General features: G+C 43.5%; 2 protein-coding genes and 1 long non-coding RNA gene across 4 annotated transcripts; 1 reads left to right on the forward strand and 2 right to left on the reverse strand.

The window, feature by feature from the left end:
- Positions 1-3,255: 3,255 nt before the first annotated feature.
- On the reverse strand, positions 3,256-13,514 carry gvin1l2 (GTPase, very large interferon inducible 1-like 2). Its single transcript, XM_069668930.1, has 4 exons — positions 13,389-13,514; positions 11,503-11,636; positions 4,682-9,650; positions 3,256-4,599 (listed from the first exon to the last, which is right to left on the reverse strand). Exons 2-4 carry the CDS (start codon positions 11,543-11,545, stop codon positions 4,458-4,460), a joined length of 5,154 nt encoding a protein of 1,717 aa, XP_069525031.1. The 5' UTR covers positions 11,546-11,636; positions 13,389-13,514; the 3' UTR covers positions 3,256-4,457.
- A 4,438-nt stretch (positions 13,515-17,952) lies between these two features.
- Positions 17,953-19,544, forward strand: LOC138596834 (uncharacterized). The gene is made up of 3 exons (XR_011308589.1): positions 17,953-18,035; positions 19,205-19,247; positions 19,463-19,544. It is a non-coding gene; the product is annotated as an uncharacterized lncRNA (long non-coding RNA).
- A 2,054-nt stretch (positions 19,545-21,598) lies between these two features.
- Positions 21,599-121,521, reverse strand: dscaml1 (Down syndrome cell adhesion molecule like 1). Of its 2 annotated transcripts, XM_069668025.1 has the most exons (35): positions 121,422-121,521; positions 112,424-112,570; positions 65,162-65,308; positions 63,952-64,230; positions 62,674-62,949; positions 61,247-61,546; positions 57,380-57,522; positions 56,110-56,239; positions 54,251-54,529; positions 52,089-52,217; positions 51,793-51,972; positions 50,339-50,544; positions 48,041-48,137; positions 47,756-47,884; positions 47,435-47,602; positions 47,166-47,236; positions 46,367-46,607; positions 41,865-42,011; positions 41,620-41,775; positions 38,911-39,050; positions 35,310-35,463; positions 32,606-32,723; positions 31,301-31,464; positions 30,963-31,061; positions 29,236-29,424; positions 28,984-29,112; positions 28,718-28,876; positions 28,454-28,609; positions 28,239-28,269; positions 28,003-28,121; positions 27,735-27,887; positions 27,454-27,648; positions 27,022-27,330; positions 26,707-26,908; positions 21,599-26,652 (listed from the first exon to the last, which is right to left on the reverse strand). In XM_069668025.1, the coding sequence occupies exons 2-35, from the start codon at positions 112,524-112,526 to the stop codon at positions 26,346-26,348; spliced, it is 5,805 nt and encodes a 1,934-aa protein (XP_069524126.1). In that variant the 5' UTR covers positions 112,527-112,570; positions 121,422-121,521; the 3' UTR covers positions 21,599-26,345. The 2 variants fall into 2 exon arrangements, with proteins under 2 accessions (XP_069524126.1, XP_069524125.1); XM_069668024.1 differs by having other exon boundaries at positions 21,599-26,908.
- Between the last annotated feature and the right edge of the window lie 375 nt (positions 121,522-121,896).

The raw sequence follows: 121,896 nt of genomic DNA on the forward strand, positions 1-121,896 counted from the left end.
GAATCCACTTTAGCATGACATTGTTCAACTCTAGCCAGTGTTGCAATCGTTTTTGATTCAAATTAAGTATTTTGTAAATCCACAGGCTTTTTGTGGTGCTTGCGTTGTACATTTAGTAATGTGCATTTATTTCTATACCCTGGATATGTGAATCTTCAGTATTAACAATCCAGTGCCCCCATAGCTTCACCCATCACAATTTCTTGTTGCTGCTACTTCTTGTAACACCGGCATGAAGCAGGAACTACAAGTTTTTCTGTAATTAAATAGTCTAACATTGCAGCTATGTTAGCGTTGTCCTGACCTTTTAATTGTAAGCTGTGCTGTTAGAAATCTCCATTTCATTTTTAACACATGGGCTGTTTGACATGTGAAATACACAGAACTCTACTTGAACTTGATTTATATCTATTGGCGGAAACACTCTGGGCTCAATACTAATTCTCCCCTGATTGTTTATGACTGGTTTCCTGTTCAAAGAGCTGCATTACATCATGTTGAAATATACAGAAGCATGCATGTGTTTTTCAGAAGAATGTGTTTTCTACCTTTCAGGCAGCTGTTGGTTCCCATTCAGTTCAGTTAAGACTGAAAATCAACTGTCAGGTACTTATATCGTGCTATTCTCAGGTTGTTCACAGCTGTTGATCATCAGTCAGTCTGTTCACTCCTACTCACCAGACTAAAGAGGTTAAGGCTGTGTATCACAGGCAGCATGAAGTGACAGATTTAAGGGTGAAAGTCTTTCCGAGCTATGAACACCTTTAAAGAAAGTGGGCCTGATACTGACACCACTTTTCAGCCAATTTAAGGTGTCGGAGTGCTTCAGAGTTATACTTTGAATCTGTTTCAACATGGATAGTGCCGAACATTCACTTGTAGAGCGGTAGAGTAGGAACTGACATCCGAGTTGTTAAAAGAACTTTAATATAGCTTGTTAGAAAAAGTTAATAAAGTAATATTTTTTTTAAATAATTCAGTTAACTGATTGAAAAACAAGCTTACCCTTCAAAGCTGTGCTGACTTTTGTTGTCTTGTGGCCGGAAACTGTGTACTATGTGCAGCGAGTCGGTCGTCTCTCAATCGGAAGGGTTGGGGGTTCGACCTCTGACCGCTGCAGTGTTGAAGTGTCCTTGGGCAAGACACTGAACCCTAAATTGACGTAGCCATCGGGTATGAATGTGCATATCTCCTGATTGGAGAATGGCACTTAGGCCTTTGCCATCAGTGAGTGAACGTGACTGTGAAAGCGCTTTGAGTGGTCGGAAGACTACAAATACGCTATTTAAGTACCGACCATTTACCACTGATTTTGTGATTTGGATGTCATTGCTGGGACATTTAGATTGTATATAAATGTGGGCGTGTGATTTGAACTGTCTGTGAGTTTATAAAAATGTGCCAGTATGGCGCTTAAACACATAAAATGTGATGTAACGTAAATGCAGTGATGATCCATACTATTCAGTAGCGGTACAGTAATTGATGACAGACTCAGTAAAAATACATCTAGAAATCAGAGTTAGGGGATGGTAACAAGTTAACAACCTTTGTGCTTGGATTCATGCAATGTCATTAAGGATTACGCTTGTCGACATATTGAGAGTGGAGGAAGAAAATAGATGGTTATACTACTTGTACTTTACAGCTCAAAATATATGCAACATGTAATTTTTGAAACAAAATAAAGACAAAGTAGCATGTAGACATCCTCTAATCCTCTGAGTGAATAACAGGGTCCTTATTTTAAAGTGCTGAGAAGAGTTAAAGGAGGGCATGTACAATTAATAATTAACAAAGACAGGGTTTTAGACTTCCAGGTCCTCTAGGGCGACCTAAGCGCTTTTTCAGATTGTTTAAATCTCTGCTGTCAGGCTTAGAACCAAAAAACAAGTGAGGTGGACACATTTTTAAAGCACTTCATCACCTAGCTCAGAGCCTACGACCTGCTATGTTGCTTCTAAATCCTCGTAAGCCCAAACAAATTGACTGACATACAGTGGTCACATGGTTGTATAAAATCTAAGCTGAATAAGAGGTTACCTTTGGTGTTGTGACCTGTCCAGTTTTATCAGAAATTATATGTGTATTTTTTGCTGTTGCACAGGTGACAGTGAAGTAACAGTTTAATTTTCTTTGCCTTTATATTCAATAAAAATGCCCCGTATAAGTAGAATAAAGAATAATCATAAAGGTTTGGTACAAAGATAAATGAAACCAGTGAATTCAGTTCTTTCATCACAGCTTTAAGCTCAGGTAATCCTCCACATTGCCCTCTTGTGGATACCACAATTTGACTCTTACCTCTATTCATTCACTCTCCTCCTTTATTTCATTGATGCCGAGTAGGATCCATAAAGTAAATATGTGGTACTGTTAAAAAAAAAAGGTCAAAGTTTGTCTGGATAGACCAGGCAGGGATGTGCAAACTTCAGAGCATGGTTCCACAGAAGAGAGTAGTCAAGCTGCCCCTGCATATATATGCCATAGACTGTATAAAAAGACGGACGACATGACAGCTCCCTAAAAGTGAAGCCAAAACATTTCGAGCTCCCCCTGCTGACTGGCTGCAGTATAGGTCATAAAGCCCGCCTCCTCCATGTTAACAGGTGGGACATGAGTCAAACTGTAAAATCAAAATACACACCCAATACATTTTCAGTTTCTGTCATTATAGTTAGTTATTATCATGGTGATTTATGTCCAAGTGTTCATTTTTCTGACAAGTTTATTTTTAATTAGTTATTTGATGCTGTCAAAATGATGATTGACAGCTCTGTTGACAAATTCGACTCCTGCAGCCAGTCAGTTCCGGGTGAGCAGAGCGGAGGACGATCCGCGAGTGGAAACGTAACTAAAACAATCACTACAGTCATTGAAGTTTCCATACCTGTGAACGTTAACCTCAGACCAACCCAGAGAAGCTGTTCTGATGTTAAACACGCCGGCGTGCGGGATCCTTGCTGTTTTTTCGGTAAATTAATTGTGTTTTTGGGTCAGCAGAAGTGGCTACGGCCGCTTCACTCGCCAATCTTTTCTGCGAACTCTCTGAGCTCCGTATGACGTCACCATCGCAAGATGGCAGCGCCTATCACAGGGGCTATTTTGGCAACAATTACGTACAATGGGAGCAGATGGAGTAGCGTTGTCCATCTATATATACAGTCATTGATATACGCAGACATACAATGAGCAACCTTAAAAGGGTGAGAAGAAGAAGAAAGAAGTTGATGTATGTATTGATTCTTAAGTATTTAATGTTTCTGCTCTCTTCTTAATTCAAATACACTCTCATTGCTTTTATACTTTAATTAATTTGTGCATATCGATGCACAAGTAGTTTGGCATAAACCGGCCAATTAGTCTGGAACCTCTTAATATTTTAGGGGGGTTACAGTTGTTCGCAGGGATACAGTTGCTCAAAAAATGTTAACAAAATTATGGTTAGGGTTAATGATGTGAATTACAGCAATAAATATAAACGACAACTGAATATACAACAAAAATATACATTGCAAAACACAATAAAGCAAAGGAAAAAAACAGCATAAGAAACCCCAATACTAATAAAGTCCAAAATAATTGTCCTTAGAAAGTGACAAAAACAACTATATCTAGCGTCTAGGCTGCTTTAAACTGCTTGATCCAAGTAGCCTACAGCGACCCTGACTCCGAGAAACGACCTTTCTATATAATTAATTTGCAACACAAAATCTCTAAACATATTCCTGGCAGCGATAAGTTGTTGCCACAAGTAATTAAAAAACTAATTAATACTATAACAAAATTACTAGGAGACAGGAGACAACATTTAAATAAGGTCAGGTTTTTTTCTCAACTGTAAGTTCACTGCAATGCAAATTGAAATGACTGTCTTTGCATAGCTTACAATTAAATTTCACTTTTATTAACAAGTTTTTGTATTCAGAAGTTTTGTTTTCTTCTAAAACCAGCTGTGACCTTTTTCTGACTGAGAGGAAGGCTTGTCCCTCCCCTCTCGTCTTGAAATCTCCAAGTAGGAAGTAGTACCAAATATTTAATTCAATAATTAGCTATTATCGCCAAAATATATATATATGTGCTGAACATAAAAGCCTTTAGTTTGAAAAAAGTTCATCCATGCATCAGCTCATTCAGTGGGACTACAAGTGAGTCACTGAACAATAGAGTGAGCAAATCTTTTCAATTCATTGTTTTAATGTGATCTTTGAATGGCTGTGATTAGCTTGGCCTAAATCGGGCCTGGTGAAAAACTGTCTCAACAGGAGGTGGACCAAATGCATCTGACAGAACAAATAAAATGTGAGCTTACACATACGTCATACATTGCATATCAACATCCTTGACACATGTTAAAGGTTTGTAAACCAGATAAAACATAAACTAACATGAACTTGAGCAATAAAATATCACATTTATTATGATAAAATAGCATAGAGTACAGGAGAGTACTAACATCAGCACTGTGCTGCGAGGAAGGCCTTCTTCAGACTGCACAATGCCTCCTCCTCAGTGATCGCCTGCCACTCCTCTGGAATCTTCTCCGGCTCCTGCTCGTATGCTTGTGCAAACCTCTCATTGAACCTCGCCAACACATACCTGGAAATATATATATTTTTTTAATTCACTTAATCATTTGTAATATAATATGATATTTAACCTTTAATAAACCACACAATACCTCCAGTAGGTACAGGACATCTGGTTGTTTGGGTCCTCAGGGGAGGTGCTCCAGTCTGGGTATAGGGAATGGAGGCCCTCAGTTGACATGCTGTGTTGACCTGCATTTTCCTCGGCCATGCTCTCAGGGCAACTAATGCAGGACAGAGATCTGGGGTTATGTGGAACTATGCCTTTTGGCCTGTGTAGAAGAGCCCTGTGAACTTCATGTTCCATCTGTGTCAGCTCACAGGGGGCTCTGCAGAGCGGACATTGCTTTTCACAGCCTCTTACTCTGCTGAAGAGGGAGTCTTTCGGCTGAACTGGAAGGCACTGAAGAAGTTGGTTAGGATCCACATTTTGGGAGAATTCCTGGGCTAGGTCCAAGCGCATTGCAGCCAGTAACTCCATTAGACATTTGACAAAACGATCCCATTCTGTAGTGATACTGAAGAGAGGTCCATCAAGAGGGGCCCTTGTGACATCCACATCTCCGTCTTTCTCCAAAGTGAGGCACACTCTCTCCAGCAGCATCTTTGTATCGCTGAGCACTCCATTGGTACCTTCCAGAGTTTGGCTCACTGCTGATGCAATTTTTCCTACAATTTCACCCAGTCTCAGTTGCCTCCATTTATTCAAGTTGGTTGATTCAGAGAGGTGAGCCACCACTGCCTTCTGGATCTTCGTCAGTCTGAAGTTGTCATAGGAGAGCAAATATTCCAGGAAGCTTTCAAAGCAGTCTTCCATTAACAGCTCTTCCAACAAGCTTTGGTGGAAGGCACGTGGGGATTGATACTGCTGTGCACTACCTCTGATCTCCTCACCAATACGCATCCCCAGGGGACTATAAATGTAGTCCAAGACTGTAGGTTTGATGACCATGGAGGTGAAGGCTTGAGCCATTCTCTGACACTGGTCTCTCTTTCTGAACTGGTACATAAACTGTGCCAAGTACCTGCTCTTGTTTGCAGTGATACAGCTCAAAAGTTCTGTGTCCTTAGCATAGCGGTCATGTAGTTTTTGGAAGTCTCGGCAAGCAGAGCTACAGAGATAAACTTTCAGATCCACTTCAAAAGCTGATCTGATTTCCATGGAGTTCTCCTTCAAAGCTTTTTCAACAATTTCTAACAGCTCTGTTATATAGCTGTCAGAGAAATCAGCTGTTAAACTAGATTTAGCTGCTACAAACTGATTGTATTCGTCTATGATATCGCTTGCTACCTTTTGAGCTGCTAACCTTTGTAGTCTGTTGTTATCTTCAAACATGTGCTTCAATCTGCTGCGGTATCCAAAGTGCTCATCATAAACCAGGAAAGTAGAAGTCGTGTTTTGGTCAACGACTTCCAGTTTTTTCATGTGTTTCTGGAGACCACGGCTTATTAGGTTCTCTTTCAGAATATCAGTCACTCTTGCAGTAATATCATCAGTTTCTGAGGGCCTGAAGTCAAAGCTGGACACTGTCTTACTCCACACACTCTCAAATTCTTCTTCTAGTTCTGAATCTTGATGGAGAACTTTTGTCGACATGCTGTTCTCCAACAGCGCATGCAGCTTGAAATCCTGTTCTGTCTCCAAAAATGCCTCAAGCTTTTGCAGCTGTGTTGAAGAGCAATGGCTCTCTGTGACTGTCTCCAACCTTTGTTTTATGTCTTCAGTTACTCGCTCCTGGAGTTCATCCAAATTGCTCATCAGGATTGGCTTGAATGTATTTAGTTTGTGAAGGTTGTCTTTCATCAAATAGGAATCTACTTTTGTCCTGAGTTTGTCCACCTCTGCTTTGATTTCCTCTTTGGCTTCTTCCTTTAACTCACTCATAAGTTCATTTTGGATTGCAGCGTCTAAAGCCTTTGCCTTTGTGGCATAGATTTTCTTTGTTGCATCCATAAGCCAACTTTCTACATGATCCTGGACTCTATCCTCCCACTGAGAAAGCTCTGTGCACAATAAAGACAAGTCTAAAGCTATGTCAGTATTTTGCAGACCAATAGAGAACGATTCTTCTCTCACTGTATCCCAAACAGCACACAAACGACTCATAAACTCAGGTAGCCCTATGGGTTCAGACTTCGCTGCACACTTCTTCAATGCCCCAAACAGGTTTTGCTTAAGTGTTAACACAGCCGCACTATACTGTGTATCAATTGGTTGAGAGAGGGATAGATTGTACCAAGGCCCTTTGACACACGTGATCGTGCATGGGGTCTTTGCATTGTGGTGATCAGTATTGTTAGTTCCTTGCTCCCCAGTCTCAGTCTGAAGCATCTCAGAAACACGTCTTAACTGTGAGGCTTGCAATGCGCTATTTATTCCTTCACCCTGAGCCACGAGTTGGCAAATAGGAAATGAGCCGCGTTCTTTGATGCGCAGGAGAGCATTGACTATCACATTGAAGTTAGTTTCAAACTCACTACTCTCATCTGGAGAGATGTTCTGCATTAAAACATCACTCAATCCTGTGGCAAGCGTAGCCATTTCATTATCATGGATCAGCGTATTTCTTTCGTTGCCTAGAGACTTTGAGCAGAGACCTTCTACATCAATCAACAACAGGAAATCACATCCCATGTCTTCTCTAAGGTTATCAGGGAGACACAGGGCAGCCATGTACAACCCTCTAGTGGCTCTTTTCCTCCCTTCAGGAAATGTAACCCCAAATAACGCAGAAAGGACCTCTGCGTTCTTAGCATGATGTACTCCAAGGCTCGTCAGCACCCGGGTCCTGCACCGGTCTTGAGGTAGGCGACGTTTCAGCTCTGCAAAGACACAGCCCAGCCAATTGACAGGGATGTTTGAGGCATCTCCATCCATTAGTTCAAGTGGAATTCCATAGAGAAGAAGGTCTGTAGCTAAGCTAGGGAGACGCAACACATTGTGGCTCCCACTGCCAGGGCTGATGTGTGTTAGCTCAAAAATTAGGCCCATCTCACGCAAAAAGTGCTCAAGCCCCAGCCAAGATGGATCCGGTTCAAAAGGCTCTGAACATTTGGCTACCTGATGTTCAACGGAAACAGACCCTGCTGGTGTCAGCTCTTCATCTATCTGTGTCCCTTGGTAAATTAAGGTTCCATTTTCTCCAGACTCCAAATGAGAGTTTTGGGCCTCAAATTCTGCATCTGAAATGTGTTCTTCAAAATTGACGATGTCTTCATTACTCTCTTCAGGTTTTTCATTTGACATCATATTTAACTGCTGCTCTATGACTGGTTCATGTGCGGACTCAAGATCGTCGTTCTGTTGTGACTGTGGTTCTGTGGTCTTCTCTGTAGACGTTTGCAAGAAATGCTCTAAGTCTTGGCTTAGTTCTAATTGTTTCTCAGAAATTTGCTCTTCAGTACTAACAAGCTGCTCTTCAGTTTGTTCTTCTTCAGGTGTTGAATCTGTGCAGAAACTATCACTGTCCCCGAGGGTGTCGTTCACTCCATTTTCAAGTTCATCAAAATTTTCAGACAGGTGATTTGTTTCTGTCAGCAGTTTTGTGAGGAAATCTTTTGGACTGTTTTGTTTTTCATTTTGCATCAGGGAAAGCTTCAGCTTCATCCAAGTAAGAAAACAAGTCCTCTCCACTTTATCTGCAGTGTAAAGCACATCAGTAAACATCTTCATAGCTGGGGTCATTTTGTAGCTGCTCAACGCTACAAAGATGTCTTTCTTTTCTTTTTGCAGTTGGGAGTTGATTTGTTCACCAGCTTTTTTCAGTTTTTTCTCCTCCTTTTCTATTTGAGCCAGTCTTCTCCACAAAAGCCCCTGCAAGGGAAGCTGTTTGTCTGTAAATTTGTCAGATCCCTCTGCTAAACCTTTCAAGACTTCCTCTGCTTTGGCCATTGCCTTTTTACAAACTGCCCCTTCATCCACATCTAGGCCTAGCTCCTCTGCTAATTTTGCTACTGCCTCAAGTGTAACAAGTTTCAGTTCATCTGGTAGCAGATCTTTCAGGGTGTCAGACAGCCTACTAGCCAGTTCCTCCTCACTCAGAGCACTCCCTTGGAGTACTGACCCTTCAGGAAGCCCAAGGTTTTCGCCAAGGTTCTGATCAGCAAACCCCACAACCCTGTTGCCATATGTCTCAGTGTCTGATAGGTCAATCAGTATGAGCTTGCTTGCCATATGTTTGTAAGTGGCAAGAAGTTGTTTTTCTTTCTCCCTAAGATTCCCACAGAAAACAACAACAGCAGAAGATGCTTGGCATAGTAGGTTGAGGTATTTCTCATGTGCATTGGCATCGCCACGTAGGTTGCAGATGACCACAGGGACAGGGAAAACGTCTCTTGAAGTGTCTCCAGTGGGTAGATACCACCCAATCTCTACCAGGCCATTGGAGAGTCTTCGGGGCAGTTGTCCTCCATCCATACCCTTGTGGAGAAATGTTTCTGTGGGAGATCCGAGTCCACCTATAACATTGTTTAGAACCTGTGACTTGGATACACCACAGCGACCAAGCTTCACACAAGAAATCATTGGCATGTAGGTACTTGCCAAATCCCCATGCTGGACCCTCCTGTTTGTCTCTGGAGAGTGAGATTCCCAATGGCTTAAAACACCTCTCGAAGGCCAAAGGAGGAAGTGACTGGGTTCTTCTGGATCTATGTTTGGAAGAACCAGAGGCACTGCAAACTGGCATTGTACCATGCGCACAGCCATCTCCTGTTGAAGGAAAGAGTTGGCAGACATAAAGACACCTGAAACTAAATCAAGGGGGTTGATGTCACAGTGGCTTTCTCCTCCAAAACCATTGATCGTCTCCTCGGATGATTCATTGGCATTATTCAGAACATCATGCTGAGGTTTGCAGCAAGAACTACGGGCATCTGGTCTTAGCAGCCAAAGACGACGGAGGAAAGCATGTGGTAGATCCTTGGATTCCAGAGGAGCTTGGTTCTCCAGATTCCAAGTGCTGATGTCCAACATAGACACTGGGTCCAATGGTTTAGTCCAGAAGGCCTCCAGGCCAAGCCTATAAAGAACCTCTGCCTGTGCATTGTCCTTTGGAAGTTCTGGTTTGAAAAAACAAACAAATATAAGTGCTGTGGATCAGCAACATTTTTAAGTCTTCAGAAGTTATGTATTTTTATTGATTGTAAAATTCAAGTCCATGTAATCAAGAAAAAACAAAGCAAAGATATAAATAGCATAGATTATGTGTATACTATGTCTTTATACTTTACTTGGACTGATTGCTTGTCATCATACATTTTGTTTTCAGCTGCTGCCATGGACTATTTTTAATCAAGAGTATAAAAATGTAAAGAAATATTAGATTTTTCTTAAAAGCAGTCCTTCATGCTGCTCTGCCCTTCCTTTAGAATGGTTGCCCAAACAAAGTTGCATAGAGACTGTGTGGCCTTTGACCTTTTTAAATCAGTTGAATTAAAAAATAAACATTATAATATACACAAATTTAAACCATGACCATCACAGTAGTACAACAAATAAGGATAATTATATGTGGTCTTTTAAACTTCAGATCCTACACTGATTTTCAGTCGGTCCCCCATCGCACTTTGATAATGCTGGTTAAAGGTACAAATGACCTCTTAATTGCTTCAGACAGAGGACTTCTCTCTGTAATTGTCCTGTTAGATCTTAGTGTGGCATTTGACCGCCACGTTCTGTTACAGGGACTTGAACACTTGATTGTCATTAAAGGAACCACTTTAAGCTGGTTTAAATCCTATTTATCAGATTATTCTCAGATTGTACATCTTGTAATGATTAATCCTCTATGCATGCCAAAGATAGTCATGGAGTTTCACAAGGCTTGTGCTCAGCCTGGTTTTATTTACCTTGTGTATATGCTTCTTCTTGGTAATATTATCAGGAAACACCATAAATGTTTGTTGTTATGCAGATGATATCCAATTATACTTTTCAGTGAAGCCAAATGAAACCAATTACCAAACTCAATTCAAAGCTTGCTGTAAGATATTAGGGAGTTATCTTTGATCAGGATATGCCTTTCAACCGCGACATGTAAGACTTTTGAATGTCCTTGTTATAAAGCTGCCCACATAAAAATCTAAAGACTCTCCAGCACGTGTCAGCATATCAGCTTCTCTGTATGGGCTAAAACCTTGAATATAAATTAAGCTAATAAAACACAAATAAAAGCTTTTAATGGTCAGACACCATTGTACATTAAAGAGCTCATAGTGCCTTATTACCCCTCTAGAACAGTGCTCTCACAGAGTACCTATAGTCTTTCAGTTCATTCAGGTAGGCAGACAACATCCCCACAGTTTAGACAAGGCTTAACATTTTTCTTCTGATAAAGCTAAAAGTTAGCGCTGGCTAAGGCTTACCTTGGACCATATCTATGACAGCTGACATGGCTGATATGACTAGGTATCATGGTTGTTTTACAAAAATGTAGCATTAGTAGCTCAAGCATTTACTTTATTACAATGTAAACATATTTGGATTAGCTGAGATTTTCGGGAAGCACAGACACATTCATAGGGGAAACACAGTCTGTGTTGACTTGGGTTACTGTTGCAGTGTTGATGTCTCAATTCTCACCTAGTGCACCTTTGTTCTTTGCAAAAATTCCACGCCATGTTACGCTTGCATAAGGTTTGAATGCACCAACTTGTACTCTACTGCCGAGAGCCGAAGATTGTTTATTTTAAGTATTATCTGTTAGTCTATGAAACAATATCACATAGGTTGAGTACAAGGGATGATGTTTTGAGAGTTTAGACATAAAGACATTTTTCTTTAAGAAACACAGTACCTTGCCCATTTTCAATATCAATATGAATCACAGCATTTTCAGATAAGTTGAAAAAGTTCTTAAATACAAAACATGTTTCAATGATGCCAAAACCCCTGAAAAATAATCATACATACTTTTCTTTTTGCTGCTCAGCCTCTTCGGTATCTTGACTGACATGTTAAATCCAGCCGAGTGTCTCTCCTCTTCGGATTAGATTTGTTATTCTTCTCTGGTCAACCACTTACAATGTGGAGTGTTGACTGGAACCCTGTGATTAAAATTCATAATATAAGCATGACAGGCATACAAAAGGCAGCACAAAACACTCCTGCAAGATCCTTTGGTCTAATACCACTATTGTTATCTGTGAATATAAGCCTACTAACAACGAGAATATGTCATAGCCGGCTGTCTGAACGCCTGCTCGTTGTGGAAAGTACAGAGAGGTCTGGTTCGTCCTGACTTTTATCTTCTTGAAACGCTTCACTGAAGCATGAACCCCCTCCCTGTTTCATTTTTGTTTTTACTACTGCAGTAAAACCTGATCCATGACGAGCGGAACATGATATAGTGATATAATAGTGTCTCCTCAGATCAGCGGGCTGTCAGAAAGAAATAGGACACCTGAGCTCGCTCAATACTGAAGTGACTATAGATTTAACACTTCCCTGCTCCTGAGAGTTTGGTTGATTTCCAGTTGTGATTTGTAGCTAAAAGTAGATCAACCCAGTGTTAGACAGAAATTCTACTTGGGTTAAAGCGGCGCCTAAACATAAACCTTTTTTTTTTTTTTTTTTGTTATAATTTTTGTTATAATACAAACAACAGCAACTAATACAATGGTCTGACCAGTAAAAGTCTGCTATTTGTGAGTGTTTCAGGCCCGTAATAAGCTCTTCCAATCATTTCATCTGGCTGTTTGTGAGACTTGCATAATTTTATCTCTATAGACCATCAAAACTTTATGAAATTTAACCAGGTGAGAAGTATACAGCTGAAAAATATCCTTTTGTTGCAACTTCTAACAACTTCTAAAGACATTAGCAGCGACTAAACGCTGGTGTTTTACAAAAGTGACAGGCCACTGACTTACTCTTAATGCATCGTATTTCTAGTCAAATGTTTTTACTGAGGAAACATTCAATGTTACAGATTTGTCCTCATTTTAAATAGAAGAAAACAACAAGCAAACACACAAGTCAGCAAGCAAAAAAAACAAAAGAAAGAAAAGACAATAAAAAACAACTACAAAAAAACAAGGGTAACAACAAAAGGGTATACAGCTATCCCCTTATCCCCTTACCCCCCCTCCCGGGACTTTACTTCATGTCACTCCAAAGGGGGTCATCAGTGTCGTATAGTCAACCTGAGTTTGCATCTTCAATGTATTAAGGAAGGGGACGCCAAATCTAGTCAAAGTGCCTAACTGGTGGGGCTTCTGTTTCTTCTCCCCAAAACATGACGTTTGTCTGCAGTGATAAGAGCGTAGAGTACCACCTGTTGTTGACATTTATTAAGCATGGAAAACTGATCAGAGACTCCAAACAGCATCAGAAGGGTGTCAGGGCATTAACTTCAGACAGTTAACGTAACTGTGAAGAAAATTGGCTTCTTCACTGTGACATTTGTCACACAGTGGGGATACATCTGGAAAGATTTTGTGCCTATTAAGATTTCTAATGTGATCATTTAATGCTTTATGTAAGATTTAAATTTGAAAAGTAACTCCTGACTGAAGCTGCCGGATAAATGGAATGAAGTAACAACGAGAATAGATCCTTCTGGGATGCGGTGGAGTAGATGTTTAAGTAGAGTACATATATGATAACTCCAGTTAACTCTTGATATTTTACCAGATTTTGGTTACTTGTGTGATTCGTGAAGTAGTGGAAGATTAGGCATATCGAGCAAACTTGCTGTTTTATCTACGATTTCTCTTATAAGTCAAATATATAAGATGTCAATGTAAACTTTTATATATCACTGTTATATTTAATTTGTTCTAAAGTCATAAACTTACCTAATTCCTCCCATTGAATTTCCAGGTAAGAGAAAACAAGTATCCTTCACATATTCTCAGTCAGCAGGTGTGTGCTTGTCTCAGTCAGAAGAGCTCTTATACCTGTCTGCACGTCGATAAGACACATTCCTGCTCTTCTATCTAATCCCATACAAACTACACGACCATCGGTCATATGCAGGCGCACTCACAGCATCAAGACACAACTAGGCACCAGTTAACATTCGTGCTTATGTAAAACATTTTTACATGACAGCCTTGATACTCAGATAACAGCAGGAACTGTGTGTCTGTCTCAGTGCAGAGAGGCAGACAGGTGCAGTGCAGGTGAAATGTTGTCAGACACTCCTGCACAAAGGATTATCATTGGTCTGCAGGGGTCACAGGCGAGGCTGCAGACAATGACGCACACAAACCCTCAGTCATGTGTGATCTCTCAGATATAGGTCTATCTGATTACAACAATTAAATAGCTGGCATACTGATGCTTCTTTTCAGGGGCGCCGTACGGAGCATAAAGTCACGACTCAAAGGGCCCATGACTGACAGGGGCCGCTTACATGGCGCTAGTGATCCACCATAACTTTTAATGTAGGAAAGTGAAGAACTGTGGTGAATTATTCCCAGTTTTCAGTCATGGCGACAAGTTTGTCTGAATCTGATTAGAAATAACCCACTGTTCTTCTTTCATGTAGAGAGTTTAAATAAATAAAAAGCCTGTTTTATTGTATGTTAGGCTTTAAGCATGACCACACAATCATTAATTAAAACAATAATATCTTTTTTACAAAGTTTAGTTCATCATTTTTCACTGCAGTAGTTTTTCTGCACATTTTTCAGGTATTTTGTCGTTTTAACAGAACAACTGTGCTGTATAGCAACTTGCTAACATGTCAGCAGTAACAAGTGAGTGGTTAGGAAACATTTGTGACTGAGAGATAAGTTTAGCAGAGACAAGTAAAGCGTGTGTGTGTGTACACCATAGACTGTATAAAAAGATGGACGACATGACAGCTCCCTAAAAGTGAAGCCAAAACATTTCGGGCGCCCCCTGCTGACTGGCTGCAGTATAGGTCATAAAGCCCGCCTCCTCCATGTAAACAGATGGGACATGCGTCAAACTATAAAATCAAAATACACGCCTGATAAATGTTTCTCAAACATGGTTTCTGTCATTATAGCTAGTTATTATCATGCTGATTTACGTCCAAGTGTTCATTTTTCTGACAAGTTTATTTTTAATTAGTTATTTGATGCTGTCAAAATGATGATTGACAGCTCTGTTGACAAATTCGGCTCCTGCAGCCGATCAGTTCCGGGTGAGCAGAGCGGAGGACGATCCGCGAGTAGAAACGTAACTAAAACAATCACTACAGTCATTGAAGTTTCCATACCTGTGAACGTTAACCTCAGACCAACGCAGAGAAGCTGTTCTGCTGTTAAACACGCCGACGTGCGGGATCCTTGCTGTTTTTTCGGTAAGTTAAGTGTGTGTTTGGGTTAGCACTTACCGATCTCTATTGCACAGTCTCTGGCTCCATATGACGTCGCCATCGCAAGATGGCAGCGCCTATCACAGGGGCTATTTTGGCATCAATTTCGTACAATGGGAGCAGATGGAGACGCGTTGTCCATCTATATATACAGTCATTGGTGTACACACACACACACTGATCAACCATATCATTATGACCACCTGCCTAATATTGTGTAGGCCCCCCTTTTGCCACCAAAACAGCCCTGACCCGTCGAGGCATGGATGCCACTAGACCTCTGAAGGTGTGCTGAGGTATCTGGCACCAAGACGTGAGCAGCAGATCCTTTAAGTCCTGGAACCACACGGGCCAGCCTTCACTCCCAACATGTATCAATGAGCCTTGGCCGTCCATGACCCTTTCGCTGGTTCACCGGTTTTCCTTCATTGGACCACTTCTGGCAGGTACTGACCACTGCAGCCCGGGAACACAGCGTTGGAGATGCTCTGACCCAGTTGTTTAGCAATCACAATTTGGCCCTTGTCAAGTCACTCACATCCTTAAACTTGTCCATTATTCCTGCTTCCAACACGACAACTTCAAGGACATAAGGTTTACTTGCTGCCTAACACATACCACACACTGACGGGAGATAATCAATGTTATTCACTCGACCTCTCAGGGGTCATAATGTTAAAGCTGATTGGTGTTGGTCACCCTTTTTTTTATGCACTTTACAATACATTGACTTTACAGTATTCAGTTTTTGTGAGTATTTAATGTGTTTAAGCTGCTTTGTGCTTAAAAGTTACATGAGCGACAGTGTGACGTCTGTTTCAGCAAAAATGAAATTGAGTGTGTCCTTCTCTCTACCTCCCTGTACACACACCGGTGTGTCAAATGTTTTTAAAATACATTTGACTGCAGATGTTTGTCACGTTTGTTATCATCTATCCCCAATTTTTAGAGGCATAACACAAAGTTATAGTAATGCAAAGCTGTTAATGGGTTGTGTGGGTTATAAAGGGGGTTATAGCAATTGTGCAGGGTTGGTTTGGGCCTTATTTGAAAAACAGTTCAGACGGCTGCTAATGTGAGAATAGATAACTGTCGCAGAGAGAGAGAGAGAAATTCAAGTGAATAAGAGTACCACTTATACCAAAATACTGTATTTGAAAGTTTTAAGAAATCAGCAGGCAGGAACACAGATAATTATGGGGAAACATTGATGACACAAAAAAACTACAATAGAAAAAACATAAATTCAAAATAACACAATATTTTTATGTGTTCGACTTACAAAAGATTCGACCCTGACGTCTTTCCTGCATAAATGCTGCTTCTCAGTCATTGCAGGCAAATTCAGACATGATGTGATTGTTCCTTATTCAGTATTCTCTCTTTGTTGTATGAAGGGAAACTTGAGAATTAATTTTCACCACATGATAATTACAAGAGAGCAGAGATTAGCAGTTTTCCATTATTCTGAGTTGGATGCATTTCTTTATTCTGAATCTAAGAGTATCATCACCCATCTTGGTCTTACCCACAATACACATGTTTAGAGCTTTATATAATTATACCACGTCTTACATTTCTTATTTCATATGTTGAGTTGTAACGTGTTGCTTTAATAGTGTATTATAAATGACTTGGTAGATGTTAAAGCCAATCAATGATGGCTATTTTGGGTGTCAGGTTGTAAAATCCCTTCGACTGATTGGACCATTACTTATCTATTGGTCTGCACCTAAATACATTTATTAACAACTTATTTATTAACATTCACAATTCACAAATCATAAATTACCAACATTTATAACAGAGTTATGACCTAATACATAAGATCATTACACAAGCAATTAGTTTGTACATAACAAAAAAGCCTTAATGTGTTAGAAAAGGTCTATTACTAAATTATAAAGCACATGTAAATGATTTAAGCATTATTAAATGTGCTAGTTACAACCTATAACATAACTTTAATGCTGCATCAGTGGAAAACTGGTACCTATGTGTCCACCTCTTCCCAGGTCACACAAGTGCAACACACTGGCTTGTATAATCAGCATGCCAGACACTTGAACTAGATGGAAAATAAAATATATTATAAAACAAGTAATCAAACAAGTATTTCTAACTAAGCCCTTTAATCGAAATAACCTGATCTTCCTCTGCTGCAGGTGAGGTGGGCACTCACCTGAAGGATAAGCGCTGTGCGTGGAAAAGATTATCGCGTCTCTATTTCTGTCCTGCAAAGCTCTTTAGCAGCCTTACACTCGTGTGTCAGACACTGTGAGACTGTGTGTGCATGTAGCTGTGTGTGTGTGTTTGTTTATACCTGAGAAAGTTGTGCGAGTGGACGAACTCGAGCCCGCGCCTTCCCCTGAGCAGCTAGCTGTTGCATTGCTGATTGCTCGGATCTGATCCTGTGTGGACTAACGTTTCCTGCAGGAGGACGGAGGACATCTGAGGAAAACACCCAGGAGAACTTTCAGGATTTTAATAGAGACACTGCAGGAAAAAGTGGTCAGGATGTTGATCACCATGCTTACAGCCATGTACATGATGGTCAGGGTCGTAGAATCGGTAAGATGATTGTGATGATGGATGCAGCAGAAATAGAAATAAGCTCAGTTTCATGTTAAATGTGTTCAGGTAGAGTCCTGTGTGTTCGTATGAGTTGAATGCTCTGCTGAGTGTTTGTGCTGCAAACAACATTGAGCTTTTCTCCCAGCAGGTTGACAGCACTGAATATGAATCAGGTTTATATAGACAGCATCAATCAATGCATCTGGTGATTACAGCGAGGCTTGTATTGACTGCATCTCACTATGATTATTCTGACTCTGATGGGCTGCATTCCTCTTTCCTTATTATATAACACCTCGTGCACGCACATGTTTATTCACCTAACTCAAGAAGGCCGAACTGCACTTGTATCTGATAAGTTAACCTGAGATGTGTGGAAGAGATATCAAACCGAGAGCTGAGCGAAGATGTTGCTTATATTTCCCACTTTTACCCACCTCTAACCACACCTCCCTTTCCCTTCCAGATAGGGACGCGCTTTGCCCGGCAGCAGGACCCTTTGCCTTACTTGGTGTCCCAGCCGTTGCCTTGGCAGGTTCACTCCGTGTCGCACAGTCGGAGGAGCAGCAAAGCAGAGGAGGTTAGTGTATTTGCTTTAAACGCACCATGCTGGCAACTCTACAGCTGATACATTTAACGCCCTCTCTTCTCGAGCTGCTCCACTAGGGGGCTTCTGTTATCTAATACCAAAAGAGAGAGAGAGAGAGAGCATGTGGAGAGTTCAGGCGTCAAGCTTGACTCAGCATGTGAGCGTCTAAGCCTGGTCACATGTTCCATGTTTGGACACAGAGTCTCAGAGGAGGACTGTGAAGTGAATCAGACGGATATGATGCACAAGAGAGAGGTGACCTTTAGAGCCGGTGCAATGAGACAGCACCAGCTAGTTAAAATTAAAGTTAAGTTATGCATCAGACGCTTTTACACCTCGATGTTGGTGTTGATAAATCCGTGTAAAGATCAACCTGATCTGAAACTTAGCAATCATTACAGTTTTCCTCAGGCTGGATGGATTTTTGAATCAAAAGGCACATTTGAGGCCGACCAAAAGATGCCCTATACATAAAAAACAGCAAACAGGATGTGTTTGTGCCTTTTTCTTACTTAAAGGAAACTGTTTTGACATCTCCGTCTGACCTTTTGTTCAGATCAGCAGTAAGCAGAAGTTTTCTGCTACCTGAGTGAAAGAACACATCAAAAAACAAGCAGGGGGGCATCACAAAACACAGGCAGAGGTGAAGAGAAACGCAGCCATCACCTTTATGTGTCTGATTAAGAGCGAGTTGACCTCACTGATGGGGTTACGCAGCCCGTGTGTAGGAGTGAAGGCACGCAGCCACGCAGCCACGCAGCCAAACAGACTGGTAAGCAGGCTAAACTGGTCCAGTCCCCCGGCCCTGTGGCTGCACCAGCCGCCGCCGCCGCTGTGTGTGAGCTCTAATCCCAATCAAGGGGATTTATTTACGCTGGAGCTCAGTCCTCTATCTGCGGATAGAAAGGACACACAGGTGCAGCGACACATGCACAGTACATCGCTCTGCACATTATGTAAAGATGAGTTGCACAAGCGCGACTATCTGGTTGCATGCTTTCAGTGGCATGTGAGCAACGCTTCAGCCAAGTTCCTGATAAGATTGTGACGTTGATAAAAAAGCATACCTCAACTTGTGTATCTCCTGCACAGCATCACATCTGATTTGTCCTCCTCTGTGTGCGTCAGTGTCGTCTAACAGCTTTTTTGTTTCCTCACAGTTTGAGGGCCTCAGGAGGAACAGCATAGGCGTGTACACAAAGAGTGAGTAACACTGGTCATTCAGTAAATGCAGGCTATTTTTCTGCCTTAATGGTTGTATTAAAGTCACCACAGGGGGGTTGGATTCAGATCAAGTGTCAAACCTCAATCAGAAAAATAGCCTGCTTGAATCCACGCTAATATGTACACCATGTGTTTGAACTCAATCACTGCTACAGACAATGTCTCCATGGCTTTTGCCTCTGCCTCTCTGGCAGTCCCCTGTGTCCTGTTGTGCCCAGACTCCAACCCCAGCAATGGGACGCGCTCCGTGTCCCCCGTCCCTCCGCTCAGCCCCGTGGAAGTGGAGAAGGCCGCCGCCACCATTCAGACCCACTTCAGGAAGTTCCAACAGAAGAAGCAGAAGAACGGCAAGTAGATGGAGGAAGAGGGTGCAGAAAGCCAGGGGGGGACGCATGTGTGTTCACCAGAGGAGCTGACCCAGATGTACATACATTCAAGCTGTATTTTTAACACTAAGTAGAGCCCCTGGATGAGTGACACATTATGAACAGTGGTAGAGCACATTTCAGACCCTCGTTCGTTATTTATAACATTGTGTGAATACAATATGTGATTATACTGTCCGTCTGAATGTGAGGGTGTGTGCGTGAGTACTTATATGTATATGTATGTATATATGACCTTTGTTTTGATTTGTAAATATGGAAAACAAACTGTGGATCTCTAACAACAAACATGTTTAAATTTGACCAGTTTATACGTCATTAAAGCCTCTGTAAGGCAGGTTTGTTTCATTGCAGCACATCGCCCTCTAGTGTTTTAATCAGGATCTGACTCGTGCTATACATTTTCAGATGGTGCATTCATAATAATATCTAGTCTAGTTAAATCCTCCATGTTTTTTAAGAATTAATTGTTAATACAATATCTGTAATGGGCTACATTGTAATCTCAAGTGTTCAGTAGTAAATGAAATAGTAAGGCATTGAATAACAACACGGATAAACAGGCTCATCCAGAACGAAGCCACAGCCAATCACAGAACTCGCTCTGCCTTTTTCGTCTTGATTGACAAAAACTCTGTAATGAAAAGTAGATTTGTGAAGAAACAATGTGTTATAAACTGTAATAAATGTTTTGTCTGGAGACAAAGGAGTGGAAGTGTTGCTGGTGCTCTTTGGAAACTTAAATCACATGTGGGGCGGCATGGTGGTCCAGTGGTTAGTGCTGTTTCCTCACAGCTAGAAGGTTCCTGGTTCGGACGAAGTGGGCCTTTCTGTGTGGAGTTTGCATGTTCTCCCCGTGCATGTGTGGGTTCCCTCCGGAAGAAAAAAGGGGCTTCCTCCCACAGTCCAAAGACATGCTCATTAGGTAATCTATACCGCTTATCCTCTTCATGGTCACAGGGGGGCTGGAGCCAATCCCAGCTGTCATTGGGCGACAGGCGGGTTACACCCTGGACTGATTGCCAGTCAGTCATAGAGACAGACAACCATTCACACTCACATTCACACCTACGGCCATTTAGAGTCACCAACGAACCTAACGAGCATGTCTTTGGACTGTGGGAGGAAGCCCCTTTTTTCTTATTGTGAAAGTAAAAAGGAAAAAACTTCTCACAATATTTCTTTCATAATGTATTTGTTCAATTATTCAAACTAAAGGTTAAAATATGGGGCTGAAAACCTGAAGAGAAATCAAAGGTGACAGTTTACCCAAATGTATACTTACATGTTGATTAATGTACACAAGTCCACCCATTGCTGGGCTGAATTCAGGTCAAAGGTTAAGATGAGCTTTTTTATGGGCAGGGTTGAAGTTTTAGCAAGTTTTTTTTGAAGGAATTTTTTTTGGCTTTTTGCTTTTATTTATTGGACAGCAGAAGAGAGACAGGAAGTGTGGGGCGTAGAGAGTGGGGGATGACGTACACCAAATGATCGGCAGACCGGGAGTCGTGCCTGTGATCAGTGCGTCATGGGGCGCCAGCTCTACCAACTGAGCTAAAGCAGCGCCCCAGAATAAAGTTAAAAGATGTTTAAGTGAAATGAAACATTTTCTCACTCACCTTTAGTGGTTCCACATGTCGATCATTTCAGTTTACTTTGCCCTGATTTTCAGATCACCTTCGGTCATTTGTGCTCCACAGCCTGACATAATGTTGGCGAAGGATATTTCCTCTCTGGGCTCAAACTATTGATAGTCAGACATCACTGATGACATGATTATTTATTTGAACTACGTTCTGCCTGAAGAAATAGTCCCTCTAAAATCTGAGTTCTGCAGATTCTAAGAACAAGTCAGTCCTTATTATGATCCGATTACAGTACAGACGTGATGAAAGCCCTCCACCTCTCTGCATGTTTGTGAAAGAATGAAAAATCTGCTCACGGTTCATAAAAAGATAGCTTTATTGCACAAGGTGTTGAGTACTCTTTTTCTGTTTTTGTTTGTTTTCATAGAAAAGAAAATGTAGAGTTAAACACAAGCAATTGCAAATTGAAGCAACGTTTCCCCATAAAAGTTTAAGGAACAACCTCTGCTTTTTTAAAACTGTTTTCATTAACCCCCTTTTTAAATTGTTCACTTCACCGGCTCCCTTTTTCTATTTTAACCAGCAAAATTTTCAGAACATGCAACGCTGCTGTCCTCCCCCTATAAAGTGGAAAAATTAAAAAAGGCAAAGTCTAAATCAAGCAACCTGTGACAAAGTAAAAAAGAAGCAAAGAAATATTTAAAAAACAAAATTAAAAAAGGAGACGAAGCAACCGAATGTCCTGTAAGAAAAGAATCAGTATAGTTAACTATGCATGGTCCACTCTGACATGTTTCCATAAATCAAGATAAAGCAGTGTTTGTATAATTCTATAGTTCTCATTAAGTCCTCTTCTGATTCAGTACAATAACTTCAGTTCAAAGTTTACATTGTGCCCTGGTTTCTAGTGAAGATGTCGAAAATAGTACTCATTTATACAAAACACTTTCCTATGTACACAAATCTTCTAGTATGGAGTAGAAATCATGTTGTATAGGTGGGCAGGGGTACAGTGAGAGGGGGGGTCTGATTGGTTGAGCAGACAGGGGAAAGGTTGGGGGAGTAGCACGTGTTAAGTTGGCCTTTTGAACACCGACTGAGTCAGTTTGGAAAGTATGTTGTATTGATCCCTTAATCGCTTCAGATCCTGTTTAAATGTGAAGAGAAGCTGCAGCTGCCGTGTTTGTACTTTGGAGCAACTGTGAACAATTCTGTTCGCAATTTGCAACTCTTTTTTTCAATACAATAACAGGTTATTGTTTCAGCTGCATATTTACATCTTTAACATCATACTGAAAAAGAGTCAACATCAGGTATCTGGGCCAAAAAAAGAGAGAGTCCAAAATTCAGGATTATTTAAAGGCCTGAATGATTTACCAAAGCACTTCTGCAGCACTGCTCACTATACAGAAGTCAGGCTGTGTGGACTTATATTTAACTATATATTTATAACTGAAAAATAACTCCCGGAATATATTAAAGAAACAGTCTGATTATTTTTGGCCAGAGTTGGATAAGACGACTGTTAGTAGATACAAAATCCACCTACCAGCACCAAAGCTGACTTAATACCACGTTAAATCCTGTTTATTCAATCGGCACAAAAATATGAAGTAAAAAACCAGCAAGTTTCAGCTATAGACTGTAAAGATGGACGACACAACAGCTCCCTAAAAGTGAAGCCAAAACGTCTCTATCGCCCCCTGCTGACTGGCTGCAGTATAGGTCATTAAGCCCGCCTCCTCCATGTTAACAGATGGGACATGAGTCAAACTGTAAAATCAAATTACACAGCAAATACTTTTTTCCCAAACATGGTTTCTGCCGTTATAGTTAGTTATTATCATGCTGATTTACGTCCAAGTGTTCATTTTTCTGACAAGTTTAGTTTTAATTAGTTATTTGATGCTGTAAAAAGGATGATTGACAGCTCTGTTGACAAATACGGCTCCTGCAGCCAATCAATTCCGGATTAGCAGAGTAGAGGGCGAACAGCGAGAGGAAGTCGTCGTAAGTTAAGTCTGTGTTTTGGTAGCGGAAGTGGCTACGGCAGCTCGCTGATCTTTGCTGCGCAGCTCTGGCTCCAAATGATGTCACCATCGCAAGATGGCAGCGCCTGTCACAGGGGGTATTTTAGCTTTAATGTTGTACAATGAAAGCAGATGGGGACGCGTCGTCCATCTTTATATACAGTCATTGTTTGAATCTAATGTACTACTTTTACAGATATTAGCCTGGTATCAATCTTCCCTTTTTAAACATGGGGAAGGAAGTGAATGAGAGTGTTTCCTATATTTCAAACTGTTGTAGGCGAGGGTGAAACTTTCCCTAAAGGTATCCATTACAAATACTTTGACCAAACTGACAGCAGATGAGTGTTTTACAGTAGGACCAACTTCACTGAAGGACAGGGGAGAGCAGGTTGGACAGGAGTTTGTTTTATCACTCCATCTGATATCCATACAACTGGAGTAAGGAGGCCTCACACAGGCGCGCCCCACTCCCAAACACTTGTTTTATCCTGGAAACAAGTGTTTGCACAACTTGAAAGGGCAAAATTAAAAAGGCATCTTAATTTTAATTTCCCTCCTTATTTCAAAATAAAAGCATGAATACGTTACGAGCAGTTATAACTCTTACTGTGTGGTTCGATTAAATCGGCCTGCAGTCCTGGAGTTTGGGGAGGACTCTCTATGACACAGATAAGAAACAGAAATACTTGTTGGTCTGTTTGTCTTCATTAGTCGGGCGATGGCAGTGAGTTTGTGAACACACCTTTGGAAGGTACAATACAACATATTACAATAGGCTCACTTACTGTATAGGCTTTCCTTTGCTTCTTTTTCAACACCACACTTCCTGCACTGAGCCATAGACCACAGCTAACCAGCGACACAATCTCACACTATAACTTTACTGTGCTTCGTCCTCTCAGCTGCTCCCTGCTGCACAGGTGTCTCTTTTTGCAGCCGGAACATTTTCTAAATCACAAGGGGGGGGGGGGGGGTCATTCTTCAAACCTCAGTTTCACCATTTGACTTTCTCTCACACCGCCTCCTTTCTCTCCGAGATCTCCCGTCCGTGGTTGTGCTACCCGTTTAACCTTCTTCTTTCCTTCTTGCAGTTTTTTCACTCTGAGCGATTGTCTTGTGATTTTTTTTTATATATATTTTCAATTAGAACGGCTTTTATATTTCTCTGCTTTTTTTTTTTTCAATATTCATATATTTGCTATATATTTGAATAGAAATATATATGTACATACTTTTGAAAACAAACATATATCATATCTTTTTTCTTTTGTCTATTGCGAGAGCCCTGATGTTACGTTCTGCCCGTTGCAGAACATTTGGAGCAACTCTTTTTTTGGAACGATCTTTGTTATTATGGGATTAAGCTTTGGGAGGAGAAATGGGGGGGGAAATAAACTTTAAGTTACAGTACCATGCATAAAGCTAACAGAAATCTCAGTGAGGTTGAGGAACTTGAAAACACATCTTTTCGTTTTGTCTGAGGAAAAAAGTCTCTGCTTTGTCGCCCCCTCCCCGTTACCCTAACACGACTCCAAATCCTATTCACACTCGACCTTTGCGTCTATATAGTAATTGTCTGTTCATAAATTCAAGATCACTTCATACAAATATGATTCTTCTTGTATACATCTCCATAAATTTGCTGCAACTTGTCTCTCCATTCAAGTTGTCACTGAACGTCAAGTAGCATTTCTGCCTGTCTGTGCATATTAGACCTCTTCTCTCAGTCTGTTTAGCTAGCTAGGATGCTAGCGGTAGGTCACAGTGACACTGTATGGATATGATGGGGGACTGGGTGGGTAGACAGGACAGTGGGGAAGGATAATAAGGGGGTACATGTGAAATGAGTTAAACAGAATAAAAACATCGTGGCGCCGTGATGAATCCACCGTGAATGAACCCACTTCCTGTTCAGTATTTCCCCGTTTCCCAAGCAATGCTGTCAATCACACTTAGAAAAATTATGTTCAAAATGCCGGACCAAATTAGGATCATAGTGTCACATCATCAGCATAATCATTGATACTGTCCCCACGTCCCCTTTCACAGGTACAAAATGAACAGTGGGGGATGGGTGGGGGGGTCATTTTTGACACAGACGTCTGCCCGAGAGGTCAGCATACAGATTGATTTTAAAAAAGGTCCACTGTTGGTGTGTGCCTGCCACATGTATACATATATATATTTACACATATACACCCACACGCACACAGACGCAGGCTTGTGAAGGTTTCTGTTACTTGGATCCATTCTAACGTTTTCTTAGTGCACATGAGATTATATTTCCATCTCTGGAAAACAAACAGAAAACTGATGGAAAAAAAAAAAAAAAGGTTTGGATTCATCTTTCACGATGCTTGACATTTCTTCTGAGTCCGTTTATAAAAGCATCGGCTAAGACCACTATGCTGTGTCATCCATTGCATGTATAAGAAAAACTCCCCACATCTCAAGACTGGTGCTGAGACAGAAGTCCGTCCATTCCTGCTAAAGTATGAATCCATGATGGAGCAAACCTCTCAGAGCCAGTGTGATACCAAGGTCGGTGGTTTATGCATACAGTAGAAGCATCCTGCCGTGGCACAATGCTGTGATATGAGCTCTTCTCCCATCAGAAAAGAAACGTATTAAAAACCTAAAAACCTCAAAAAGTGAAGCCGCCCGCTTCACTCTACGACTGCCTCCATCCAGAAAACAAGACAGTGCACGTGGAAAGCATTTTGTGCATAAGTACTGTGTCCTTATCAGAAAATGAAACTATGACGTGAACATAAATCATCTATGTTTTGGCAAGTGATTCCCAGGGTGATGAAATAAGAGAGCTAGAGAAAGATGACACAATAATAATAGAAAGCAATCAGGCAGAAAGAAAGGCAAACCTCTGTGCTGTGGAGACCCACCTCTGACCCTCATACAGTGTTGTCCCCCTGCAGCCTGGCACAGAGCAGGCACTGACGGGTCAGCTGTGCATGTGTATGTACCTCACCACACGTTTCCAGAGAGGCTCCAGGCAAGCGCTGGCTCGACCAGCATTCATTAAGAGTTACAGTGACAGGCCGCAGTGACGGCAGGCTACACCAGTGTGTACGACTTGGAGTAGGCCCCCGCCCCTCCATCCCTCTGCTTCTGCAGTCTGCCTAAGCCCGACGAGCTGCTCTCCAGAAGAGAGTCTCTGGATCCTCCCATCTTGGAGGAGGCTCCTCCAGGAGTCCCTCCTGTGGCCCCTCCACCAGAGGAGGATGAAGCCCCAGCAGCAGCAGCAGTAGCAGCAGCTGCAGCCGCTGCACTCTGGGCCACTGAGGAGGAGGAGCCGGGCATGGTGAGAGTCCTCTGGGGGAGTGTGGAGCTGCTAGAGCTAGCAGACGCCCCCCCACTCCCACTGGCTCCGCCTCCCGTTGCTCCTGAGGAGGCCCCGGAGGAGGTGAGGTTGGACAGGCCGGAGTGGCCCATGGTAAGAGCCTGCTGCTTTGCAGAGTCCATAGTCACATGACGGCCCTGGGTGTGGTACGCCCGCTGGGCCAGGCCACGAATGGAGGCTTCACGTGGGGGGACCACTGGACACGGGTCATGATGCTCTGACTGCTTCCGGAAGAAAGGATCTGACTTCATGTAGAGGGGGAGGTTGCAGTAATCACCTGCAGGGGAAAAGTGTAGTTTAACGTGACTGTCAAAGCCTGCAAATAAGAAAGACTATAATGAATCTGTGTTTTTATTCAAAGTAAAAACGTTCATGCTTCGCAGCACTCACTCTTGGCGCGGTGTGGAATGGGCACAGCTACATTCTTGCCACGGTCGTAGTCCTGGGGTTTGGGCGGCGAGGCAGTGAATCGGCAGATACCGGGCTCTGACGGTGTGCTCATGGACGTCATGCTGTCTGCGTTATCATTGGTACCTGTGGTCATCTGGTCGGATGAGCTGTCAGAGATAAAGCACTCAGTAATCTCAAATTTGGCATGCTGCAGGTGCTCCTCTAGCTTGGCGTGCTCATATGCTCGTGCCAGCTCCTCGTAGGTGGAGGAGGCGCTCTCTGTCGACACCATGCTGTTTCGACCCTTATCTATGGAAGAGAAGGAAAAGACAGAAGAGATAAGCACATTTTCTACAGCTTTACAAATCCCTCACATTTCAAAGCCTTTCTTTTATGTGCATCTTAATGGCTGTAAGTGTCATTTCACCCAACCTGTGTCCTGTGAGAGGCTGGCACTGTAACTGTCACTCTCTGTGACAGTGATGCCATGCTGGGAGCCAACTGTGCGCCAGTCCGAGGTGAGAGTACGGGCTGGCGTGGAGGCCTGGCACTTGGTCAGGGTCCACTGGCTAGAGTAGCGGTTCCTGATGCTGTGGGCCGACTTAACGCTCTTCCTCGACACTGGGTCTAGAGGTAAATTGATAAAGAAATAAGAAGGATGTTTAAGTTTAAAGGCTTCAAACCGATATCGAAGCAAGGGAGAGAGCACTTACTTGTTCCTGGTCTGATGTCTGACATGTCAATCAAAGGGCCGGTGTTCTGGATGAGCGCAGGGTGATGGACGGACACTCCTGTGCAGAAGCTCTGAGGGTTCCCAGTTTGGTTGAACTCGGTGTCTGTCACAGGGATAGTGGCTTTGTCCTCACCTGTAAGAACCAGAAGGAAGATTTCAGAAAAGCAGCTATCGCAGGTCAATTTTGATCCACGCAGAAACACGTGAACACACACAACTCTCCGTCTCAGTCTCTCTGTCTCTCTCACCGATCTGCTTGATGCCTTCTTTGTCTTCAATTAGCAGCTGCACTCGGGGGATGTCGATGTGTAACCGCGGGCCCTGAGGAGGTCCCTTCACTGGGGTGTCAAAGCTGCGGTTGTTTTTACTAAGATGAGCACACACACAAACATTCACGGCTTAAAAACAAAGTTAAAAACTAAGGATTTGTGAGAATTTTGAATCACACTTTATCATACTTCAGACTTGGAAATAGCAGTCTTACCTGATCAGCATCTCTGCCAGGCTTTTGGCATCTAGAGGGAGCAGAGAACAAAACAATTTCTTTTCCAGTAACACAAATAAACTTCTTAAAATAAATGCAACCCTAGACTTGATCCAAGATTCTCTCTGAGGTCTGCCTCAAACTCTCTGAAGACTGCTTTGTTCTCCGTGCCAGTTCCTACCACTTGTCTCCTCTCCTCTCACTTCCTCTCTTACCTCTCAGTCTCTTCAGCCTCTTTTCCTTGCGTTTCTTGCGGATGATGAAGAGTAGCGCGACACCCAGAGTGACCAGGATCACAGGGCAGCCGATCGAAAAGAGCTTCTTGACGTCGTCGTTCTTTTCCAGGGGGGACTTGATTGGCGGAATTGTGCCTGCACACGACCAGGAAGAGCAGATGTTAGTGGCAGCCCTTTGACGCCAGTATTCTAAGCTACACAGTGTAATGAATTTCTTATTAAAGCAGCACTTCTTCTACTCACTGCCATCATAGTCCAGTGTTGCAAACTGGGAGCTCTGGTTGCCGCAGCCAGCGCTGTTACAGGCTTTCATCTTGAGCTCGTACCACGTGGCCTCGCGCAGCTCAGCCAGGAACACGTCTGTGGTGGCATTGGTGCGTACATTCTGCCAGGCCCACGTTCCTGCGACATTTAAACACCAACACTCAGTCTAATCTCTTTTCTTTTCTTTCCTGGCTTCTGTTAAACGTTAGAAATATTTCATCTTCATCTTTGCGACTACGACTCACCTTTTGGTCTGAACTCCAGTGTGACAGCGCTGATCGGACAGCCTCCACTGGCCCATCCCTGCAGGTTGAGGCGTGCATGGCTTGAGTTAATGTGGGTGAAGACCGGCTGATCCTTGTTGAACTGGGGTTCTGCAAAAGAAGCAAAATCACCATTGTATAAGATTACATGTGTTGTGCCATATAACATAAGACCATGTAAGCAGCTTTACCGTCCCACAATAATTTCCTCCCCCCTCTTTCCCAACCTCTCACCTCTCCCATGGGTCTTTGCCTCTATGATCTCACTGATGCGCCCGGCTCCAACACTGTTCTTCGCAGCCAGCTTGACTTTGTACCAGGTGCCACAGCGCAGGTTTTCCAATTTGAAGGAGCGCTCGCTCGAGCTGATGAAGACATCTTTCCATTCCTCTGTGTTGTCTACAGAGTACTGCAGCACGAAACCTGCACAAAAGAAAGACACAAAATAATTAGAATTAGAAAAAAATTATCTTAAAAAAAAAAAAAAAAGAATTACAACAGAATTCTCTCTTTTTTTATAGTTGAAATTAAAAAATAATTTTGCACTAACTTTAAAAACCTTTGACAGCCATACCGCTTCTGTCCACTAGATGGCAATATTAAGCTGCACATCTCTTGCTCAGATAGGCCTCCTGATTGGTCTAGCTGCTCTCGATATAAGCCGCCATTAGTTACCTACAAACCCCAAGACTGGGATGGCGCTGACTAAGCATCTATGCAAATGAGGGTATGCAATGTGGTGACTGTTTTTATAATCAGCTGCCTTTAAGAGCCAACTCCCTCCTGCTCTGAGACACTCTGAAAGTAATCCTCCATCTCTGCCTGTCTGTTTGTCCCTCCGTCCCTGTATGCATATACATACATCTATGCATATCTCCATCTGTGTGTTTCTTTGTACTCTTTGTATCATCTTCTTGTCCTCCCGCTCTCTCCCTAACAGATGGTGCACTAGAGTCCAAATCATCAGAGGGGTTAACGTGCAGATCTTTGGGGTTTTTTTCACTCTACAAAGTTTTTCTTTATAGAACAGAAGAAAGAACATTATGAGAGGACGCAGCACAATAACAGACTATTGCAGAACAGATTAGAACATCAATTCTCACCGCAGGATTACCAGATTACAGGATTTGCTCACTTTGTTATCTGTGTTTTTTAATGTATTCTATTTTCACACGACCAGCTGGGACTCTTTTTTTTATAAAAAAACATGATTTTTCATTTTAAATGAATAATCTGCGGATACAAGCGCAGGAGTGACAAATAGATGCTTGACTGGGAACTTCAGCATTGCTTACTGCTGACACTGAGCAGATGGCCTCACAGGCTGACAGGCATTCTGCTATACAACATAAAGGAGACTGGCATTGTGGATGTATGAGGAGCTGTATGATGTATGTAAATACTGATTGGTGGCCCGTCGTTATTTTAATACAAAGCTGCAGGCCCCAAACGTGCCGCTTTCATCTTGCATGCTCTTAAAACACGCAAATGAGTCCTTCCATCTGATGCACATTTTTTAGGGTGCAGTTACATCTCAAGACACTACACCTAAACAGTCAAACTTCAGGAGCTTCATCGTCTCATACAGGATTAAAAGGCACAGAAGAGTCTTAACACTGCAACACCCTCATACACACAAACAGCACGGACAAAGGGATTGAAAAAACATTTGCATGAATGCACATGCACCATGCTCATCTTCACACAGAAATCACTACCAATCAGATTATCAAACAGACACATAGTTAAGATGGAAACATGAAAGAAGAGGGCAGATCAATAAGCTAATAGATCAGCATGCACACCAACAATGTGACAGACAACAGAGGAAGAAAGACACACAGAGGGCAAACTACCTAAAAGGTCAAAGGGAGTCCTTTTTCATTCATTCACATTTCATTCATAAACTCGATAATATAAGCTAATTTCAGTAGACGCCTCTGTTGTGCAGGGCCGCTTACCTCTGATGGAGCTGCCTCCGTTGTCTCCTGGAATCCAGGCGAGAGTGATGGAGGAGGTGGAGGTGGTGGAGACGGTTAGACGAGGCTGGTCAGGAGGGACTGAAGGACAGACAGAAAGAGTTCAAAACTGGCAAAACACCTACAGTACAGAATTGATGGTTGTTTTTGAGGGAGTAAAATATTGCTGATGGTTGTGTAAAATGTAAACTGTATTTCCCATTTGCAGCAACAACAGCCTGCCTAGACGTGAGGGGTCGTCACAGTTGAGTGGAGTAAATAAAATAGCGTGAAAGGTAAAGATATAAATAAGTATAGGGACTCTGCTGCCCTTGTCCTACCTTGTACCAAAAGGTTGACTATGATAGTGTCGAAGCCCAGCGTGTTGGTGGCCGTGCAGGTGTAGTAACCAGAATCTTCAGCTTTGACGGAGCGCAGAACCAGTGTCCCGTTGGCCAGAATGAGACGCTGTCCATCAAGAGACACTGGGATGGCCGTGTCCTCGCTGACAGAGAGGGGAAGAGAGGATCACGGTCAATCGTTTGACTCCTGATACAGTGTATTTTACACATTTCATTCCTATGTAGATGTACATACATAAACATATTATACATCGTCAAACATTTCTAGTGCAGGTCGCCTTCTGTTCTCTTGTAATAATCTGCTACACATGCTGCCAACAGTGCCGAGACTATGGTAAACTTATTGTGGATTGGCTCTGCTGGACAATCTACATGAGTACATCATTTTTTATCCACCACAAGCTTTGTTTTCTGCATTATATGTTCTGGAAAATTAGCTTTTATATTGGAACATAGTGGATAGATACATGCAGATGCAGATATATTTGTAATAGGCTCATTTAGGCACCATAATACCAGCCAACATAAAAATGTTAATCTCTCATCTCTCTCTAAAGACTAAAAGAAGGTTTTTATTTCTCTCTATCACTGTGTTAAATACTTGATTCTGATTGGTTAATTACGGCATTCCGAGGTATGTTATTTCTCGATAACAGACCGTTGTTATGAAGAACAGACCGTTGCTAGGGATGCAGCTCTAATCACACAATGAGGAGGACAAACTGTAATCATATCAATCTGCCGAATAAGTCCGGTAAATATGACGTCGAAAACAGAAAAGCTCAATCAGGTGATGCGCTGATTCCTGCTGTCCTGTTCAGGTAATGTTACTTCACTATGAGTGGAAATATTACCATTTAATGAGTCAGCTAGCTCATTTTAAGAAGGCTACAGGGGTAACCGTTGCTATGGACGCAGCTCTCACTGTGAGTGTAGCAGACTATTTTTAAATGAAAAACAGAAAGACAATCATTTTTACATTAATAAAATATTTTCAAAATCAATTTATTGTGTCAAATAATTGATTTTGTAAGTAAATAGTCGTGTAATAAGCGGGATAATGTGAGACAAGACCTGCTCATCCTGTCGGGGTTTCAGGATCTCAGGATCTGCATTTCTGTTAGAGATTGACTTTTTATTTCAGCACCTCAACATCATCAACACATGAGTAAATATACATCTCCAAACACCACTGACTTCATCTTTAACCAAACCTTAGAGGTGTCAGAACAGCACTCCACCCACACTCATCTTAAAGGCATCATTTCTGGGCAGGACTCTCACCTGTCTTTGGTCCATTTAATCGTAGGTGTAGGTTCTCCTACTGAGCTGCAGGGCAGTCGCACCTCCTTCATCCACGGAGTGGTCACCGTACCCCCAAAGGACAGGATCTTAGCTGGAGCTGGAGGAGGATGAAGAGTATTATAAAAATTGTGGAGAGGGAGAACATTCAAAAGAAATGCAATAGCCTAATTAATATCTAACAATCGCTTTATCTTGCTGTTGTCAAATAAACAATTTCCAAACCCAATAAACAGACGCGGTGGAGGTTTGAGAACGTGTTGAATCAATACAGAAATGTGATGCCTGATGTGCAATGTACAAATTGATTTGTTTTCCATTTGGGATTCTTTCAATAAAGTGGATTTACTGGTAGAGGGAGTGCAGTGTGTTTACAGTGATTCACACTTTTCGGAAGAGAAATGTGTGTTAAATGTGACATTGTGCAGCAAAGAAAAGCATCTCAATAAGAATATAAGACGGGGAAAAGAATGAGCAGAGAGGATATGAAAAAATCCATTCAGTCACATAACCCTCTTATTCTCCAGCGCTCCCCCACCCGCTCTCTGTCTCTTTCTTTCTCAGGCTTAATGCCACTGCTCTAGTGCACTTATGTTAAGGTTGAATGAAGTATTGAGTGGGCAAGCCTGGAGGACACTGCCTTTTACAGCTGCCGATCAGCTGACGCACCCACCCGTACGAGCACACACACACACTCGCAAACCTTTGGACCCAGCAGTCAAAGGAGCGAATAGATAAAGAAAAGGATAACATGATTGAAAGTGCACTCTATTCATCCACTCGCGCTCCTATTCTTCCCGTCTTTTAATCCAAAGCCTATTGATTTAACTGCCCTCTTCATTTTCTTAAACACACCGCCTGCCTCTCTATTGTCTTGTGTATTAGTTAGCTCTGCTCCTGTCATGTCATCTCCTCTTTCCCTCCACCTGCTGTCCTCCCTTTTGTCCCCCCCCTCTTGTCATTTCCGTGATTTAGACCGGTTTATCTGTTGCCCTCTGAACTCTGAAATCAATGGCGAACACTTCTCTGGTAGTCACACATGAAAAAATATGCAGAGCGGAGTTATATAGAGCAAGTGGCAGAGAAAGAGGGAGATTATTCACATGATTCATAGATGCAAAGAGCAAAACATCCTTTAAAAACTGTATTTTTAGTTTATGGCGTTGAAGAGGGAAACTGCTCTAAGGGTTGTTATGTCGTAACAGTTCCTGTGAGAGAGACAGAACAAGCAAATCCTCCCTACAAGCACTGTGATGGTGATCTGCAGGTCAGATTCTATCATCTGTCCATGTCATGTGCGATTAACAAAGATTAAAGAGTTAATAAAAGCTGTAACTTCCTTTTAATTTCTGAATTTTTGTGTTTGTAGCACGTCGTCTCTCCTGAATCCAACATTTCTAAATAATAGAAGTACTGTTCTCTTTCACTACAAGGTCTTCAACCAAATAGCTAAACAGTCACTTGTCATTAAAATGACATAAACTTTTCTGAGGGTAGCTGATGAGGCTTTAACCCGATTGGCCAAATGGGTGTGGATGCATGGCCCATGTGTTCAGAGCTCCATCTGATAGGTTAAAGGTTAAGGCCGGTCACATCTAAAAGTTTTTTAAAGTCTCAACAGCTGTTGAAAATGTTACAGACCCCACACATGTCGACAAATCATGATAGATTTAACAGTTTTGTTCCTGTAGTGTGTGGAGAGCAACCACATGACCAAAACAGAACGCCACACACAAACAGATGAATTCAACAACAACCAGAGTCCCCACTCTCACAACTGGGAATCTCATAAAATGTCTCACGGTCAACTGTGGAGTAAACAAACATGGCGGACAACGGGCAGAAATAATTGCCTATGATAGTTTTAGGGATTTTTACTGGAAATTCACAAAGAAGTCGTGGAGACAACGTGAACATCGGCTGTACGTGTTCATTTTGTGCTTCGTGTTGCCGCCATGGCTGCGGTTGTTGTGCCTCCGTCTTCACTCAGCTCTCTTCCAAATTGGCTATCGTTCCCTGTGACAATCCGCAGAGTGCGTGCTCGGCTGTCCTCTGGTTCCCCCCCCACACAACAGGATATCAGAACGTAAATATTGAACATGTTTAATATTTACGGTGGGGCCAAAATGTCCTTCCATGCAGATCGGGGGAAGTAAAACCACTGTTAACATATCTCACACCACAGCAAACTCTGGCAAGATAATCTTTAGAAACATCAAAAATCAGGACTCTGCTTACTTTCGTCTGAAGGTGTACCCCGCCTTAGCATGCTCGGTGTAAATGCATGCATAGCTATATAAACTTACACTTATTAATTGTGATTACGATTTATTGTGCATGGCAGCAGCGCAATAATGATGAAAGTGCGATTTATTGTGCGAACCCTATCACCTAAATTTCCCTCATTGCAGTTTGCTCACAGTTTGGCCTGACATTCAGATGTGTTATGCTAATAGCTGCTACTGTAGCCTGAAGCCTTTAGCCTGGAACACAGGCTCTCGACTCTCTCAACTCAGACAACTATTTGTTAACTTGTCCTTTAAATACTCATAAATCAAAGGTTAAATGTAACCATGAGGAACTGTCAACTTTCAACTACATTTTAACCAGTATAACTTCGACTCCTCAACGACCTGCAGATGTTTACAGCACTACCAACCTCTCTACTGTACATTCAGGAGCTCACCTTTGGCTGCTGGCTCCACAGTGACCTTGTCGCTGAAGTTCCCCCGGCCCGCTGTGGTGACGGCTGCAGCCCAGATCAGGTATTGCTGCCGGTGGTTCAGGTGAGTGATTCTGTAGAACAGCAGCTCTGGATTGGCTTCGTACTCGCTGGGCATCTGTGGGGAGCAGAGAGAAGGAGAGGAAAGACTTTATACTACAGAGCTGAGCCGCACCAAACATCTTGACATGTCATGCAATCTTATGTAAACAACAGGAAGTGTGTTTCTTTTGAGATCACGCAACGATTGTGCTACATGCTTAATACTCTTATTGTTTGTGATGCTCTTTTTCGTTGTAGAGACAAGCAGATGCATCAGGTACATGAGCAGAAAATTAAAACAGATCAATTTGTTCAGGAAACAGGTGCAATTTAGTAACAGAAATAAGTGAATAAATACGTTTAAAGACATGCTAAGAAATCTGTGTCATATCACGTGTTCAGGAGCACAAAGTAAAATTCAGAGGATGCCGAAGACAAGATCATTTTGTCACTTTACTGGAGAGGCAGACGTAATGTGAGGGACTGACTGAACATCATTGTAATGTGAACACAGCCCTGTTTCCTCTCCTCCAGTCAGGAGAAGAGAGGAGGATGGGGATAAAAGAACCGAGCTTCTGGGGCATATTATTTTATGATATGCCAGGAAAAACTGTGAGGAAGGATGGAGCTGGAGGGAGGGAGGATATGAGGGGAACGCTGAAGGAGAGAGACAGACATGAGGGTTGGGGGGGGGCCACCCTCCTCTTCCTCTGTTCTCCTGGGGGAGGGCAAACAGAGATATGAGACAGAGGAAGACAATGGGGGACAGATAAATGAGTCAGTCAGGGATATCATGAACAGTCATACACTAATGAGGCCTATCTACTGCAGGCATCAGCAATGACAGGGAGGAGAGGAGAGGAGAGGAGAGGCAAAGGAGAGGAAAGGAAAGGAAAGGAAAGGACAGGACAGGAGAGGAGAGGAGAAGAGAGAAGAGGAGAGGCAAAGGAGAGGAAAGGAAAGGACAGGACAGGACAGGACAGGACAAGACAGGAGAAGAGAGAAGAGGCAAAGGAGATGAGGGAAAGGAAAGGAAAGGACAGGACAGGAGAGGAGAGGAGAGGAGAAGAGAGAAGAGGAGAGGCAAAGGAGAGGAAATGAAAGGACAGGACAGGACAGGACAGGACAAGACAGGAGAAGAGAGAAGAGGCAAAGGAGATGAGGGAAAGGAAAGGAAAGGACAGGACAGGAGAGGAGAGGAGAAGAAAGAAGAGGAGAGGAGAGGCAAAGGAAAGTAAAGGAGATAAGAGGAGAGTAAACAAGAGGAAAGGAGAGGAGAGGAGAGGAGAGGAGAGGAAAAAAAGAGGAGAGGAAATAAGAGGAGAGGGAAAAAAGAGGAGAGGAAACAAGAGGAGAGGGAAAAAAAGAGGAGAGGAAACAAGAGGAGAGGAAACAAGAGGAAAGGAAACAGGAAGGAAAGGAAAGGAGAGGAAACAAGAGGAGAGTAGAGCAGTGGAGACACATAAGCAAACATGAATACACAAATATACTGACACACACATACAGTGGCATACATGACCTGGAGGTGGATGTGTAATTGCAGTGTGTTTAACCTAGCCATGTGTCTGCTGTCTAGACATATATGCATCACTGTCCCTCCAACACGCACACACAGACACACACACAGACACACACATACACACACATACACACACAGACACACACAGACACACACAGACACACACAGACCTCTCTTTTTTTACTGACTGCCTGTCACTATAGTCACCTAACCACCAATTATACCCTTACTCCTACTCTTCATCTACTACCCTGGTATCCAAACACCAAGGTACACACACACACACACACACACACACACACACACACACACACACACACACACACACACACACCCCCGTTTAGCTACCGTTTGACCCACAGTTCTGACTGACAGGCTCAAACACACAGATGAGAGGACCTCAACACAAGTAGAGTTGTATCGGTACTAATACCAGCACCTGTATTGCTACCAGTATCTTTATTGATACCGCCTGAAAAGCAGTAGCTGAGTGAATCTAAGTCAAAGGTATCAAACTGTCAGTAATCAGTGTTTTTCCACTTATAACATGTACATATATTTTTCCACTTATATTGGAGGGCTCCTCCGTATCGGCCTATACTAAAGTCCAGGTATAATCGGTAAAATCTCTAAATACACCTCTAAATACACGTGTCAGTAAACGCAGCACAGCTCAAGAAGACACTGCAGTGTAGCCGAGCTCCGTCCTCGCCTGCTGGCTCGTTGTCTGCGCAACACACGCTTTATTCTGGGCAAATAGATTCCAGCATTCATGTTGTTTTTCACATTTATGAGCAGGCCGTCATGCAGGAATCCACCGGGCTTTTTATTACTTCCCCGTGTTCCCTGTTCATCATCCATCCCTCTTGTCTCCATCCCTTCTGCATTTTCCTCTATGCCTATCCTTTACCCCACTGCGCCATCCTTCCATTCTCCTCCTGCCATCACTCTTCATCCCTCTCTTCATCCCCCCCCTTCCCTCTCTGTCATCTGTGGGGCCTCGCTTTCCCTTCCAGTACCCCCCTCTGTTTTACATCCCCTCTGCATTTCTCCCTCTAACTCTCACATACATCAACCTCTTCTTCTTCTCCTCTCTGTGCATTTGTCTTTACTCTCCACTGCAGGCGGAAGCGCTGACGGACGGAGGGATGGATGGATGGACGGATGGATGAGCGGACGGATGAATGGGTGGGTGGGTAGATGTTGGGAGGAAGCGAGGGAGGAGTGACAGAGTGTGTGTTGCTGTAACGGATATTAAAATATTCCTCCGGCGTGGAGATAGCGGTGATCCGGGGAACGATAGAGCGAGATAATGAAAAGAGGAACAAAAGTACTCCCCGCGCGGTGTGTCTGACCCCCCCCTCATCCCTCCTTCCTTCTCTCCAGTCGCACTCATTTACATAGTAATCATCCTGAACTCTGCATGGGGGCTTCAGAGAGAGAGAGAGAGACTGAGAGAGAGAGATAGATAGATAGATAGATAGATAGATAGATAGATAGATAGATAGATAGATAGATATGGTCTGAGTGTGTGTGTGTGTGTGTGTGTGTGTGTGTGTACGCAAGTGTGAGTGTGTGTTTGCTGTCGGCTTGTTTTCTGCCCTCGTTGATGAACAGATGAGGTTGTCCTGGCAACGTGATGAGACGCAGATATGCAAATGAAGCTGGAGGGTGAGCTTGCACGCACACACACTGCGGTATGAGGAGGGCTCATTTCACACACACACACACACATCTTGCTGAGACTGCAGCAGTAGACCACACACACACACACACACACACACACACAGATGCACAAACACACAAATGCAGAACAACGTCATAATTAAGTGGATTTTCTTTTATCTTAACATCTTGTGAAATGTGTAACAGGAGATATACTCTGCACAACAGGAGGATCATGTCTCCTTCATTAGCAGCCATGTTTGGATGCTCCTCTTCCCCTCTTTTCCTCCTTCATTCACTTTCCAACCTGAAGATCTCCGCACCCCTCCTGTTACTCACCGGTTGGCCCGACCCGGGGCTGGAGCAGTAGATGGTGTATTTGCGGATGATTCCATTCGGCTTGTGAGGGGGTAACCAGGACACCACCACACTGCTGGCGGAGGAGGGCACAGCTTTGATGCCAGCTGGGGGTCCGGGGTCTGAAACAGAAAAAAGGGAGGAAAGAGAGAAATGGAGGGCGGATTAAAACAAAGTCACTGCAGATGCTGACTTAAGCTAAGAAATATGGATATGCAAGTTTCTGGTAAAAACACCCTGCCTCTGCTGGCTGCTACCTAACACGTCAAGTACCATTATAACATCCCACTGTTTAAGAACATCAAGAAACAAGTATCATCAGGCTATTTAGCTTGTAATATTTATTGTGCATCCGGACAAGAGCTGAAATTATAAATTGAAGTTTCTCTTATTTAATCTGTAAGCCTAGATGCCAAAAATCCACTCCTCAAATGTGATTTTGATTTGTTGATTTCTCCATATTTCCGATATTAAGCTGACTACCTCTGGGGTCGGGACGGTTGGTTCGGCAAAAGAAGGGCTTTTGAGAAATTGCTAAGGAGATTGTTTGAAATTTTTGGCATTTTAAGAACCAGACGATTAATTGCGATTTCTCAGTGTAATTAGTATCAACAATCATTATCCCGGGCTGCATTGCTGCTGCCTCACAGCTAGAACGTCCCCTGTTCGAAACCCATGCAGGCGCGGCTTCCTCCCACAGTCCAAAGACATGCTCGTTAGGTCAATTGCTGACTCTAAATTGGCCTTAGGTGTGAATGTGAGTGTGAACAGTTGTCTGTCTCTGTGTGTCAGCCCTGTGATTGACGAGCGATCAGTCCAGGGCGTAACCCCGCCTCTCGCCTAATGACAGCTGGGATAGGCTCGAGCCCCCCATGCAACCCTGAACAGGATAAGCTGTACAGATAATGGATGTATTTTTTTATTAATCATTGCTGCTTGCGTCTGGAATCTGAACCCACCTGGGGTCAGACTTGCATACTATTAACCCTCTTCGCTTTGTAACATATGGACGACTTATTTTTACAAACTTGTAGTGATGGCCATTTTGTTGTAATGTTAGGCTAATGAAAACAGGGAAGCTTAAGGAAACCAGGAGAGTCGCATGTACAATTTGTATGTGTTGGAATTGTGACCGCAGCCAATGATCTATCAGGTATTCATGGAGTATTTTCATGTGTTTTCTGATATAGTAAATGGTAAATGGACTGTACTATAGCACTTTTTAGTCTTCCAACCACTAAAAGCGTTTTTACACTACATGTCACATTCACCCCTTTCTGATGGCAAAGGCCTAAAGTGCCAATCTCCAATCAGGATTTATGGGCATTCACAGCAATTGGGGAGCAACCTGGGGTTCAGTGTTAAAGGACACTTCAACTGTAGCAGTCATGGGTCGAAACCCCAGCCTCTCGATTGAGAGATGACCGACTCTACCGCTGAGCCACAGCTGCCCTATAGGCTTATCAGTGATAATATTACACACAGAAGGTAAGAACAACCTGAGAGAGAGTTAGACATAATGCATCCATTTAAAGTAAATTTAAAGGAGGGTTAGGGTTAACTTTGTAAACACACACTCATACACTGATTCAAAGGGACAACACTCTGTGGCCTTCAGGGTTTGGTTGGGCATGAAAAGAACTGAAAAACCAATCTCTGTCTTCTTCCCTTCTTCCCTTCTTTGCTTACTGTCTTCTGTCTTTGTGTCTGAGGCAGAAAAAGGCAGGCGGAGAATTGTCTGTTTGCACAATCCAACAGCAAACACTTTTCCATATGCTGCAGACAGAGCTGAGGGCAAAGGGAAGGGGGAAGACCGACACAGACGGGGAACATCGAACGTATGCGAAGAGGTTGCCCCTGGACACAGTGTCAACCCGCATCAGGGGAAAAGAGACACTCAGCCTTCCCCGCACACACGCACACACACACAGACACACTCAAAGTAACACAACACACATATTTGAAGAGCTATTGCAGCGAGGCCAGCTCATAAAATGGAGATATAGTAAGGAAGAGAGAATAAAGGCGTTTTCTGAAATGACACTTCTTAGAATATCTGCACCCCCTCCTCCTCCTCCTCCTCCTCCTCCTCCTCCCCTCTCTCTCTCTCCCTCGTTTTCTCCATCTCCAGACGCCTGCCTCCTCCTCTGCCTGGCCCCAGGGAGAGAGAGGAGAGGCGGATACGGATGTAATCCACAGCCCGCCAGTGTAAGCACAAAATTAATTCTCTTTAAGCCACAAAGAATTAATCCCTCTCCTTGTGCTGGGTGCTGAGCTGCACCCGCACACAAACAATAGCACACACACACGGACAAGTACACGCGCGCCAATGCAAAGACATCGTACACATGTACACAGGCAAACACACACTTAACCCCCGCCGACACTTCCGCATATTCACACGCACAGACCAACACCCTAAGGCTCCTTAAACACACACACACACACTTTTTGGCTTCTTAATTCTCATTAGCACTGGTAATGGCACATCAGAGCACAAAGAGGTTTTAATCAGCATCCTCAGCCTTACAAAGACCCCCTCTACCCCCCCTGGCTCTCTGCCTCCCACACTGCAGCCTAAACCAGGAAGTAAAAACCCTCACACCTGCCCCAAAGGTGTGGTCGAACCAAATCAGATTCATTTTGAACCATTATTCTGGTGTGTAAAGCTCTACTAAAATGTGGACTCACAGTCTTCTCGGGTTTGGATGTACAGGACGTTGCTCCTGACCCCGTCTCCGGCCTGAGTGTAGGCCAGAACCTGGATGCTGTAGTTGGTGAACTTCTCCAGGCCGCGGAGCTCCACCTGCTCCCTGGTGGTTGTGATGTTTTGCATTTCACCCCATTCTGAGAAACAAAAAGAGCAGAGAGATGCTCACACCAAGGACAGAGGTGTTACCAGTCATAGTTTCTAAGGGAGGGTTAAAAAAACTCACCTCCGTCGGGAAAGACAGCCCAGAACACGACGCGGTATCCCTTCAGGACGCCGTGCAGCGTCAGCCGGGGAGGTTCAGCCCACGTGATGACGGCCTCGTCTGATGTTACAGAAATGGCTCGCACGTTCTGAGGAGGCTGGCTCGGCACTGAAGACAAAACAGAAAGAGAGAGAGAGGAGAAAACGTAAGATAAGTCATCTAAACCATGAATCTTCATTTATCAAACTGCATTACATTACTATCAGCAGAAAAGGTCAATTTAAGGATGAAAAAGAACCACATTGTTTGATGACTGAGCTACATCCACTGATAGACCTCTGAAGTAGTTTTAAAGTTATCTTCTTCTACAGTGCGGCAATATCACAAACGTATATTTCATGCCAGCTTGTTCCAGCCTTCATTGCAGCTACAAGTGCAAGATCATATTTGGTATCTTTGCTAACTTCAGGATCTTAACCTAAAGGTCAGAGAGGTCAAGCACGTTTTTAGTTTCTCTTCAAGTAGCTCTTAATCTCTATTTAAAGGCAGGGGTGTGGATTTTCAGTGCAGGTTTCCGTTTGTACTACGCTTGTAGTCCGAGTAGTATTGACCAATCACGTATCAGCAGGCTGCGGTGTATGCAGGAAAAACAGTCTGTGTGTTACGGAACGTAATCCGCTGTCATGACATCCTCGTATCAGCGGCCATATGACTTATGGATTTAGCTTCTTATGAATCTCTATGAATAGACATCTGCATGCAAGTTCAGGTAACAATCCGTTGTAGCTCAAAAATACAACCTGAGATAAATTCCCTTGACGCTGTGTCACGAAAGCCGTTTGGCGTTTAGATTTCCCGACTTCCTTGAATGCATCAGAAATGATTGATCCGATCTCCGTTCAACTAATGAACATTTTAAAAGTAGTTTTCTTCTCCTCTGGAGGACAGACCTGACAAAGCTTCATTTTTACTTTTTACTTATCTGCATCATTCTGTTAAAATTTCAGCCAAGGTAAAACCTGTTAAAGTAAATCACAAGAATTTTCCATATTCTGAAGTAAGTCAGAGTGAAGCCTGCTATTTACAGTGAAACTGAGACTCACCACAGACACATGAACGGGCACTCCTCCAGGGGATTTAATGAACCAAGAAATGATGCTGTTTATTTTTGCTGACATAAGGAGCGGCGAAATGTGCTTCACTTTTTATCTGAACACACGGTCACTTCTCAAGTTGCTAACCGGACTGTAAACACTGCAGCACACAGAAAAAGAAGTCTTGGCTGGAAGTCATTTATCGCTAACCGCTGGCTAAACCAGACGTGCCTGACATGTTCACCCTTGTCCACAGAGGCTATATGGTCCCCAGACTATAGCTGATAGCTTCAGAGATTGAGTGGCTTGAAATCTCTTTCGTGCCATCATAAATTCATTGTTAGCTTATCTAAAATATTTATGAAAGAGAATTAAATCCCAAATCCCAAAACTCAAGAACTTGATTTCATTTGCATTATTCTATACACATTTCCCTCAAATACAGCCTGACATATTTTGTATCTATTAACATTTTTGGTCTCAGTAACAGTTCAATGTATAGTTTGGAAGTTATGACAAAATGTAGCTGCACAGCGTTGGTTTGCAATTGCTGATCCATTAAGTTGTCTCTGGAGTTCAAGTGCTTTTAAAGCAAAATGCTACTATTGTCTCAAAATTAGGGCCACATTGGCTGAATGATAAATAAAAAGAGAAACCCTCTCTGAAACCCTTAAAGGCATTTCCATATCAAACCTGAAGTGAGCAAACAAGCTAGCAATAGATAAAAAGCTCATGACATGCGTCCAGCCTGATGTATAGGACCATCTCTACAACCACCATCTCTCTCTCTCTCTCTGCACAAGCCTCCTTCTGTCCCCGCCAGCCCAGGTGTCTCTTCTATTGGCCACCGCTGACCATTAGCCTTTCAGGCTTTGAATACCGCACACTGTGGACGATGAACAGAAGTCGACTTGTGAGAGAAGACGAGGGGCAGGAAGAGAGGAAGAGAGCCGGCTGAAAGACAGAGAGCGATGAAAGAGAGCGATCGAGGCCAAGTGCACCAGGGAGTTTCTCTGCAGCTGGTGAGGAGAGAGGAGGTGGGGAGGAGGACGGAGGAAGGAGGATTAGAAAAGTGAAACAGGGTTTTGCATGAATAAAGCTTTAGGCTGCAAGTCCTAAATAATGAGGAGGCAACAAACATAGTCTAGTTCCTCCTTTAGCTGTCACACCTTTACAAGAAGAGAAAGAAGGATGGAAACATGATAAGAACTAAATATGAGCAGCTTTAAATGCTCCCAAGCGACCAGCATTAGGGCTTTAATAGGGTTAAATAGATGAAAGGTAAATGAGGGGTAAAGAAAGGATTATAAATCATTGCTCAGGAAGTTGATGTCTGAAATAACCTTACATAAATAAGTGCAGGAGTTTGGAGATAAAACAAAGATGGGAAATAAAGGAGCATAATAAAAGGCAGTTTTGGACTGGGGCTACAGGGAGGAGGAGATGGGGGTGAGGGGCAGAGGAGGAAGGGAGGAAGGGAGGAAGAGAGTTAAAAGCAAGGGGAGCAAGGGAAGGGCAGAAAAAGATGAAAAGAGGGAGCGGAGAGACAATGCGCTCAGCTGTGGATAATTACAGCAGGAAGCTAGCAGAGGGAACGAGAGAGAGAGACAGACAGAGAGACAAGCTAATTATAATTATTTTTAGTATGCTTGTTGTTATCACTATTATCATAATGGCCATCAATATCACTGTCGCCACGGTGACAGCCACAGGGAAGAGCTGGAGGGCTCTGCCTGCTCTGGACCAATGGGGCTCAGCCAACCGTTCACTGGGTGGACAAGTATGTATGTGACGCGCGTGTGTGTGTGTGTGTGTGTGTGTGTGTGTGTGTGTGTGTGTGTGTGTATTTGTCATTTGTCTGAAGCAAATATAGATGGTGTTTGTTAAAGATAAAATATGTAATATATTGAAGAAAAAATATTAAAATGATGTGAAGTTGAGATTGTGTTTTGTATATACAGTATATCTCTTTTCATGTTCTCATCTGACAGCTTGCTGAGGATTTTAAGTCAATGAATGCGACTCACCTACAAAACATTGCTTTACACCATCACATTCATACTGTTGAGCCTCCCCGAGGTGTCGTCGGCCTAACTTGACGAAACACCGGGGATGGGAGTGTCCCACCTGATAACCCTGTTGATGTGCTGCCTCTCGCTGCCCATCTAATTACAAGTTTGACTTGTGGGGGCCGTTAAATGCCATGTGGTAGGGTAGGTAGTAACGGCTTAGGGTTACCCCCTACCCTAGCCTTAATCCCCCAACTTCCTTGCGTACAGAGCGTACAGCCTGATCCGGCACAGGTGAGTGCTAGCCCCGGAAAAAGGCACCTCACCATGGCTCTGACTTCTTCGTCTTCTTTCTAACACATCTCTCTCTACAAACCCTTCTCTCTCTATTTGTCTCTTTTGCGCTTAATTCAAAACATGATTATAGTATTGGCGTTGTCAGTACCTGCAGCTCGCATGGCAGAGCCTGGGTCTGTTGAAGTTGGCAATGCTACTTGGGTTGTGGTGACCACTAAGGGCCATGTGGTAGATTACTGGGGTGAGGGCACTGAGTGCTTATCCTTATCATTAGGGCACAAGTATCTTGTGTTTAATTCAAATTGAGAAAAATAGCACAAAGGGTTGCACCTTATTTGTACATAACTAACGTAAGAGCATGAGTGTGAAAATATAGATCTAGAAAGTCTACAAAGAGACATCGAGAGACATCGACTAAATTTGATAGAAGGTATCTAGAGCAAAGAAAGGATGAGTTTTTGGTTCAGATTTGAATAGAGGAAAGTATCCAGGAAATGATTCACTTAGATTGCCAGACTGTGAGCACTGAACTTACCTGAATGAATGAGACAAACGTTCCCCCTTTTCTTGCACACTCAGAACCAGATACAGTTTAAAAAATGTCTAAACATCGCTCAGCATTGTGTGGCCTAACAAGAGATTTTTGCTTCTGTAGTAACTAATGTGTTCATTAAGTAATTTATTCATCTATTCACTCGGTGAATATCTGTCTACCTCCCAGCCATCAGGATGCGAGGCGGTATCTCCAAATGTCTCACTGTAGAAGAATCACTCAATCCTCTCTGCAGCGCTCCTTTGTGTTCTGTGTCTATGAGACTATGTGTGTCCTTGGTGTTTGTAAAAAAGCATTGGATTCCTGCCGCCAACAGTCATTATTGTTCAGAGAATGTAGTAATTTTAGGTTACAAAGCATGGCATGATTTGACAGAGAGGACGCAAAAAGAACAATGGCAACGGGAAAAGTGCAGCCACTGTGAATCAAAGCCTCAGCACACAGAGGAAATTTCATACAGGAGGTCTGACAGTTTACTCTTTTACACTGTTTGTAATTCATCATGCTGTTTAACCTACTTCCCCTATTGCTGTTAGTCACTAAAAAAAAAGATGTGTGTTTTTTTTTTACCATCTTCCAGTGTCGTGGCATTGATCTCTGAGCTGGAGGGCCCCGTGCCGGCTCTGTTGAAGGCCTGGACGACCACGCCGTACTGGGCAAACTTCTTCAGGTTGTCCAGGGTGTAGACCTCGCTGTCTCCTGTGGCCTTCATCTCCACGATGCTGTACTGGCCGTTGCTGCCCGGGCCGTTCTCTCTGTAACCGATCTGGTAACCCCGGATCACGCCGTTCTGCAGCTCCTTCCTGGGAGCCTGGAGGGATGGAAAAGGGAAAGATGATGCTGACAACCAGAATCACCTTTTCTTATTCATAAAGAGCATGATTACCGTAAAATTCGGTGTATAAGACGCACCCTAAGTAATATATTTTTTTCATCTAAAAAGTGGGCTGCGTCCTATATACTGGTGAAGTATCACAATCAAAGTTACCGTAAGCTGCCACTGGAAGCTACCGCACTGCTAGCTAGCAGCATTGCAAACTCAACACGGTGAAAACAGATGGTCGGCTGTAATTTCTGTTTGTTTTCACTGTGTTTTTAATGAAAATGAATTGTAATAGTGTTGAAATAACTTGTATTATACAAGTAGAAATAAAATAACATATAATAAATAACATGTTTTTATTAGTAAATAGCTATAGAAAACCTTTTTTCCCTCTGGGTTACCTCCAAAAACAGACTGCGACTTATATTCTGTATTTTACGGTACTTTGCCAACTCTACTAAATAAATAGACAAAAAAAGAACCAGGATAAAAACCTTAAGGTTACTTTGTTAGCTGTTTAGAAGGCGGGCAATTCAAAGACTTTACCTTCCAGGTGACCCTGATACTCTGCGAGGTCACCGGCTGCAGGATCACCTCCATGGGAGGACCATCCGGCTCTGCACAGAAACAGCAAATACTCTTCAGCTTTCAAAAACATATTTAATTATCCAGCTTTTATATTTATTTCCTTACTTTTATTGACAAGCACTTTCAATACATAATGCTTCTTCAAGGACAGATTTCAGTGTCAGCACAGATGCAGTTGTCAAGAGCGTCGACGACAAGCAAGGTGGAATATTTGTAAAAACACTTACGCGCTTCCTCTGTGCTGATGGTGAGCTCTTTGCTGGCCTCGCTCTTGCCGATAGAGTTGTAGGAGTACATGCGGATGCTGTAGACGGAGGCAGGGTGAAGGTCCACTATGTTGGCTTGATTGTTGGTGGGGGAGATGTTACGAGTTGCATGTTTCAGCTCCCAGGAATCTGACAGAAAAGAGGAGAATAGCAGTGCAGGGTTGTACCTATTCGGCCTGTTCTGTTGTGTTATAAATAAAGAAAAGATGCACTAAGAGCTTGGCGTATTATTCCACTGAGCATTTTCATTTCCTGTAAAATAAGTACACTCTTACTACTTACCTGTCTTGTTCTTATACTCAATGTCATAGGAGGTAATGACGCTGTTTCCATCGAATCTCTGGGTCCACCGGAGATTCATGCTGCGATCTTTCACTTCTCGTACCTCTAACTCCGGAGGGTCTGGGGGCTCTGAGGATAAAAAAGAGAGAGCGTGAATAAAGGCAGGGAGGCGAGATAAAGAAAGAGAAGGAAGCATCAAAAGAGACGCAAGTTTGGAATGAAAGGTGGAATATTTGTGTAGCTTTTATCCTTATAAAGTGCACGCATCTATAGAGGAATGGTTACCTTGCACAGTGAGCTGGATAAGGCCTCGTCCTTCCCCGTAAGAGTTGATAGCATGACAGGAGAAGAAGACTGAATCCTCGCGCTCTGCCGGCTTCAGCTGTAGAGGGAAAGGTGGAAAGAGACATTTAGGAGAGAGAAAAACAACTCTATCTCCGTGCAGGAACATTTTGCACATTGTGTAAAACACAGCTGTGTGATGGAGAAGTGGCCCAGTGAGAGTTTTTCCTCCACCGTGCCTGCTTGGTATTTAGGTGACTCATCGTGCACTGCATAGGGGAAGAGTTGCAATAAAGAAAGTGCCACCAATTCAGTGGTGCGCTGCTTCTATGGTTTTCAAGATTAACTTTTTAGCACCATTAGCCACCCACCTGAGCGAAACGTCTGATGTGCATTACCTGAAACAACCTCACTTATGCTGGTGAAAGCACGTTCAAGAATGTTTTCCCTTTACTTTAATCAGTGGATATTTCTGAATTAAAACTAAAATACCCTTTTTTTAATATTGCAATACCAGTAATAAACATCCTTCAGTGAGTCATTGTCTATATATTAGCTTAAATACACTCTATAGACGCCTTCCCTTTAAATTATTATCTTTCTTTAGAGTCATTTGAAGGCAGTCAGTTTATATTATATCTGAAGTCCCTGATTTAAGTTGGGCAAATTGTCAAACTATAGTTCTTGATGCCAAATCCACTGAGGATATCTTGATTGAAACGTGTACAAAATATGCACAAAAGGTTTTGTAGGCATGAAACCAGTTGGGTAAGAGTTGATACAGCTCCTCTTTACATCACAAAGCTGCTTCACTCTTTCTAGTGACCCTTTCTTAGTATCATCATCCAAAACCCCTGCATCAGCAGGCTGAAACAGCTACATGCATCATCTCCATATCTACTATTATTCTGACAAAAGTATCACCTGAAGCATCTCACCTTTAGATGCAGTAGAGATAGACACGAGGCTGCCATAAGTTATGTGTTTCTAATTATCACAGATTGAATTGAGAAGTTATTCTTTCTGGTCAGTGTTAATTTTGGCAGCCATTTTAGATTTAGTCTTACGGTGTGTCCGAAACCACAAACTATCATACTAACCGTGACGTAAAATTGAGTATGTCATGCGTGCCCATCTCATAGTATGCAATTTTGTGTATGCGAGAAATGCCCGGATGTGTGTTGAGTATGAGACGGGAGCTCACTGGTTTTACTGAACCGCCCCAAAATGCATTGTGGCTATTCAGCTTCTACTATGGCGGAGATGGACCGGACATACGTAAACGATTAAGTCACGTGATACGGAGAAGACGGCTCTGAGTATGATGCCACCGGCGTCCTAAGAGTCAGGTTAGTAGGCAGTATGCAGTACATACTGTTTGAGTATGTAGTAGGCAGTACGTTAGTATGCGGTTTCGGACACAGCCAGTGTCTTTAGACGAAAATGCTGATCAGTTTTAGTCATTTTACCCTGAAGAGTTTTAGTGTAGTCAATAAAAAGTCATCACATTTTAGTCATTACTTTAGTCAAACATTTTCTCTCTTTAAACTAATTTAATTAGCCCAATACAGGTTCAATCTGCTGTAAAGCACCATCCGTTCATTATTTCCTGACGATGTTCTCCACAGGTACAGAGATATACGTATAGATCCTCAGCTGAGGTTATATTGTGTATATGGAAAATTCTAGAACGTAACGTTACGCATGTAAAGCCACAGAACGAAGCCGTGCAGCTACTGTAGCACATTAAGCACGTTCCTCTCTCGCCTTAGTTGCAGCATAACTTTTTATATTCATCTTCGCTTCTCATTTAAACAGTCTGACTGAAGCAGACAGCCGATGCTCGCTCCTTTTTGTGTGGAAGAAACTTCACACGACACGTAAAACCCCCCTTTTTCTGTGAGCGCACACAGAACCGTAAAAATGGTCGCTGCCGAACATTTATTGTCATAATTTTCGTTGCCGAAATAAACACTGTTTCAGTCCGAGGAAAATCTTCTGAGCTCCGATATCAAGCTGATGTACAAGTATGTAGTGTTGAGGAGAATATTGATGTTAAACAATAACAAAAGCCTTTTATAACCTCCAACACACTGACTGATGTGCTGATGGACTCACTGATCTCACCCTTATTCCACACAGCTCACAAGAATGTGCTTTGTGCACTTTGACGCAATAAAACAGACAAAATAAAAGAGGAAATTGAAGACTATCAATTTATCAACTGAGTAAGAGTCATAAAGACATCGCTGTCTGACTCCATGTGGTAGCTGCTCCACCATATATATAAGTGTTTCTTACCTTGAGCGTAGACAACACCTCGTCCGTCTTCTCGTTGGGACTCGTGGTAATGGAGTAGCGGGGGTTGCGGTCAGGGTCGATGACCGTGTCTCCTCTCTCCCAGCGGATGATGATGGGCCATTCACCCCTGGCTGTGCAGTTCAGCTCCTTCACGTGACCCTTCTTAGCCATGGTGGTGTTGGGGTGACTGGTGATCATCGCGGGGACTGAAAGGAGAAAGGAAATGGAGTGTGAGATGAAGAGAAGGGGAGGACAAATGGAAGGGGAAGGACGGAGAAATGGGGACAGTAAACAGATTGATGAGAGGGATATTAGACGGATAAAAGGAGGAGAGGAGGGAGGGAAAAGAAAGAGTAAGTGGATAATAAGTGGAAAGGGAGAAGGAAGTGGAAGAGCGGAGAGGAAAAGGGCAGAGCAGCTGGCAGTAAAAAGGTGGAGTTCAGAGTAGCCAAGTTCCATTGCAGTGGAGTAATGAAGAGCTATGGTCAATGAGGTAAAGTCAATAAACCTCCTCTCTCATTCTCCAATAGTTAACATTAGGGCCCAGGTGAATGAAAACGATACACTCTACCTTCGGTGTACACTCACAGAAAACCACTCTATCTTCTTTGGCCAACACACACACACACACACACACACACCGATCTGAGGAGGGCTCTGCTGTTTTGTTTTCATCACTTATTCATCTCACCCTCCCTGTTTTCCTCTTTTCCTCCGACTCCGCTGAGCGAAACAGACAGAATTGAGGGAGGCAGAGGAGAGGAACGGTTCAATCAATAACACTAACACCAGAAGGAGAGAGAGAGGGAGGAGGGCAACCCTGTGATAGCAGAAACTAGTAGGTGTATTTGTGTGCGCCTGGTTATGTGTCTCTTCTGCATGTAGAGCTGCTCTGTAAGGTCACTGTCCTGCACGCTACAGAGGACACTCCCCTTAAATAATGCCTGCTTGATGTTGACATTCTGGTGTGTGTGTGTGTGCACTTTCTCCCTATGCATTTTCACATTGCATTACGCAGCGTGTTACTGACAGCGAGGGCAGGTTGCAGAGATTGATTGCAGATAATGATTAAGCTCAAAGTGTTTTTGATTGTCTGCAGACAGATCCCAAGAGTCAAAAGATCAATCGCTCAGTAGCTTGCTTTCTCGCTCACTATCACAGACACACACACACTAAACACACACCCTTCTCCCTCTCACTGCTCTTTATTGTCTTGCTCTTATGCCCATGGTCACCTTTGCTCCACCGATTCATCACTGTGTGTGTGTGTGCCCACAGAGCACAGGGAGAGTAGTGCGAGCTGCCTCATTGGTTTGACACACTTAGCGAGTGTGTGTGCATTAAGACTGATAAGGCAGGAGCGCCGGAGCGTCCCAGATGGCCTCACTGCAGTCATTTATGCCGTGAAGAAGTCGTACTCTGCTACATTAGCCCGTGCGAGTTTGTATACTCACTCTTAACGGTGAGGACCATGCTCTTGCTGATGTCAGAGCCCACGCCGTTGGAGGCCTGACAGAGGTAGAAGCCGCGGTCCTCCTCCAGGACGTGTCTGATGAGCAGAGAGCCGTTAGTCATGATCTGGATACGGCCCGTCAGAGGCACAGGGTGGTACTGCTGCGGATTCCCGATACCCGCTGCATAAAAGGAGAAACAGAAGATTGGGATGATTTGTACACTATATAAAGTTCCCTACATTTTAATCAAAGAGCATCACAGTAAAAACATCAAGAATGGAGGATGGGTCATGTACCTAGTGCACCTTTGGCATGCTTCCACATGACCTTGGGAGGAGGGTATCCATCGACAGAACAGTTTAGGATCCCCGCCTTCCCGTAGATCCCATCCTGGTTGTTGGGTTGCACCACCCAACGAGGAGGCACTGGAGGAAGAGGAGAACACAAGACAACAAAATCATTTTGTGTTCCCACAATGGGAATGTATTAAATGTTTTCTGCATGGTCTGCAAACAGTATTGAAGTCAAAAGATCACCAACAGAATAGCTTTACCTCTAAATTTTAAGTATATGATCAAAGTATTCAGATTCTCTTCTTTAATTGTAGTAATAATCTGGAAGATTTTCATCTAAATAAATGTCTGTTAAGTCACTATCTATCGCCGAATGAGTTAACACAATGGTGATTGAGCCTATGGCCCACTGATGAAAGCCTTTGCATTAGCAATATATAGTATTATTACAGACTGGGTGTCTGGTGCGACTTTGGTGGAAAAAATCACAAGCGTCGCCCAGTTAGTGACGCGTTTTCCATCAGCGAGCAGTGGTTGGTCTGCCAGAGAGGGTAGGCGGAGCTAAGCGGCTGCTTTTCCGGTCTCTGCAAGTGTTGCGAGTAAACAGTAATCTACTATGGCTGAACAAACAAAGAAAAGATCGATGATTACATCCAAAGAAAAAAAAACAAATTCGATGCTCAGATGAAGCAAACAGTCTAAAAAGGAAAGTCAGGATATCTGGGATCCGATCAGCTGCTTCTGAGTGTGCCAAAAACAAAACGTAAGCTCAGAGGGGACTGTGCCTTTGCTGTTGCGGCTCCAAAAATGTGGAGTGATCTGCCTTTGCACATTAGAGATCTTCACTGTCTGTTTTTAAATGTCTTCTAAAAACCCACCTCTTTTGACACCTTGTAAGACTTTGATTTTATTTGTATTTTACATCTTTTTATTTTAACTTTTTATTTATTTGTATCTTTTTCTATTTATTTATTTGTATCTTATGCCTCGTGTGAGCTGTGTTTTTTTTGTCTTTTATTCTTCTGTACAGCACTTTGGTCCTCTGTCGTTGTTTTAAAGCGCTTTACAAATAAAGTTGGATTGGATTGGAAGTGTGCTCCCACAATTACCCTGTATCGCCAGAGGTGCCGCCAAAGAGAATGAAACTTTAAAGCACCAATATAATGATGCCTTAAATAAGAAAATGCAAATCATTACTAAATTAAATGTACAAATGCATTAGGAGCAAAATGCACTTCTGTTTTAAAATGGCAGATCCAGTTTTTCTGAAACAGAAAACAGCTGCCATAGTTTTATAACAATACTGGTTGGTTTCTATAAACTATATCACATTTTTAAATATAAAAATCTTGATCTGCAAAGTAACTAGTGTGGGAGCCATTCTTAGTCATGGTGTATTCTCTGCGTATATTTTGTTGCATACACCAGTTTGCCACAGGTGGCAGTGTAGGTCAGGGTGGTAGGTAGAAACTACAAGGGCCACAGGTGAAACAGCTGACAGGGACACATGGCTGAGGGGAAGAGCACATGCTTTTTACAGCTCGTCACGCTCTCACAACCTCCACACTGGTATCAGACACAAACAAAACAGAAGTTCACTGTTTGTTTTATTGTTGAATAAACGGGAGCAACACCCGACAGTGATCACAGCTCGGACAGTCTCTCTTTTTTTGAACAACAATTTATGGAAGCGCATCAAAAACATGGTCTCCCTCCTGCACCCAGCAGAGTGACTAAAACACGTTAGGATAGTCAGTTCAAAGTACAACATTCACCTTTGAAATGGAGCAGGATTTAAATATGAAGTGTAATACTCAAGTAAAGGTGCTCCACAATTGTACTTTTATACACCTTACCTTTTATCACTGCTAATTTTACATGTCAAAGTCACAGGAAGAACTACTCAGCCTGTTAAAACTGTTACACATTCTCAGTACAGCAATGAGGGTCGAGTAAAATGCTATCAAGTTGCATTATGGGAAGTGAAGGAACCTGTTTTTGCAGCATTTCCCACAAGGCCTAAAAGTCAGGTTAATCAACCTCTGCTGCTACAACTTTGACTGTACATGTTTTAATGTTATTTAAACGCAACACTACAATAACTGCAGACCTTTTCAAAAACCACTTTCACCTTGTCTATTTCCTCCGACTCCCTCCTCACTTACCTGTAACTGTGAGCTGTCTTTCCGTGCTGACCGTGGCAGCATCGTTGCTGGCGATGCAGGTGTAGTTGCCGTTGTGTTTGAGCGACACCTTGGATATCTGCAGGGAGCTCATGAACTCCTTCGTGTCGATGGTGATGCCCGAGGAGGCCACGATCTCCTGCCCGTCCTTGCGCCACGTGATGCGGATGGGCATGTCTCCGGACGACACCACGCAGGCGATGTACATCAATTTACCGATGGAAGTCGGCGGAAAGTCAAACGGCTGGATCAGCGGGGGAACTGAGAGAGGAAGAAAGAGAAGGTGAAAAAGAAGAGAGATAAAAGTAAGCAATTGTCAGAGTGTAAAATGTGCAGAGAGGAAGGGAGAGTAAATAGAAATGAAGTCGAGACAAGAGGGGAAAACAGTGGAGGAGATAAAAGATGAGTGAACGAGATAGAAGAGGCAGATCAAGTGGAGGAAACACATGATGAAAAGGAGAGCGAGGGAGAGAAAAAGGCAAGGACAGGCAACAGGGTGAAATAAAGGGTAGATGAAGAGAGAACAAGGCAAAGAGGGAATGGAAATAAAGAAAAAAAGATGAATGAAAACAGTTAGAGGGTTGTTTAAATGAGCAGGGTGAAGAGGAGGTGAGGACAGAGATTTAAGGCAGATATGAATAAGTGAAGGATAGATAGAAGAGAGATGTGAGGACGGAGGGAGTATATATGGTTAGACATACAGATATGAAGATTCAGGGGCATCGAGAGGACATGGGGATGGGAGGGTGAGGGAAGGGAGGAGAGAGATGAAAACATGGAGTGAGTCATGGTTCAGAGTCATTTTCACCTGACAGACTGATCCGGTAACTAGTGGTTTGAGTTTTTTAATCCTGGACCTCCAAAGCTTCCGTACCACCGCAGCCTGGCCCACTAGCCCACTCTGCATCCGCCTGTGCCCCCTACCAGCCCCTCCACACCAACCCCACCCTGCCCTGCTACAGCCAGCCCATAATAGCTGCTCTAATTAGAGCCCCATCCGCAGGGGGAAGAACGGTGTTGCTATGGAGAGCGGCGGAGGTGATGGCGCTGGTTTGGAATGGGGGAGGAGGGAAGGATAGAGGTGGTGGTGGTGAAGGTGGGGGGGGGGGGGGTTACAGCTGAGACATCTGGGGGATTTAATCTGGGCCTCGTTAAAATTCATCTAATTAAATCAGAGACATGACGAGCACACATTCATACAGGCACATACCTACACCCACGCACCTACACGCACACGAGAGCGCGCAAAAAACACCACGAAGATCACGAATATCACACATCTGCTAATGTCAAGAAAACACACACACACACACACACACACACACACACACACAGCCCACGCTCACACTCGCCAACTTCCTAAAACAAACATGTCAGGCTATCGCCGCGGAGAGCAGAGCGAAATAACATACAAGGTGACATGCAGAATATAAAAAGAGCGCACACACACACACACACACACGTCATTCACACACACGTATGCATTAGCACACACGCAGATCTTACACAATAGCACTCCTGCTCTATGTAATTGCTGAGTGGTTGAGAGAGCGCACTAGGCCACTCCGCCCCTTAATCAGGGGTTATTAGAGGCAATGCATACAGCTTTCTTCTTTCCTCTCCCTCCGCTCTGAACCAGTCTTACTCACTCTCCATCCCTCTTACAATCACCCTCTTTTACATTCATGATTTTTTTTCCCCTACTGCGTTTCCAAACCCACGATCCAGTAAAACACAGCTCGACGCGCTACAAACAACTCACAGAATTTAAGAGACTCCGAGCTACAAGTAAAAACCTGTGAAAATCTCAGACAAAGTTATCAATTTTAAACTTGACTGACCTTTGACGGTGACATAGACGGTCTGCGTGATGAACAGCTGTGGTTGGATGAGCACGCTGCAGACGTAGGCCCCCTCGTCCAGCCCCTTCTGAACATCGCTGAGCTTCAGGGTGCCGTTCTCATACACCACCTGGACAGACATTCGCTATTGTTACATGAAGCAGTGTTGCATGCTTGGTCTTCCTATTATTATCTTCTTAAAGATTACTTTTTGGCCTTTTTATTTTATTAATAGTATAGCGAAGATATGACAGGAAATGTGGGGAAGAGAAAGGGTGGAAGACACGCATCAAAGGGCTAAGGTCCTCGTCGAACCTGTGGCAAATGCAGCGAGGACTTTGCTTCTATATATGGGGCACCTGCTCTGCTGACTAAGCTAAACCAGCCCCCCTTGGTCTTCCCATTAATATACAGCCCTGTGTATTTGAAGAAGTGATGAAGGATTCCCCCCCCCCCGTATCCAAATGTTATTTTAATCCTTTTAGATCACATCCCCGGTAATTTTGTGCATCTATTTGACAATACAGGCCAAAAAAAATACGGAAAATCCATTTCTTATATCAAAATCCGATAATTCTTTCTTCCAGTAAAACTAAATTTCACGTGTGCTTACGTAAGTTAGCACCAACCAATTTCAACCAATCAATCTGCGACATTTAGCCGCAGACCACCAAGAACGCTCGGTCAGTTAGCTACTGCGCTTTGGAGAATGTCTGTCTACACCCACTTCTCAACGATCAAATCAAATCCCTCTAATGATATGTCCCGCCAAGATTTTGGGGTGGCACCTGGGTTGGCCAATCAGATTATAAGGGGGGGCCGAGGCCACCCCTTGCCACCCCTCTGGATCCGCCCCTGGTGGTCATAACTGGTGTGAGTGAAACTCAAATGCTTACTTTGGTTTGCATTTTATTTATTATTATTAATGTCTCATAGCCTTTATTAATGTGGATTATTTTGCTATATTGAGTCACATGTGAAATGTTTCATGGCCTGTAAAAAGTGATACAAAAAGACAGCCATAACACTGCTCCCAAATTGATTCACCAGACTTTAAGGACACTGAATAACATCGGGCAGTAACTGATTCTAAGTTACTTTTTAAATAGATTCATGTATATGAACAGTAAGGTGTAAAACGGGCAGATGATCATTTGATAAACGGTCATTTATATGTTCAGATACACAGAATGAGCCTTTAAACAATACTCTTTATACAGGATGTACAGTATGTGTAAATAAGTTGACATGCAGGAAACGAGAACTCCACCTGGCGATGGTTGTCAGGCAGCAGAAGCCCCTCCTTGTACCAGTTGATTGAATAATAAGGATACCCAATCACACGGCAGTTTATGAAAGTGTTTCTTCCTGCCACTGCAGTGATGTTCTTCATAGGCCGAATCCTCGGGGGACCTGATGGGGAAATAGAGAGAGAGAGAGAGAGAGAGAGGGAGGAGAGAAATGGGTAGAGAGAGAGAGAGAGAGAGAGAGGGAGAGAGATGGAGAAAAAGAAAGAAGGATGACCAGGAGAAGAAGAGAAAGAGGGGAGAAGAAGAAGATTGTTAGCTGATGGTGTCAAGAGCAGGTCTTGGAATTTTAGGAATAAAGGAGGAGGGGTGATAGGGAAGGGAGTTGGGGAGGAGGGAGGGGACAGAAGAGGAAAAAAGAAAGTAGTGGTGTAGGAAGAGAGAGAGAGGAGACTGATTTTACTGTGATTTCAGAAGGAGCAGCTGCATACTGTCCGATGTCTGACCATCACTGCCCTGAAAGAGGCACCGATCCACTCCTACCCAGCCACCTGCAACTGTTTCTGTTGAGAACCAGTTAAGCCCAGGCACATGTCTGTCTTTTGTATTCTAGTGAAATAAAGTTACTCAGCTGTTTATTAGGCTGCCTTTAAAAGATGAGCTCTACAGATAAGCCTTTTAATGACTTTAAAAGTTGAAAATAGTTTACGGTTTAGGCAGGGGGAAGAAAAAGAGGACAGGAATGCTGTACAGTATATCATGCCTCTGTTTCTCTGATAGTTCACATTGTTGTAGTAAAAGAGGATTGCCAGGCCGCAGCGCAGTATCAATAGTTTTATTGTTTCCAGGTCAGATTGAATTAGTGATGGTAATTATATTTAATGCTACTGACATTTAAACAAATCAACGCTTAACTCACACATCTAGTCTTAACAGAGAGAGTAACAGAGACAGGAAGTGAGTGGGTGAGAAAAATGATCTGATACTTTGATGATACTAATTGTACTTTATTCAGGCTTACCGGAAGGTAGCGCATTTAAACACATTGGTTAGCCCCAAAATAAGTCATACTATTCTTTTATATATTAATTTCATTCATGCTGATCAACTTCTCCTGACTGTTTTATCATTAACAATCTGCAGGAACCCTGTTGTGTTGCAGCCCTCCAAAGCCAAATTCATCGGCTTTAATGACCCAGTAATAAACTGTCTGTGTCCATGGTGTAAAATATGCTTTGTTTCTCATGGGTTATGACTCATGAACATGCCAGCCTGATTGATATGGGACTTTTGAGACGGATACCGATAACGATTTATTGTTATTAGTCAAAAAATTCACAAATATAGTGCGTATTTGAGTTGTGTAGATGTGTCAGAGGACTGCTTTCTTAAAGGGGGGGTATTATGCTAATTTCAAGCTTCATATTTCACTCTGTGATACCTGTGGAGTAGCTTAGTATAATTTACAGTTAAAAAACTCATACAGCCTCTGCCTGAAACGAGCGTCAGCTCTGTCTCTTTAAGAAACCCCGCCCCTCCAAGCCCACTTTCTTCCGATTGGCCAGCTCTTCGAAGCCTGCTGAGGGACAGTAGAAAAAACTGTGTGAAACCTTCAGCAGCCTGCAGACTGAGCTGAGAAGCCTGGGGATTACTCCAACATACTTTTACCTACAGATTTGAAACTTCACTCATGTTTAGTCTGAACATCCAACATTGTAACATTATATATATGTCTTAAAATGTGAAACAGCATAATAACCCCTCTTTAAAGTCGAGGTGAAATGAAAAATGTCATTTTAATCCTTTTAGATCACATCCACAGTAATATTGTGCATCTATTTGACAATATAGGCCAAAAAAAATACAGAAAATCAATTTCTTTGTATTCTATTATCAAAATCCGATCATTTTTTCTTCCGGTAAAACTAAATTTCACGCAAGCTTACGTAAGTTAGCACCAAACAATTTCAACCAATCAATCTGCAACATTTAGCCGCAGAGCACCAAGAACGCTCTGTCAGTTAGCTAGCTACTGCGCTGTGGAGAACGTCTGTCTACGCCCACTTCTCAACGATCAAATCAAATCCCTCTAATGATATGTCCCGCCTGCACATCCTGTTTCACTCGGAAATACGTCACAATACGGAAGCTAGACACTCTCGAAATGCCGTTTCAGCTCGACCTTACACAATATGTAACATTATAATACATTGTCAGACTTTTAGCGCAGACCACTGCTGGCTCAGCTGCCATGCTCTGCCTAATCTGACGGCAGACAGTGCTGAAAGTGTGTCAACTTTGGAGTTGGAGGGCGATATGCTGGACTATGTGCTGACAGCATTTTTAAAATCAACAATAAAAAAACCCAAAGCATTGTTTTCTGCTTTAAAAATATGTCATATTCGCAAATACTAGAAAACATACACTGACACCAATATATCTGTTATAGGCCCATATCGGCCTGATAATATCAATCAAGAGACACATTGGTGGAAGCGCTGTAAACTGTAGGAGGGCTGTTCTACTTGAGCTAAAGACACAACTCATAGTTGGTAAACTAACTGGAAAATGTATGTGAATGAAATCCTAAAAAATGCTTGACGGCCTCCATATGTTGCTCATGTATTATTGGCAAAAGTCAGAGACTGAAGGCTGTGAGCAGGCCGACAGACAGACAGACACCGAATGTGTTTAGAATCACTGGAAGACACTGGGAGCGATCACTCAATCATCCGTCACTTCTTCTCTGACCTTCTCACCGTTGTTCGTCTTGTATCTTTGTTTTCGTCTCTCCTTCCAGCCCTCCTACCCCCCACTTCTCTTTCTCCTCCCTTTCTCAGTGTGCGCTGAGCTTTGAAGTTCTGACGAGTGAAAGATGTATTATTCAGCAGCACCGTCGCACACACACACACACACTCACACGCCGCCACACACAAACACGTATACAGTACACACGTGCATCCGTGCTGTTGGCCCCTCGCTGAATGGGATAAGTTGAGTGTATCACATTTCAGTGAGTGGGTAAGGATACGAGTGTGTTGCTGCTTTTTCATGTGTGGTTATGCACGAGTGTGTGTGTGTGTGTGTGTGTGCGTGCATGTTGGCTGTATTTGTGTCAGTTTGTGCTGCATGTAGGGCTGAAGCTCTCTGGCAACGGTGCTCATTCTCACTCCAATGATCATTCTGGCATGTCTCCTTAGAGCAGACTCACATGTCACAACTACACATCTCAGCAAAGGACAGAGAGAGAGAGAGAGAGAGAGAGAGAGAGAGAGAGAGAGAGACAGCCCTGTCCATCGGTGTCACTCCTCATCCTTGTAGTCTCAGACGACAGTGACATCACCAGTCCTGTCACCAGAGTTCACCATCACTCCGCCATCAGACACTGGCACTCCTCTCCTTTTCATTCCTCTTCTCTCATTTCATCTATTCTCTCTCTTCTCCGGCCATCTGTTTCTCTCTCTTCTAAGGTTTCTGCCTCCATTTGTCTCACATTCCCTCAATCTCACGTCCTCTCCTTGAGCTACTCTTTCTCTCCATATGTTAAGCTCTCAATTATAACGCTTTGTCTGCCTTTAAAAGTATGTGCTTTTGCAGTGAGACAAAAGGACGGTAAGCCCGAGAAGACAGACTACAAGAAAGACAATGAGGCAGACCAGACGGACTAAATGAGCTGCTGGAGGAACAAAACACTGTCTGCTGCAGATATTTAACATAAAGGTGTGAAGATTGACAGACAGAACCAAAATAAAAAGTAAATAAATATACACACGTACAGAGATAGAGGTAGAGATAAAGAAGGGTACAGGATAGGATATGGGTCAGGGTAGGGGTAGGGGTCAGGCTATGAGAAGCCTCTGTATGACTGATATTGAAAAGTAGACAGGCACCTCTTACGTTTATGCGCGCTTGGTACTCGGCGCTACCGGCCGAGTTTCGTGCGGCGCACCGATACACTCCTCCGTCGCGGATCTGCGGGCTGCTGACGTTGACGTGGCTCACGGTGCTGCCGTCGGAGAGCGTGTACTGGCTGGCTCGGACACGAGACAGGTCCCGGGCCACGGGCTCGTCGTCCAGGGTCCAGGTGATGGTGGGGGGAGGGGCTCCTTTGGCGGCGCACATCAGGGAGAACGGTTCACCGGGGACGACCACCCTCTCGCTGAAGGAGGCGACGATACGGGGCGTACCATCTGAGAAACAAAAGAGAGGTGTTAGGTGTGTATTTCTACATAAACAGCAAGGATGATTATTTCAGTGTTGGGAAGAAGGTGGGAAGAAGGATTTAAAGATTTAATCAGAGGCTGGATTTTATACTTCAGTAGATTACATCACTATACTCATGCCTGCAGAAATGTAACATGATAAAGCCGATGTGCAAAAAGTGCAAAAAACTGCAGTTCCTCGAGGGGCCACTACAGCAGGTGGGAAAATGCCAGAAATAAACAAGTTTACAGCCTGGTACAAAAATTGGTTTTGTTATAAATAACAAATTTTATTGTTTTAGATAACTGTACAGGGGTTGATTTTTTTTTAATAACACACCTGTTTTAATTATATTAAGCTTTAAATTATAGGGGCTGGCTCACTTGATTGACAGGTGGATCGTCTGCTAGACGTCAACACAGACACACAGTCACTGAGCTTAACTTCACCTGTTCGTGTTGTTGGAGCCTTTTGGGGATTTTTTCATTCAAAGTTTGGACAAATAATCTCTCTGTGGTATTTATGGAAATTTCTGTCCGTGCAAGAAGTCTGAGCTCCAGCTTTTCGGTGAGTTAAATGCTATCGTTATTGTACTGATATATTTTTAGCAGGTATACTTTGCTCGCTTTAGCTGGCTTGTTAGCCTGTTCAGTGTTAAACATACATTTATTGAATCGTCGTTTATCATTACGGCGGGCCGTAGTGATGAGAAGATCGGCTATTTTAAGTTTCCCATTACGTGTCGTTCACCCGCTGCTATCTCACTGGGCGAGCGCGTGTCGAGTCCGCTACTTCTTTAGTCTGATCAATAAATACCTGCAGTCAGTCGCACACATTCACAAGCTAATCGATCAGCCAAAGACACAGACTGTTTAGCTTTTGATAACCGTTATTTAACCACTCGCTTTCCTGCAGCTCCACCCTCTCACCCAAATTATGTCACTTCAGGCTCCAGTAAACTAACATGGCTGCGGCCATATTTCGGCTTCATTTACGCAGTTGTGAAAACCAATGGGTAACGTTACCGTGGCTACGTCCATTATTTATACAGTCTATAGTTAACCTAACACACACATTTATGTTCAACAACATGGTCATCCCTTTCTGTCCTCACCTTCCAGCAGTATGATGGAGAAGTCCTGGGCGGTCTGGCCCTTGCGCGTGGCAAAGCACTGGTAAGCTCCCGAGTGTCTCTTCTGTGCAGCCGAAATAAACAACGTCTCATTGTGAGCCCCCTGGATGGAAAAGTGCTGATCGGGCAGGACCGGTTCTGTGTTACGGTACCAGGACACGATAAAGTGCGGGGAACCCTGGACGGCGCAGGATAGGATGACTGTGCTGCTGATCCCTGTCTTCAGGTTCTTGGGAGACAAGGTGACCCGCAGAGGCTCTAGAGACAGAAGGAGACCAGACAGAGTTTTAAAAAGAAGAGAAGAAGAAACTTCTATGTAACGTCGAAGTACAATACTTTCTGTGTAGGCAGGCTGAACGAAAGCAATTCAAATTGAGCTACGCTGTGCTGCCCAGGCAACACATATCACATTTTGGCGTGGTGTGATTGTGTATTTGCGTGTCAATATATCTGTTGTTGCTTTTGTATTTGAGTGTGTGAGTGTGTGTGTGTGCGCGCAAGCAGCGAGGAAAAACCAAGACAGAGAGACAGAAAGGGGAGAAAATGTCAGTGAGCAATAAAGCAGCTGGTGTTAAGAGCTGGAGGCTGCCGAATGTGTGCGAGCATGTGTGTCCGTGTGTGAGGGAGTGACAGTGCATGTGTAAGACTTTCTTCACGGGCAAAAAGTGCATGTACTGTAAGTGTGTATAAAATGTGTGTGTGTGTACCACCTCCTATGCCCTGTCATAGGAGATTTGTTGGATGTGCAGTGATGTGCCCTGTGGCCAGTCTGCCCAGTGTCCACTAACTTCACCCTTTACCCAACCACACTCAAATCCCATCTCCGCTCTCCTCCTCCTCCTCTTCATCTCCTCCTCACATCTCTTTAATTCATTTGCCAACATTAAGAAATTATCTCTTTGTCCCTCTTCTATCATATCCTCTGTAAACAGAGAAACACAACCACTGTTCTGCTCTGTCACCGCAGCGATACCTCGCTGAGGTCTGAGCGCACAGCAGGGGAACAAGCCGTCCTCGGAGATCAAAATCATGCTCGGTCAAGAGGAGGGTGGGTTGAGAGGGGAGGGGAGGATGTGTAGGAGGCAAGGGGCCAGGGCAAAGCCAACAGAGCTTAAATGATGTCTCCATCGCTCCTGTCCACGACCTGACATCACATTCATTACTTCTGTCCATCGCACTTTTTTGCTTCATCTGTCTGTTTGAAAACTCATGAGAGGTAGATAAAAGGTGAGCTACTCCTCTCCTCAGTGTTTTACCCACCTATGACATTGAGATGACCCGTCACCTCTTTGGAGCCGAAGCTGTTGGTGACCTCGCAGATGTAGTTGCCGCTGTCCTCGAGCCTCAAGTCGGAAATGGTGAGGCCAGTGATGCGCCGCGTCCAGCGGGAGTCTGCCGGTAATGGCCGACCATCCTTCAGCCATCGGATGGTGGGGTTTGGGTATCCGGAGGCGACGCAGGGCAGCTCTACACTGTGCCCAACCTGCACCTCACCGGACTGGAAATTGTCCAGCACTGACGGGGTGGACTCCGTAGGGTCTGTAGATGGAGCACGTCACAGATTTTAGAAATCATCAATCCTTTAACTGATTTTCATCCTTAAAGGTGTAGCGTGACTTTTTTTTGTAAAGTAAACTTATTAGGAACATTTAGTAGAGAAATTAGATTTTAGTGGCTTTATCAGAATGAAAGAAAACTACTCATAACATTTTTTTTGCCATAACATCAGAGCACAATTTGCTTTATCCGGACATTAAACAACAATATATATAATATATAATAGATATGGTGGATATAAATCAAATGCTTGCAAATAACAAGAAAAAACATTTACAAGTAAATTACTATTAAAATAAATCACTAACTGCCATTAGAAGATACAGTAAATATGAGACTATCGCTAGCAAAGCTTACTAGCTTATCCTAGCACAAAGACTAGCAACAGTTAGCCTGGTTCTTCCAAATCATAAAAAAGATTCACCTGAAAGTCCCTCTTACGCTTACGCATTATAACTAGTGTATTTAATTCATTTAAAAACCTAAGTATAAAACCAACATGATACTGCTTTACAAGTGTGGAGCAAAGTCACAGTGACAACAAAGAAATGAAAGGGACTGGGGCTAGCCAAAAGTAGCTTTGCGTTTATCTGTTATCTGTAACACCATAATGTGTTTTTTTTTTACACTTCTGTTACGGTACAATTTAAGTAGTCTTGATAGGAGATGCTAATTAGTTAATTTAGAGGCATAAGAAGTCGAATTGTGTGTTCTTTGGACAGAGCCAAGCTAGCTGTCTCTCCCTGCTTCTAGTCTTTATGCTAGGCTAAGCTAACTGTCTCCTTGCACTATCTTGATATTGATCTTTGTCTTATTAACTCTCAGCAAAAAATGCCTAACTCCTCTATCAAAACTAAAACAAAAAGCTCTGAATATAAGAAAACATATCTAAAAAAAGGAACTTGTTGCTTACCCATAACAGAGAGCCTGGCTCCATTGCTCTGGCGAGTCTCTCCACTGTACTTGTGCTTTGTGATGCAGCGGTAGGTGGACAGAGCATCTTCCTTCTGCACCTCTGAGATATACAGAGCGCCAAATGAGGTCAGGAAGAAACGGTTACCTGTGGAGGAGCAGGTAGAAAAGGAGAGAGGAACACGTTAGTCAAAGTATTTGGGTAACAAATCAGCCATCATAACAAAGGCATTAAATTTGCATGTACAGCATTGAGTCTATGCAGGTGGATTTGCCTTTGCACAGGGTTCTTGTTTGGCTCAGGGTTTTTTGCTAAAGTGCCTCTTGCTCTGGTATCACTAGTAGCTTATTGTGGCTAATGTTAGCAAGCTTAAGAGGTGTATATGTAACCGATATTAATTGACGACAATTCCCTTATTGTTATGGCTTTATCACAAAAGTTAAACAAGGAAAATGAACACATGGGCCTCACAGTGCCTTGTCCACACACTAGGAAGTACCATAGATGTAAATAAAAGTTGTGTTTCACAAATCTCAGTCCACACAAATCCACAATTCTAAGCACAGAGCAGATTCTTACATGCCTTCATTCTGTGGTTGTGTGACACATTTATAACCATTTATAAGCCACAAGAGCTTCTTTTCCCCCCTCTTTTCATCCCTGTACACTCACAAAGATAAATACTACTGAGCGGAGGACAGGTAAGGTAAGATATTGGCTGCTTTTGAAATAGTCTACATGCCACCCTCTCCATCATAAGACCCTCTCGGCAAACCTTGTGCACATTTTCCCGAGAAATCAGTGATTTCAGAGGACTAGAATATACATGTCTTGAAAAGGCTCAGCACAGCACTTAGCCGAACACATGGGAGCTTTTAACAGACTCTGTCCCATCCATCTGCTGAGATATACACAATAGAGAAGGACAGATAAGGAGGAAGAGAAAGAGAAAGAGGAGAGTTATAGTAGGTGTTAATAATTGATGTGCCTGTGTGTGTTATGGTAACAGCAGATTAGAGTCATTTTCATTTCACATCAGCGGCTGCTTGGTCTTCAACGGATTTATCTTCATGTCAATAGAGACAGAAGATGCACGTGTGTGTGTGAGAGAAGAAGAAGAGAAGAGAGAGAGATGGGGGGAAAGAGGCGAGGAGAGTGTATTTCAGTGTTTGATTCTTTCCGCTTCTCTGAGTCTTTTTGTATTCTGTTCCCCCAAAGGGTTATTTTAGACCGTGTGCACTTCAGAGTTTGTAGTAGATTGCAGACTGTTTGGTTATGTGAATGCAGTGTGTGTGTGTGTGTGAGAGGGAGAGAGAACATGCTGGCTGTTGTTTGCTGTACATGATGTTTCAATGTCTCTTTGCAATGTTTACAAGAGAGGACTGGAGTTAAACACAGGTACGCTGAATAGTTTAATACTGGAAATGTGCACCGCGCACAAACACTCATCCAAGCAAAAGATGAGAACCTTCTTTTTTTCCCTACGATGCTAACTGTTAGCTTTGTTTAAATGTTGATGAAAAGACGCGGTGGATGTGTGGAAACGTCAATGCTTCAGCTACAAAGTAATAATCTGGAAGATTTCCATGTAAATAAATGTCTGTTAAGTCACTATCTATCGCCGAATGAGGTAACACAATGGTGATTGAGCCTATGGCCAACTGATGAAAGTCTTTGCAGTATATAGTATTATTATGGGCTGGGTGTCTGTGGCGACATTCGTGGAAAAGAATCCCAAGCAGGGCCTAGTTAGTGACGCGTAAACGGCAGTGTTGTAACCAAGTCATCTTTGCTCAAGTCCCAAGTAAGTCTCAAGTCATTTGGTCCAAGTCCCAAGCAAGTCTCGAGTAATTTTTTCTTGGGCAAGTCAAGTCACAGGTTATGTCGAGTCAAGTTAAGGCAAGTCAAGTTCCGAGTCAAGTCCCTTTTTCCCCACCTAAGACACAGCACTCTTATCTTTAGTATCCGGCCTCTATAAAGAGAAAAGACGAGGTATTAGTGGCCCGTCTAATAATGATATTATTGGCCAATTTATATAACCTGTTCATAAAGTATTACAATGAATTGTATCTGTATTATCTTGGCACAGACACAGCCATGATGATGGTCTGGTCTCAGTATTGAGTAGTAACGAGTACGAATGATGAGGCTTCTCTTTGGGGAAAAAACATCAGGTAGCTGGGGGCTTTGATGTTGTGTGTTGCCATAGTGAGGAGTTTGACTGACAGCCAGTCATCCAATCATAACAATCACAGACCAGGAAGCTTTTTGAGTCGTCCAGTCATGATTCCCAGCATGCGTTGCACACATACATGATAGTTAGACAGAAACTTGACAACATTGAAATTTATAATTTTATATTTAACAGCTAACATTCCAACTTATGAACACACGCAAGTCATCCGAGTCATCATGCTTCAAGTCCAAGTCGAGTCTCAAGTCATTTATTTTTTGTCAAGTCGCAAGTCATGAAAACAGTGACTCGAGTCGACTCAAGCCCAAGTCACCAAGTCTCAAGTCCACATCTCTGGTAAACAGTAATCTACTATGGCTGAACAAACAAAGAAAATATGGATGACTACAGATACAAGTTCAAAAATAACTGAAAATCCAAAGAAAAAGAAACAAATTGGACGCTCAGATGAAGGCAAACAGTCTAAAAAGGAAAGAGACCGTCAGGGAGGAGAATCGAGAGTTACAACCGGAGCCAACCGCAACACTGTCTGGATATCTGGGAACTGTGCTCCCGCGATTATCACCATAAGGTGCCGCCAAAGAGAACGAATCTGAGATTACCGCTGTACATTTTTTAATCAATACAAGAACTTCCAAATCAGATTTTTCTTTATAACTAAAAACATGTATGTATAATATGTGCACCTGTACATAATTATGCAGGTAAAATTATCAATATATGACTTTTATATGTGTGTGAGTGTCAATAAACATGTGTAGATATGAATGTGTAGGTACGTATCAATAACCAAGCTTGCATGTGTGTGCGCGTGCATGCGTGTGTGCGTCTCCTGCCACAATGTGAGCAACGGCAATCGATGCATTTTATGGCTGCACAACTCCATCCAAAGGAGATTTATTAAAACAGAGAGGACAGGGCCTGGCTGTCTGCCACACACACACACACACACACACACACACACACACACACACACACACACACACACCTTTCCTTCTAACAAGACTGAGATGTGAAGAAGACTGAAAGGTTTACTTCTTGTGTCAAAGCGGACACCTTTTGACTGACTTCACATAATGTGCAATAATCCACAGTGCAGTATTTCTACAGTCTAAAAGCCGAAGATATTCATCTTACAGTGACAAAAAATAAGTGCAAATAAGGTTAATTTCATTATTTCAATTAAACAACAACCAAAAAATAGTTTGTTTAATCATCTTTGCCCGCTAACTAATCGATACAGTGCACAGCGTTAAGAAAGAGTGTCGAGAACAGGTCCTTACAGTCCTCTAATATTTCATTTAAGTCCATAAAAGATATTACAATATCTGTGTATGTATAGGTGGGCTGTCACATTAATGAATATACGTACATTAACACGAGTGTCAGCCCTGCATCTGCGTGCGTGTGTGAAAGTTCACACACACGTGTTTTCATGCGAGTCACTGTTGTGCTGAGTGCTAAGCGACGTAGGCTGTAATTTCCAAGCCTGCCCTTTTGTTCCAACCTGGGTATTAAGCCTTACAGGATAATATGCACTTGGCGAGTAGAGCCCTGTATAACACAGTGCTACACCCTGTCACAACATGCCTGTAGAGAGGAAGACGGACCAGGAGGGGGTGGAGGGAGGGGGGGGGGAGAGAGAGCTGGGGGTGCAAGAAGGAAATACAGAGATGGTTAAGAATGAGAAAGTGTTTTAGACGCCGTTTAAGAGTGAAGTATAATATTTCTCTTTCTTCTCTCGACTGATCTGAGTTCAGCCTCTTCTTTCTACCTGATGCCTACCTTCTAGTCCCCGCCCGCTCTCCTGCTGCCACTGAAGATGTGACACACCTAAAACAGCGCAGGGGGTGCAGGCAGCCATGGAGGGAGGCAGAGAAGGAGAGAGGGAGAAGGGGACTGACCCTACAGGGAGGTGGGGGGACAGCAGATGGAGATTGATGGAGGGAGAGATGGGGAGATAAAGAGAAACATGCCGTTGGGAGCGACAGAGGAGGGAGTGAGAGCGAGAGGGATGAGGGGCCTGCAGGCCTGAGAGCCACACATGGGTAAAAACAATTCCTCTACGTCCCTCTCTATCTCTCTTGCAAGCCTCTCCTTGTGGGAGAGGAGATCAATTCTCGTCTAGTCTGCCTACGCCTCCAGGAGTTTGTTGTTGTTGTTGAGTGTGTGTATGTATGCTTCTGTTTTTTCTTGCTGTGGGAGGCAGAAGGAGATTTTTTGAGGTCTATCCCGCACCCAAGGGAGGCGCACAATCCTCTCACTTCCTTCCTTATTTCCCAACCCTTTCCCCTCTCCTTCGCACGCTTTTTTTTTTTGTATCCGTGTGACATCGTCCCTCCATTCCCGGCCTCCAGCTTCCACCCTCTGCCCTCCACCTCTTTCCCATCTTTTCTGTCTGTGCTCCCCTTCCTCCTCTTTCAGGGGGGTCTGTAAGTAATGGAATCAGTTCAGCTGATCAGCCCGAGGCAGGAAGTCAAGCCAAGTGCAGAGGGAAGCTTCGGCTGGATCTGTGTGTGTGTGTGTGTGTGCACGAATGCCAAAAATTCCACCGACACAAACATGCAAATAACGAGACAGGAAGGCAGCGAGAAAAAACAATGAAAAAAGGATTAGGGAGCCCTGGAGCATCACTTGTCTTCCCCAAAGTTCCCCCAGAGATAGGACACCCCTCTTCTTTGAGAGGGGAGGCGGAGGAGGAGGAGAGATGGAAGATGGAGGCGGAAGAAGAAGAAGAAGGGATGCAGGAAAGGTGCAGCTAAATATATCTCAATGTAGGTAGTTTATTGCTGCCATTTTCCACAAATTATCATCAAAGAGAGGGGGAGAGAATAGCAACATAAGAAATGATAAAGAGCAAAAACAAGAAGGAAATGATAATGGAGGAAAGCTGTCGCCACCAGGGAGGTTTGGAGAGGAGAAAAGGATCAGATCAGACAGGAGAGGAAGATAAAGAAAGTATCTAAGAAAAGATGTACATATTTTGAGACGCTGGCGAGGCCATAGAGGGAAAAAAAGAGAGACAGAAATAGATAAAACAAGCGAGAAAGGAGGAGAGCAGGAGAGGAAATGGCGTAGGTAAGGGAGGTTTGTTCTTGGTGCTGCCATGCAAATGAAGGCGGCGCTGCAGCAATGCTAACTAACAGCAATTCACACTGTTGGACTCATCACTTATTAATGCTCTACGGCTCCCCCTCCCTCCCTCCTTCCCTCCTTCCCATCCCTTTCTCTCTCCCTCTCTTTACCCATTCCCCTGCTCTCGCCAGGATCTCTCGTTTTTCGTTCGCTCTCTCGCTCGCTGTTGCTAGGGCCCGTGCGCTCACGTGACAACAGCTGGGTAGGGGGCGCTGCAGTGGCACACAGCGACATGTGCAAATGTGCGTTTCATGTGTGTGTTTTGGGGCATTTGTGTGTGTGTGCGACAGAGTACCCTTCATTAGAGGTAACAACGGGATCAGCCATTTAAATGATGGCGACGGAGATCAGAGGAAGGGAGAGGAACTGCTGAATGGATCGGTAATTGATTCACAGGCCTGGGCTATAGGCCACACAGGAGCTCAACACATCTCTCTGTGCATTATGTCACCTGTGCCTTTTAACAAAAACACACGCCGGAGACTGTAATGAGCATTATAGTCAAGGTCTGCCTTTCAGATTTTAAGGCTAAATGGACCACAGGCTGGATACAATGCAGACCAAATGCAGCACGCACACGCAGAGACACAAACACTCACAATCTGTCTCACAATTTACACATCCTTCCTCCCACTGTCTCGCAAATCCACGTTTGCAGAGTGCACTCAACAAATTGTGAGTATGAGTGTTTTTGTGCAGAGCTTCCTCACTACAGGAAGCCACAGCGCGGAGCAGACAGTGGAGTACACCTACACATCCCTTATTTATTCTCCTCCTGATTCAACTTCTCATTTCTGCTTCGTTTTTTCTCTCTCCATCCACTGTGTCTCTATCTTTCCCACTTATCATTACAAGGCTACATTTACCAGCTCTCACACACACACACATAAGTTGTCCACGCATTCTGCAGTGGCAGGAAAGATGTGAACCTATGTGTGAGGTCAGATCGGAGCATGTATGAGGGCGTGAATGTGCGTGTTTTAGGATGTTTTAGAGTCATACATACGGTGAATGAGGGACTGGCCGTATTCGGCTGTTTGTGGCAAATACTTGGTGACAAAGCGCAAGAAATTCGTCTGCAATTTTCGGGCTCTACTGTTATCAATCCAAAACACTTTAGTAATAGACAACTCTCTAAAACTGCCAAGTGAAAGACAGCAGAAATGTCCATTAACTATGCATTTTTTTTTTCTATTCATTTTTATTCAAAAAGGCTTCTGAAATCTGCTAAAGAACACGTAGGATACTCATTGATAATTTGAAACTAATCTCCAACAACACACACAGAACCTAGCGTCTTTAAATAGCTTTGAGCAGTGTAAGATAATGCAAAGGGTGAGGCTTCTCCTGGCTGCAAGGCCTCTTCACCTGCCCTGATTTTCTGTGCAGATGCATCTTCCTGCCATTAAAAGTTACTATGGATTAACAGTAATAAAGAAGATGCATGAAACTCAACCTTATTGTGAAGAGAGGTGCAGCAATAAGGAGAATGCTCAAGGTATACAGCAGCTCAGCACCATGGACAGCTACATTTCCAGATGTATCCCGGCCAAAGTAGCACCATGGACAGCGCTGCTGCTGCAGCCCAAAATACAAGAACCTTCTTGACTAAAGTCTCGTCATCCGGGCCTCAGTGGTAGAGTGGTTGGCACAGTTAGCTGCTCTGTGTGTACAGTGGCTAATGTGGCAGGTGATGAAATAGTAATGTGGCATATGGCACAAGGCTACAGCTCAGCCTACCCGCAGTCAGTCAACTCCAGTTACCAAGTATCTACTGCTGGTAAACAAGGTGGAGGTGAAGGGTAAATACGGTGCAACCATAGACTGTATACAAATATAGATATTTCTACACATATACAGTCATTGGGTACAACACATAGGCCTAAACCACACGACACAGGGGCTTAACAGTCATTCAAAAGGTTAAACAAACAAGCAGCAAACAATCACAACAAGAGGAACCTTGAAGAAGCCAAACATACAGGACAATCAATTAAGTACACAAAGCCACAGCAACAAAGAGCACAAACAGTGACGTCTTTGTTGTAATCCAAGCGGTCATCCAGTCGTGTAGCAAGTGCAAATGTGACACCACGTTGGGTCAGCTTAGGGTCAAGTTTCTTTAGCAGCCTGAATTTCCCCCCGAAATTTTAAAGAAAGTATTTCTGATTCTGACATAAAGAGTGGGTTAAACAATGATTGCAAAAACAGTGAAGCAATAATTATAGTTAGTAAACAATGATCCCAACATTACATCAGTGATAGTGTCAGATTTCTATATGTTTAAATGCCTGCATGAAGGAAAAGAAGCCAAATAGATTTTATTTTGGCATCTGTGTTCCTCTATCAATAAGAGAGACATCAGAAGCATCTAGTCAAAAATAACAATTAAAAGGATTTATTTATGTAAATGTGGTATGTGTGCAGCGCAAAGATCTAGTTTGATGTTGCATATTTATTGATTATTTTAAGAAGAAGTTTGAAGTTTTTAAGAGTAATTTTTTTTTTAATCACTTCTGAGATTTTTCTCTGGACTGAACTTTCTTCCCACAGAGACCAATTCCTCACTTCAACTAATATACTGGAAAAAAATGATGCTAATAATTAAGTTTATGCAGTTTGAAACTATTTTTGATCTTTGAATTCTCTCCAAAAATAATAGCTTGTGTACGCCTGAGGACATAAGGAAATAAGTGGCTTGTTTTAACAAAGGCATGTTTTGGCAATTCTGCCAAAAAGGTACATAACACACACACAGTGCTCTATAATAACACCAGCTCGTATTTGTACCACAACAGCAGCATGGGATTGCACCAAAATTCCTGCAGGTAAAAAAACATATAAAGCTTTTGTCCTTCCAAACAGTGAACAGGTAAAGAGGAAGTTGTCCAGAGCTAAAAAGAATGAAAGGAGTCGGTCCTGATTCCTCCTCCTCCTCCTCCTCCTCCTCCCCCTCTCCTTCCCCTGACTAATTTATTTGATAATTACCAAGGGCCTATTATGGCTGATTTCAAGGAGGCATGGGAAGGCCTACTAAAAGCTATTTCATTTGAGCCGCTCGTACTGTATCGAAGCCCCCTCCCTGCGTCATACACACACACGCACACACATGCATGCACCATATAAACCATGACTTGTACAACTGTGAGTCCATTCAGGCCCAACATGTAATTAACACCCTCACCCCGCCTTCACTCACATCCAGGTTGTGTTTGTGTGTGCGTCAAAAGCACGCAGTAAGTGCACACATGCATGTCTGAAAGGTGTGCAGGGGTGAAGGATAATAACGATTGGATTCTAATAAAATGTCCTCATCCTCCTAAATCCCCCTCCTGCCCTCTCCCCCCTCCCCTCTACCTGCCATATTAACACCCCCATTACAAGGGCAGATGAATGAAAATGAACAGAGCTGTGGTGTGATTCCCCGAGTGTCAAATCAATACCCGCTTTCCCTCCTCCTCTGTTCCTCTCCCGCCTTCCCGCCCGCCCTCTCTCCCCTCATCCTTTTCTCCGCTGCTATAATTTTCCTATTCTCCTCGTCTCTGTTGGGTCTGAAGAATTGACATGTGTTTGACAAAGGGAAATCTACACCTCGCGACAATAGGCTCTCTCCCTATCAGAGCCTCTCTCTCTCTCTCTCTCTCTCCCTCTCTGAATGACGCTTGCTCCTATCTCCTCTCTATTCACATTCAAAGTAGTCTATAATAGTTAAGTGCTACCGAGAACCAGCCAGACATAGAAAGAGCCACAAGGACGGCTTATTACCGCCGCTTTCTTCGACTCAACCAGACACAAATGCTGGCGTAAGGGCTGGGAAAGAGGTTATGTCAAAATAAGAGGAGAAGGTTAATAAAGAAGATTTGTGTGGATTTTGCAGGCTCTTGTGCGGGACACACACGGTAACCAGAGGCAGAATAATTGAAGAGGAAACACACTCCGTCTATTCTTATCTCGCCACAAGTGTTTCGGTTTTTCAGCGCAACCCTTGACCTTCCCGTCCTCCTCTCCTCCCTTGTTCCGCCTGTTTACCAGGTTCGGTGTGATGCAGTGATCTGACGATAGGTATGCAGAGGACTAATGCACTCATTAAAAAGGCATGCTTCACCGTCAAATGCCAGCTGCCGCCCTCCCCAACACCACCTCCTCCTCCTCTACCACGTCTCCTGTTTTCTCTTTGTCTCTCCCGTTCTCGATATCTATCCGTTTCCTTGGTTTCTCTGTTCTCTACCTCCGTCTCTCCTCCCGCTGCTGTCTCTCTCCGTTTCTTTTTCTATATCTGTTGTAAGAAGGTGACACCCCTTACACCCACACAGCCCTCACCCTCTCTGAACAGCTCATGCTCAAGACCAGAGAGAGAGAGAGAGAGAGAAGAAAAACAAATAAAGGAAATGGGAAAATGCACTCATCCAAACCGAAAAGAATAGAAAGAAATCTGATAATATGTCTGTTTTTATCATCAGCCCGCTCCCCGTGTCTTCTTCATCTCTGTCGTTCCCTCTGTAATGGGTTAAGGCCTCTACAGCACTAATTGGAACAACCATAAATATTCAAGCAGCAAGGTGGAGGCAGGGATGGATGTAAGGGTGCAAAGATGAGGAGAAAAGCAGGTTAGAAAGGAAGAGCTTTCAAAATAGGAGCACCAAAAGTGACACAAAAACACCCTAATGCCCTCAGATTGCTTTCCTGTGAAAATGACGCTCTTTATGTCAGATATCAAACACAAACACTAAAACCACCTTCCTGCATTAAGTCGCTGAAAACGACACATACAAGTACACAAACAGACTTGTCAACATGCGCTGCATTGTGTCGCTTTAGTTCCTAAATTATTTAGCCTCATAGATAATAAATAGAGACATGCTCGCCAGTCATGAGAAGGCTAACGGGACATAGCTAATGCATTATAAACACACCACAATGCACACACACACACACACGTACGGGGGATGCCTAGCAAAGCGTGACCTTATTTCTGCTGAGGAAAACACAAAAACAACAGCAGCGTGGACAGTCTGATTTCACACACAGGTCGCTTCTGTGTGATGGTCATCCATTATGAAGAGGAAGACAAGGCACGCGGGGACAAGAGTGATAGTGGATTCTCCAGAAGCAGCTTGTTGCAGCCTGATTCCACTGTGAAGTTAATGATAGTGTGTAAACGCAGGTATCCGCACATGTACAATGCCGCTTTGCCGCACAAGCGTGTGTGTGTGCGTGAGGCAGAGAGGGAGAGAGAGAGCCGGCGCACATGTGATAAACTCTCACACAAATCAATAAAGCCTTGCCCTTTGTAAAGCTATGTTGTCCTCAGTGGGAGTACTACACTGCCACAGCGTGTAAGCAGCTCCACAGTGACAAATACTGAATCTCAGGGAGCAGGAGGTCACCGGGGAGCGAGGCCTGTGTGCGGCTGAGTGCACCTCGCATGGCAGGGCGAAGTGAGGAGCGAAGGAGTCGGAGGGAGAAGGGGGGGGAAGGCCTGTGACTCTCCAACGCACATTCCTTCCCCGGTTCGCCTGCGCCACCGTGATGATGATGCACCCTCCTCACCGCTGTTGCTGGGCATCTTGGCGACAGAGACCCAAAAGAGGATGAAGAGGAGGAGAAGGAGGAGGAGTCGAAGCAGAGGAACCAAATGAGGGATGATGGGAAGCAAAAGAGCTGCAGAGACAGATGTTGCAGATTGGAGTGGAGTAGTGGTGACATGCTAAAAGCGGGTCCTCCCCTCCTCCCCCTGACGTTGCGGGGAGGCCTGAGGGGCCAGGAGTGCCCAAGTAACGTGCACGGAGGAGGAGGAGGAGGGCCACAGCAGAGCAGCAGCTCTCCCTGCCTGGCTGTCTCTCTGTCTCTTCTGCCTCACTGCCCCCCTACACTCTGTCCCACTTTAGCCCAATGTCACTGCCAGACCAAGGGGGAGGGGACATTAAAAGAGAGAGAGAGGAGGGAAAGAAGGAAAAGAAAGGAGGGAGGAAAGACAGATTGAGGACTTGAAGAAAAAAAGGATTCCTGAGAGGGCAACGATGATGAAGATGAGGACACCGATGTTGGACAAGAACTACGGTGCCATTCATCCTTTCATGTATGCACATTTTCTCCCTCTCTCTTCCTCCCTTGTCTGGGAATTCTTTTGTCTCCTTGTCACACAAACACACCGCACTCAGCATATGTAGAGTTACACAAGCAGTCAAGCACAAAGTCCCTGCTGCAAATCCATGTATGTGCAGGCGCACGCTCGCGCGCACCTGCGCACACACTCGGAGCGGCCAGTCAGGCGTGCTTTGTGGTCCTGTCAGCTGATCCAGCGTCCCATGGCACAGTGATGTGTGATTCTTGGAGATAAGCATGCTTAACAGGATAGCAGTACAACAACACAAACGGTTCAATAAACAACGTGTTTCTTTCCCCGTGCTGGGCTTTGATACGGGTAAATTTATTAACTGCCCTACATCGCTTTAACCAATACCGATAGCTGCAGCCCACTGAACACACACAATTTAGCACGGGCCTTTCTCTACGGGAAGTAGGAGTGATAGAAATTGTAAGTGGTGGGTTAAAAGTAAGAGATTTCGCTTTATACGCTCAGGATGAGCAGTTAAAACGAGGATCATAATCAATGCAGCAGAACTACACATATCTTTTCCCCCACATATACTTGTAAAAATGTGTTGCCTACATTACCCACAATGCTATTCAAACGCAGACAGCTCAGTCAAAGATGTGGTTGTGTTATTCTAGTAGCAAGTAACGAGCTACAGCAGAGATGAGGAGAAGGCCACATAGGTCTAGTAACTCACTCTTTCTAACTCCACACCAACAGATACGGTCCCAGAGTTTTAGCCTCAGGTGACATCACTTGAGGCAATTGATCCAAACTTTATAGCAACAAAAGGCTTCAAAAACGCTTTGGGCACACACTGCAGTACCTCCCCAGCAACTTTAACGTGTGTAAAATCAGAAGAAGATCTACTGTCACTGTTGCTTGGGACAATTAAGAGTGATGAGGGTGTGTATTATAGATGAGCACTGTACCCGCAGAGTAAAGTGAAATCTTCTGTAGCGCTGCTTTTGGTCCTTAATTCACCATCACTGTCCCTCAAGTAGGAGAGAGACAGAGTGAGAGGTAGAGAGCGTATCTGACTCCAGCTGAAGATGATACCCCTCTGCTGTCTGCCAAAGAACGTAGAGCTAAGTAGGCCTACATTAAATAGGAGAGGTCACACCATAATCATTTACAGGAGGGACATAGTAATAAAAGAAAGTCCCTCTCCTGAACAGGTACATGAGTGGTAGAGCGAGGGACCTCATGGTTCCCGAGAATGGGATCATCATGAGGTCACAGGAACCTCTGAGCTTATACATTAAAAATCTAATCAGGTCCTTCTTGAGTCCAAGTGGACATGTGTGCTAAACTTGCAGATATTCCCTTTTGGTGTTAATAAGATATTATGTTAAGAAGAATGAGGACAATGGCCAGATACGCGTTTTCCCAGGAAATAATTGAGTCCCAGTGAAGTTGACCTTTGACCTCTTGGTCATAATACGTCATCACTTTTAAAAATCCTATTTTATCCTTCAAATTTGGGTAAAGTTACGTCACAATAAATGTCTGAATTGAGTTATGGTCAAATACCTTTAAAAAGAAAAAAAAGAGCAGTGTACTTGACCTTTAACCTCTGACCAACAAACTCATATTACTTCATCCTTAAGTCCAGGAGGACATTTGTGCCAAATTTGAAGAGATTCTCTCAATGCGTTCCTGAGATAACAGGTTCACAAGTGTAGTATGGTCAACTATCCAACCAACCAACCAACCAAACAAACAAACAAACAAAGCCTCCAGCAGAGGCAGTCGCCAGAATGACGGCACAACAAAAATTACAACAGGGATCGTTGTGATACAGAGGAGCTAAAAACAACCGCTTAAACACATGCATCCCTTTAATTGGATAAATGTTCACCTAACTTCCATCCATCCAATCTTCTAACAACGGCCGACTCGTCCTCCTAACGAAACTCTAGAAATAAGTTCAAGCAGGAAGACAAACATCATTATATTTTCCTCATCCTGACTAGTGAGGTCACGTGACCTCAATTTATTCGCTTGTTCTGTTAATCAATAATCGCTTTGGCTAAATTAAAAAAAGATAAATCCCCTTATCTTTTATATGTCATTGAATAGAATGACAATAGGACTTTCAAGCAAAGCTCTGAATTGGCAGCCAATCAAAGGCTTCCAATGCAAATGGAATTAGGTTTTCAACGTACATTTACAACCCTATAGATTAATTTCATGCATGGGTTCAACATTTAAAAAACTTTTTCCCATTTCTGGTGTTGTACCCGACTTAAAGGGGGGGGGTATTGTGCTCATTTCAAGCTTCATATTTCACTCTCTGATACCTGTGGAGTAGCTTAGCATAACTTACAGTTTAAAAAAACTCATTTTTCTCACACTGGTGCTCTGTGCAGGCCCTCATACAGCCTCTGCCTGAAACCACTCAGTCAGCTCTGTCCCTTAAACAATCCCCGCCCCTATAAGTCCACTTTTTTCTGATTGGCCAGCGCTATGAAGCCTGCTGAGTCTGCACTTTGTGACGTCACAAAGTGCAGCGTGCAGAAAAAGCTGTGTGAAACCTGGCGCTCACAGCAGCCTGCAGACTGAGCTGAGCTGACTTGAAACTTCACCCACGTTTAGTATGGACATCCAACATTGTAACATTATATATATATCTTAAAATGCGAAACAGCTCTTTAAGTAAGAGCAGCTCACTACAGCAAAATGAATCACTTGATGCCACAACCATCAGCCTGTAACTGATGCTGTAGTTGTATTTGTAAAATATGGGAAGGAGACGTACACTCTATTTTACCGCATCTGTCTCCCACATCCATCCTCCTTTCATCCTCAGGCCCTTAAATCTCAGTCTGGCCTCTCCATCCTGTCTTGTGCTTCCATACCTCAACCTCTTTCAGCTGCAATTCAACCCCCTACAATTGTTGATTGATTTTTAACAGTTGTGTTCTCGTCATCACACTGTTGGGATGTCTCCTGTTAATGACAGTGAAAACGCACCAGCGGGTGAACTATCTGATACATATGGATCCAGCCATGTAGGACAGAGCAGGATAGCGTGAAAGAGTCTTGGCAATATCCTGGCCCCTGCCCGTGCCCCCATCTCTTAGGACATCTAGATTTTACATCAAAAAGCCCCCTCAGTCATCTGTCCAATCCCTGCACAGCCCCTTAAAGAGTGGGAGGTCTGATCAAGGGCTAGCAATGAGATATGGCACTGTGGCTAGAGGTGGCATTAACCAAGGTCATTCGGCGTGTCTGTGTGTGTGCCACTGTCTCTGCTGTATGAGGAAATTCCAGCGTGTTATATTTGAATACAAGAGCAGCTCAGACATTTTTGTAATTCACTTCATAATGCAGTATGCAGAGTAGAGGCCATCTTATGAGGCTGCCTACTGTCTGCCTGCAGTGTAAGGAAAGGCAAATCTTGCTGCTGCTGCTACTGCTGCTCGGTTTTAATGGGCCAGCAACTGAAGCTGAACCTCAAATCATCATAATGAGAGAGAATGAGATCCACATACGCAAGAGGGAGGAAGGGAAGGTAGATAAGGAAATCGGGTAGAGAGACAGAGGGGGGTGAAGAGAAAAAGGAGAGATAAGGAGAGGGGAAAGAGGGGTGAGAAATGAGCGAGATTCCTCTGCATCTCTGATTTGCTTGGGTGATATTCATCAGAGCGACAGAGCGTAGGGGAGGAATAGATGGAGGGAGGCAGCAGCAGCAGCGAGGGAGGAGGGAAAAGAGAGTAAGAAAGCGGCAGTATTTTTTGTTTCTATAAGCCATTTGTTTTTATTAGGCTTCCCTGCCTGTCCTTGTAGCTGTTTCCTGTGCTCTCCTCTGGCTTGTATTTGTTTATGTTTGGTTTCAGGGGCATGCCTATAGCGGTATTTACTATCATAAAGCAAAGTGTTGCATTCAAAAGGTCTTTTTTTATATTTGGTGAGGTTTGACTACAGGGAGAGAAAAGAGAAGTGGTTCACAATTTATCAAACATGAATTCAACTAGATTTCTTCCACTTACTTTACATTTTAATTGGCATAAAATGGTGTGATATCATATGATGCCATACAATATCATACAACACGATACAATATGATACCATGCCATACAATACGATACTGAACGATACGATAGGATCCCTTACAATACGATACAATACAGAATGATACAATAACAATATGTAACGATACAATACACTGTTGGTACACTGGTCTTGGACTCCAATGCTGCACACATTAAGCAGTCTCAACAGCAGTAATAATAAAATAAACAATAAAAACAAACAACATGCAAACAGGGTAGCACATACTAATCACAACCACAAATTACATACATTGAATATTACCCATAACTTCACTTGTTCCACATAATACACAACAACGATGAGCCCCATGAAGCTACTGCATAAGCCCTACAACTTCAAGAAGCATCTTTGAACATTTTTAAGGAGATTGGCACAAATGATTTTTTAATGCGGTTAGTGATTTTCTCAAAGTCAACAAGTCCAATAAAGAGACAGAAGCCAAGACTTATTTTAGCATCGACAAGCACTGGTTGTCTGTGTTGCAAAAACCCGATATAGCTTATTCCTCTGTACTGTATTACCTCCATCAAACTATTAAAAACACATAAATGAGTCACACCGTTGCACACATGTTCCTTTATAGTTTATTATGTGTCAACACCACAATATCATTATTAATTCATGGCTGACGTTGTCCTCTGTAAAGGGGTGTTAACTCCTGTTTGAGAGATGTGCATATTTAGTAGGAATTAATTTATGAGAGAGAACGAGAGATGGACTAACTCACTGTGTTTCTGCCTTTTCATGGTATCTGTTGACAACAGGACAATTAACAGATAATGCCAGACATATCTTCTTATATTTTCTAGTATAGAATAATTATTTGACTTAAAAATAACCTCTCCACTGCTGTTGGAGTGGAATGATGATTTGGAATAACACGAGCACATAAGTATTATTGAAGGTGAAGTTGATTATAATAGCCCCGGCCTGAAAAGCTTCAAGGTGTGAGACAAAAAAAACCCCACAAAGCTGAGAAATATTAGGAGACTGGGTGCAGTGCAGTGTGGGAGAAGAAGCTGGGAGAGGATGAGGGGAAGAGGAGTGGGAGAGCGAGGGGGAGGGAGGCAGAAGAGAGGGAATGTGACAGAGTGGTGACAGAGGGAGAGAGCGGAGCGCTGTGTGTGTCAGGACTGTGTGTGTCTCTGTGCTCGTGTCCCCAGGCGCAGGCAAACATTAGCTGCATTAAGTGAGCTGACAGGTCCCTCCCCATTACCACTACTGGTGGCCCAGGGAGGAAGAGAGAGAAAGAGAGAGATGGAAGACACTGTGGTTCTTACCAACTGTCTTTACCGTTCAAAACACATGATGTGCATCCCCTTCTGCGCGCACACACACACACACATATACTATCATGGAATATTTGCATGGAAACAGCAAGCACAAAAACATTTTTGCATGCTGGCCACAAGCATGCAAAAACACCCCAGACAATCCAAAGTATCAAAAAAAGTAGTTGCAAGAAGCACACAAGTCTTTGCTCTAAACTGCTGCGCTGCACACACACCGGCGAATTCCCTCGGTGTGCATAAAAACACACTCCATACATCATACACTGTCACACACTGTACCGTCTTTCTTAAGGATGTGTAACTGAGTTTATATACAGAACAAATATGCCTGTGTGTGTGTGCGTGTGTGTGTGTGGTGTATCATTTCTTCTCTGCTAAAATATTGATTGTTGTCTTGTCTGGGGTTCAGGGTTAAAGACCATCTGCTGCCTCTACCCTTCAATTATTCAGTCACACCAACACACACACACACACACACACAAATTAGTCCCTGGGGGTGCGTTTCCTTTTTTCAGTGTGTTGTAACAGCCTCATACTATACTACAGCGTACTATGCAAAATGGCAGAGTTATCCGTTACTGTCATTCTGGTGGAGTTTCCCTCTTTATATTGCTTCACACATACACACACACAGGAATACGCACTGTCCATTACATGAGTTGAACTGCTGGCAGTGCGGTGGCAGGAGGTCGACCCCTGCTCTCCGAGAAGGCAGCACTCTGCAGGGGCGCTCAGAGTTAACATCACACTGTGTTAAGGCCGGCTCCTCTGACCTGAACACGAGCACCGAGGACAGTAATGAGATAAAGGAGGAGGAGGAGGAGGAGGAGGAGGAGAGGAAGAGTGAATAAAGAAGGAGGTGAGCCGGATGTGCAGAAGAAGACGGAGGGAAAGGAAAGAGGAAGTAGAGCCAAAGAGTTAAATAACGGTAGAGACTGAGTGTGTGGGAGAGAAGAAGAGCAGTGAGAGCAAGAGAGGTTGTTGACCTCTGGCTATGGAGCTCGTAGCTTTAGTGCAAGCAGTGGGGGTGGGGGGGGGAAGGGGGGGTGGGGGGTGAGGAGGGCTGTTTGTTAGTGAAGATGTTTTTCCTCAAATGCAACGTCTCCGCGCTGCAGTCTGCGAGCGTGCATGTGTGTGTGTAATCTCCCCGGGCAAATCCCTCTGTAGCCAAAGCAGGGAAGAATGGAGAAGAAAAGGAAAAGCCATCTTTATCCAAATCCAATTGCAGCTGGAAGGAAAGAGTACAGAGTAGAGCGAGGGAGGTGGAGGAGGAGAAAGGAGGAGGAGGAGGAGGAGAAGACGTTGTAATTTGTCTGAGGGATTACAAGGAGTGCTGGCAGAACATGACTGCTGACTGTGTGTGTGTGTTTGTGTGTGTGTGTCGTGGCCTAACCCCGTGAATTCAGAGCATAACAACATCAGAGACAGTATTTTTGTAACAGAACTAGAGCAGAGAATAAAGAACATTTCTGTTGCAGCGCGGCTCACTCCAGGTGAGCATCAAACCCTGCTTGTGACTCAGTTAATAACAGCCAGGAGGTTGACTTGGAGGGCAGAAGACTCGCCCTCTGTTTATCCCAAAGTCATTATTAGGTATAATCACCTCTCTCATAATAGATCACCGTTCCTCTGGTTCCACTTTCATGACATCAGAGGCACCATTAAAACACAATTACACATTCATGTAACGAATGAAGTGAGCTAGGTACCATGTTGTAACCCAGAAACCTCCGCTGAGGGTTTCGTTCAGCTACAGGACCAAAATGTTGCACCAATATGGCAGCCACAAAATGTATGCTAATATTCCGTGTGTGCTGCGCTACACTCTGAAACTGCTGAATGTCCAATCTTGGAACCCGTCGGCTAACGTCCAATGACATCAGAGCCGACAATGCTAATTTTTCAGGCCTGTGAATGTAGGCAGTGCATATCCCAATAATCACGGGCATAAGATGTGCTCCTCATTGTTGTGCAAGCAACTTGAGGCACGAAAATGTAGAGGAGATACAACATCTTCAACAGTTATCAATTGTAACAACAGGTAGTTCTGACCAAGTAATCTGATTGGACAAGAGGTATTCCATGAGTGCTGATATAGAGAACAACATCACTGGGACTTTTCACTCCGTGTATCACTCCGCCTCAGCCACGTGTTCTAAATACTGTTAATTAACAGCAGAGCGTGTATGTCTACATAAATGAAGCTGGTACCTCTGAATCACACAGCAGACTCTTATTTCACTGGTTGATGATAAATTAAAACAGATAAATGTACATGATAAAAAACAGCTGATCTGTGGTAACCTGTACGCACAGAGTGCAGGAGAATGTTTGGGTTGCTTGGCAACAGAAGTCCAGTTTCAGTTAAGTTGTGGAACACGTTGAGTTGGGAGAAACAACAATCTGTTGTTGATTATTACTGTTTATTACTATTTGCTGCTTGTGTAACTTTAAAAGCAATATCACACTGGAGGTCACCTTGAGTGTGATATTGCTTTATTTTCTGCACTTATTAGCCGATGTCTGTTTATATAGATTGACTAAAAGGTAAATCATCATCTTTATATGTTAGCGGATCTGTTTGAAGATTGCATTATGGCTGCTATTTCCATATTTTGCTGCATACAACCAAAGCTAGATGAGACGCCAGTGGACGATACTCAGACTACAAAGTGAAAACCAGAATGCTTCTCTTGTCCTTCACCTACAGATTCTGCATTCTTTCATGCATGCATTCAGATAAGTAATTATAAAGATAACTAAAAGTCAGACCTTTGGTCGATTTTACGTTTTCTTTTTTAATGATGTAGGAATAAATGTTTTTATCTAAATGCCAAATGATAATTTAAAAAAGCCTTATTTGAATTATCTGACTGTCAATCTTTGATTCTAAAGCCTATAAGCCTTGGGACTAAATAAGGGATGGCTCATAAATTTTGAATATTCAAAAAGTCATTTATCTGTAAAATATCGAAAAGTTCAAGCAACTCTTATCTCTTTTTTCTCCATTGTTTTTATCGGCGCCTGGTTGTAATGCGGTATTACAGCTAGACGGTGGCTGTAGCGTATCTGAAAGCCGCCTGCTAACCGCCATTAAATAACAAAAGAAGAAGAAAGCATGAGCGCCAGGTGCCGGTAAAACCGTGGAGGCGCTGTGAGATTCTGAACTGGAGAAAAATGCAGCCGTCAAAGATTTCTGTGTGGACCTCCTTCGAAAAAATCGTCAAAATAAAGTCAAATAGTATTTTTGCTTGAGATGCCCATCCCTAGACTAAACAGAGCTAGATAATTCAGTTTGACCAGTTGAGTCAGTGCTGATTCATAATGGATAAAAATGCTATCAGCTGACTAACCCTTACTCACACACACACACACACACACACAGAATGTGATAGGGGAAACCACAAAAAGGAATAAAGCCACTTGTGTCCACTCATAAATCCTTCAGTTTGTAAGAGGTATCCACACTGCTGAGGGGTAAGCGGAAGGAGAGAAAGAAAAGAAACAGGAGGAATGGACTGAAGGAGCTGAAAAATGATTGCGGAAGAGAGGAATGGGCTTTAGGCCGGAGATTTGGTGCCACGGTTTGATGTGATGTGACTGTTCGGCACACAAGAACACATATATCCGCCTGGAGCAGGGTAAGACTTAAGGACAGTGGAGTCAGATAAGTGTCAGACTGAAACAACATCAGTGTCTTTCTCCGTCTCTGTGAGTGACAGTGATTTACGGCAATCTGTCCCTTACACATACACACACACGTGGAACAACACAAACACACACAGGTGCCCAACGGCTGTATGCAGGGGCAGCTGTTTTGCTGTGACACACAGCATACACTGCACATCACATCCGATACACAGCAGCTCCTTCCCCTGAAACTCATGGACCACAATGACACACAGATACCGTCGCCCGCTTCACCGAATGCTGACACACTCTTCTAGGCATTTTATACTGTCAGGTTACATTTAGCAGACACACACTCACACTCATATCTATGTGCAGGGTTGTACTGCGGTATTCTGATATGCAGTGAAATGGATGCTTCTAATGTGAATACTGTTCCTGTAAGCCATAACGATGAACGAGCATGCACAGCACCAGGACTCTGAAACAGAAGCAGCTTAATGGAATTAAGCCATCATTTATGTTTCTATTACACCTGTGCTTTTCTACTCTGACTACCATCACTTTTATATTGTATATATATAATATATCAATTATTTCATTTACAGGATTGTATTCACCATTACCCTTGATTGTCTTACTACACTCTATCCTACTTGTCGGCCCATCCATTCGAGGCAGGTGGCTGTTCATCATGAGCCTGGTTCTGCTCATGGTGGATTCATGTCGGGTCTCTCCTTAACAAAGAGTATGCTCTCGACCTGCTCTTTTTGTAAAGTGTCTTGAGATAACTTTGGTTCTGATTGGGAGCTATAGACATGAAACGTGATTGTTGATTGAATGATTAAAACACCAAGAGTTGGACTCAGCAGCACCAACAGTCGCAGCAGGGCCTATTCCAGGTGTCACTGGGCGAGAGGCAGGGTACATCCTGGTCTGCTCGCCAGTCACCAATAAACCTAAGGAGCATGTCTTTGGATGGTGGGAGGACGTCGGAGTACCAGGAGGGAGCCCATGCATGCACGGGGAGAACATGCAAACTCCACTGCCCCTACGTTCAAACCGGGAAGCGAACCAGGAACCTTCCAGCTGTGAGGCAACAGCGCTAACCACTGCACCACTGTGCGGCCCCCTTCACAAAAACCAAAAAACAAATACACACAAAAATAAACATACCATTCTGATTTAGGATATATTCTATAAAAAATATTATTATTTTTGCTCTGGTTGACAAAAACAGGATACCTCGCTTGTAACCAACTTGTACAGTATGAAATGCAAGCTTCAGCATCCTAAGATGCAGTTGTATTTAGGGATCCGTACCGAGACCCGGTAGTAAACGGGCCCTGGGGCTGAATTGTGAAATACCGAGTATTGATAAACTTTCAAAGTTATGGGTTCTGCTTTTGGTACTGGAGAAATTAAACATTATCTTGCACATTTAATCTCACCAATAAGATTAAGACATTCGTCTGTGATGCATATTCCCACTCCAGAAGAGAGATCTCTCTCGCGGAGCCTGTGTGCGAGGGGCGGGGCAGCTCTTTCTCACACACGCTACAGCGCGTGCGCACACACAAGAGATCCTGCTCGTTACGATGGCAGAGAGAACTACACGTTCCAAAGTGAGGTTACACTCACCAGAGTCCATGTGGACAATGCTCCAAACATCTGTCTAAAATGCATCCTATACTGCGCCAAACTTCTCACTGGACGCTATTACTCAGCAAACTTAGTACACGTGAAGAAGAACCGGGTCAATTGGTAAGCCCCGCCCACGACCAGCCAGCCAAATTTGTTTTATATTTCCATCATCACAACATTGGAGTCTATAATAGTGACCTGTTCTAAACATTGCTGTGAATAATTCTTTATTTTACATTTCAGAAAATAAAGCAAACTTAATTCCGTTCTTAATTTCTTAATTTTTTTTCTCTTAAAAAATAACAAAAAGAACCGATAAGAATGCCGTTAAAGTACGGGATCGTTGAGCAGTAAAGAGTTAAAATCTTAACGAAACCCATCCCTAGTTGTACTTCTTACAAATGAGAGTGTGGAAGCCTCACAACCACGCACACACAAGAGCATTCATTGAGATTAATGTATGTTGTACACGGTCCCTGACAAACTAAAGAAACTAAACTAAGAACATAATACATATGCACATGCGCATAAGCGTTCATAGACATGTGATCAGTGGGGCCACTGCAGAATCAGACTCTTCTTTGACCCCTGACTTTAGTCCACGTTTCTTATTGTATAAAAAATAACACAATGCAATTTCCTTCAATATGTAACTAATTATTTTAAAGAGGATTATGCATCGTTAGTAAAACTATTGAACAAGCTTCGATACCTTGTTTAGTATAATAAAAATCAGTTTCAAAAATCCCCATGTGATGATTAAGTTATCAGAGAAAAAGGAATGAAAATATCTATTAAAATAATTAAATGCCAGGAGGGAGAGGTAGTTCATATTTCATCTGTTTGGCTGAATGTGGATTTTCACTTGAAATGGGGGCGCCACAACACTGACACAAAAAGAAGGACAATAAATGGTCTGCAGTCTAGACAGACAAGGAGATCTTAAGGCCAGCAGGAGCGTCCTCCACATGCATTAAAGTTTGTTTTTTCTGATGTTGTGTGTCCATAAATGATTTTCTGCTGCAATGATAAGAGCAAGGCACGAGAGCTTGAGTTTTTCTTTTGAAGAGAGGACGCAGATATCCTTGGCCTCGGGTTATTGTGAAGCTACCGAGTTGCTCTTATGTGGTTCAAAGAAAAATGGAGTATACCATGAACTCACATCTTGTGCTTGATAATGATGATAGTCCGTATGTCTTTAGAACAACTCGATAGCTTAGTCACATGAGGTTGCAACATATAAATAAGGCATTATCGACACTGAGTTTCCAAAGGCTTTAAATCCTTAACATGGATCAGGCTACATTTTAAGCTAGCCTTACATTGCTAAGCTCATCTTACTCTTACTCTCCTGTTGCTCAGGTAAACCAGTGCTCCTCTCTCACAAAGCCACAGGTAGGCTCTGAAAGACTGGAGGAGATTCCAGAGAGTGCTTTTCTATGTTTCCCCTCTCTGCCTCTTCTCCTCTCTCAGAAGGAGGGATAGGGGTGCGGAGAGAGGGAACAACGGAGGGGGAAAAAGACAAAGAATGTAGGCCCCCCACAGCAGCACTTAAAGTAAGTCTGCATTATTGATGAGGAGACAAAGCGAAACATTTATTTATCATCGAGGATGTGTAGAAGCTAAGCCGATCCCCGCAGAGCCGAGAGAGAGAGCGAGAGGAAGAGAGAGTAAGTGAGGGTCAAGAGACGGAGAGAGGCCATGTTGAAAGAGAGATGTCTAAGGAGGCTTGAGTGTGTTATGTGTGTGGGTATACAGTAGAAGGTCAAGTCTATGATGTGTCCTGTGTATTTCTCTGGCCGGCTGGGATTTCCTCAGGGCTGAAGGATCAAGACCAGGCCAGAGAATTATTTATGAGTCCTAAACAGGCTTCGATACGGCGCAGTTTGTTTAACCCCTCACTACACTAACTTTCATGTTCCCGGCTCAAGTTCATCCCTCGACTCTCGTCACGCACACTACTCTGCTCTGTCTATTTATTTGCCCAGACAGTTTATTTATTGACACATTTCGTTATCATATTTTTCTGTAATTTATCTTGTGAAGATGGGTAACCGTTGTAAGTTCACCAAGCCCAAGTTAAACACTGGACATTGGTTGATTTGTCAAAGATACAACCTAACAAGTAAAGGTATTTCATAAGCAACAAAATATGGATTTAAGTCCAGAATGTGTTTTAAGACTAAACATAAAGAAAACTTCTAGCGCTGGTTTGATTGCATCTCGGTAGGAATGAACAGACACTACGAACAATCGTGCATATTTAATGCCCTTTGACCACACTTCATAAAAGTACAGGGATGGAAACTGGGCGGAGTTACTTGGGAGCCTAACAATGTCACATTAACAGCCTCACAGCCTCACTCCACACAGACAATGAATGATTACACTGCTAGCAAACTACAGCTAATGACTGAACAGTCCATACATCAGCTGTGTGGGCCAAATCGGTGGTCAAATTTGAATAATGCCAGGCAGCAAACTGCCGAGGTGTTCAATCTGAATGCTAAAGTTTGAGAAGTTAGAAGCAGCAAACTTTCGCTTGACGAATGATGTTAAAGCTCCTGTGAGTTTTTTTGGTGGTTATGAAACAGACTGAAATTTAGACTGATGCATCTACTGTATATGACCTACAGAAGTAAGCAAGATCAATAGAAGGCCATGTTCACAGGTACACAGGGATTTTTCAAAACGTAGCTTTTTCTCTGCATTTTGGCATTTCGTCCACACACAAGCGCCGTTTTAGGTCACTGAAAACGGATCTTTTGTAAAACTCCGGCCAGGGTGAAGACTTTTAGAAAGCCTGTTTCCACGGAGACGTGTACAGAGCGTTTTTGGCTCGTGACGTCAGGCTGGGCGTCACAAATGAGGCTACATTCCTTGCAAAATGACGGACGTGACAAAAACTGCGATACTCGACAGGACTTTTTACATGTTTACACATATATGTGCAGTTACTCGTCTACGACATTGAGGAACAAAGGCGTCAGGATAGATTTTTTCAGACTTTTGACTGGCTGCGATTCTTCTTCTTCTCGTGTGCCTGACCGGGTTATATTGCTGCCTGTTGGTGTGGCATTCTCCTGACAGTGCTTCTGTTGTGTTTTTGTTTTGAACCGGTGACCTTCTCGCTGTGAGGCAACAGCGCTAACCACTGCACCACCGTGCAGCCCGAAAATGAACAAATATACTACAAATAGGGACACCGATACAAACTTATTTTTGTCACTTAGGAGGACAATACATAGACATGTATTGATGACTGGGGCCTTACAACATCTAAGATAACTACGACATAGCTAATTACAATCCTAACCTTAACCAAGATCCACTACTTTATGGGGAGCAGCTTTGTGTGCTCAAATTGGAGGTGCGTCCCCATAATGCACCTGTTGAACATGTGTCCCAGAATGTCCTTAAAACAAGACACACATACACACACTCACACACTTTCTTTGCCTTCCATACAACTATAGCTTACTACTACATAGCTAATAACAATCCTAACCTTAACCAAGAACCATTACTTGTGGGGACCAGCTTTGTGTGCTCAAATTGGAGGCGCGTCCCCATAATGTACCTGTTTAACATGTGTCCCCAGAATGTCCTTAAAACAAGATACACACACACACACACTTTCTTTGCCTTACAAACAGCAGTGGTTTCAGATCACAGGTACAGTAGGTAACAAAAGATCACATAATGAATTAGGAAAGTTTGTATTGCTTGTAGTTAAGACTACTCTAACATTAACACTAGTTTCTATGGCGATTTGGCTTTGCATTACTGGATCAAAGTGTCACCTGTCAAAACAACTAGGAAGCCGTCACTGCATGTCAGATTAGGCATAATGTTTGTTTTAAATAATGCACATTGTTCGGCTGTGACTGATGGATTTGCAGGGAACTGACGTGTGAAAGCGGCTGAGCATGAATGTACGAATACGGCAGTTTTATGGACATGGCTATACATTGTGTGTGTGTGCGTTTGTGTGTGTTCGCGTGTAGGGGAGGCCGTTAGGGGATAAGCACTCAATAACAGCTGACACTGAGCTGCCCTCTGCTCTCGCTCACACAAAGGACTATGATTATATTACTGTTTGACTGCCTGTCCCCACCCCACCCCCACCCCCACCTCCGTCCCCACATCATACCCTATACTGCCAAGCCCTCTGTGCACTCAGCGGCTAAGATAATTACCACTATTGTGTGTCGCACACGTACACACACTGCCATGCAAAGTGTGCCATGTGCTTTCCAGCCAGCTCCCCCATCTGTCCCCTACTCTCTCCCCCTTTTTTCTCTCTCTATTCCCCTCGCTCCGTTTTTATCTGTTTTTGTTTCGGCACACTTTGACATTCTCTATTTGGCAGGAAAGGGGAAATCCACTACAGAGGGTGGAGTAAAGACATGTCATTTTTACTACTAACATTGATTCAGTGTCGCACAGAAGACTGTTGATTCTCTTTCAGTGATAAAACATATTCATACAGTTGGTGTTTGGGAGAAGGATGATGCATCAGTGGTGTAATGGATTATTACTGCATGTCGATATTCTTCCCGATACCAAATGATCTCCTTTACTCGACTAATTCAATGTATCCTCTCCTCCTCTCATCAGAATGACTTGTCCCTTACTTCCGTTAACCTTTCCACTCAGCCAGGATGGAAAGAAAAGCAGCCGATATAGAGTCGGGGGGTTGAATAGCGTGTGCGACAGTACTCCGATGTCCCCTTTCTTTCATTCCTTCCTCCTTTCTCTCCTCCTCCAGTTAAACTTTAATGTGTTTTCCCGCTCAAGTACTCAGGGAAACTCCTCAGAAATGGCTTTGGTTGCAGAAAACACCAGAGTGGTTGTAGTGTGGCTTCTGTGTATGCGGTGGCATTGTAAGAGAAGGAGATTTAAGTGGTTAGTGGCTGTGTATGTGTGGTGGAGTGTGTGTGTGTGAGAGAGAGAGAAAGGGGAGGAGTGGGGTCACAGTATGATGTTGGAGTGGTGTTTACAAGAGCGAGCGGAGCCGCAGACAAATGTAGCCATTAATACCGAAACCCTTTTCCGCCATTTCTCTGCCTTTTTTCATCCTTCCATTCATTCGCCTCTACCTGCAGGAACAAACACATACCTGGAGAACACACGCAAACTCTGTGTGTGCGCGCGTGTGTGTGTTGAAGGTTGAGGTGACCACCTTGAGAGTGTGTAATTGTTTAATAGCCTGAGAGCTCCCATGTCTACCCCAGAGGCCTTTGCTCGCTGAAGATCGATCAAATACTCTGGCTGCCGGTGACAACTTCGAAGACACACACACACACACGAGCACACACACAAAGGGGCTAACAGTGAGTGCTGCTGGAGAGACAGACAGAGACAGTTAAAGGGAAAGAGAAAGAGCGAGTGAGAGGAAAGAGGAGTACCTCCCTTAGCGGCTGCCATGTGGCTTTAGCCATCTGTTGGCAGAGTCTAAATTAATTAGCTCCACTCATTACTAGTTTGCAAGAGGCCCGCAGTCTAAACCAGACACCAGCTCTCCAACTTCCCATCTCTTCTTCTCTCAGCCTCTCTAACGACTTAACACCTTTCTGGCGAGGATTAAGACCCTGAAAGTCGAGAGTGTTTACTGTTAAAATCTACTATGACACAAACTTTACAGAGTGTAAAGACAAAGCCTCAATTTATAAAGAAATAACACCCATCTAAAAAAAGAGAGAGTGATGTTAAAGGTAATCAGACAGAAAAAAGGACAGAGACTTTCACACTCTGTCAATAGTTGTGTCCTAATTCAGGGGCTGCATACTTCATAGGACGTATTTGAAGGCTGTCAAAGGCTGTCCCATTTCAAAGGCTCCTTCAGATGCAGCTGACAAATGCTTCCTCCTTTTCTCACGAAGGATCCATCAGGTTCATCCTGAGATTCATTGTGCGCCAATTCAAACAAGATGGCGGACTCGCAAGCGACTGAAGAATACACATTAAATTTAAACGTTTTTGGTTAACCTCAATCAAATAGCTAGCGATACAAATGTAAAAACAAAACAGAAAGAGGCCTTACAAATTCAAATTGAAATAATAGGTTAAGTTCCATGACATTATATAAGTTAGCTAGTTAGCCCGTTGCTACCTGTTGCTAGGCGACAGGAGCAGTGCTTTGTGACACAAGGGTAAGGCTGGGAACAGCTGGTGATGCAAACAGGAAATCCTCCGTAGACCAGACCATCTCATTTCAGTTCGGCCTTAGCGGTCTACGCAGGCTATGAAGGACGCATCCTTTGTAGCCTGCATCCTTCGAAGGACATGCCCCCTGGATTGAGACACAGCTAATGTGTTTTCTTTCTGGCTAGCTAGCTAGCTTACCGCTAACATATGTACCATTGGACAACTGGCTCTTTGGGATGAAAAAACACTGATACAATTTGCTGAAATTACACACCACACATCCTTCTGGGGGCTACTTAAACACTCTGTTTTGTATACAATTATCACGTCATAGGTGAGGACAGGTTAAGGTGGCATAAAATGCCACAGAGATTCAATTCACTGCCCCAGATAGACCTATTTGTAAAGGTGTATAGGAAGGAAGTTAAGGGTTCAGGTGCTCTGTAGAAAATCAAAGTCAGTGCTTTATTTACATATAACATGGTCGGGTGCATCTTAATAAATTGTACATTTGAACAGTCCAGCTTTTATTCTCTAATCTCACTGTCTTAAAAAATCAGATAGTTTTGAAATGAAAGACTGAGGGGGGAATGAAAATGGGACAATGTAAAGAAATATTTTTCTTTCCGGCTTACAAATAAATTCCAAACATGTCGAGGGGTCTTCTGAAACGGTCTCACATATCTCTCACCCCGTGTTTGACCCTTTAAGCCCCCAGCATCCATTGTAACAAGGTGCAAAGTTTAATCCCCAATCCCGACAAAAACAAACCCACGACCAGAAAATCTCAGCGCTGACACTAAACGGAAGACATGCTCATGTTATCCCTCTAGACACACCTCCTCTCACCCCTCCTCTCTCTCTCTCTCTCTCTCTGCCCTCTTATCCCACTTTTCCCTCTCATCCTTGGGGAGCGCTCTGTGCCACCGCAGAAACGACAGATGGGGCTCAACATCATCCAGAGAGGGAGCGAGAGAGAATAGAGGGAAGGTTGCATTCATTATTTACATCACTTGGTATTGGAATATTAATGCTAAAAGCAATCGGGCAACCCTTCATTAAATTAACTGGAGATGTAGGGAAAGGGACGAGATGGTGAGGTGGGAGAATGGGGAGCGAGCGAGCGAGGGAGAGGAGAGAGGAGAGAGGAGCACACTCTGTTAAATGGGCCCTAAAATTAGTGAAGCAAAAACACCTCCATTAAGAAAGCCTGCATCTCTCCCTTCCTCCACTTTAACTCTCCTCTTTTAAACACCTCTCTCTCCCTCTCTCTCAAACGCACAAAAATCACTGCTTTACTCACAAGAGCCTGCTCCCAAACCTCTCTGAGAAATATGCATTTCTGTGCTGTCCCTCTTAAGTGCCTGTTCAAAATTTAAACATGCTTATGGTGGCAGAATGTGTCTTCGGTCCCCGCGTGCATCTCTCCGGAGAGTACTCCTCTGTCTTTCCTCCTCTTTTTCTTTATGCTGTACCTCTCTCTCATCACTTCATCTCACCCTTCTTCTTCCTCACTCTCTCCCGATCTCTCTCAATCTCCCTCTCTCTCTCTCTCATCTTCTACCTGTCAGCAAACCCCAACATTATTGTCACACATACAAATGTGTACACACTGGATTTGCACGCACGCATGAGCGAACACACAAACGAAGATGTACGCAGACACATAACCATGCACATGCATACATAAATGTACAAGCTCATGCACACAGACAGTATAAGGACACACACACACACACACACACAGAGACTGTGACAGCTGCAGAATGGTTCTCTCCTGCACAGCAACACATTGCGTATATGCAGAGCCACTCTCCCTATTAGTGGAACGCTGCTACGCGCTGTTGACTTCTGGAGAGGAAAACATACAGTCGTGTCCACCGGTTATCAACTGATGCCACAATTACCCACCCCTCCACCTGCCACCGGGCCCTCACAGAGTGAGTGCACCCAGCGTGTGTGTTACAGAAAGGTGACTTCTGCGTATGAAACTATAACGATCGTAATGACACCCAAGGAATTTATGTGATTGAAAAAATGAGGTCACTTCCTACTGGTGGAGGAGGAGGATCAAAAATGGAAACTTCCAGATGCAAATGAGGTCCCAGCGAGGCGAGTTAGGTCTTATAGTGAGTGAACTAAGAGCTCAGGACTTGTTCCTTGGAGAGATTCTCCTACAGATATTCTTATTTATCTATCAGATAGACTTTAACACACACCAATGGTCCACCACCATCTTTTTTATCTACAGACCTCCACCTGCTTATCCATCCAGCATCATTTCTCTGTACCGCCTCATTCCTGTTCAGAACGAATACAGGCTGCAGGATATCGCAATGTAAAATATAATTGGCACAAGGCAAGGCATTTAGCGTAAGAAGTAGTAAAGCGTCAATGTTTCCAAACCTACTGATAGTAAAAGATATAGGACAGCGATTAAAATGGTTCACAGCTGAGCGTTCATAAAAGGCCAAATAAATATCACGAAGGGTACTAGTGCTGCACTGACTAAAACATATAATACAATATACTAATAGGAGCATCCATTCAAAATATATCAAAACCCAGAGCCTGCTGTAATATCATCCTCTGACAGGCTGCTTCAAAAAGTGTAGGAAAACAATCTGGCTGGACAAGCCTGTCCTTGAACGTGGCAGAGACCCGCAAGAGGTTGCTACAACGACAAAAAGCTGCATGAAAGGCAAGAAAACCAAACGTTCATTAGGATAAATAAATCAGCTTGGCCATTCAGGAACAGGTTTGGAAAAGATACATTGAAGTCAGAGAAGCAAAACATCTAGAAGAAGTAGCGGCTTCAATGGAACCTTCTGGAGAAGTCTGAGTGATGGAGAAGCAGGACTTACCACAAGTTTCTTTCTTATACAACCAGCAGACACAACATGAACATCCCACTGACATTTCTTACCACCCATGAAGCGCAATAACATGTCAGTTTTGTTTTGTCCAGCAAATCTAACAGCAAAATATCAAAGTTTGACTTTTTCATATGCTCAACTTCCTATACCAGCCACTAGGGTGTGCTGTTTTGATTGAAAACAACACACAGAAAATAAGTTTGTCTGAGCTTATTGCCAAATGCTTTAAGCATCAAAAACGCCTCTTGAGTTTGTGTGCGCTAGGGGTGCGACAGTTAGTCGACATTGTTGACAAAAATCGACGACAAAAGTAGTTGCCAATGAATTTAATTTGCGATAATAAGTCAGCTAAGTCATTGCGCATGTTTTTCATGCTGTACTCGGAAATAACATGGGAGCATTTCACCCTCAGCGCTGCAAAGAAAAGGATCGCCTGCAGGATTTGTAAAGGGACCTTGTTTATCACAGGCACTTGAAGAGAAGCCACTTGTGTATGATGCAGACTCGCCCAGGTAAGATAATCAGCTTCTCAGCTGGCTAAGGTTAGTTATCTATAGACAGAGTCGTACTGGCTTTTAACATTATTATAAAAAAATGGACTGTACTTATATAGCGCTTTTCTAGTCTTTGCGACCACTCAAAGCTGCTTTTACACTACTTTTCACATTCAACCATTCACACACTGATAGCAGAGGCTACGTCAAGTGCCCAACTGTCAATTAGATATCACATACCCGATGGCTCTGCCACCGGGAGCAATTTGGGGTTCAGTGTCTTGCCCAAGGACACTTCGACATGTAGCCTGAGGGAGCTGGGGATCGAACCTCCGACCTTCCAATTGAAAGACGACCGACTCTACCACTGAGCCACAGCCGCCACTGTAGTGCAATAGAAAGTATCTTATCCATACTAAATTGGAGCTGATAGCTAAATATGAGCCATTAACTAATTCATTATCTGATTAGTCAATTAAACACATCAATGATCGATGACTAGTCGACTTAGTTGTTAGCTACAGAGCAAATGTGCTTTTGTACCGCTATAGATTGTGAGCTCCAGAATGACTGGTTATTGGTCGTTTAGTTGGCTGGTTCATTGGTCAGGAGCACTGCTCTGTGAGAGCTCATTTGTTAGCATGTCTAAAACTGGGTAGCATCTAAGTTGGCACCAACTTCTGAAAGGCTTTTCCATATTGTAAAGTCAGGATTTCAGTCTGAGGGAATCATAATGCAGTCTGATTAATATGACACTTTAAATTATATGCACTGAAAATAAGCCTACTTATGTGTTTTAGTGTATAAAGAATGTGCTTCAGCTTGAGGCAGCAGGAGCTTAAAGTTTCCATAGCAAAAGATGCTAACGTTATGCTAGAGCGTCAGATTTCAGAGGAGCAGTGAACGTTTCAGACGGTGATATAAAAAATGCTCACAGCACCACCAGTCCAGACAAGAAGGGAAATGTAGCATGCATATAGCGAGAAAGGCAAATTACATTAAAACAAAAGTGTAACAACATAATGTAACATGAGTAAATGTAATTTTCCAGCACCGTGTGAGGCGTGCGGTTTACATGGCAACGATCAATTTACACGCATGGTTAGGCTCAATAATAACAGCCTCTCATATTTTACACACAAAGACATTTCATCCTGCGCTCTTCACACAAAAATGGTTCCGGCTAAATATCTTCTGTCCTCTATAAAGCCTTTGTTTCTCAAGGGAGAGACAGGATCCGAATCCCACCTGACCCCTCTAGAGTGATGCCGAAGGGAGTCAGAAATCAGCTTAGAAAGACTAAAAAGTAAGAAAATTAATCAGAGTGGACATGTTTCACCTATTCCACGTCCAACTATTATCTATATAAGCTCTCACAACATTAAGTAAGCTAGTACATGGCATTAAAAACCTACACTAAACCCTGTGAAGGTCGTTTATCCTCATGTGTCCTCACTCAAACAACCTTACCTGGATGAGATATTAGCTCATTACTGCACGACGCTCTGCTGTGTCTCTGTGTTAGTCTGAAGAAAGGGGAGGGGGGGGACAAGAGCGAGAGAAAGAACTGGAGGAAGGGGAGCGGTGGAATAAATACCCGTCTGTTTTCCCCTCAACAGAAATAAACAAGGCGTTCACTTGTCAGCCTGCGAGAGAAGGGCACACTGTTTATGCAGAGGAGACGAGAGAGAGACACACACAGATGCACGCACACACGGCAAATGTGGAGATGGGTGATTTGGCGAGTGGGGGCGCTTTAAAAGGGACACGAGTCAAAAAGAAAAGTGTGTTTTTATTCTTGAAACTGTCAGAAAGCTTGATATGCCGCCCTTATTTTGAAGGGCTGTGTGTAAATGATAGTATGTGTGGCAGCTTGCAGGCATTATTAATTTAACTTCTACTACTTTGATCTAAAAACTGTGAAGAAGAAACACAGTCCAGATATTTTCCTTGTGGGTATGTAATAAACTGAGTAGAGACATGTGATTGATCAGACTTGGAAAGCTAACGTAGTTTGAAAAGCTGCTGAGTTCCTCTCAGGAGTTTGCGTTGGAGCGTTGCGTTTCCCAGGACACGCAGCTAAATAAGTTTGGAGGGAGAAAGAGCGCCAAGACAAATCAGCTTACTGCCTACACATCGTGTTTTCCTCCCATTCTTTCCATTTCACAGCTTCTAATGTTGTGTTCAGGGTGTTTAAGTGCGTAGCTATTACAGTACATTTTATTTTGAAAGGGGAGGGAGGCTGCATCTGACATACATTGTATTTTCAACTTGGCAGCAGAGATGTAGTCAACAAGGATGAATGAGCTGTAGTGCACACACTCAACTGTCAATCTGTGCTCGTACACAAGAGCTTTGTCCACAAGAGTGTGAATGTGTGTGTGTGTGCGTGTGTGTGTGTGTGCGTGTGTGTGTGTGTGTGTGTGTGTGTGTGAGGTCGACTCCAGAGAGTGTGTATCAAGGCGAGAATGACTTTCAACTGAAATGTATATGAGATTCAAATTACATTCTCTTTTTCCTCTATACTCTCCCCTCCCCGCTCTCCTCTCCCCCTCCCTTTGTCTTCTGGGAGCCTTAGTCAGCTAAGCTCAGATGTAAAAAGATTTTCTTCTCTCTCCATCTCTCTCTCTCTCACTCACACACACACAAAAACACAAACACACATATTGTAAGTCAAAGGGCAGTTGGATGAAGGTAGGAAGACTGGCTGGTTTGAGATTTGGGGAAGTATGCTTACTCCCTTTCTTGTCGAGAAGTAGATGGGAGAAGTATACCACACTGTTTTTCTAGTAAATGTTAGAGCCTTTAAATTGGTTTACGTTGCTTACCAGGAGAATCCTTTTGAAGGCTCCCCTTAAAATGATCACCAACATGGAAGTGGAAAGGTCCTGAAAGCTCAAAGTTACAAGCTGTCACATGTTTGTTGACGTCATATTTCAGTGGATTTTAAGGAAATAAGTTTTTCTTCCTGATTTTATGTCTAAAGAAAATATTTATATTCCTACCAGGCCTTTGCATTTCCTTTTACAACATTCTTAAACTGTTAGCTTTAGCAGCTAACAACTTCTAGCAGTAACTTTAATATGGCGTCCTGGTTACGTTGCCATTTTATCACAACTAAAACACATACTGTAAAAAAGGTGGACGACATGACAGCTCCCTAATAGTGAAGCCAAAACATCTCTAGCGCCCCCTGCTGACTGGCTGCAGTATAGCTCATAAAGCCCGCCTCCTCCATGTTAGCAGATGGGACATGAGTCAAACTATAAAATCTAAATACACGCCAAATAAATGTTTCTCAAACATGGTTTCTGTCATTATAGTTAGTTCTTATCATGCTGATTTGTGTCCAAGTGTTCATGTTTCTGACAAGTTTAGTTCTAATTAGTTATTTGATGCTCTAAAAAGGGGGATGACGTCATGAATGACAACTCTGTTGACAAATACGGCTCCTACAGCCGATCTGTTCCGGGTTAGCAGAGAAGAGGAGTCACTGAACTTTCCATATCTATGAATATCTGCTTCAGACCAACACAAGAAGCTGTTCTGCTGTTGAATAAGCAGACATGAGGATCTTTGCTGTTTCTTCAGTAAGTTAAATTTACGTTAGCGGAAAGGGCGGTACAACAATAGCGCAGCTCTACCAGCCAATCTCTACAGCTCTAAATGCACAAGATGGCAGCGCCCGCTCCTTACGCTTTTGTACAACTACAGGAGGGAGAGACACGTCCACCTTTATATACAGTCATTGCTAAAGCGCCAAACATGTGTTTATAGCTTCATGTGTGCTAACAACAAGCTAACAAGTTTCCTTTGAAAGCAACGCTACTGCTAACAGCTGGTTAGCTAATAATGGAAACAAGACAGCTAGCTTAAAAAAATCTGTGTCCCAGCACCTCCACAGCTCATTAGTTTAACAGCACTTTGTTTTTTGTACAGTTTAAACAAAACAGATAAAAGGTTTGGTTTTAGTTAGACAGCAAACAAATTGTAGGATGTGCGTCAGCTGTCATTTCTACATGTGACAAAGAGTGCTACTTATGCAACCTGTTGCTATAATAAAGTATAGGAAGTGAGTAAAGCTTGACTAAGAAGGAGAGGAAGAGAGGAGTCAAAAAAAGAGATGTAGGATTCCTCACAAGAAAATGAAACACACTTGGTTGTTTCAAACAAAGTCTCCAGTGAGACAGAGCGAGAGGAACAGAAAACTTGCGTTGCCCTGGGCACTGTAAAACAATGGCTAGGCACATGAACAAAACACACACACACACGCACACACACAAACAGACTGCACTTTTAAAGTACCAAGAGCTAAGGTACAGAAAGTGAGAGCACGGCGAGGAAAATAAGTAGGTGAGGGGAGAATAGGAAGAGGGCAGGCTCGCTGAAAATAGCAGAAAGGGAAGGAAAATAATGATGCAAAACAAGAGGCGGTCAGGTGGGCTTGATAAGCGCTTGAGAGGAATAAATGTCAAGTCGAGCAGTAAGAGAAAACCTTTGGAGGCGGAGGTAGAAGAAGAGGGTGCATTTATGATGCAAACAAATCAAATAAGTCGACGTTGAGGACCAATCTTAAACCGTCTCCAAAGGATCAGAAGTGCCGGCATCATTTTTGTCGCAGTGAAAACATAATGAAAACTTTAAAAACACTCCTGGCAAGATAACCTTTACACGTGTTACACTCCATTGACTGCTATGAGCTATTGACGTGTGCGCGGGGAAATGTCCGTGTGTGCTGACACGCCTGAATATGTCTTGTGGGAGTCCTCAGGGCATCCCATACATCCCAGGGAGCCCATTGATTAGCTATTAATAAAGCATAGAGAAGCCATCACTCACATGGGAGGTCAGAGAGTGCTCACACACACGTTCAGGGAAACGCACGCAAGCAGCTGCGGGGTTTACATGAACAGATATGGGTGAGGTAAGGTGAGGTTGGAGGGAAGGGGCTGGAAAAAGAGGGAAAGGGAAAATCGCTTGGCTGTCTCCCTCCTGTCGTTGATTAGCTGTGATCTACGATCTCGACGACAGAAACGCAGAGGGGAAAGTGAGCGAAAGCAGCAAAGATGGATAAGAAGAAGACGGAGGAGGAGCTCCTCCAGCTGATGGATACGACTGTGGTCATGTCAGGACACGTCCCAGAGAGAGGGAGAGCGACTGATGCGTCAGAGCGGACACATTTGCATCCAGCATTCTGCTTTATTTGCTGCAGTTTTCATCCATTTTGTTCCTGGTTCCTCAACGCATCTCCTCCTACTCCTCCCTTTCAGTCCCTCCTCGGCGGCCCTCCCTCCCCTCCTTCACTAGCATGTACATCTTCAGGTCACGGGTCATTAAGTCAGCTCCAGAGGGGATGTGTCTGAACAGGATATCTCTCATATTGCCCTGCCCCCACCGCGCTACCATAAAACACGAATACGCACATGATGCAAACATGCTTTCTTTCTTGTTTATCTTTCCCTCTTTATTAAAAGCAACTTTAACAAACACTACGGCAGGTTCTTGAGTTTAGGGCCAGGAAGGTATGGGTCACTTTTGTGTGGTGTAAGGGACTGAAAAAACCTTTCTACTTTGATAGAATTTTCAAGGTTATATTCCTTTTATATATAAAAAATAAACCTTTGCCGTGCTTAGAAAGCCCCACAGATTTTAAACATTGACAAGCCTCTCAGTAAAGGAGTCTTGAGATTTTACAGGTATCCTGTGGAGTTTTTAACCAGCAGCAGCACTATTTGAGCGGCTGTGTTTCAGTGCTAGAGTCGGGCGTCTCACAACCGGAAATTTGAGGTTCAATCCCTGACTGCTGTCACATGTCGAAGTGTCCTTGGGCAAGACACTGAACCCCAAAGTGCATATCCATCAGTGTGAATGTAGTTAGTTACATCCTGATTGGCACTTTGCATAGCAGCCTCTGCCATCAGGGTGTGGATGTGAGTGTGAAATAGGGCTGAACGACATCTAACTGCGATTATTTTGACTCATATTGCAATTTCTATATGATTTGCGATATTAAAGGGCATGGTAATTTTTACATCACTAGTCTCATTTTCTTTGAAAGACATGATTATGGTGTGACTTTTGCCAAACGAAGATATTTGATACATCTGTGAATGATATTGAGGCCAGAACATCTGCAGCACAATATTTTAATTTAAATGGTATTTTAACACATTTCACCTTTAAGAAATATTGCTCATCCTACGATTTAAAAATTGCAGTAGGCCTTAATGCGATTTCAATAAAATTAGGATTAATTGTTCAGCCCTAGTGTGAAAGCTTGAATATGAGTATATGAGTACAGTCCATTTACCATTTAACATACTCATGTCTTTATGAATATCAAAACACATTTTGTGTTGGTTTCACACCATCCAGCTGATTAACAGGTAATTAAGAAGACTATTTGTAACATTTTAAACTTGTTCAAAGAGCAAAGAAATGTACACAAAGCAGCAGGCTTTGGAGAGTAACACTGAGTGTAAATGTAACACTTACTTTCAAGCTAACTCCACAGGGCACCTTTAAAGAGGAGGTATTATGCTGTTTCACACTTTAAGACTTATATATAATGTTACAATGTTGGATGTCCAGACTAAACGTGGGTGAAGTTTCAAATCCGTAGGTCAAAGTATGTTGGAGTAATCCCCAGGCTTCTCAGCTCAGGCTGCTGTGAACGCCAGGGTTCACACTGTTTTTTTCTACACACCTCGGAGAGCTGGCCAATCAGAAGAAAGCGGGCTTGTAGGGGCGGTGTTTCTTAAAGGGACAGAGCTGACTGAGTCGTTTCAGGCAGCGGCTGTATGAGGGCCTGCACAGAGCACCAGTGTGAGTTTAACTGTAAATTATGCTAAGCTACTCCACAGGTATCACAGAGTGAAATATGAAGCTTGAAATTAGCATAATACCCCCCTTTAGGTCAATGAAGCTGCTGTAGTTCATCCGCAAAGAATAAGAGACCATCGCCCTTACCTTTCAAAGCCAATATATAACTTAATTTTTTTTCATACACGTTATTTAATGATAGAATAAAGCACTGAATGATGTTGGCATGTGTTCCCTTAAACTGACCAACACCACAACTTCTCTTCAGGAAAGGTCACACTCAACACACTCGCACGTTGTAGCTCAGGCAGATGTGACCAACACTGTCAGAGTCTTGCAAATTCATGCACACACCCATGTACACACATTCAAATGTACACACACGCACACACACTTCTCCACCACAGTTGTTGTGCACTGTCAAACAACATTAGATGGCAGGGCGGTGTCAGTGGGATAATTAGAATAACACATCCACTGTTTTCTTCATTATGTGTGTCATCTTCACTTACTGACTCTGCTTGCTCGCTGACACCACCCTCCTCCTCCTCCCCGGACGCACCTCCACCATTGACACACACAGACATTCTTACCCCACCGTACGTGTGACGTGCTTTTTTTAAGGCGAGACGTGATCCCCTTTAGTGATGGCCTCCAGTATGGATCTGATTGTCTGAACCCCCATCATGATTTTTTTCCCTAATTAGTTCTTTGGCCTGGAGGTGGAGGAGGAGGAGGAGGAGGAGGAGGAGGATGAGGAGGAGGAGGAGGAGGAATGCAGCAGTGATACACAAAGTTGAAGCGCAGCATCAATGTTTGAGGAAGAGGGTGTTGGCGAGGAGATCACGATGGGTGATGAGTAATGCTCTGACGTCCGTTCTGCTTTTGGCAAAATATCAGAGCGATTCTGTCTGCTGGCGTGTCCTTACACGACTATTGTACGTATGCATGCAGGAGGATATGACCAGGCGTGCGTCCATGCAGTTTAAAAGATGCAGACGCATCAACTGCTGCTGCAAACACAACGTGCACAAACGACAAGGCCTGCGTGGAAAAACTAAAAGCACGTCGCCCAGCAGGTCAAGAACAAACAGACGTATTCACATACATAGACCGGGGCACACCTTGGCTGTGTGCGGCTAATGAATAACTAACTAGCAGAGAGGGAAAGGGAGCCATCTTCTCTGAGTAAGGCCAAATGAATTCGCCGAAGCGCTATGCAAATGTTCCCTGGGCTAACGAGACTGCCTGCATGATTGGAGTGCCATTGAAATTCTCCTCGTGCACAGCCCTCTCTCACTTCCTCCCTCCCTCCTTCAATCTCCCTCCATCTCTCCCGCCATTTCAAACTCTACCAGAACATCCATGTTCCTGTGCCTGTCTATCCGTCTGTCTGTCTGTCTGTGTATCCTTCTGTGTACCTGTCTGTCTGTCTGCCTGTCTATTTGTCTGTGTATCTGCCTGTGTATCTATCTGTCTGTATATCTGTCTATCAGCCTGTCTGTGTATCTATCCGTCTATCTATCTGTCTATCTATCTGTCTATCTCTCTATCTGTCTATCTACCTACCTGTCTATCTCTCTATCTCTCTATCTCTCTATCTGTCTATCTGCCTGTCTCTCTATCTGTTTGTGTATCTATCTAACTATCTGTCAGTCTGTCTGTGTATGTCTGTCTGTCTCTCTGTCTGTCTATCTGTCTGTGTATCTATCTATCTATCTATCTATCTATTGATCTGTCTGTCTCTCTGTCTGTCTATCCATCTATCTATCTGTCTGTCTCTCTGTCTGTGTGTGTATGTACCTGTCTATCTATCAAAGAGCAAATGATAATTTCCTTTCAACACTGAAATCATTTTAACTGCTTAGATACACACTGCGGCCCTATCAGTGCCTGGACAGCAGTGAATGCTCCTGTGTCTGTCACACACACACACACACGCACGCACACACACGCACACACACGCACACACACACACCGACACACACTCACACTCAAACGAACGAACACACACACACACAAACAAACACACACACACACGCGCGCACACACACTCAAATGAACACACACACACACACACACACACACACACACACACACACTCAAACAAACACACACTCAAATGAACACACACACACACACACACACACACACTCAAACAAACACACACTCAAATGAACACACACACACACACACACACACACACACACTCTCAAACAAACACACACTCAAATGAACACACACACACAGTCCGCTCAAACAGAGCGCGCTCAGAGTCGCTCTGCACCTGTTCTCTCTGTAAAACATCCAAACACGAGTGCTGAATAAATAACCCAACCTAACACGAATCACTGCCAGGTTCACACACACACACACACACACGCACACACACACACACCAAAGCCCATAAACACACATCAATAAGTAAACACCACCTATTTCCCCTCCGCAGCTACACCCTGCCCTCACACTCAGTACAAACTGCTACCATCCATAACGCACAGAGATGCACACGATGTGTGTGATAGTTAATGGTCAGAAAAGGATGAATAAAAAATCGGACGGAGAAAGAGAGATGGAGGAGAAAGGATAGGTGGAGGTGGAAGTGGTGGGGGGGCATTAAGCACTTGTCAGATGCATCTTTAATGGCGGGACACGGCGGCTTTAGAGCCCCCGGCCTCATCTTCCTCCCTGGGGTGCTGGGGACAGCAAGAAAACCACGCACACACACCTCTCTTTGTCCATCCTCTCATACGTCCTCATATACCTTCCATCATCCCTCCATCCTATGCCCACTTTGCCATCTGCATAATTCAGCATGTCATGCTTTTGTGCCACTTTGTCGCTCCTTTTCTGCCTATTCTGCCATTTTTTGTGCCCATATCTATCCGTTGTTCACTCGCGGCTCTGATGGAGTGGAAGGAAAACACGATGCTTTGTCACTTCTGCTAATAAGTGCCCGTAGAAAGGAAGGAAGGAAGGACTGAAGAGAGAGGGACGAAGTGAAAGAAAGGGAAGAGTGGATAGACAGAGAGCGGATAAAGGCCTCTGCAGAGTGGCCACAAAATGGAGACTGGGAGAGAAGCTGCAGCAGCTGTGGTGACGCTACACTTCACAGAGAGAGAGGGAGAGAGAGAGAGAGAGGGAGGCAGTGTGTGTGAAAGAGAAGAGGGGGATTAAACAACCTCAATCAATGAATGCAAAAACACAGACGTCACACTTTTCCACACCCTCTTCACCCTCGATCTCTCCCTCTCCCTCTGTCTCTCTCTCACTTTATCAATCAATGACTCAAAGAATCCACGGGAACTTTTAAACAAGTTCAGATCAATATCATTATTTTTCCATACTCTTAGCAGAACGTACACAATTTAAAGGTATATATTTGTGTAATATGACTCACACAGACATTGGCGTCACCGCTTTCATATGTACGATGACAGTGTGTGTTATGATTCACATGAGCTACAGTTTTTAGGTTTTGGAAAGACGTCGTATCGAGCGTCACAGACAGAAGTTGTTTTCATGTATTTCTGTAAAAGTCAATAAAGCCTATAAAAGAACTGTACTATTTTTATCACAGTGTTAGTCATAAGTCATGTTCATGAGCTCCCAAGAGAATGAACTGACTATATCGCACACATTCATCAACAGGCTTGTGAATATGTCAGACAAATGTCCACATTTTTACTGCAACATTTTGATAACAGAAGTATTTTGGGAGACATTGTGGGGAAAAGTGTGTTTAATGTGGTCATCTCTAAGATCTCGGTTTCGTTCTCTTTGGCGACACCGATGGTGATAAACAGTAACAGCGGGAGCACACTTTCCAGTGTCACATGTGTGACGTCCACGGTTGGCTCGGTTGTAACTCTTTCATTGTTTGCCTTCATCTGAGCGTCAAATTTGTTTCTCTTTCTTTGGATTTTCATTTATTTTTGAAGTTGCATCTGTAGTCATCCATCTTTTCTTTGTTTGTTCAGCCATAGTAGATTACTGTTTACTCGCAACACTTGCAGAGACCGGAAAAGCAGCCGCGTGGCTCCGCCTACCCTCTCTGGCAGACCAACCACTGCTGGGTGATTGAAAACGTGTCACTAACTGGGCACCGCTTGTGATTTGTACTGCGAAAGTCGCCACAGGCACCCAGTCTTTAATACTGCAAATGCAAAGGCTTTCATCAGTGGGCCACAGGCTCAGTCACCATTGTGTTCAGCATTCAGCGATAGATAGTGACTTAACAGTATCTTCAACATTATCACTGTAAGTACACTTAAGATTATACTTGTGTATTAGCACCCAAATGATTAGGGGTTGGAATCGCAGGGTAAGTAACAATACGATACGTGAAACCCACGATAACGATAATGATACAGCGATTCTCCGATAATTGATACATTGCAAGACAATCATAATGATACATCACATTACCCTCATTCATGTCATAAGCGTCACCACAAGGAGTCATGGAGTCAAAATCACAAGGAAATCTTTTTGGAGCGCCACTTTAAAATATTGATATTTGCCGCCATCATTGTACGGCATGAGTTAGGACAACGATATATTGCCCCACCCCTAAAAATAAAACAAATTTTTAAGGTCGATACAATTGCCGATATTTGAGCGTTAAAGATCATGTGGGATTTATATAAAAAATAAGCAACATTTTTGTCAAAAAATATGTTGATGAAATGGTGGCATCGCCCTCAGACAAACTGTATCTGTTTTGTTTGTCTGTCTTTATCCATCTCTCTTTCTGCCTCTCCCTCTATCCAACTCTCCTGGCTCACGGCTGCTCACCACAGGTCTGGTTCTGCAGGTTTCTGCCTGGTTAAAGGAAGTGTTTCCTCGACACTGTTGCAAGTGCTCATGGTGGATTAATGTTGGGTCTCTGCAAAGAGTACACTCCACACCTGCTCTTTATGTGAAGTGTCCTAAGACAACGTTTTTTTGTCATTTGCTGCTATATAAATAAAGATTGATTGATTGATCTCGAACATATTTTTTGGTTGTTATCTGACATAAAGTGTAAAGATCAAAGATAAAGTGACAGCTGATGTGTTGGCCTCGCTCCAATGTTAACAGCACATGCGCACAGTGTCACCCACAAACCACACATACAAAACAGCCTATTCAGCACCGCACACCATGAAACACACCATGAAATTTACAACTTATAAAACCAACATCAGAGACAAACCAAAGAAAGAAAAGTGTTGCAAAGGATTATTTCCACATTTGGAGATAGAACATTGATTCTCCTGACAACGACAACATGTAAATCTACACTACCTGTCACTGCAGTGAGCATAAATATGCAGCTATGTCCTCTGTGTCTATTTGTGTCTGTGTCTGTGTGTGTCTGTGTCTCTGTGTGTCTGTGTGTGTGTGTGTGTGTGTGTGTGTGTGCACTAATAAAAATCAGGCAGCGATGCATCCTCACACCTTCCTCATCCCGCCCGCCGGTTCGCACCCGTTACCATGGTGACCAGATAAAACTCACACTGTTTTAAGCTCCAACCGGAGGAGGAGATGGATACTAACAAAGTGACACACGCACGCACACACACACACACACACACACACACACACACACACACAGATGAAGTTTCTTCATACACATCCGTCAGCAGAGCGTCCGCTCTCAGATCTTTAACTGACAAGCAAACAAATGCTAATTTTCTAACCGACGGCTACAGCAGCAAACCTTCAATTAGAGGGAGAGACCAGGCGAGATGGAGAGATAGGGGAGGTATGACAGGGGAGTAAAAAGCACGAGAGCCAGTCAACACACAAAGCCCTCCTCTGTTTGAATGTGTGTCTGTCTCACACACACACACACACACACACACACACATGATGCTCCGTGAACAGGCCTCAAAGCAAACAGATTTGGCTGTCAAATAGTGACACGACACCCAGGCGGGGTCGTCTCGCAGTGAGGCCAGTTGTCAGCAAACACGCTCCTGCCTCTTCATCAAAGCCGTTCAAACTCAGCTTTATTGACCAACATGGCCGTCTGTGTGACATGTGTCATCCTGTCAAAGCCGATACCTCCACATACACTGTCCCTAATAAATGGCGAAGCACTCGAGCGTCTCGAGTGCAAGCGCAAGAGAGAAAGCTGTACATGCCACCAGGAGGAGCTGATGGATGGAGTGGATGGGGATGGATGGATGAGGTGTGCGCTGGAGTGGAGTGGGGTGGGAGGGAGGCACATGTGCACTTTCTGTGTGTGTGTGTGTGTGTGTGTGTGTGGTCATGATGCTGACACAGGCCACCAGTCTGTACCAGGGAGCGAGAGAGATGGGGAGGCTTCGAGCCAGAGATGGAGAGAAAGGAGAAGAAGAGGAGCACTGTGTTACTAATAAGACCTATTCATCAGGCCTGCAGGGAGAGAGAGAGAGAGAGAGAGAGAGAGAGAGAGAGATGGAAAACAAAAAAGCTTTCTAAGCTTTTCCGATGCAAATTCAGAAGAACTATTATAAAATAACTTAATCAAAAACAAAAATTCTGGGATAATTGATCAACTATTTGTTAATTAATTGGTTACAAAATTGAAAAAATCACCAATATAGTTGCAACAAATTTTCCCTCATCTTGAGGTGACATCTTCACATGTTGTTTTGCACAATAAACCATCCATAACCCCAAAATATTGATGCAAACTGAAGGTTTTGCAATAATTAAGAGGACATTTGCTTTCTTTAGAACAGCCATCTTCGTTTGCAATCACGATGCAAAACACACCTTTAAACTATCTAAAGGAGCGGGGTCAAGACTGGAGATGGAACCCTCACTTATGGTGCGCACTAAAATGAGTAACATAAATGTTAAATTAATGCTGTCTAAATACAAAGGCATCAACAAAAACATGCTGTATGGTAACTTAAAAATAAGCAATGCCTATTAAGCTCAGTTCCTTAACAATATCTGAACATTTGAAATCCACCCCAGTGCATGCTGGGGAAATACCGGAAGTACTTCGGGACGCTACAGTGTTTGTTTTTTTTGCTATAAAACATATGAACGCGGCAGGTTCTCACATTGGAGAACCTGGAACAAGCACAGGCATTTTTGCTGGAAAAATAACTCAAATAAATAATTGATAATTAAAATAATCAACAGTGAAATAAGCCGGTTATTTTTCAGTTGAAAATTGATCAGTAGAGTTATCGTTCCCGCTCTTACATGGCTTTTTCATATGCTTTTCCACTCCACTTTGTGACGTCACAAAGTGCAGCCTCAGCAGGCTTGTAGGGGCGGGGATTTCTTAAAGGGACAGAGCTCACTGAGTGGTTTCAGGCTGTATGAGCGAAAAAGTTTTTTTAACTGTAAATTATGCTAAGCTACTGCACAGATATCACAGAGGGAAATATGAAGCTTGGAATTAGCATAATACACCCCTTTAACGATCAATTGCAGCATGTAGAATGGCAATAAATGATTAAATATCATTCGTGTTAATTTTATTAAAATCTTTAATGTCTTGACTTGATCCAAATTTCTGCAAAATGTTCATTGTAAACTTATTTTTATATTAAATTATTGATATTCAGCATTTTATTAAAGCGTATGACAACTTGTCCAAATCAGCTCTCCTTTGAAAGCTGCTCGTTTGGAATGCGTGTGTGTATTTGCACATCTATGTGTGTGTGTACATGTCCACATACACACTCTTGCTTGTTCATATGTGCATGTTTTAGCGTCAAACACACCGGCGCCGGTCTCTTGCGCTCTCACACTGAGGGATCTGTGACAAGAGAGAGGGAAATCCAACAGCAAGCTTTATCGATCCAGACTGGAAACCCCCCTCAGGCCACACACACACACACACACACACACAAACACTACAGCTGTGCTGGATCAATGAGTGCTCCCGTGTGAAGGACAGAGCCATACAAAGAGGCACACAAACACACACACACACACACACACACACACACCTCTACACGCAGACTATTCAGGAAGATAAAAGCGGTGCTCGGTATCAGAGAGGCAGATAAGGGGCACGGGGAGCAATACGGATCATCTGACCTAAACAGTCTCGTCTGACACCCTGCAATTTGCCATCGCTGCACGGAGCAAATGTTAACACAAGCCTGTACACACATACACACACGCACAGGAGCAGCATGTAGGCTGAGTTTCAATATGATATTATTATTATTATTCCTCAGTTAAACGTTGTACGATCTGAGAAGAGGATCACATGAAACAGAGAGAAAAGGCTCCAGACGCAGCAGAGCCCTAAAGGTGTGGCTGCTCTCTTTTGGGTGACTGTGATGAGCAGCTAAACAGATCTATCACTCATCAAATTAGACCCCCCCCCCATCCCAACCCACACACACGCACGTCTACTAATGCCTGATTTATCCCTGTAACACAGCTATTAACCACAGCAGTGTCAGTCGGTGAGTGAGGAGCCAGAGATGTGCCAGGCAGAGGCCATTTCATCAGACTTCTTTTTGAATGATTGGACCATTTTTTAAAACCTCCCTCCGTCTTCTCTCGCTGACAAAATAGCGAGTTTAAGTGACACAATTGAGCCGATTAGTATCGATTAAGGGCTGTCAACAAACGCAAACATGGCAGACGAGGAGAAAAGCTGCAGCACAATACAATCTGGGGAAAAAAAATCGCATTTCATACGTGTGGTTTGGGATTTTTCAGCAGAAAAGTAACAGGAGAGATTTCCCATTCCTCTAGAGGAAACTGGTCCTGAGTCCACTGACATATTTGGATGACATTTGATCATTTGCTTTCCATTTTTACCCACCACCTGATCAAACACAGACAGCGCGCACTGAGCCAAATAAAGCTCACAGTTTGCAGTGAGAGGACAGTAACGCAGGGCCGAATGTCCTACCTGGGACGATGGAGACGGTGTCTTTCTCCCAGGACACCACGCTGACGTACTCCTGGACGGCTGAGGGGATGAGGCACTTGAAGACGGCGACATTACCCCGCATGGAGCGCTGGTCGGCCACACGGACTGTGTAGGGCTCCCTGAACACTGGATGTGGAGAAAAGAGTTGAGTTAGCCAATGGATGATGGTTAATGAGAGCGGATGTCTCAGAAAGGAAAGGTATCGCTCAACAAACCATGAACTTCAGTCTAACCAAAGAAAGAGTTACCAAAAAGGCAACTTTGGGCAGCAGGTAGAGATAATTTTGATCAATATGTTGTCATAGAAGGCAAGAGAACATCTATCAGCTTTTAAAAGCCTTATAAATTACGTTGTTTTGTTGGACAAACAGGCCAAAATCAAAAGATATGAAGTATAAAAAAAGCATCAAATCGGCAGATTTACAGGGAACCAACAATCTTTGATATTTTAGGCCTTTAGTAAAAAACATTTTGGACTAAACCACCACTAAACCACTGGTGGACGGTTGTGGGGTTTAGAAGTTACACTGTATTAAAGGGGACATACTTTAGCTATGCAATCAATTTTCTATTATTCTAATGTATTTGTGAATCAGGTTGGTGAGTTTGTTTTAAAAGTTGTTTACATATTTTAATTTCATTACTTTTCGAAGCCTCTCCTTCCTCCTGGAACAAATGAGCTGTTTTACCATTCAAAGGTCAGACCTTAGCCACGATTGGCTGACAGTATTTGAAGTGGCCGCATAGCGCCTCCCTCACATGTGCGATCCCACGTGGCAGAGCGGCCGCACTGCACTGTCACTCCAAAGTTTTAGAAAACATGGCTGCTCTAGGATCAGTTATTTGGCCTTGTACGTACGAGTCAGAACTTGCGGGGAGGTATCAGAATGGTTAGTTGAAATATTGACAACTTGAATACAAGCTACTGAAGCTAGTGAAAGAAGGCAGCCTGAGGTGAGTGACGGTGAATGACGATTGGTCAATTTGAGCGAAAGCAAGGTTCTAAACCTGCAGCTGGTCTGAACTGCCCATTTCAGAGGCGACCTTTTTAAACATGTAATTCTGGAGAAACACGGAATTATGCAGTTTTCACTTTTTCACTGTGAACAATAAACAGAAAAAGATGACCCCTTTAATTCCCAAGGGCCCAAGGTGACATCCTCTCATTGCTTTCTTTGTTGGAATAACTGACCAAAAAGTTTCAGTTTGTTGTGGCACTCAAAAGAAGGGCACCAGTTTAGCGTAGCGGTCAAATCTCGTGTTCCAAACGAGGCTTCAGTCTTTAATGCCGCGGCCCCGGGCTCGACTACCACCCTCTCTTCCCCTGCCTCTCTCTCTCTCTCTCTCTCTCTCTCTCTCATTAAAGGTATAAAAAGGGAAACAACAAAAAAAAGCATCAGATTGTTGCATATGTGAAGCTGGACTCAGCAAGTATTTGCAATTGTGCTTAATAAATTACTTTATTGATTATCTAAATTGTTGGTATGCTTTTTCTGTCAGTCCTCTAAGGAACATTATTTCAGCAAAAACAGGGAAGAGAACTCAACCTAACCTGCTGACAAGACATGGGACTTTAAAAATAAAGCTGTATTTTAAAGGTGATGATGTATTTTCAGCTTGCATAGATTATATTGGATGTTTGGTTATTGGATCAGTTGATCGATTCAGAGCAATGGATCGTTACATCAGACACATTCAGCCCTAAACAGTAGAGTTGACATTCGTGTGTCCTGTTTAACCCGTATTAAAATCAGGGGCTGGTCTGGTAAACAAATTTGTCTGGTGTTCTGCTCGGACACATTAAGCCAGCGTTTCTCTCTCTCTCCCAACATTTAGTGTCAGACTGTGATTGTAAGGAAGGCTGACACGGAGCTGCGTTGAAGGGGATCCACAGTGAGCGGTCTTTGGCCTTTTAAAGAAAAACGCCACAGATGCTATGAGACGGCCGGGAGTGGAGGGTTGCTCACGGCCGATGGACCTGTCACATGCAGGCGCCGGGCTTCAGAAACACACCCTCTGCACATGGCATGCAGAGCACCAGGCTGCGAGTGTGTGCCAGTGTATACGGAAAGGATGGTGGTGATTAAGAAGGGGCTTAATGATGAAAACAGTAGCCTGTAGCTAACCAAATTATCTCTGCAGTTAACTCTGTCACATTACGATTAGTGGGAGATGTGAAATGCTGAATCAGAGCATAAATTTTCATTAAATAAATGTAGTAAAGGGGAATTAGATTAATGGATTATTTTGGTGAGGAGGAGGGACAGGAAGTTCAAGGGCGTGCTCGCTCGACTGAATGAACACTGACCCGTTATTTTTTAACTGAGCTGTGTCGTCTCGACCTACACTCGTTTGTAAAAAGGGGCGTCGCCAAATTTGTCTTCGAATCTGACATAAGCGAGTCGGGGGAAAAAAACAACTACAGAAATCAGATTGGGTCTCAGCAGGGCTTGAATTCAGGAGAGTTTCAGGCGTCGTAATCTAACCTAATCTATCACTGCTATTCAACCCTTAAAAATGAGGACAGTAATGGCTTAACAATGTAAAACACACACACACACAACACAGGGAGTGGCCCCGCCCTCCCCTGTGCTCGCTCTCTCCCCCAGCTCTCCAGTGATATAATTAACGCCTAGCCTGAAGGCCAGTTTCCTTGGTCATTAATAATGCTTTATGCCAGCCGCCACTGTCACTGGAACCCAGTGGAACCAAAGCCGGTGTCCTTGTCCGAGTGGTGGGGAGTCTTTCACCTTAAAGTCTGAGCTTTAATCTCCCAAGTCTTTGTCTGATTCTGTCCATTGCTTCTGCTCTGCTCTACTTTTTCATAATTGGCTGAACTTGGACCTATTTTTTCTTGCTTGTGAAGGAGCTTAGACTGGAGTAGATTGCGGCTATTCCTTCAGCATTTTACCTAGCGACCATGCAACACATAGATGAGGTTGGATTTGGGGTCTTTCGAACAAGCATTATGCTAATTTGCAGCTAAATTAATGGTCGCCTCTAGGGAGCATTTCACTTCCCACTTTGGTCACCTGACACACGCCGCTAACGTGAGCTGAAGCCTCATTTGTAAACAAGCCACAGCTAAAGGACACATAATTCCACTCATTTCAATTCTTCATTTTAACAGCGCCCTTCTTCTCATCGATGCCATCTACCTGCGGATCAATAACCCGGATCGACTGAGTAGCCTCGTCTGCTGCGGCCGAGCCAATTCTTCCAATCTTTTATTTACTCTCCGATTGACCCGCTGCCGCCCCGTCAATAGCAGGGAAAATCCCCAATGCCCACTGAGCCTCTCAGAGAGTGTTTTAAAACCAGTTTGACAGCTTGTCAGTGTTTGGTGTGATGATGATGGTCGTCCCCTGACGAATCAGGTTCAAATCCAGCCAAGGTCAAATCAGGTTCCTGTGTTTTAACCGCAGCTGTGTCTGTGTTAAAACCAGCCTAATAAGCATGTATGGAGACATGCCCTTGTACACAACCAGCTCCACTAAGAGGAAACAGTTGTGATAGCATTGTCATTTAACACACGCTCCTCTTCCAAGATATGAAAGACACAGAGGAGGACAAAAAAAAAACATTACACATTCATCCTCTTAAGCCTTGTGACAGGATGCAAATGGTCGCCCAACTGATTTGTGTGTAAATTGCACTCCCCCTCATCGCAGCACAATCATTAGGATGTTACTGATGCCTGACTATATGCAGCCCGGTTGCCTAGGAACGAGCTAAAACACGGGTCTGGTGCACTGGGCGCACTGGGAGGCAAGTCTTGTATCACTGTCGCTTCAATAATTAACGACAGGGAAACCAAATACTGCATTTACTTATTCATAAAGCGAGCAGCGAAAACACAGAGAAGCAGAGAGAGATAGAGGAGCAGGAAAATAATGAAACACAGGAGAAATGAATGGATGCAGGTTTCTGTGCTGAATGGATGAGAGAGGCCGTCCTTGTGTATCAGGTTCAGGGTCCCTACTTACTGTATTAGTGAGGACAGGTGGAGGAACGGGATGTAAACACCTGCTGCCTTGGCCCGGGCCTACACAGGTTTGTGTGTTTTAACGGGAACAAAAGGGAGATGAGGTGAGCTCATTGAACAGGTGTACTCACTATTCATTTTGTCAAGTTTGTGTAAGGAGGTACTGAGTGCACTAAACATGAACCATCAGACTCAGGCTGAATATTTTTCCAGCACATAGACTGCGATAATGATTTGCATGTGTGGAAGGTGTGCCTTTATATTCAGTTACCTCATACATCAGTCACTAGCTCCTGAACCAAAAGTGGAAATGACTTCTAAAGAAGGTGGAGACAATATATATCCTGATGCATCAAACTGCTCTAAATGTTACACACACACGTACACACAAATAGCTTTACATAAAGTGTTAGCATAGCTTGATAAAGAGCCTTTTTGTGGATGTGAACAGACCTATGCGACCGAAAAGAAGAATATGTGGAGATAATGTGTTCATTGAGACATAACTCCCACACTCTACAGAGCAATGACTGTATATAAGATGGACAACGCATCTCCATCTACTCTCATTACACTTATTCGAAGCTAAAATACCCCCAGAGGCGTGTTCTGCCATCTTGCGCCGGTGATGTCATTTGGAGCCAGAGTTTGCGCAGTAGAGATTGGCTGGAGGAGTCACAGTAACAATGTCCCGCCCCTTCTACTAAACAAAAAACACTTTTAAGTTACAGGGGGAAAAAAAAGCTTCTGGTGTTGGTCTAAAGCAGACGATCACAGATATGGAAACTTCAATGACTGCAGGAGTCGTATTTGTCAACAGAGCTGTCGATCATCTTTTTTACAGCATCAAATAACTAATTAAAAATAAACTTGTCAGAAAAATGGACGTAAATCAGCATGACAAGAACTAATGACAGAAACCATGTTTGAGAAACATTTATTTGGCGTGTATTTAGATTTTATAGTTTGACTCATGTCCCATCTGTTAACATGGAGGAGGCGGGCTTTATGACCTATAGTGCAGCCAGTCAGCAGGGGGTGACAGAGAGTTTTTGGCTTCACTTTTGGGGCTTTGTCACGTCGTGCATCTTTTTATCCAGTCCATGCTACAGACATTACATTTCCTTACACATGACTTCGTATAACCAATACATTTATCAATAATGGTTCTGATTATTATTGAATACAATTGATAATAAAAAACATTAATATATCTGTACTTTTTTGACATAAAGGGTCAAGGTTCAAGCAGTTAAATAACTGGGGTGTTTAATAAAATTTTGCGTTATATGAAAAAAACTATTACAGAATTTGTCTCTCTTTTTTTCAACCCTAATCACTCAGGAGTTACATTACGCTAAATTTAAATCTTACAAAACCAGATAAGAGAGAAACAGATTTACTACTTGATTTTATTTTAAAAGAGGCCATGTACAATATCAAACATGAATGAATGAACACATTCGGCCCTTCGACACATTGTTCCAGAGGTAGTTTAAAGCTAAAGTAAATTCCTTTTTAAATCCATTTGATCATTTTAGTTGATTGGGACAAAAATCATTTTGAGCTTGTCACGTAACTGTTGTTACAAATCAGTCTGGACTTTAAACCCTAATACCATCTAACAGTATGAGGAAAAAATGATAACGAAGATATAAACTCTGTTAAAAGTTTGCTGGTGGATTTTGATACCATTCAGAAAATATTGGAAACCAATTCAACAGCACTCAGCAGTAAGTTAACATCATCTGTGGATGACTGCAAGGACCTCAATCTGAACCAAAACGAATGAACCAAATTTAAAGCCTCAGAAGCTGCAGTGGAGTTTACTTGGCACACCAGTGTTTACTTCTGTTAAAGTCCTGAGACAGCTTTGGATGTAAAAGTAATCATCCACTAAATAAAATGTTAACATTTTTTTTAAACAAAAAGACAAAAACAGAAAACTACATTAACTTGAATGAAAGAGACAAATGACAGCACATAGAGGAAGTCAAGCAGCCCACATAGTGATTTTCATAAATGCAGAGTTATCCAGACAGGTGCTGCTGCTATTATTGGACCACAATCAGCATGCATGGGAGAGGGTGAGAAAGAGAGAGAGAGATGTGAAGAGAGAGAGAGAGAGAGAGAGAGAGAGAGAGAGGAGGGGGGAGCAGGGGGCAGATTTTTGGAGAGGGGGTGTCACACTGCGAGCTGTCAGCTGTCATCATTCTCCTGCACCACCTGAGACAGGCCATGCCACACCCTAGCGCTCACGCCTCTGTCGCCCATGGCAACAGCAGGGATGTGTGTGTGTGTGTGTGTGTGTGTGTGTGGGACTCTGGAGGTAATGAGGTGCACACACATGCACGTGAGCCCCGGTTATGGAGCTGTGGAGTTGTGGTTGCCTCAGCATTTAATTGATTAATTGTTGTAATTATTTGGGCGGGAAGGTCATCTCAACACTGAGGCCGGCTGGAAGGTCACGCTCACGCTGGAGGGACTGTCCTCCTCTGGGGAGCGCACACGCCATATGGGTGTGTTTATGTGTGTGTGAGGAAGAGGATCTGGAAGCTTTTCTGAGCATTATTTTGCTGGGGAAAAGGGAAGTGCTGAGTGTCTCTTCATGCAGGATTGATCAACACAGTCAAAATGTCTGCCCGGCGATTAGCATGACCTGAAAATCCACTTTTTTTTTCATGATTCTTTTCACATCTTTCCATGTCTGTAGCTGACTCTCCAAAATCTTTCCTGCCAAACACCCTGACAAAGAGCTGGCAACTAAACACCGAGAGCCAGCTTGATGAAAATGGCTCCGTGTGCGAGTGTGTGTGTGTGTGTGTAGTTAGGGGACTCTCCAGTCCATGGACAGATGGAGAGACTGGGAGACAGGAGGCTTGCTGGCATGAGCTACACACAGGCTGGTGTGCATGAAAGAGTGTGTGCGTGAGCGGGTGCGTGCATGTGAACACACACCCGCGTATGTCTGGTGTATACACGTGTATCGAGTGTGTGTCACATTAGGTCACAACATGTATGTGTTTATGATGTTTATGTGTGTGTGTGTGTGTGTGTGTGTGTGTGTGTGTGTGTGTGTGTGTGAATGTGAGAAAGAGCAGTAACACCTTCCCTCAGTGTGTTCAGCGCCTCTCTCCAGCTTTGACCTTGGCAGGGAGTGCGGACAGGTCACCAAACCAACTGTCTGTGCGCCTGTTTGTCTGTCTTCTGGAGCATTTTTAATACACAGGGTCACGACTCTGCGCTCTGAGACACTTCGCCCCCGCTGAGAGGAGATGCTGTTTTAGGATGCCAATATGATTGCCTGTTTGGGCGGATATGTTTACAGATGCTGAGCTGAAGCTAGGTTAGGCTTTTGTTGTTGTGGTTCAAAAGGAGCCAAAGTGAACTGAGTAAAGTTGGACATATTCAGACATATTTACATAAAAAAGGTGTGAATTGTGTGACTGACCAAAAGGGATCGTTTTAGGTTTATTGAATGTGCTGAACTCACCAGGTTTGTTTGGCTTTGAAAGCAACCATAATGATGTCTTTAGGATGACAGAGTTTAAGGCTTAAGATTTTTAACTTTAAAGGGCCAGTTCGCCGATTTTCAACCTAAGTCCTATCATGCTATTATGGGGAGCTAATGCCAATATGGTAGGAAAAACCTCCACCAGATTACGTAAAACGCCTCATCTGGCGGAGGCCAGGGAGCTTCCTAAACTACACTTCCTCAATCTAGGACGCCCGCGTCCGATTTGTTCCGTGAGGTGCCTTGAAACGTTGCCTGCTCTCCTGTTTTCCCACCCAGACATTTCACATCTATACCTGAGTCATGTCTCGTTCAAAATCGTCAGGTTGGAAATGTAGACTGCAGACCCGAAGATTTTTTTATATTCTATTTGTATTTCCGCTCTGAGCCATTGCCCGAAGTGAAAACTGTAATATTTATCTCCAGCGCCTCTCGCTGGGCCGCTCCTTTCAGAGGTAGGGGCGCAATGCACCCTGGGTGATGTAGGAATGTAGAGTGGGCGAAACCACGAGCTGTTTGTACAACTTTCCAAACAGCTATGGCGCCAGTTTCAAATATTGTTGCTTCTATCGATTACAGAGAACACCAGCTTTGACTGACTGAGTTGCATTATGGGAATTGTATGATGTTTTCTGTAGCTTGACCCATACTAGGGGGAAGAAAAATCAGGATATTTCACCCTCGTGTGCTTCAATTTTGACCATTCCTATTTGAATCTCTCTCAGTGAGCCAAACATCATATGAAAGGTCCAATACTAAAATAGCTGCAGTGCACCTTTAAATATTGTGAGAGTCTACGGATGAGTTGGAGAAGAAGGCGAGTAACCCAGGAAACACAGCTGTCACTCATTGTTATTTACACACAACCATATTATGAGTTGCTGTACATTCACATATGTTGTCTCAGGGGTTAAGGCGACAACAGTGAAGCACACCTTGGCTAATAATGGTATAAATGTCGCCTGCTTTGCTGAATGAAATCTGTGGATAAAACACTAGACTGAAGATTCAACCGTTGCTGCAAGCTGACTCCCCCTGATTTGATGATGTCATAACAAGTATTTCATAGTAGCCTGACTTAAATGGGCACAAAATGTTAACATCCCCGACTTGTGGAGGCTCTACAAGTCACTCTTTCTCGGCTTAGCTTGCCAAATGAAGGTGCTACTGAACTAGCTTAGCATTCTGCCAAATTAAAAGCCGCCCCCTTCCTCAATCTGGTTCATTTCCAAATATATGAGGGAGGAGGGCACACGCTGTGAAGGCAGGGTTTCAGTATTCTGTAAGGGGAAAGTTTTTTTTCTGTTGGTGTAGATTGAAGAAACTTGTATTTGATTCATCAGACATCCAAGAATGGAGCCAAATTAGAGTGATGTCACCATTCAAAATAATTTCATCATGCATGATGATAGATAAAAAAGCATATAAGCTCTGACATGGTATGTAAGAAGTTTGTATGTAGTGTGTCCGACCCTCACCTGCTTTGATGTGGATGCTGGGGCTACGAATCTTGCCTGCCTGGTTCTCAGCAGTGCAGAAGTACTCGTTGTCGTGGATGATACTGTTGTAGGCGGAGGGGGAGAAGGGGTAGAGCTGGAGGGTGCCGTTGGCATGCACGTGGCGGATATGGGGCACGTCGTAAATGTCGTCTCCGGCAGCCAGGTACCAGCGCAGGACGGCATGGGGGGCGCCGCCCGCGGGGCAGGGCAGGGACACCCCCACCGAGCTGGAGAAGGTCACCCGCTGCAGGGAGGCGTTCACAAAGTACAGCCGCGTAGAGACAACATCCTCACTGTTGACTGGTAGGACGAGAGAGAGGGAGACAGAGTCAGTAAGTTTGTTAGTGTCAGACAGTCAGGAAAGTTTTATACATCAGACACGTGTGAGGAGAGGATGAGGAGAGGTGCTCACATTAAAGAGAGGGGCTGTATGTATATGTAACAGTATTTTTCA

Source organism: Semicossyphus pulcher, unplaced genomic scaffold, assembly GCF_022749685.1.
Source record: "Semicossyphus pulcher isolate SPU_LCO1_2020_fin unplaced genomic scaffold, fSemPul1.0.p SCAF_19, whole genome shotgun sequence".
In the NCBI taxonomy this organism is placed as follows: domain Eukaryota; kingdom Metazoa; phylum Chordata; class Actinopteri; order Labriformes; family Labridae; genus Semicossyphus; species Semicossyphus pulcher.

What these genes read in the sequence shown, in the direction of transcription:
- gvin1l2 (XM_069668930.1), bottom strand. Translation starts at nt 11,545, where the DNA reads ATGTCAGTCAAGATACCGAAGAGGCTGAGCAGCAAAAAGAAAA. An exon ending in GCTGAGCAGCAAAAAGAAAA is followed by an intron (nt 9,651 to 11,502) that starts GTATGTATGATT and finishes TTTTCAAACCAG; the next exon opens with AACTTCCAAAGGACAATGCA. An exon ending in ATGTCCTGTACCTACTGGAG is followed by an intron (nt 4,600 to 4,681) that starts GTATTGTGTGGT and finishes ATATATTTCCAG; the next exon opens with GTATGTGTTGGCGAGGTTCA.
- dscaml1 (XM_069668024.1), bottom strand. Translation starts at nt 112,526, where the DNA reads ATGCGGGGTAATGTCGCCGTCTTCAAGTGCCTCATCCCCTCAGCCGTC. An exon ending in GCCCCGGGTCGGGCCAACCG is followed by an intron (nt 35,464 to 38,910) that starts GTGAGTAACAGG and finishes TGCTCCCCACAG; the next exon opens with ATGCCCAGCGAGTACGAAGC. An exon ending in AGTCAACCTTTTGGTACAAG is followed by an intron (nt 31,062 to 31,300) that starts GTAGGACAAGGG and finishes TCTGTCCTTCAG; the next exon opens with TCCCTCCTGACCAGCCTCGT.